Consider the following 135,860-nt stretch of genomic DNA (forward strand, 5'->3'; position numbering starts at 1 on the left):
GACACTAAAGATGGTGGCAAGCATCAAAAGCCCACTTTATTGCAAAAGCCAGGCTTTTCCAGCAGTTAGCTGGTTATCAGTTTACACAGTGCTAAGGCACAAGCCCAAGTCAGCCAACCACCATACACCACAACGTGGACATGCAGCAGTCTCCTCAGCACGTCTCTCACGTTTCCCTATCCCTATTCCAGCTGAGTCCCTCTCCCATAATCCTCTTCTACTTAGCCAAAGCAGCAGGCCTGAGCCATGATTTCACAAGGGCAACAAGGCCCTATTTCATCAGGCTTCACCTACATACAACAGGATAGGGAGCTGCCGGGACTGTCAGCCCAACCCAGGATACTTCTAGTCATGGAATGGTTTGGGGAGGAAGGGACCTTAAAGGCCATCCAGTTCCAAGCCCCCCTGCCATGGGCAGGGACACCTTCCACTAGATCAAGTTTCTCAAAGCCCCATCCAGCCTGGCCTTGAACACTTCCAGGGATGTGGCATCTACAGTTTCTCTGGGAAACCTGTTCCAGTGCCGCATCAATCTCACCGTAAAAATTTCTCCCTAAATCTAATCTAAAACTACAGTCTTTCAGTTTGAAGCCATTCCACCTCGCCCTACCACGACATGTCCCGATAAACAGTCCCTTCCAAGGTCTCTTGTAGCCCTGTTAGACACTGGAAGGATGCAACAAGGTTTCACTGCAGGCCTCGCTTCTCCAAGCTGAACAACCCCAACTCCCTCCCTGCAGCCTGCCTTCACAGGAGAGGGGCTCCAGCCTCTGACCACCTTCATGGCCTCCTCTGGACTCTATCCAAAAGGACCATGTCCTTCCTGAGTTGGGGGCTCCAGAAGTGGACGCAGTAATGCTCCAAGGAAGCTGCATTTTAATAAGCATTTGACAATATTAGTCCATTCACCTCACACTAGACACTTTTTGCAACTTTTATCTTGATGAAAGCTCAACATTAATTTACTGGAAGTACAATTAAGTTTAGAACTGCAGGGGAAACGATGCTTTTGTTTTGCATTGCTCTTTGTCACGGGACAGAGGTAGCAGAACGCTCCAAATTGTGGCTGTAGGTTTGTAACAAGCACCTGTCACAAGGCTGTTTCTGGCACACTGACACTTAACTGCTGGCCTCAAAAGTGTACTGCTTGCCATTTTCAAGCATGGGATTTTGCAATATGAAGAGGTGAAAGTGGCTGAGTATTTTGAGTCACTAACCAAACCACAGCTAACTCAACAAGGATCAAAATTCAGTAACCAAAGACTCCAAACAAGGAGGTATTTGAAGGAGGTAACTAGAAAGAGAAGAAATAAGTGACAACTTCAGAGACAGCTAGTTTAAAAGAAAATCATTGGGACAAAAGATTGGTAAAGGAGTTTCAGGGTTATAATGACAGGAAAGTGTTTGGGACTTTCGGTCACGTTTTGCTAAGGGTGTTCATTTCCGTGGTCCGAGGAAACACTGGAAGGCTTTGGGTAATGCCGGGAGGCCTTGATTTCCCAGGCACAGCTCAGCGAAACAAGTTCCCACTCACGGCTGGGCCCGGCAGTTGCGGACACAAAAGATTTCTCTAGCTAAGGCACCGGCAGAGGCGATGCGGTAACTGAGGTGTATCACTGACTCGGCCCCAGCCTGCTCCGTCCCAGCTTCATCCCCTCGCAGATCTCACCCGAAACTCGCGGCTTTGCCCTTGGACCGCACCATTTGGCGATGAAGGCCAGGCCCTCTCCGCCGGTCGGTGGCGGGGCAAGGTCCCGGGGGCACGGACCGTGGGGGTTCCCGGGGCCGGCGCTGCCTCGGGGACCAGCTCTGCCAAATTTCTTTCTGCATCGCCTGGGCTCGCCGGGACGCCGCGTCCCTGCCGGAGGGGATGGGAGGAGGAGGAGGAAGAGGAGGAGGAGGAGGAGGAGGCTCAGGGTGCTCGGCGGCCGTACCTGGCGGGGCCGGGCTCCCCTAGGGGGGCCGGGGGGCCCCGCCGCCCCGGGAGCGCCTTGACCCCGCCGGCACCGCCAAGGTCACCGCCCCGACGTGTCCCCTGTGCCCCGGCCGCCGCTGCCCCGCCGCCGACACTTGAGAGTTTAAAGAGGCTTTTCTTCCCCGGGAGCGGCGCCTGAGGGAAGGGGAAGGGGCAGGAGGGGGCAGGCAGGAGGGACAGGCGGGAGGGGCGGGGAGAGGCTGGCAGGGCAGGAGCCGGGCGGGGTGCTGGCTCCAACTGGAAAGGAACCGGTCCCAGCCCAGCCGGGGAGGCTGCGGGAGAGCCGGCAGCGCCGGGCAGAGCTCGCCGGCCCCAGCCCCGGCCCCGGCCCCGGTCTCGGTGCCAGCCCGAGCAGCCGCCGCCCGCCATGGGCACCGCGCCCCCCGTCAGTGCCGCGGCCCCGGGGCGGGCGGGGGGCGCAGCCGCGGGAGGGACGGGGGCTCCTGGCGGGGCAGGACCGACCCCGTGGCAAATGTGGGACGGGGAGACTCGGAGCGGGACCGGCAGCCTGGGCGGGGGTCAGGGAGCAGGGGGTGAGAGCAGCGGGGCTCGGGGAGGATGGGGATGCAGAGCCGGTTTGTGCAGCGGGCATGGCTTCCCGGAGCCACGGTCCTGCTGGGCGACTAATTCTGGGTTTGTGCTGTAGAGCGGGTCCGTGAAGGCAGGGAAGATGCCAGAAGGGGAAAAAATGAGACAAAGTAAGCAAGAAGAGGAGCAGCAACAGAAAGAAGAGAAGCGGGAGGGTCTCATCGAATTCTACAGCTCCTACCAGGAGCTATTCCAGTTCTTCTGCAGCAACACAACCATCCACGGGGCTATCCGCCTGGTGTGCTCCAAAAAGAATAAGATGAAGACAGCCTTCTGGTCCGTCCTCTTCTTCCTCACCTTCGGCTTAATGTACTGGCAGTTCGGGATCCTCTACAGGGAGTACTTCAGCTACCCTGTCAACCTCAACCTCAACCTGAACTCCGACCGGCTGACTTTCCCGGCCGTGACGCTGTGCACCCTCAATCCGTACAGGTAAGACTTGCAGAGATGTTGGCTGCCTTGACTTTGATGGGTGCAGGACAAAAGCACCTACTCTGGTTCTCCTCGTGGTCCTCGACTGTTGTAGCTGTGCTTTTCAGAGGCCTTTGCTGCCGCGGGGCACTCACAGTAAGGCATGTGAGCTTGGGCAGCTCTGCTGGTGGTGCATTTAGCAGGCTGCGATGCAAACTGCCGCAGGGCTAGAGCAGATTAACCTCTCTCCTGCAAGGCAGCCTCCAGCAGGAGGTTAGATTTACAGCTGGGGGCAGGAATCACCCCAGCAAACTCTGCTGCACGTCTCATTCAGAGCTGTTTGTGTGCATCCAGCCCTAAACCTGCTGGTCTTCTCTCCCCCCTGCTCAGATACAGCGCCATCCGAAAGCAGCTGGATAAACTGGACGAAATCACCCACCAGACACTGCTAGACCTCTATGACTACAACATGTCTCTGCCACAGAGAGACTGGCCCGCATCGTCCTCACAAAGGCGTAGCTCAAGGAGCCTGCTCCATCACATCCAGCGCCATCCTCTGCGGAGGCAGAAGCGGGACAACTTAGTCAACCTGCCAGAGAACAGCCCCTCAGTGGACAAGAATGACTGGAAAATTGGCTTTGTTCTGGTGAGATCCCTAGAAACCCCATGCCCTACCAACTCCAGTCTGCCTGGCTGCTTCTGTCTTGTTAGACCCTTGGCCATGCCTTTCCTTATGCAGAAGTCTGATTAATCTCCACCGGCTTTTGCTAATGACAGATAAAAAGCAGAGCTGAATCCTTTGCTCCATACAATCCTGCTCCCCAAATTCTATCCATGTTCCTGCAGGCCCCAGGGGACATGTCCAAGTCAGTGTAGTCTCTTCTCAAGAGCAGGAAAGCCTTGTCCTTCTTGAGGGTACATCAGCCTTGCAGCTGCTTTTGAGAGCAGTTTATCAGCATCAGCTGCTGCATTGCCCAACAATAGCAAAGGAGAAAGTATTTGATGGTCCTGGGCCACCTGAGAGGTGATCATGGTCGCAATTGCTCCTAGCTAGCAGCTTCCTCGCCCCAGGGTATCTGTGTTCGCATTTAAAAAGGCACTGAAGGACTGAAGCTAATCGCTCAGCAGCTAACTGGGGTTCCCACAGGATCACAGACGTTTTTCTGGACACACCCTGAAGGAAGGGCTCCCCACGTAAGAATTTAAAGCTCCTGGTAGAATTTATGTGCATATTACCCTGTACACCTTGCTGCCTCCCGGGTCTTACTCAGCCTCGCTTATTCACCTGGCGGTGCCCTTCCTCCGAGGAGCTGTCCTGGCTTTTTTTCCATCTGATCACCCGTTGGGCACACACAGGAGTCCTGTGGAAACTCTTCACTTCCTCGGTCACCTGCCTGTGCTGAGGGAGCGCAGCTTATCCACGGGCGGAGCCTTGTCTCCTGGATGAGAAGACTTCTCTGACACGGCTCTTCTTCCTCTTCCTCTCAACAGTGCAATGAAAACAACGACTGTTTCCACCAGGCGTACTCCTCGGGAGTGGATGCCGTGCGGGAATGGTACAGCTTTCACTACATCAATATCCTGGCGCAGGTGCCTGATGCCAAAGCCCTGGACGAGTCTGACTTTGAGAATTTCATCTACGCTTGCCGCTTCAACGAGGCAACCTGTGACAAGGCGTAAGTAGTGGGAATGCCCCTGGAAACACTTATTTTGTGCCTGGGGTCCAGGGAAATCAAGGAACCCACATTAGAGAACCTCTTTTCTGAGGTGGGATCATTCCTTGTTCAGTTCAGATTTGAAAGGTCAAAGGATCTTTCTTGAGTCTTTGCTGTGGGTTTTGCATATCAGGGCCACAGGTTCTGTGACCTGGCAGTATGAACCTCGAAGGATGGTTTTGCCTTTTTCTAGGTTTCACACAAATGAAATAATTATACTGGTACAAACACCAGGGAGGGCACAGATGTACAGCATAGAAGTATTTTTATTCTACCCTCCACAGTGGTAAAATGGTGCATATCAGGCCACATGAAGGAATAAGAGAGATTTGACACAAAAAGACAGTAAAAACATATCCCACTTTTCTCCTGCCATTATTGGTCAAAAAGCCCCAAGGAGGTAGTGGAATGAAAATTATCTGCAAGGAAAGAAAAGGGGGCAGGAAAATCTAAGAGCTTCATCAGTATTAGGAAGACAATACAGTAATTGCTAGCACTGCTAAAACCCATTTTGGGCTCTGAAAAGCAGAATGAAAAACCTTGTGTAAAAACCTGTCCAGCTCCAGGACATTTTTTACAGCACTTTTTAATTGCTTTTCCCTGTTCACGAGAGTTTACATAACAAATACTGCCCATCTGCTGTAAGCCCCTGTCCCTGCTGATGGAAAACATAGTTGCTCCTTTCAGAAAGCCCTTCCCCTTGGTTTTGCATCCCTTCTCACTCTGTTTCTGTTCCCCCCTCAGGAACTACACCCACTTCCACCATCCCTTGTATGGCAACTGCTATACCTTTAATGACAACAGCAGCAGCGTGTGGACATCCTCCATGCCTGGGATCAATAATGGTGGGTGAGAGGCACTCTTTGGTGAGTAAGGAGAGCAGCTTGGCTCTGTTTTCCCTAGGAGTCACTATGGGCATCCTGCTGTGCTCAGCACTGGTGGTGGCAGATTGCAGCCCTGCTCTGTCTCGCCCAAGCTGTTTTCACCCATCTGGAGAGAGCAGTCTCGTGGACGTGGCTGCCCCTCACCACTGCCCACTGAGCTCTCTCTCCCTCATCAGCGCCTGATCCTTAGGCTCTTTGTGTCCCCTGGGCTTGTGCTGGCCCTTCCTCAAGTCCTCTGCTGAGCCATAGTGCTCCTGGTCTTCACCTTCCCCATTTCCCCCTCCAGGAAACTGACCTGTTTTTGTTCCTAAACTCCCTGAAAGCTCTCCAGAACACATCTTCAGGCTTTCCTTCCATCTGGCTTCAAGTTTCTCCATGAAATCTCTCTCAGTTCCCAGTTCTGTCTTTTTCTAAGCCACAGTGATGAAATCCAGTTTTCACTGGCCTCTTCTGGAGACTCCAGCTTTTTCTCTGGCCTCCCTCCAACCACCCTCTGTTGCTGCCAGGCTTTTGTTGATGTCTGTCTTCTCCTTTATCTCTTTCAGACTTCCTTCTAAGCATCCTGCTCTCCCTTCTCTGCTGCAGCACAGCTGGCCATGACCTGCCTGGCTCTCTGGTGTTCCCTCAGGTCTGTCCCTGGTGGTGCGCACCGAGCAGAACGATTTCATCCCTCTGCTGTCCACGGTGACAGGAGCCAGGGTCATGGTCCATGACCAGAATGAGCCAGCCTTCATGGATGATGGGGGCTTCAATGTTCGTCCTGGCATCGAGACCTCCATCAGCATGAGAAAGGTGAGCAGGCAGAAGGGGGGAGAGCTCTGGATGGGAGGTTTAACTTGGTGGACCTGCGGTGTGTGTTTAAGGGAAGGGACTAATCCCATGGAGTGAAGGGAGAGGAAGAACAGCTTGCTGGATTCGATCAGAAGCATTTGGCTACAGTTTATCAGTGAACAATGAAATGGAAGCAAGCAGGGGGAGCTGGCATCCTGAGGAAAGCACAAAGAGCAGATACTGATGGATGAGCAGTGTGTGGTTGGGAGAGTGGGAAGAGGACAGCAAAGTGGGGCTGTTGTGTGCAGTGAGAGTCTGCTCTTGCAGGAGATCACCGAGCGCCTCGGGGGCAGTTACAGCGACTGCACAGAGGATGGCAGTGACGTGCCAGTGCAAAACCTGTACTCATCCCGCTACACCGAGCAGGTAACCCACACCTGTACTCATCCCAATACACCGAGCAGGTAACCCACACCTGTACTCATCCCGCTACACCGAGCAGGTAACCCACACCTGTACTCATCCCAATACACCGAGCAGGTAACCCACACCTGTACTCATCCAATACAGAGCAGGTACCACACCTGTACTCATCCCGCTACACCGAGCAGGTAACCCACACCTGTACTCATCCCAATACACCGAGCAGGTAACTCACCGAGCTGACCCCTCCTGGGTCACCTTTGCTTCTCCTCTTCCCTGACATGCTCCAGCCCCCTGATGGCCCTGCCTTTCCTCGGGCTCTGTTAATAGTGATACAGGCACAGTGGGTTTGGTTGCCTTGATCAGCCTTCTCCACCTTATGTGCCTCCCAGGTCTGCATTCGCTCCTGCTTCCAGCTCAACATGGTAGAGCGCTGTGGCTGTGCATATTACTTCTATCCCCTGCCCAGGAGAGCAGAGTACTGTGACTACACGAAGCACAAGGCCTGGGGTGAGTGGACAGCAGAGCTTGTGCCCACCTGAACCTGTTTGGTCCAGCCCACATCCCAGCACATCCCATTGTCTTCAATGAGCTTCCTGGTGTGAGACATCCAAAAGACACTCTTGCCTTGAATGATTAGCCCCTTGTGGAAGGAAACCTCTTCTGGGTTCCCCTTGCTGTCTCACAGCACCTTTTGTCTAAAGATACTGTGAGCTTACCTGGATTTACTTTCTTTGCTGTTCAGGCTACTGCTATTACAAACTCCTGGCTGAATTCAAAGCTGACGTGCTGGGCTGTTTCCACAAGTGTCGGAAACCTTGCAAGTAAGTTGATCATCAGTCAGGCAGGAAGATTGGAAAGTGTTCCCAGAAGTGTTGAGAACCATTCACTGATGGGCAAAAGCTTGAGTCAGTGGCTGAGCCCCAACCTGAAATGGCATTTCTCCCATCAGGAAGCCAAAACGGCTGAGGAGTGTGTGGGTTGGCCTAGGGGTGAGCTTCCAAGGACTGTGCCTTCCACATGGTGGGAAGTGGGTGGAACTTCAGCATGAGAGGGAATCTCCAGGTGTGCCTGGGGATAGTGAGACCTGGCCCTGTGGCTCCTAGAGCTTCACCAGCTAACACAGCCTGCCCTTGCCTTGCAGAATGACAGAATACCAGCTGTCAGCTGGATACTCCCGCTGGCCTTCTGCTGTCTCAGAGGTAAGGAGAGGGTGTCCTGGCTTCCCAGCACTGCTCCCACCGCCCGTTTAGTCCTTCCTCAACGGGTACTAAACCTGCAGGAGATGACTGTGATCGTGTGACACAATGTTTTGCACTTTCATTTCAGGACTGGGTTTTCTACATGCTTTCACAACAGAACAAATACAATATCACATCCAAGAGGTGAGAGCCCCTAAACAGAGGCTGTGTCCAAACCAGAACCCCTCCCAGTGGAATGTGTGTGTTGGAAATGTTAAGAGTTAAGATTAAATTACTAATGGGAAGAGATCAGGCATGGGACCTGTGGACAATGGCAGTGGATTTGAGTCAGAGTAGATATATAGCAAGACTTCAGCAAGGACTGGGGACCCAAGTGAAAAATTTTGAAAGAGGTCAGATGCTGATATGAAAATAGTAAGCCCCAGCACTTGCTGTGTGTTCTGGAGACACAGTAGGTGCTTGTGGAAAAGTGGGAAGGGGAGCTGTGTGGGAGCTTTTGCCACAAACACTGGGTTTTACAGTACGGTGTCAGAAATGCACTGTAAGTACCAAAGTCTGTATTTAGTGCAGAATGAGAACTGCAGAGATGGGAGAAAGCCTCTGGGGAGTATGTGTGGGAGAAGGACAGGGGGCAGAAGGGGACAATTAGGCTTGGTGAAGCAATGCAGGGATTGAGGAGTTGGGGTTACTGAGTGTCATCTCTCACTCACAGGAACGGAGTTGCCAAAGTGAATATCTTCTTTAAGGAGTGGAACTACAAGACCAATGGGGAGTCTCCAGCCTTCACGGTACACACTTTACTAGCATGTCTCCTCTGGCCACCCATTCCCCCATGATGTCCCTCCACTGTGGCAAGCTTTCATTCCAGCAGCATTGCTGGATATTGTTTCTTTTCCTTGGGCAGGGTGAGGGAACAGGCAGGGAGGCAAAGTCCCAGATGAGGGCTGTTGTCACTGCTCTTTCTCCATCTCCTGCAGGTAGTGACTCTGCTGTCCCAGCTTGGGAACCAGTGGAGTCTCTGGTTTGGATCCTCTGTCCTGTCTGTGATGGAGCTTGCAGAGCTGGTTCTGGATTTCATTGCCATCACGTTTATCCTGGGTTTCCGCTGGTTCCGCTCCCGGCAGAAGCTGCCCGCGGCGGTGCCCCCCATGAACAGCCAGGATAACGCCGCTTTCCAAGACGAGGCACCGGCGCTCCGTGCTCCCCATCGCTTCACCGTGGAGGCCGTGGTGACCACGCTGCCCTCCTACAACAGCCTGGAGCCACGTGGGCCAAGCAGGGATGGGGAGGAGGGATACGAGTGAGGCAGCAGCTTCCTGCACTGTTCCAGTGGTGGCTGGCAGCTGGAGCAGAGGCTGCACTCGTTGTCTGTGTTTCCTTCTTTCTGGGGGCTGCACATGGACCACAGCAAAAGACAGCTCCATGGTTGGCCTGGGCTCGTTGCTTTCACTTCTGTAGACACATTCTTCAGTCTCATAAAATACTGTTGCTGTGGGATCACCGGGGATGAGAGTTGATCTAGCGTATGTGTGGGGGAGATACCCTCCAGATTTCCTTATGCTCTGTGCATGTGCACACCTACATGTGCAGGCATGCTTTCCTTTCCCTCCAACAAGGATGCTGCCACAGTTCTGGTCTGTCATTAATTAAAGAGGTTTGGCAGGTGTGACTGGCCTCCTCTGTGGTATGACAAGGAACAGGAATGGAGTCTTAGCTAGGGTACAAATCTCTCAACAGGCTGAGCTTCGTTAAGCTTTCCCTAAACTGGTTGCTCTTTCCTCATTCTTCATGAGCTCTGATCTCAAGGCTGTGTCACCTCTCCTCCCCCCAGGAGAGGCTCCTTGAGACAAGAGCCACTGGCACGATCTCAATCTGTATTACGCACAATGCTCTGGAGAGGTGCTCCAAGCTTGCTGCCACTCCCAGGTCCGGGACAAAACACCCCTGGCAAAGTAAAGGCTCCCTTTTCAAGCTGCCTTTGTGGCATTGGTAGATCTTGGATGTTCCCCCTTCCTTGGGATACACCATACACGTGTACCTCCAGCTATCTGATTGTTTGCCAACAGCTCTGGGACAAATCGATCTCTACAATTGCTTGACCCTCCCTGCTTTTTCCTGAAGGAAACAAAAAGTTTGGCAGGATTATGAACACCCTCCAAAAATCCCAGATGTTGCCTCTGCTGCAATGGGATCCTGCAAGAGAGGCTCAGAGCAGTGCAGGTCATGCAGACCATGTTCTGCTCCTCCCAGCCCTTGTCTGGGGCTCCCACAGAAACTCTGCTGAGCCTCTTGTTCCTGAGGGAAGCACAGGGAACTACTGCAGGCTTTAACCAAAAGTGCTTCCAAGGAAAGCTTTAGCCTAATTGATTGGACCACATGGGCAAAAATGGTCCTGCTCAGGGACTAACTGGGGGACCTTTGTATAAGCGAACACATTTATTGCAGTGAGCTTGCCATACTCTTTTCTTACAAATACTCAGACTTCTGCTGCAATGGTGTTTGCTCTGCACTTTATGGGGTATCAAGAGAGCAAGGGTGATGTCCTTAAAAAACAGGATTATCCACTTCACAGGACAAACAGAGATACCAGAATTTAAGCAGTTTAGGCAAAGACCTGTGGAACCCTGTACCCAGTCACACTGTGAACAGCCACTTTTGAATTTTAAAACTACTTAATCATAACAAAAGAAAAACTGAAGCTGTTTTAAAATTTAAGGTAGACGCACTGCCCTTGGGAAGTTGGAGGAGTTTACTGCAATATCTAAATTGTTGCCTAATTTTTCCCTTTGAGATGCTAAACACATGCTGGTTGTACTGCTCTTGCCTTGATTACCTAAAAGCACTTTCAGTCCCCAGCAGAGAGTGATTTTATTCTTCTTCACATACACATACAAATGCTATGTTCTTTAGTGCACAAATATTCCTGCTTTTACAAATTCTATCCCAGTGCCCAGCTGATAATTCTTGTTTGAAAGTGAAGATAATGTCTCTCTGCTAGGAATAGAAGCTTGTAATTTGGGAGGTGCCTTCAGCAAGGGTGGCACCCCAGCAGGAGGGAGGGGCCTGAAAAAAGCACTTAGAGGTGTGGAAACGTATTCCTCCTTGGAGGCCTCCCACTAGAAAAAAAATCAGTGCTTCTGCAAACATGAAAAAAAATCAGTTTTCTAAATGAAGTAAAAAAGAGTGAACAATGAATGAAATCTCAAAATTGCCTCTGTGAAGGTGCTTTCATGTTCTGTAAAAACACTGCCCAAGAGGCAGAGGTAAAAGCTAGGTTTAGTTGCTCAAAGTAACTTTGGCCACAATTAAAATACAAAAGGCAGGCAGATAGAGGAGCTAGGATGTTGCACCCAGTTCTTGTTCACAAATTCAGTACTACAGATTGATGCCTTGGGTGTTTTCTAGCACATGAATGAGCAAAAACCTGACACTGGACACAAAGCTGTTTACTTCACAAAGACACCTTTAGATCAAGAAAGGATAAAGAGCAGGTGCAACACCTCAAAACAGTCTTTGTATACCACAAACATACAGTGATTCATATGGTAAGCATGATAGTTCCTCAGTATCCAAAGAGTAAGACACGATTCTTCACATAAAGAACCATAAATAACCTTGTAATAACCATAAAATTGATGAGACCTGCTGCATCATGCATAGTCAAGTGGGTGATTAAAGCAAGATTAATCAGAGGCATAACTACTTGAAACAGTAAGTTCTCTTCATCAATAAAGAAATACAGCTGCAGAAGGTGGTGATGTATTCCCTGGGGGAAGCTTGAACCACATCCTATCTGTTCCATAAGAGTGTTAAAATGCAAAAAAAAAAAAAAAAATAAAAAGGGCTTTGACTGATAAACTCAAAGTAATGGCACCATTCAGGATAGCTGTAAATCCAGAATTAAAAGCCTGTACAAATGTGAAGAAGCAGTTATACAAGTTGGTAAATAGATGAGCCCTCCCTGTCCCGTGAATCAGTGCAAAAATTGCCAGCTTGGGACAAATCAGGGGCTTGTTCCAGAAATAATCCCTATGTTTCTTGTAGGCTGGCAAGACCACAAATGAGCTCAGCAGATGTAGAGTGAGCTTGGTCTGGCTGAAAACAAGAGCCCAAAAATGAGAGTGTTTCACTGAGAATGTGAAAAATTAGAGAAAAGGGAAGAAAGCATGCAGTTTGGGGATCTGCAGGTCAGCAAAAGGCAAATTAAAGGTCTGAGCTGGGGTGAATTTGTACAAGAGGAGAAAGAAAGTTGAGGGGATGCTCAGTACTCATAGGTGTGTTAGAGGCATAGCAGAGTTATTTTGTGGACATGGAAAACTTGCAGGAAACAGCTGAAGGTTGTGTCTTTTTGGACTGGGAACAGATGCCAAACTATTGTTTTTCCACAAGAATTAAGGTAATAGAGGAAAGGCATGGAAGTACAATATAAGTGTCTAGGGAAGCTAGAAAAAAATGAGAGAACCATCACTTTGGAAAATAAACAATGTATTTAGAAGAACAAAACCCTGCCTGCTGGAGAGCTTGAGAGAAGCTGGACAGATAGGTCAACGATTGTCTGCACAGACTCATGTCAAACAGAGAAGGAATTTGAAGAAAGGGTTACCAAGTTCCTGTAACAGGTTCAGTAAAATCTGCAGGGTTAATTACAAGCTACATCAAGAAATGAGAAGGGCAGTAGTGCTGCTGGTGAAAAGACAGAGGAACCACAGAGATCAGAAACAGAGGCACAGACACATTCAGTCACATTTCTCTATATTTAACAATATGCAATATTTAAAGGGAGCCTATAAGCATAAGAGGGGAAGGAGCCTTCAGCTTCCAAGTGCATGCTTAAAAGCACTGAACTAAAAAGAGCTTATAATCTTTATTAAATTTTTCATACATTTATGGCAAATTTAGTTTTAAAAAATAGTACAAAGGCTTTTGGAAAAGAAGCCTCTGAGGGAAGAGCATAAAAAGAAAGTTAATTTAGTCCTCTGCAGAAATCATTTAGTGGGTCGGTCTGTGCACTGAAGGAAAGGACATTATGAGGCTGTTCATATTTGAAACCTGGGGAGCAAGTAAGGGTTTTCTGTGTAAGTGTTGTACTCGATCTCAGGCCAAAAATAGGTCAAATATTATCAGGAGTGTGGAGGCTTAGGTATCCAACAGACACGGCTGAGCTGCCTATTTGTAAAACCTGTACCTTTATCTGTTACATCTCTCAGAGCAATCATTTGTTTAGAGGTCAGAACAAAGATTAAACCTCCCTCTTATTACCTCCCTTCACCAAGTTAAGGCTTCCAACCCCAATGGATACATCAGAGCAGGGACCTCTGTCACTTCCCAAGGAAGCCAGGTTCATTAAACAAGTGTTGATGCTGCATTCCAGCTGTGAAGAAAAATCTGTCCTGCCCATCATCATTTGGCTGCTGTCCAGCTGAGACACCAAAGCCCACCAGTGCTGAGAGCCTGCACCTGGCTCTGACCAGCACAGAGACACCTCAGGAAAGGCCAGAGCAATGCCTCAGGTATCTGGAGATAGGAAGGTTTAGGGTATATCCATTTAGGAGCTGTACAGTTGAGGGTTTTCTTCCACCACATCTGAAGATACCAGGATGCAGCAGTTGATACGGGAGCTTCATTTTGCACAGAATTATTTGGGTTGGAGGTGACCTTAAAGAACATCTTAGCTCCAACTCTCTACCACAGACAGGGACACCTTCCACTGGACCAGGTTGCTCAAAGCCCCATCCAACCCAGCTCTGGACATCTCCAGAGATGGGGCATCCACAGCTTCTCTGGGCAATCCATTCCAGCTCAAAGGCATGCTAAGCATATTCCATGTTTAAAGGCAGACCTCGACTTTTTAATTAAACATCCAAAGAGCATATTCTCCCAGAGCCTTGGCCTTGCTTTTGGAGCACATTTAAAACCCTGTTTTGTCTGGGATAAGAGAGTGCAGGAGCAGCAGAAACGCTGATGCAGGTAAGGATGGCACCACAGAAGAGCTTCCAGTAGAAAATTATATTTTCAGTGCCTAACAAAGGCTTTATAGCTAGACATGCAAGTCTTTGCAAACAGCCACAACATGACTCATGAACTGGGCTCAACCCTGGGGCAACTTTCAGCAGTACGTTCAGCCCCAGCTCTGTGCCCCAGAGCAGCTGCCAGCTTTGGAAAATGAGCATTCAATCCCCAGCTTTGGCTAGGGACTTGGACACAGCATCATCAACAGTCCAAAAATGCATCTGTCCCATGAAAACATCTTCCCTATCCCCCTACATGAGTGAGGCTGAGAACTGACAGGAAGGCAACACAGAACTTGGCAGGAATTGTAGCACGACTCGTTTGTTCAGGTTGTGCAGGCCTGAACTGTGGGGAATTTTAGACTGTACACGGTGCCTTAATCCAGAAGCCAGTCCAGACACCCTCCTTTCCCAGGAAGGCTTCCATCTTTGAAGAATTAGTCTAGCTGCCCTGCTCCAAATTCACCATTGAGAGTTGTTCCAGTGTGCTCACTGTTCTGGAGTGGATTTTGGCGATGTTTAAGACTGGACAAAGACTGATCATAAGGGAACCAGAAGTCCACATGTAAGACTGGCTTACAACCTAGCTTTTGTAGCAATAAGGGCAGACAAGGGCACGAGTACCTAATTTTAAAAGAAGTCTGCACTGGACAAAGCTCTGTTATTTCCTTTTAATGAGTTTCCAATGTACAGTGAAGTAGGACAAAGGGGCACTTACCTTTACTCCAGTCATGCTCCAATATATGTTGTGAACAGCATCCTGCTCTTGGAGGTCTTCATTTGGGTCCTGAACTTGTATTCCAACAGCAATGGAGAATTGTTTTCAGGGTTTAAGGTTATTGAAATCCAAAGGCAGCACAGCCTGAGAGCCAGAGCTGCCCCTAACACAGTAACACACAGAAGGCAATCCCCTGAACAGGACACTGGCTGGACATTCAGTGGCTGAAAGTAGATTTGTCTTGGGCAGCCTCTTCCCCCAGAGTTGCTGCTTCTCACACCTTGTTACAGACTTACCAGAGTCAGTCCAGCACAACTGGAACTACCATCAGTTTGCAGTGGAAAAGCAGCCACTGCTTTGAGGGACACAACTTCAGGTATGTGCATGCTATGGAAGTCACAACAAAAAGAAATTCCAGAAGTTTGGTATCCCAGCCCCTTCCCACTCACTGACAGACCAGACAGACTCAGTAAGGTGGTGAATTGTGTTTCTTAGAGACCATTAAAAGTACATGAGCTGATTTCTAGAACATGCCAGAGGAGATTACAGTTGTATTTATAGAGAAGTAAATAAACTGCACGTGCATGAGTGGCTGTGATGCTGTGGGCAGCAGAGTCCCTTGCTTTTACTAAGAGGGCCTTGGTGATTTGTTTTGCCCATGCACAGAGACACAAAGGAGGGGAAAGGGAGCAGAGGAGGAGGCAACATACAACATCTGAGAGAAAAAAATGAAAGAGACAGCCTAGGGGGACCTCAGCTCCCAGAGAGACAGGAGGAATGGGGCACCAAAGGCTTGTTTAGAAGAGTTCAAGAGAATTGCTGGTCTGGGGGCCTCAAGCTTGTAAAAGGCTACCCCCTAAAATGAGAGCAGGAGGTGGCACAAGCAGGCCCTGGCTCCTCTTCAGCAGATGCACTTCTGACCGTCCATCCCATCTCAGCTCCAGGGAATTAGGGAAGTGCTCAGGGGACGAGGGCTGCTTCACTCCAGATCTTCATCTCTGCCCTCCCCCAAGGTGGAGAGGAATGGAATTGCAGGGAGATGAACTCAAATGAAAATGCTGGGGCGTGGAAGTGAGCATGCAAAACCTAGCCCCTTGCCAGGTGTCCTGGGAGGCAGAAAGGGGCTTCCTTCCCCAGCACATCCAGTGAAACAAAAAGCATCTGCTCCTCCCATCTTTTGTACTTTGCTCCTATCTGGGAACTCCAGTGATGTCCTCCCTGCCTAAACAGATCCCAGTGTATTCCAGAACAGAGGCAGAGCTTTCTAAACTAAAGGAGCACCCTCTTTCCAGTCTAGGTTACAGGCTACAACTCAGATTGTTAAAAAAAAAAGTTAAAAGACAAGATACACATTCCTCAGAAGACTCTACAGAAACAGGGCAGCTCATTTAACCCATGTCTGACAACCATTCAAACAACTCACCGCTCGTTACTTTTGATGGACAAGAACAAGGGAATCACTCACAGAAAGCCACAGCCACAAGTTTACTTCCATCAGAAACCACCCTGGACCTAAATTCAAGAGAACCCACAGCAAGTAGGAGCATTCAGTTTGATCAGCAAGATCTCTGGAGGCGTAAGTTGCCAGACTGGGACATCTGATGCCACTGTGCAATACCCATGCCCAGAGCACCATTTCCCTTTGAATCCCCAGCTAACTATTTCAATTGTTTTCTAACTCCTGCTGAAAGTTAGGGCTTTGTGGCAGGAGAAACAGAGCAGATATTCTTAATCAGAAAGCCGTGCAGCTCATTCAGGTTCATCTGGAATACCTCCAGCCCCCTTCACCTCTATCTGCTGTGGCAGGGAGCTTCCTCGACCTTCAACCCAGTCACACAAAAGCAAAACACCAATTCCCATTCTGCCACTGCTCCAAAGTCTTCCTTCTGGAAAGCTACAAGACAGTAGGAAGCTACAGGGTCCTGGCTTGTGTGTGCATAGATGAAAGGCATATTTGACTAATTGTTGTTCATTTGTTCCTTGTGGAGAGAGGCTTTACTCCCACACATGCCTTTTAGATGGCAGCAATGCCCCTTTCACTGAACTGTGTTTAGCATGTTGCACTTGACTGAGGTAATCATGTGGGCCCTCCTTTATAAAAACTGAAATGGCCATGTTCAGGCAGAATAAATAATTTCTTCGAGTGCTCACCCCTCCATGGCTAGAGAAACCTGCATCACTAGGTGTACCTTAAATGGCTCACAGCCACTGGCCAACACAAACTAGCTTTTATTTCAGAAGCTCAATGAAAAGCTCAAGTCATGCTGCCACTCTTTTTAGGCAGAACACTAGAGGCTCTCACATGCTGCAGTCCTTCATCCCAAAAGGCACTGTGTTAAGGCATTCTTATTTTGCTAGAGTTCACACAGGCACTATTTGACAAGCTTACACCCAAAAATAAACACAAAAAGTTCTCTGCAGAAGAGCAGGAGCAAGTGGCTACCCACTCTTCCTCAGCTTCCCTTTCCTCTAAACTTAGAGGATGCTCCCTAAAGCTGCAGCAGCTATTGAAAAGGCTACCTATGTTTAGTAAGCAGCTCAGAGTCCTATACAGAAGATAAATTAAAACCAATAAGGAAATCAATGAGGAAGCTAGGTGAAAGGGAAGGAAAGGAAAAACTCAGAGGCAAGGAGAGACAGGCAAGGTAATAGGGGACAGGAGGTTGCAGACTGAAGGAGCTACATTTAAGTAAAAAAGTAGACTGGAGACAAAGCAATAGAAAAAATAAAAAAGGAAAGAACAAAAGGGCAAGTTACACCAAAGGTCCCTCAGAGAGCTCCAAACCACCCACCAGGGAAGGAACTTGCCAACCCACCCACTCCAGTATAAACACCCCTCATACTTACAGGTTTATCCGACCTGGCAGGCAGAATTTCCCATTTCTACAGTGATGGCATTCCCCATTCCTCATATTACTAGGTAAAGCATACCATTTCCACACTAAGTGAGGGAGTTCCAGCACTTCTACCTCCCTTTCCCAAAGACTGGATTTGACACTTACATAACTAAGACCCTCAAGACCTCAAAACAAAAAGGAAAAGTTAAGAGTACTCTAGAGCTGGTATTTCCTCACCTTTGAGCCTGAGGTTTTCGGTACTTACTTGCAATCACCACCACCACAAGGGCACCAATCACTCCCATCATGATCATCATCTGAAGAAAAAGATTGTCCAAGAACAATACTCAGAACAGACTGACAAGATCCCATTCTTCCTGACAGCCAGGGAACCCAAGCCAGGCCTCAAAGGCACAACAGCCAAGGCCTCAAAGCCTTCCCACAGCGAAAGAACCTTCAGCATTTGAAACTGCTAACAAGCCCCAGCTATACTTGAAAGCTCTGCAGGAGAGGAGTAGCCTAGCTCCCTCCTGACAAGGAGATCATGGCAATAGGAAGCTCACCTTGCAGTTCTTCCACCAGTACTTCCTTTTGAGTTTGGCTGCGCTGCTCTCGAACACTGAGGCGCCGGCCTGCAGCGCGTCTGCCCGGTCATCCAGCTCGGACAGCTTCTCGTCTCGCTGCAGCACCTTGTCTACGTTCACACACATTATATCAACCACCTGCACAGGGAGAGCAGTGGGAGCAGTTGTATTGTTAAAGACAGTTGAAAATGTAAAAGGAGTTACGCAGCCAATAATCGATGTTGCAATACTAACCAACAAAAAACATGAACAAGAGTGGGGGAAAGATCAGGGTAAGAAAGAAGTGATTTCAAGTCATTGCCTACTTTGGAATGAAAAAAAAAAATCCGAGAGTCACTGTTAAAATATCACTTCAAGCACACTTCAAGCAGGTCCTCAGCCTCACATTCTCATCTGCTTCTAAGAGCTCTCCATTCCAGCAGCAAGCCAAAGCCACCCTCCCAATGAGAGGAGCCCTGTGCTCACTCACTCCCGGGAGCTGCAAAATTTCCTTATCAGCTTCGTGCTGCTGCCCCGGTGAGGCACACAGGCGCTACAGCAGCCAAGCCACAGGCTCTGATCCCGGGAAGCCCGGCAAGGGTTCCCCACATCACTGCACACAGCGTTCCCTTGGAGCAGCCCGCGGGGATTAAGAGCTGTCCTGGATGCCGTACAGCTTTATACCCATAAGAGATGCGCGATAACGAGGTACCAAAACAATCTAGCAAGCCTGCTCCTTGGAAGTCATATCTGGAATGAAGTGGCTATTAAACATAAAGCAATCTCTCCTCCAGCTTCTTTAATAGGTTTGCCACCCTATTTTTGAGTATTCAGCATTAATTAATTTCTGGCTTTGGCATGACAAAAGGAGCCACCCCCTCAGCGCCAGACACGGGTCGGGAACAGCGCTGCTGCTGCTGCAGAGCGGTGGGACAAGAGCCCAGGCACCCGTCAGGGCTGGCAGAGCTACTGACCTCCTGCACTTGTGCCTGCGTCTGCTGCAGGCGGCGATTGCTGGTCAGGTTGGGGGGAGCCCCGGGGGGACCCCCACCGGGGGCTGCCCCCTCGGGAGCGCCTCCTTCGGGAGCCCCTCCTTCGGGAGCGCCGGGAGCGGGCTGCTGAGCCGGGTCAGACCTAGGGGAGCACACACATGACCAAGGGAAAACATCCGCGAGAGAGAGAACCCCCCAAATCCACAGGCACCCCAGTGTCCCCGGGCTGCAGCAGCGCTGGCAGCAGCCTCGGCAGCCCGCAGCCTCGCTGGATCCCGCCGCATCGGGAACAGGGAGACCCCAAGGCAGGGGCAAGCCCGAGGGGGCAGCGGGAATGGAACGAGCCCCTCGCCGAAAGAGCTTGCGGGCGCGGTAGCGCCAAGCACTACGGCATCCCGGGGGAAACAGCGACCCGGCCGCACGGACATGACCGGCAGTCGGGGAAGGAAGGTGGGAAAGAGGGACAGGGAGCAGCGCGGGGGCACCGGGCAGCACCGGGCTGGGCGCAGTGGTGGCCGCCGGCCAGGCAGGCTCCGGCTGGGGCTCCGCACATCATCCCCACTGGGGCACGGCCCACGCACCCACTCACCCACGCAGCCAGCGGGGGAGCGGGACCGCCCGGGGGCGGTGCGGGCAGCCCAGCCTGCGGCTGCTGCAATGCGCCACCCGACCCCACCGCCGCCGGCCAGGACGCGGGCTCTGCACTGACCACAGACCCCCGTCCCTCACGCTGCTGCTGCAGCAGCACCACCCCCACGCCGCTCCCGCCACAGCTCGTCCACGGCCGCTCGGGCGGACACTCACATGGCCGGGCCGGACGGAACGGCAGGAAAGCACGGAGCTTCGCACCAACAGTGCCCGGAACCCCCAGACCCCGCACTTATAACAGCGCGGCCCCGCCCACAGAGACAGCAGCCAATCAAAAGTTGCTCCGCAGAGAGCTGCAGCTCGGCACCGCCCCCGGGTTCCTCCTCAGCCAATCAGCACTGCGCGCCCTGTGGAAAAGGACATAAAGTTAGCCCCGCCCCCAGACCGCCACAGAACAAGCCCCGCCCCGCCGTGGGGCTGCCCAATGGGAGCAGCGCCCTGCGCCCCGCCCCCAGCTGGCCCCGCCCCTGCGGAGGTCCCGCGGTGCTGGGCCTGGGGTGCCCGGCGCTCCCTCCGCCACACCAGGCCGGGGCTGCGCACCGCCCCGCTACCGACACACGGCCCCGACAGGGTCCGCCGCCTCCGTGTAGGTCACGCAGGGCCCGATCGTGGTTACCTGCACCCTTTTGGAGCCCAGCCCGGCTGGCGCCGCCGTGACGGGGCTGCGGAGCGGTCCCGAAATCCCACCTCCGCAGTGTGCCTGTTGGCTCTGGCTAAGCCGCTGGCCTTGCAATTAAGAGATGGTGTCGCTGGCCCGCTTCCAGCATACAGCACGTCATGAAAGCGAAGCTGAACAAGTCCCGATCGAGCTTCTGCAGCCTGCTGGGAGAAATGAGGCTCCCACAGCAGCCCCAAGAACAGAAATGCGTTTGGGGGTTTTCCATCTAAATATCTGGAGAAGCCTGCTGCATCAGAGCGGGAGATTCACCAACACAGGACAAAAAAGGGGGCAGGAGTGTACTGGAACAAGAAGACTCTTCATACAGAATTTTGCGTGGTGAGTAGAGGGTGACAGGTGCAGGCTCACACTTTCACTACCTTTTCCTTCCATAAGGTGATGCAGGATGTTCACGTAAGCTTTTAGTGTCAGATCTCAGAGATGATTAGGTACACAAGACAGGTATGTTACAAATTACAGCATGGTAACTAGTAGGTCGTGGTTACAAGGTGAAGAAGAATGCAGCATTGTTACTAGAGACAAGTGGTTTGCAGATAGGAGCAGTCTAGCACTGACCTCAGAACTCCAGGTTTTTACACTCTGCCTTCAGATGAAGGCACAAGCTGATGAAGAAGCTTCTGTAGGCTGGCAGCCTTTCCACTGCAGTCTGAGCACCATTCCAATAACCACTGCAAATAAGTTTGAGCTTATGCAATTAGTGGCCATGGAGCTTTTGCCAGGTTGGTGCTGAGGGATGAAGAGATGACAAAAGGTACAAGATACTTTCTCTGATACTTCTCCAGTTTCTGACATATTTTCAGTCAAGGATTTGCTATACCTGCTCAGTCTCCCACTTGGATCTGCCCAAGCTTCCTGAATCCACAACACCTTTTGGCAAGTCCCACAGGTCTGTCACCTTGCCACTGAAAATGTGGACTTCAGCTGTTTAAACAGATACTTTGCCTTCACTTTCCTCAGGCTTAGGCCTAAAGAAAGTTCTTTCCATTCATTCCTTGCTGCTTCCAAACAAATGCTTTTGGAGACAGAGAAACATTGCTCTGTAGCAAGATGCATCAAGTCAGCAGATAACTGCTGATTTGATAAGCAGATTACTTAGCAGCTAAATTAACAACTAACGCAGAATTGGTATGCAAATGCCTGGTCATCTAATGGATTTTCCCAAGTGTACAGTGGTGTGGTGTTGGACTAGAGGGATGCCAGCTGAGATTCACTGTAACTTCTCCTCTAAAGGAACTGGCAACAGTTACTGAAAACTAGAAGCTAGAATTTTTAAAAACATTTAAATACCTGAATTACTTTTGCAAATCCTGCCTAAATTATAAACAAAAGGCCATTTGGTCATAAAGTGTCATTAGCAGGGGATAAAATCATCATGAGTGTGGAATGAGACAAATCCCAATCTTAAGACAAATTTTGACGCAATTCAATTAACATTTGGATCATTCACACTTAACCACAGATGAGTGAAGGGCAATGGGGAAAGGCATGAGCAGGAAGATGTATTAGCAGGACCTCATGGCATTAATTTGAAAAATTTGGCTATGAGGAAAAATCTAAGCTGGAGAATACTGGAATTGTCACGTTAGATGTGTGAACCTGGGGCTCAGAGACTGAAATGATGCTAGAAGCCTGGCCAAAAAAACAGAGGAGCAGAGGGTCAAGTGCAGGGACACAGGTTGGAACAGACGCCTGCAAGAAGTACGTCAGAAATTACTGAGGGGGCACAGAGGAGCTCAGGCCTGGAGCAGCAGCAGGAAACCTTGGGAACCGGGTAGAAATAGGCAGCAAAGGTTGTAGAAAGCACTGGGAACTCAATTGTGTGGAAGCTGGCTTTATTCTGACTGCAATGCCACAAAAAGACGCTCCACAGGCTGAAGGCACTGCTGTTCCCTAGCGGTGCTTTCCGGTGCGATTGAAGCGCCTGTACAAGTAGCGGATCCTCTTGTTGAGTTTGTGATAGTCGTCTGCGAACATCCGATCGCCCACCATGCGCTTCTTGCGGAGGCACCTCTGCAGCTCGTTCCCCCGCCAGCCTCGCAGCCAGGTGGGCCCCATGATGAGATTCTTCGGGTGGATCTGGAAGCCGCCTGACAACAGGAGAGCACAGACAGATGAAGCCAGGCCCTGGAGAAGGCTTTTCCCAGGGCGGCCGGCGCCCATCCTCCCCGCCCTGTCGCTGCTGGCAGAGGCGCCATCCCGCAGGTGAGTCCGGCCTCCCTCCCCTCCCGCCCGGCCCACAGCGCCGGGGAGGGAGCTGCGGGCGGGCTGCGTGCCTTACCCAGGATCCCCACGTTATCATACACCCCGAACAAGGCCCGCTTCTTCGTCCACCGATCTACCGGCTTGCGCTTGGGCGGCTCCTTGATGCGGATGGGCCGGGTGAGCCCTGCCAGGGGAGAGGACAGCGGCACGGGGAGGCCGGGCCGCGCGGGCGCCCAGCGCGCCCCGCCGCAGTCGCTAAAGCCCCGCTCGGCGCAGGGCAGGAGAGTGGCACGGCCCAGCAGGGCCCGGCCCGCCGCCCGCAGCAGCAGCGCTGCCGCCGCCGCCGCCATGGGGAAGCCCCCCGGTGCCCCGGGGACGGGACGGGACGGGAAGCGCGGCGGTGCTGCCGGGCCGCCCCTTCCGCCGCCGAGGGCAGAGGCGCGCGCGTGACGTCACGCTAACGGTCGGGAGGGCAGGGGAGCCGGCGATTGGGCGAGGGGCCGGCGCGCGGCGCGGCCGGCGGGCGCTGATAGGGCCGTGGCGGGAAGGGGCGGGGCGAGCGCGGTCTGCGCGCGCGGTTTCGAGCGCCCGGGGCCGTGCGGGGCTGTGGCGGCCATGGCGGCGGCCCCGGAGTTCCACCTGCCCCTCGCTGCCGCCGATCTGCTGCGGGATGGCGGCCCCGGGTGCTACGTGGTGCAGGAGGTGCTGGCCGCCCGCGACCTGCCGCCCGCACTCGCAGGTAAGGTCCCTACACTCCCTTTCCGGTCGGGCCCGGTCCTGCCTCCCGCTCACGGGCATCCCCCCGCCTCTCTCCGTGTTTTGCAGCTTTCCGGGCCGCCTCCCGTGCGCGGGGCGCGCTGGCCGTGCTGGAGCACTTCGACTGCGTGTACAGCGTGCTGCAGTGAGTACGGGGCGAGTATGGGGTAGGAATGGGCGGGAGGGCGGGCGAGCGGGCACTCGCCCCTCTGCCCATCCCTGCCAGGCGCTCTTCGCTCGCCGCCTTACGCCCTGTGCTTGTCCCGCAGCCACTTCCGAACCGTGGGCACGGCTGTCAAGGAGGACGCCCTGGAGCTGATGATGCACGGTGGGTACCCTCTGTTTCCGGACTAACAGAGAGCTTGCTTCCCTCGGCAGCTCAATGATGATATAAAGGCTAATGTGACTCGGCCAGCTGGGCTGCACCCTCAGCCCACTCCTGTCATACGGGTCTGTAATCTTGGTGGACGATGCTGAGTTGTGCATGTTCGCTGTAAGGGCAGACCGACAGAAAATCTTCTTGCCCCTGTCCCTGGAAAATGCATCTGTGGGATGTTTCAGCTCAGAGCGAGTGTTTCTCTGAGCTGACGGAGGGCTGTGGGGATAGGACAAGACAGTGTGCCCAAGGTCTGGGCTGCAGGGGGCAGCCCGTGTTACAGCTGGTGAGATGTGAGCACACATCTTTGGTAATCTGATGGCTGCTCTAAGCCTCCCAAAGACAGGATGGCTGAGGCACCTGGCTAGGAGTGCTCATGACTTTCTGCTTCTCCTCAGTGGTGTCCCATCATTCCAGTGAACTTCCCACTATCCTGAGTGACTCTGAGCTGAGCCATGCAGACCGGGCTGCTCACCTCAATGCTCTTAAGATGAACTGCTATTTGCTGACTGGCCTGATGGATGCCTTTGAAGTGGAAACCTGCAAGAACAGTTGCTTGGAGGCAGACCCTGGTAGGAAGGTAGGTGAAGAGACTGGGGGAAAGATTATAAAAGTCAGAATAAAATTTTAAGCTTGCTGAACTCTGTAGTATGTGTCAGATTTTATAGTTGGGTTTATATAAACATGATTCCAGCAAGAGAAGTGCCTAACGTGAAGCACTGGTGCTTCTGTGAAACTGCATGGAAAACAGTCAAGGGACAATCGTGTGCCTAGATATCAGAAGGAACTTGGATGCCCAGACCTTTCTATTTAATTCTTGAGTTTCTGGCTGGAACCTAGTGTGCCAGTGTTTTCTCAAGATTTCCTTTCTGTGATGGCAGTGGATGCAGGTATAATCCTTAAACCACACAAAGCACTAGTGCTGGCCTGAGCTGAGAGAGAAGAGCTGGGGGGAGAAAAGCCCCTGTGATCTCACACATCTCACTGTGTGTCTCTTAATGCTGTAGAATTTAACAGACTTCTTATAATTTGAAGGAAGCAGAGTAGTTAGTGATGGGGTTTTGTCTGTTGTGAAGCTGCTGATGTATCTTACTGTGTAACCTCCTTTCTAGAACAGGAAGAACCATGCCAAGACTTCTGGATCCTTGTGGGAAGAGGAGAGGGAGCCACTTTTACGGCTGCTTACACAGCTGCTGCAGCTGGATCTCCGTCAGCTTTGGGGTGGTCTAGTGGTGGAAGAAGAGTTTGTCAGGTATGAGTTGGAGAGGAGATATTGGTGGAATGAGTGACTGGTTCTGAGGAATAAAAATGTGGGGTGCAGATCATTGGGAAACTGAGGAAACAGCTCAAGGCAAAAGCAGTGTGGATAGGAACCACTCCTCACAAAAAATTCAGATGCTTGCTAATTTTTAGAGGACACTGGAGAATCTCTCAGACAGAAATGTGTGGTGTGCTGGAACGATGTTTGTGCAAGCTGTGATAGTGAGGTTTGCTGTCTGTCTTCTGTGGGTGTAGCTTGATGACGAGGAGCTGCTACCGTATCCTGGAGAACCCAAGTATCGGCCTTCAGAGGTACCGGCTCACACGGGAGGCTGTGACACACCTGCTTGCTGCAGCTCTGCTTCACTGTGACCGCATGTTCAGTGAGTTCCTGCTCTTCTGCCTTCTCCCTGAAGCCATTCCCAGTTACTTCTCCTGACCTCCTTCTTCCTTCTCACGTGTTAAAGGTGCCACTCTGAAGATCACACAGATGCTGCAGCACTTCGAACATGTAGCCCCAGTGTTTGCACAGGCTGTGAGCCTCTGGGCTAAAGAGTATGGTCTAAAAAGCCTGGTGGGTGAACTGCTAAGGTGAGAGAAATACTTGGAGGCTTGTCCTTTTATCTCTAGCAATTTGAGGCTATTCCTTGTTTCCCCATTCCTTGTTTCATCTTTCTGTACAGGGAAATTGGACAGATATGTCCCCAGGATTTGGCTCGTGAGGCTTCTGGAGTCAAGGGTTATGCTACTTTTATAAGTGAACTGGCTGAACAGATTCCAGCTCTGGTGCTCTCCAACATGAGTGTTCTCCTGCCTCACTTGGATGGGGAGGTATGTTTCTGCAAAGTCACCTGTCCAGAAAAGTCAAACGGTAGAGATGCTGCTATCCAGTTTTTCTGTCTGAAACAGAGCCTCTTTCACAGAGCTCAAGTATCCAAAACCCGCTCTATTGGAATAGATTCTGCCCTTACCTAAAAGATGCAAAGGGAACAGAAACCATGGCAACCTCCTGTCTGGTTGTCACTATCAGATGTCAGAGAACAAGAGACTGCCTACTTGTCTGAGGTCCCTACTGTTGTCCCTTGTTCTTCAGCATTTGATGAGCCTGTCATTGTGTTACCTTTTCTTTTTCTGCTGTAAGTGTTTCTCATGTCAGTTCTTTGCTTCTGTGTACCTACCTGGATAGCAGGATTTGGGTTGGAAGGGCCCTTAGGGACACCCTCCACTAGACCAGGTTGCTCACAGCCCCATCCAACCTGTCCTTAACAGTTCTAGCGATGGGGCATCCACAGCTTCTCTGGGCAACCTGTACCACTTCCTCACCACACTCTCAGTAAAGAATTTCTTCCTCATATGTAATCTAAACCTACCTTCACTTTGAGGCCATTCCCTCTTGCCCTGTGACTGAATGCCCTGGTAAAAAGTCCCTCTCCAGCTCTCTCACAGCCCCCTTTAGGTGCCTCCTCTGAGCCTTCTCTTCTGCAGGCTGAACAAGACCAACTCTCAGCCTGTCTTCATAGCAAAAGTTATTACTCTGTCTTGCACACACTGCTATATTCACCCAAACTTCATACAATATCCATACTGAAAAATTCACTTAGGGCTGGAGCCTGGGATGTGGAAGGCCCAAACTCTGGGCATGGTCTGTTCCTAGTTGACCAGCTCCTGTCTTGGCAGAGTTACATGATGCGAAACGCCATTCTGGCAGCCATGGCAGAAGTGCTGGTGCAGGTGCTGAATGGCGACCAGCTGGAGGAAGCAGCCCGTGGCACTCGGGACAAGTTCCTGAGCATGCTGCAGGCCCACGTGTGCGACGTCCATAGCTTCGTGCGCAGCCGCGTGCTGCAGCTCTTCACTCGCATCGTGCAGCACAAGGCAAGTCTGTGCTGGGCAACTGGTGCTCCTCACTTCTATCTTGTGTGTTCTGTGGGAATTTCTACCACCCTGCTTTTTGTTTGCAGAGACTCAAGTTTTAACAGAAAAGTGCTGTCCCTGTGTACTGTGGTGGCTGCAGTTTCTTCCAAGATACCAAAGATCCCAGGGGTGGGGGAACTGGAGGGTGGAAATTAGATGCTCCTCATTCTTACCAGGACAAACCAGAAGAATGAGCATAGCATACAGCCTCTTTTCACACACTGGTATGGGAGAACATCACAATTACCAGATATACTAGTACTCAACTCAGCAGGCTCCTAGATAACCTAAATCCTTGCTTTTGGTGGATGTTGGGCTAGAATATATCCAGAGATCTTTTGAGCCCTAGAGTCTTCTGTAAATCTATAATCTGTGCTCTTTAGTACATGAAGTTGTCTGCAGTAAACTTTTCCCAAGTCTCTGAGCCTTCTTGATAACTTTATCTGTGCTCTTGTTGTGTTCTAGGCCCTGCCTTTGACTCAGTTTCAGGCTGTGGTGTCGCTGGCTGTTGGGCGGCTCAAAGACAAATCTGTCTTAGTGGTTAAGAATGCAGTCCAGCTCCTGGCTGCGTTTTTGTCCAATAACCCCTTCTCCAGCAAGGTAATTCCAATTAATATGGTGGATGTGTTAGATGTCTCTCTGCAGGCTAAATATCTGCAGTGTGCTATAGCCAGGGCGGTAGCATTTATGTGTCTTGTGGGAGGAATGGTGTAGCCTTTGATTCTGCAGCTGGCAGCTTTCTGGTCTTCCCAGGTTCAGATTTTGAGTTCTTGGACTCATCCCTCTCTTGGTGAAATGCATAGCTATGTTGAAGGCCAGGAGAGGTGTGATTGAGGTAAAAACCTGCAGCAATTTTGAGTCCACTGTGAGGTTTCTCTCCTTAGGATCAAAACTAGTATTTTAGAATATTTTTTGTGGATGTGCAGCTCTTTGTGTTTAGCTGCATCTTCTCCTGACTTTCTGAGCCTTATACAGGGAACTTAGAGCAGTTCTCATTCTAGGATCGGGGCCAGAGTCTACTCTTCCACTTTCCCAAAATAGGGTTATCTATGGGAATTGACAACTAAAGCAGAGAGTGGAAGAGAGAGGAGAATTCTGGCATTTCAGGGAAAGGAGGATAGCTAACATATTTCTTCTTCTCTTCCTGACATCTTCAGTTAAGCTGGACTGCCTTGGATGAGCCACTAAAGAAAGAAGTACAGAAACTGAAAGAAATGAGGGATCGTAGCAGACCCAGAGCAGGTAATTTCCTTTCTTCTTCTCTCCACTTTCTAGGATAGTCCTAGAAATTACTTTTCCTCATATTAATGTACTTTTCCTCATATTAAATTTGCTTCCAGGTTGTGACAGCTTTTTTCTCAGACCTTATCTGTGTGAGATGGTGAGGCCAGATCACTGGTATTAAACTCACAACAGTTTTCTTTATGGTATTGTTATAAAAACATCACATTAATATCCATGTCTAAATCAACAGTCCTTATAGCTATATATCCTATTTTCTGCATAAGAACTGAAAATGTCTATGAACATATGAAACCTCCCAGGTTTCTCTTTTCTACCCCTCAGGGACTGCTTGAGTCATGATTTTGATCAGATGTTATTTAAACTTGATTTGTGGGCAGCACCAAAGTCCAAGGCTAAACAAATGATCGTTCTCTTACCTGTCTTTTTTTCCTACCTTTAGTGGTTTATTTGTTTTAGTCAGAGTTCTTATCTTATTCTCACTGCAGTCTGGGTGGGATCAGCAATGGGAACAGTGCTTGCCTGGGAGGTGGTAGAGGAAGTTCCTAAGTTCCAGATGAGTTTTTCCTTCCCATTAAAGGTGTCACCTGAGTCTGTGTTCTTCAATCCCTCTGGTTTTTAAGTAGCTCCAGTGATCGCCCCAGAGGAAGAGTGGGAAGCGATGCTGCCAGAAGTCAGGGCTGCCACACAGCAGCTTTTTCAACCGCTGCAGGAAGGAGAAGATGAAGTGCTGGAAGTTGAAGAAACAGTGGAGAGGACAGTGGAGCAAATCACTGGGCTGTTGAAGAAGCTGAATTACAAGTAAGAAGGCTCTGCAGTTTGACCGTGTTTATCCCAAGGGGTGACTTCCAATAACATTACTCTGTAGGAAGAGATTGGCGTGGGCATCCAGTAGAAGATGCTGATAGGAGCTGCTCTCCCAGGTGCTCAGGGCAAAGTTGGATGGTTTCCCTTGTGTTCTGCTCTGATGTGTTGCTGATACTCTCTTGGGCATTGTCATTGTCCAGGAGCGCAGCCCGCCTTACGCAGAAGGCCCTGTGTCGCTTCCAGGGAAAGGAACCTTTCCTGGGCCCTGGGGAGGAAAACGAGGAGGCAACAATCCTGGGTGTTCTGAAGAGACTTTACACAGGTAACTGTATCACTCTCTGTTCCCCAAGTCCAAGATAATGCCAGAGCCAGACTAAAACCCTCTGGAATTCTCTGTCCCTCCTTCTGATCTATGAGGCTCAGTCTGTGTGTACCTGACGACTCCCAGAGCTGCAGCACCTCTGCACAGTTTGTTCATGGTTTGTCCAAGTACCTTGGCATTTAGCTGGATCATATTGATCTTGATTTTTGGTTGGAACAGTTCCATGGTCCCAACAGAAGTGCATTTCTGGTGTGTTCACTCACATATCTGAGGGGAGTGGAGCCAGTGTTGCCACTCACACCCTTCTGCCCTGTCTGAATTCGTCAGGAGTTCTGCTTCCTGAACAGGTGGTGGCACATAATGCAGCCTTGACCAAGTATCTGGTTCAAACAGAGTCTTGGTCATCTGGGGCCTGAGCCTCTGGGTGTATTTTTAAGACTTCACACACTTTGTTTGGTGTTTGTTTTAGCATAAGATTACTTGGCCAATCACATTGAGCATATTTCTGTTGGAAGTCTATTGTCTAAAACTCTTAACTTAGTGAACTCTCCACATATGAACAAACTGCTGTGGAGTAGTAGTGTTTGCTTTCTCTTGGTTCCATTTTAGGGCCCTTATCCGTCTTTGGGGAATTATCAAGTTCAGATTAACCCCATCAGCATTTTAATGGTGTTTTCCCCAACTGGACCATGCCTTTCCATACCCTTTTACTACAGCTAACGGTTCTCTGGAGCATCACACTGTAGTGCTGGAACTTGTTCCACAGCACGCTGAGATTTTGTAGCTAGGTCTGATGCAGAATTTGGATTTTTGTGTCCTGGCTCTTGGAAGCTGTCACTATGAGATGGGGAGAGGAGGGTTAAAATGCCCTGAACTGTGCCTGTTTATTTTGTATCTTCAGTACTGCTCACAAACAAGTATGCTGTGTAGGTTCATGCCCAGGTGAGAACAGTGAGGATCCTCCACATGACAACAGCAGTGACAAGATTGAAGAAGTTGTACAAGAAGAGCAGCCTCAAACAGAGCTGGTCAAACAGGAGATGTTGGTGCACTACCTGCAAGATGCTTACAACTTCTCAGTGAAAATGACAGAAGCTCTGAACCTGATCAGCAAGATGATGTACGAAAATTCTGTCTCAGGTATGTGAAATAACCTCTTTTCCCCATTCAGCATTCTAGCTCTTTCCTTGCTGGACAGGAAATGGAGTGGTAGAGCTCCAGGAGAAGGAGAAAAGATTGAAGGAGCTGCTCTTCATTAGGCAGATGTCATAGACATTTCCAGGGTATTGGAAAAGTGAGCACTTTATAAATGAGTGTCATGAAGGGGTTGAATAGGGCACGAACAGGCTTTTTAAGAATCCATTTTTTTTAAATACTAAGATTGAAAGAGATTTTTTAAATATGTTTAAAAGTTGTTTTAAAAAACAAATAAAATATATTTGGACGTTATGTAATTAAAAAAAAAACAGTCAGGTGACCAAAGTGAGTTCACTTGTGGAAGCCACCCTGCCTCCTGTGGGGAGGGATGCATGTTCATCATCTCAGCTGAGGTTCTCCCAGAGTAAGCCTGGCCAGTGAAGCTGGGTTTGGTTATGTGCTCAGTGCCCTGACACAGCTTCAGCTGTTTTGCTGGCCACAAGAGGGGAACTAAACAGCTGGTCTCATCTAACTCACCTTTCTTCAGACTTTATTCTCTGGTTAAACATGAGCCTGATCAACAGGTGCTATGGCCTGGTCCTCCTCAGTGCTGTAGAGAAAAGTGGTGATCAGAAGGCCTTTGAGTTAATTCAGCTGTTCATATTTAATATTAGAACTACTGTAATCACTTAGACTTTTTTGCAGTGTTTATCAGAAATTGGCATTTCCAAGGGATGAGGGGCACAAGTCCTGCTCCCATCCTCTCCAGTGCATCCCCTTGCACACATCTGGGGTGTGGATGGTGTGGGCACTGCAGTGCCCCAGACTTTATGCAAACACTTCTGAGGCTTCATCTCTACTGAGGGCTCGTGTTACTTGTGATAAGCACATGGGCTTCCCCAGCATGGTTTGGTATTGTTAGCTATTTGCACACAAAAAAATGAACTCCTGGGTTCAGTGTCTTTACCAATCCTTTGAAGTTCAAGGCCAAGAAATTGCCCTACCTGGTACTTCAACACCTGGGGTTTGATTGTGGGGATGCCTTTTAATGAATGCACAATTTTTAATAACTTTTCATTTCTGTGTTGTCTTGTGCTATAGTATAAGGAAGGCAAATTTAGTGTCTGAATAGCAGAAGTGCTTTGAGACATTGTCTCCATTTGGAGAGAGTATGCTGCTGGGTTAGGAAGAGACTGGTGTGTGCTCAGATTGACCCTTTCTTAATTAAAGATTTAATATTTGAAGTTCTAATTTTTTTTTCTGTTGCAAATTTATGTATTCTGGTGTGACTGGGGACAGGGAAAGCATAGCAGCTCGCCTGATAGATATTCTTAATTCTAGTTTGTAAGGGCTTGTACTGGTAAAAGCTCTTACTTAACCAGAGGTCAGACTCTATGAACTGTCTGTTGCAGCACAACTCCTCTGATCACTGCTGTGGATGCCTTGTGATGTGCTCTAACTTAATGGGGTTTTATTTTTTTGTCTTGTGAGAAGACTGAGCAGTCTATTTCAGGAGTAGTCAAGCTGGAACCAAACACAGTACTCCTTACCCCATTTGTACATCAAATAGCTCAGTTCCTCTGGTATTAGCATTGTACTGGGGCTTATATTCAGCTGTCTGCTGTGACTATGAGATCTTTTTTCCCAAAGCTACTGTTTCCCAGAAGAGAATTTTGTTCTTCCTCAAAGATAGTCTCTGTGCTCTTTCCCTAACCATATCACATTGGATTTAGCTGTGATATTGTTAATGTGTGTCTCTTTTCTGGGACATCTACATCTCTGTACTAGTGATCCCATTCTGACTCAAGCCCTCTGCAGACAGTAGCAGTGATTCCTAGATGCTTGTAAAGCTTGCTGTGAGACTAGTACTCCTATGAATTTGTTTTAATGGCCTCTTTAATGGGAACTGGGGAAGAACTGCACTATCACAACTGTTCTCTCTGCAGTGGTGCAGGAAGCCATTGAGTTCTTCGTGACAGTCTCACAGTTTGGCGTGCCCCAGGCACTGCTTGGAGTCCGCAGGATGCTGCCCCTCATATGGTCAAAGGAGACTGGAATTAAGGAGGCTGTGCTCAGTGCCTACAGACAGCTCTATCTGAGCCCCAGCGAGGATTCCAAGAGGTATGGATCTCCCTAATCAATTGGTTTTTTCTTTTCCCTCCCCCCCCATTCCCTTTCTGCTGTTGGGAATGGGGTATGGACAGGAGGAGAACTGAGAGTTGGCATGCTTCATGCTGAGCTGAAATGTGAGGTTATTATCTGAGTATCCCAGTCTTCCTGCAGGAGCTACTGCTGAGCTTCTGTTCTTGGTTTGTCATAGAGCTCACGTGTCGGAAATTCATGCAGCAAAACTCTGTGAGATCTTGCAAAGCAGATGCTAAAAATTACTTGAAGTTAAACTGTTGTCAGGCACTAATATTTATTCTCATAAATTTCACTTTTGTACAAAGCCTTGCCTAAATATTCTGGGTAGAGTCCCTATCTGATAGGGAACAAGAAGAGTTAATTATGAATTCTTCTCTTGCCAGAAGGGCTCTTGATTGGCAAAAATGAATTTCAGCCCGTTATGATATGGAGACATCCCATGTCCAGGAGTCTTATATACTTTGTGGGCAAAGTTGTTGGCCAATGTTGGTTGTTTGAGTTTCTTATAACTGTAGTTGTTCATCCTTCTGGGATAATAAGAGAAACAGTGTGGTCTAAAGTTGAAACTGTATTTCTGTTACCAAACCTCAGGGTTTTTAGCTGACAAGTCATACATGCTGTGGCCTTGGTCACTTGTAGGCATTCATCTTTTGATGCACACAACACATTCCCCATTTCTTTATCCTTCACACTATACAAGATTTGTTCTTATTTGGATGCTTTCACATGTATTTCTGTTTGTACTTCAGTCAGACCCATCTTAAATCTTTTTCTAACAATTTCTACATTCCTTAGATGTTAAGATGGGAGGATGTTAAAGGGTCTTTGTTGCTTATCCTTCTTGAGGATTTGGTGGTGGGAGCTGGCTACCATTTGCAAGCTTGCTTCTCCCATACTAGAGAAGAGCTGTGTCTCCTCTCTGCTGTGGCACTTGCCCTTTTTTAGTGCTTACACACTTGTAAATCCTGTTGGATACTCGTGCAATAAGTGTGATCCCTGGTGAGATGCACCATAAGTCACCCTCATTTGTGCCATCAGGCAAATAAAGAGCACCTGCTGCTTTTTATTTCTTCCTGATAATATTGCCTGGAAACAGCACTCCTGCAGTTGGTGCTCTGTCCTCATTTGTTCATAGAGAGATTTTCAGTTTCTAGGGAATTGTACTTTGACTTGTTGTTGCAAAGAAACTAGGAAGTGGCTGCTTAGTGCCTCTGATTGGATCTTTAAGCACCAGAAGAAGCACCAGTGCATGAGGCAATGGACTTACAAGCCCACATCACGGACATTGGCACTTGAGTTGGATGACTTTGAGAACTCAAGCTTGTTGTGGGAGTTTTCCTGATCCTGTGGATCATCTCTGTTCTCCATCAGATGTTTTCAGCCTTTTCAATAGAGCAGTAATTGTGACAGTTGCTTTTTCTTTACGTTTTAATATTTTATTGCTCTTTTTCCCCTTTTGAAGGGCCAAGGCACAGGCCCTGGTGCACTCTCTGTCTCTCATCATGGTGGATGCATCACTGGGAATGCTGCAGTGCTTAGAGGAGATAGTGAGTATTTGCCTAGCCTGGGTTTGGGTTGTGCATCTGTTTTATTCAAACAGTAGTCAATGCAGATTACATCTTTACTTTGAAGTTCATTCTCCTTTGCCTCTCTCTAATTTTTTAATTGCATCCCTTTTGCAGATCTCAGAGTTTGTGCAAAAGGATGAAATCAAGCCTGCTGTGACCCAGCTGCTTTGGGAGCGGTTCACGGAAAAGTCTCCGTGTTCGGCGCTGGAGTGCCGCGCTGCCGTGATGCTGCTGGGGATGATGGCACGGTGAGCCTGGGGCCAGGTCAAAGCCTCTCAGTGGAAGGGTGTTCAGGGAGTCGATTTTATTGAAGAACTGTGGGTGCTGCATCAGCTGACTCATTGGCTCTAGCTTCAAAAATAGTAACCCTATCGTGGGGTAATGAAGCCTGGAACTAAACATAGTTTTGCTGGATCCCACCAACAGGGCCTCTGAATGATTATGATGAGATTATTTTCCTTGTGTGAATACCCATCCCTTCCCAGAGTTTACAGTGTCACAACTCTGCAGCTTTATCTGTGTTTGGATAAGAACAGCGAGAAGCTGCTGAGTAGAGATGTCTGGAGCCTTTAGCATGAAGAAAAATGAATCTGTTTCACTTTCTGGGGGCAAAAAAATGTATCTGCACTAAAAGGTTTTCACTTCCTCAGTTTCCCCTTTGGCATTCTCCTTACTTGCACTTCTTGCTGTCCTTACTTCAGTCCTTCATTAGTCAGAAACAGGCCTGCATAATGATGATCCTAAAGTTCTTTCACAGGCAGAAATGGGCACGGGTGGGTATGGATTTGGGATTGGCTTTTTTTGGATAAATGCTGGTTTGGTTTGTTTTGTTTCCTACAGTAGAGGAAGGAATGGTATATGTCACAAGTCCTGAGCTTCTCTACTCTTTCCTACTTTCCAGCATTTTTGTTTTTCTTACCCCTCTAAATTTTGGTCCTTTCTGATGGGAAAAAAGAGTCAAGAATCTTCTTTCTTTACAAAGAGGCTGTTGATCACTATGGAGAAACTCATCTCCTGGTGGAGAGTGGATTACACTGGCTTCTGTGGAATACTGCTTGCTGCTCCTCTAGCTGTATCTTTAGTCATTTGGATGGGTTTTATTTTTTCCCCTCTTATTCAAACCACTCCTTTCCACAAGGCACAAGCAGTATTTCTCTTGGTTATCCATAGTTCCATAAACTTTCAGCAGCACCTCATGTGATATCCCCATCCCTTCCATTCCACAGAGGAAAGCCAGAGATCATAGGTACCAACCTGGACATCTTGGTGACAGTGGGGCTGTCTGAGAAGGCATGTGAAGACTACAGGCTGCCTCAAGAAGTATGCAATGTTATTTCCAAGCTTGCCAGTAACCCTAAGGTAAGACTATGGGTTTGTTCTTTAGGTCCGTCCAGAAACAAAGAAAGGGGGGAAATTGTTTGCATGGAAGAAAAGAGAGAGGTAATTAAATTTTTACAGATTTTGAAATTAAGTAGGTTGAGACCATTCAGCAGCACTGTCTGGAAAGCTTAGCACACACCAGTGAACATGTAATAAAAGAATTTTCATTAGGCAACAGGCTGGATTCAATTAGTAAAGAGTTCAGTGCACAAGAAAATATGTTTTCCTTTCAATTCTCTTCTTCAGACTCCCAATTCTAAACTGATTTGTGTTTTCTCAACCATGAAGCCCTTTCCTCTACTGATGTTTTCTGGTGGTTTGATTCTTTTACCCTCCCTATTAATTGATATTCAGGAGTTGTCAGCTGTACAGCAGAATATAAAACATGAAAGGCTTTCAAACCTGTCCATGTTGTACTTAGAACAACACGATGGTTGATGAGTTCTTTCCCTGGGAAACAATTTATACTTCTTTTTTTAATACACTTGGAAAAAAAATCTGTTTTTTTGACTCAGTCATTTGGAGCATTTTAGTTCAGGAGTTCTATCACAAAAGGAGTCCTCCTTTACAGAGCAGCATCATTCTGTGACAGCCCCTTCCACTGGGGATGTTGCTGCATGAACTTCATGAGTTAATGTGTATCATAACATTCTTAAATATTCTAAAGATGGCTGTAATTCAATTTGTGGTTGACTTAAGTCTGCGGTTAAGCTTGTATGTGAAGAGGGACTAACTGAAAATATTTGGCTGACTGACTGGCAGTAGCTCTTGTTCCCCACCCATCCTCCCAACCAGAAATCAGGAGGTGAAAATCAGGTGACTCAGGAGTTCTTATTTCAAGCTACTGAAAGCTGGTAAATCCTCAAGCCAGTTCTGTTTTGTTCAAGTATATATTCATCAGGCAGACACAGGTGTGCTGGGACACCTCAGGTATTGTCATACTTGGTTTAGTATTTCTCTAGTTATCTTATTCCCAACCTAAAAGGTGGTGTGACTGATACAGAATATATGCAACAACCTTAGTGTGAGGTGATCTTGATCCAGACCTATCCTGGGTTATTTCCACTGATGATATTTTGCTTTTAAACAAACCCATGTGGTTCTGGAGTACCCCAAGGCGAGCTGACTTACTGTTGTTGACTCTAAGATGCTCCAGATATTTCCCTCTTTATTCATTGCAGAGAGTGAGTAAATAATATCAGATTTTAAATGAATCCTTTTGACATTTCAAAGAGTTATTTTGATTTAAGGTGAGAAGTGTCTGGGTTGTTTAAGGTGAGAAGTGTCTGGGTTGGCCTGGGATCATCATTTGGTCAAGCTTTAAATCCTCCCAGTGTAGTTACCCTGGTGTCACAAGTGACAGTAATGTCCCTGCTGCATGTTTAGCAGCAGAGCAGTACTGGATGTCCCTGGCATGGCTTTGATGAACATTGTGCACACAGGAAGGCTGAGTACTGGGAAGGGCATGGGGGGGATCTCGTGTAACTCACCTGTTGTCTCTGCAGCCAGCACTGGGGAAGAACAGTGCCCCTTTTCGACTGCCCCAGAACCACATGCTCTTTGCTTGCCTGAGTGAGACTGTGAGTAAAGGTGAGCCCAGGTCAGCAGGAGGTTTGGAGGGGATGGGGTTGGGCTGTGAGACCACCTGTGTTATCATTGTGATGTGTGGGTACATTGCTCCCTCTTCTCATCAGGCTTTGCCCAGCCAAGCAGTCACTGGATCCCCTTCATGGAGGCAGCTGTAACACTCATCTACCAGCTGGCAGAAGGGCCAGAGGAGATCTGTGCTGACATCCTGCATGTGTGCAGTCAGCAAGCCCTGGAGAAGCTGCAGGAGGCTGATGAGCAGAAAGCTGGTGAGGAAAAAAGCTGATGAAGGAAATCTGTACCTGTGGTTTCCAGTGCTGCTTTGGGCAGCCTTGAGTAACTGCAGGAGAGTAGAGCTGAGGGGCTGGTGGAAGTGTTGGCATGGGAGGGTGTAAGTGCTATGAAGGAGTCTGTGGAGCGTGGAGATGGATTATATGGTGAGACTTGGCACTAACTGACAGGGAAGAGGTCTAGATCAACACTGAACTGGGGCCATTTTTCTCCTTTAGATGCAGGGGATTCTCCACACAGAGTCTCTGATGGTTCTGGGAGTCTCTCCACATTCCTGCTGCTGCACCTGATGGCCCTTGTGGGACAGGTGGCACTGCAGCAGGTAGCGTACTTGGAAGTGTCAGTGAGTGCAGAGCTACGCAGGCGCCGCCTCCTCAAAGAGGAGAAGACCAAGAAACAATCTGACACCAGCACAAAGAAGCAGAGACACCAGGTGAGAGCCAAGGGGTTTTTGGGCAGCTCTTCTGGTGTCCCAGCTACAGCAAATTTTTAGAGAATGCAATCCTGAGGCTGCATGAGATACAGGACAATGTGTGCTTCAGGAATAGAAACAGACTGGTATTGGTCAGGATTGACAGGGAGAGCTGAGGTCCTTGAATGACCCTATTCAGTTAACTCCCATGCTGGTCTTGAGTTTTGAAGAGGCAGAGGGGAGGGAGTGAAGGGTGATGTCCTGGCCATGCTTATCCTCCTGCTTCAGGAAAACATTCCTCTTTCACTCATCATCTTCTTTCTTACCAGTGCAATCTTTTGCAACTGATGCAGTAGTGGTGAAGAAACATCCATTTGTGCCCTGGAATTCTAGAAAAAGGCTTCCTAGAGCCTGAGTCCAGGAGATTGGAGAGTCCTATCCTCTGTTAGATAGTAATGATGAAGGTTTAACAGTAGTCTTTCTAATGTGATTTAGATGCTACAAATGCCCTGTTTGGTTAGGTCTATCTTGGAACATTTTCCAGAGTGTAATGAGGCTAACTTTCCTGAGTAAGAATAGAGAAAAACACTGTGTCCATCTAGGTATCCAGTCACTATTAGATGCTTATACTGCTAAGTCTACAGAGAACTTTGTAGTTCATTTTCTCATCCACCTGCTTATCAGTGTCACTACCATTTTCCACACAGGAGGAGGTTAGTATGAGATTTTCAAAAAAGTAGCAGTTGGATGGATACAGATTTGGTCCCCATTGCAATGTCTCCTTTCTTCCCTTGTATTGCTTTTTATTTGCTATAAGGTTTCCCATAATCTTGCTCACAAAACCAGCAATTCAAAGGCTGCTTTGAGCTTCTTGTTTTTAGTATTTGAATGTCCCTTAAGTTATGCAGGACTCACTCACTGATGCTGGATGTCTCCTAGGTCTGTTTTATCTTAGTAGTGTCAGTAGTTTAAGCTTTCTTTACATTCTGGTCTCCTCATTGCAAGAGATACAAGGTGCTCCTCGAGCAGGTCCAGTGGAGGGCAATAAAGATGATTAAGGGACTGGAGTATCTCTTAGAAGGAAAGGCCTCTTGTAAGCCTCAAGACTGAGAGGGGACCACATCAATGTCTGTAACTATTTGAAGCGGGGGTGCCAAGAGGATGGAGCCAGACTCTTCTTGGTGGTGCCAAGCACTAGGACATGAGGCAGTGGGCAGAAATTGATGCACAGGAAGTTCCACCTGATTATGAGGATGAAATTCTTTACTGTGGGGTTGACCAAGCACTAGAACAGAGGTTGCCCAGAGAGGTTGTGGAGTCTCCCTCACTTGAGATACTCAAGAACTATCTGAACACAATCCTGTGCAATGTATTCTAGGAAGACCCTCCTGGAGCAGATGATCCACTATGGTCCCTTCCAACCTATGTGATTCTGTGATTGGTGTTCCGTAGCACGTGGACTGGCAAATCCCAGACTACCCTTCACAGCTTCATGCAGTTCTTGGGGGAAAGTGGGTTATTACACTCTGTGTCAGTCTGTTCTCTACTTTAGTTGTGCAGCTGGTAACATGCACGTACCTGTGAAGAAAGAGGTTATTGTTGCCTGACATCTTTCTTACAGTCTCCTCTCTGCACAGAGCACAGGGAACGAGACCACTATGGAGGAGGAGCTAGGCCTTGTGGGAGCCACAGCTGATGACACCGAGGCCGAGCTCATCCACAGTATTTGTGAGACAGAACTTCTGGATGGTGAGTGTGGCTGCCACTGAGCAACACTGGCTGTCTGCCTGTGTGAAAGAGCAGGTACAGCAGGCAACAGGTCCTTAGGAGGAAGGCTGTTTCCTCTGGAAGGAAGCGCTGTCATTTTCCATGGTGTCACTTTCCACGTAGGCTGTCTGTTTCTTGGCTCTGCCTTTCTGGAGGTGGTTGTTCAGTGGTGAAAGTGAGTCAACCAGTTACTGTAGTTTGCAGCAGCTCTGAGATAAATGGAGTAATTGTTCCTAATGCAGGATGCACAGTGCTCTCATGCTCGCTGTCTTTATCCCCACTTTCTAGGGAAGCACCTGCTCTCTGCCTTTGTTCCACTGGTGCTGAAGATCTGCAACAACCCTGGACCCCACAGTGACTCGGCGCTGTCAGCTGCTGCAGCCCTCACTCTTGGCAAACTCTGCATGATCAGGTACTGCTGAGCCATGCCAGAGTTCTTTCCCCAGCCTTCCTAGTACTAAAGCCCAAGCAAATGTTGCAATTCCTTTCCCTAGGAAAGAACAAACACAGTGTTCATAGATCACTTTTTTTAACTGTTTTTAACCTCTGCTCTCTGAGAGATGGAATTTTGCTATTTATCCCTTTTTTCCTGTACCCTGTTTTGTTAGCTCTGAGTTCTGTGACTCCCACTTGCGTCTGCTGTTCACCATGATGGAGAAGTCCCCCCTGCCTGATGTGAGATCCAACCTCATAATTGCAGCAGGAGATCTAGCCATCCGCTTCCCCAACCTGGTGGAGCCTTGGACATCACATCTCTATGCCAGGTAATGCTACACTCTTTGCCATGTGATGAACACCCTGTAGAAGGGTGACACTGGGCCTCCAGAAGGTGAGAATGACCCAAGAAAGCAAATTTGAAGATGCTGGTGCAGGAAGACCAGAGCTTTGGGCTGTCACAAGCACCAATAACTCAGACACTCCCATGGTGCTTTCTGCAGTAACTCTTTGCTCCTGTCAGGTTGCGGGACCCCTGCCCCAGTGTGAGGCAGACGGCTGGGCTGGTGATGACTCTGCTCATCCTCAAAGACATGGTCAAGGTGAAGGGCCAAGTGAGTGAGATGGCAACTCTGCTCGTAGACCCAGAGGAGGCAATTGTGGCAGTGGCTCGGAACTTCTTTGGTGAACTGGCCAGCAAGGTAAGTGGATGCTCAGGGACCTTATTTCACAAGAGCAGGGAAGGGCTGTTGGAGGCTGAGTCAATTACCTGAGCCCTGGAGAAGGTGTGTTAATGGTGTAGAGCCATTGGTCTGTCTCTCTGTGGACTAAATGAGGGTAGTTAAAAGAAATTTTGCAATACAAGTTTTGTTTCATCCTTGCTTGATGTTGCTGAATTTGACCTCATCCATTCACACTGGAAGGCAGGCTCCAAACCACTGCCTTTTCCCTTTGCTTGCTTGTGTATGCCCAGCACAGGGTTAGGAGCAATTTTCTGTAGCTCACCTGTAGGCCTTACAGCAGAGTTCCCTGATCTTATGGCTCAGGCAGTGCACCTTCTCTGAAACCTTTCTGAGTTGTTTTTGGCTGTGGGACACTGAGATACTTAAATTGTAGCAGTTTCTGCCCAGGCAGGTGAGAACAGGAGTAGTGTTACCCCCACTGTTCATTCCATGTGCAGCCTTGTGTGGGCCCTTCAGAGTTTGAGATTTACTGCCTGAGAGGCTGCAGTGACACTGGAGCTTTTCTGTCCTGGTTTGCTTTGTTAAAGCAGAGCTGGCTACCTGACTGCACTGACTTCCTACCTCTGCAAGGTGCATGGCTATGCTATGTATAAAGCTGTGTAGAAGCAGTGGGAAAGAGAATATGGATTGGACCTTTTCAGGCAAGAAAATGGGAAGCAGTTCCATGAACTAAAGAGCTGTTTCCTTCAACAGGAAGCTTTTTTTGTTGGGTTGTGGCAAGGTTGGGAGGCAAAGAAACTGCATCCAAGTCTGCCAAAGAGCAGAGCTGGGGTGCAGTGTTTAGCTTGTTGGTTGGCTGGGCTTTTCCTCCCCAGCCAAATAGTCCTGGATAGGTTTGGCTGGCTGTGTAAGCTTGTTTCAAAAAGCTGATGCTTTCAGTCAGTAGATTTGGGGTGGAGAAAAAGGAGGTCATTTTAAGTGGGCAGCTTATTTGGCTTGACTCAAATTATCCTTTCTAATTCTGTATCTCATGTAGAAACTTGTGTTCTGCACAGGGTAATGCTGTCTATAACCTGCTTCCAGACATCATCAGTCATCTCTCGGATCCTAACAGCGGCATAGAGGAGGAATCCTTCCACACTATTATGAGGTATTCTGAGGTTAAATAAATCCCTTATTGCCAGGACTATGTTTATGCAAAGGGGGTGCCATATCAAGGGAAGAAAAACTACATTGACGTGTACAAAATCCTTTTTCAGTTGTTCTCTTTGATCTGACTTTTTCAGTCTGTACTGGAAATGGAGTCATGCTGAGGGGAATTGATTTTAAAGCCACACTGTTGGGAGTGAGGAGAGACTCTACAAAGAGTAACCACCAACTCAAAATCACTTTCCCTCTAGAAAAGGAAAATAGTTGGTTTTACGCATGGGAACGTGGATATGAAACATTAGGAAAACAGAACAGGTTTTAAAGCTGCTGCCTTTGTCTTTTTGGTGGCTACTGGAGTTTTGTAAGCAGTTTTAGTAAAGCTGTAGTTACAGTAACAGGTTTGGGTCTGGGTTGGCTTTCTGGTGGTTTGTTTTGTGGGGGGTTTTTAGTTTGGGTTTTTTTTTTTTCTTGTTTGGTTTCAGTTTTTTTCAAGAAAGCCTGACTCTGGAGTATAGAGATCTTGGAATATTTCAATCTGAGGTTACAGGTTGCTCATAGACAGCATTAATAATATCTTTATTGGTAAAGTACAGACATTTTCCTCTCATTTCTGAAACTTGCCCACATGAGGGTTTTTCTGAGTCATTTGAATCCCTATGGATTATAGAGGGGGGTGTTAGACAAAAGTATTGCTGTTGCTGAAGAGAAGAGCAATAAAATCTCCTGTGATTTTTCAAGTAGTCTTCCTGTCTATGAGAATCCAGTGCATTTAGGAATGGGGAGGGAGGGATGAGGGATGAAGAGGGATGGGATTTTGGATAGGTAGGAATTGCAAGACACAGAAAAGGTCTATTAGTGAGGGTGTAATTGAAACTAAAATTAATTTATGGTGGCAAAAGTAGATGGATATCTTTGCTTCAGCTTTAATTAAGGAGGGTAATGTGAAATACTGGGAATTATAGCTTGTCGTTCCTGACAGCACACATAGAAGTTAATGCCTGAAGTGAAACAAACCATCACAGGTAGACAAGAGGCAGCATGTAAAAAAAAATCCAAATAATTGTGGATTTTTCAATACTGTTTTTAATTAATATCAAACTGAAGGTATTACCACAGACATAGAGCATAATTGTAGCAATTGCATTAAAGTGTGATTGGTGGGGTTAAAACAGGTGTAAGGTGAACTTTTTACTTCCAACAACATTTGTGGAGAGAACTGGAGGTGTCTAACAAATAAGAGAAGAGGGAGTATTGATTGAACAATGTAGATAGGTATCAAATTAGCATCAGGATAATTAATTTTAAAGACCTGATCATCAGTTAACACACCACATATCCTTTATAGAGGAAAAGAAGGGAATTAGTAGTTAAAGATTAATTGATGCTGGAAAAAATGCAAAGGGAGGACTCTTGAGAATGTTGTCTCTGTATCTTAGAAAAGCAGCTTGGTATGGTCGTTGTAGACACAACAAAGACTGAAGTAGGAAGTGCTTTAGAACAACTCTATCAAGGCCAGTGGCAACCTGACTGAGTTAAAGTAAACAGAAATGTTGGTACAAGAAATGGGGAGAGCAGCAGGACCTTCTTAATAAATAGAAGTTATTCAGTGATTTCCAAGAGGACATAGTGCAAAATGCACCAGTACTTAACTGTGCTAAAGTCCAGGTGTCTCTATCCCTCAAGAAGCTAACGGATTAAGTTAGCATTTAAGTTCTGCTAGACTTTGTTCCCCTTTTAGTGCAAAGTGGTGCTCACTTTTGCATTGATCCAAAATGCAACAACACACTTTCAGCAAATTAATAGTGAAAAAGCACAAGCGTGGTTTTGAGGAGGGAAAATGCTGCATGCCACAGTGCTCCCCTCAAGTGTTGCTTGTCAGACAAACTGGTCTGTCAGTGCAACTTGTGAGGTGAGGAGATTGTCTGGAGGCGCTGCATGCTCTTAAAACCGGGTGGAAAGAGCAGATAAGAAGTCAGCACTGCTGCCTTTTCATCACCCCTCCTCCCTGAAATGGAGATTCCTCTGTGGGCTCTAATCTTTTGTTCTTTTTTCCCCTTGCAGACATCTGTTCTCATATATTACAAAAGACAAACAAACAGAGAGCTTGGTGGAGAAACTTTGTCAGAGATTCCGGACTGCCAGGTGGGTTGTAATCTTAATTTTCCTGACAAGTGTTTCTGCTTCTCAGGATTTTTCAGAAGATATGAGCCTGTATGCTGTGGTTGTAAAAGGTTCCCATTATATTCTTCATGTGACAAATGCAACATAACTTGGTTTAGGTCTCCCTTTTTTTTTAACTACCTTCTCCTAAAAATACATGAATACTTATAAATTAAGGTTTTTGCTTTTATTATGCAGTGATTGACCCACTCTTCCTTCCTTTTTTAAGGAAAAAGTTTTGTGACAGTCTAGATATTCTTTATAGCTGAGCAAGGAGACATTCCACATGTGGATTTTACATACTTTTGTGGTCCTTCTCCACAGGCTATTCCCTTGCAGCTCAGCTAGGAAATCAGTGTGTTCAGCTGAGAAGTTGGGATCTTTCCAGCAGTCCTGTCTGGGATGATCTCAGCTATCAAGCTGATACAGGCCTATCCTTGTTCTGTGTGCATGGGCTGCTCAGTACCAAGTCTACATCTGGGACTCTGTTCTGGGTTTTTTATTATTATTATTTTACCTAAGGGCTTGTGCCACCATACACTTTGGCTTTTGCTCTGCTCCATCTCCAAGATGTGCATACCTTGCTTGTACATTGCTGATTACAGAGTATAGAGTGCAATGCTGTAAATCTGGGATATCATTTTGCTTTCTGGATTTTAAGGCTTTTTTGCTGCTTTTCTCCTGCTCCCCAAGCTGTAACTTCACTGACCAGGCATACACTTTTTGTTTCTTTCCAAGAAGAATAATAATAGAAATTTATCTCCTTCCATTCCAGTGAGATATCTTAATTTTAACTTCCACTGGCTTTGGTGTACCCTGCTTCCCTCCATTCCTGTGGTTTTCCTTCTCCATTGTTGTGGCTTTGCCCTTGAGATTTAAGCTGTCTGCTTATCTTGGCCATTTGTGCACAGTGCCTGGGCATGTGACCTGCTCAGCTGCCTCAGGGAGTTGCATATTTCCCAAAATATTTGGATTTTGTTTCCTGAGAAAGAGTGGAGAGTGGTCCCTCTCTCCAGCTCCCAGGAACACTGGTGAGCTCTTCACACCACATTTGTAAATACCTGTCTGTGTGTGTGTTGTCTCACCTTTAGTAGAATGCCCTGATATTTCTGTGCCACGAAGGTGATCAGCTTGGTGCACACTAGTGGTACTGCTAGAGCAAGACTCTCACTCCAGGCTAAAACAGGAGCTTATCAGAGCAGATTTGCAGCCACCATCACCCTCCTCAGCATTTCTGGAGTTCTAAACATAGGAACTTGCCAAGTGTCATTCAGACTACAGGTGGAATACCTGGATGCTGCAGCTTTGTTCTCCATCTGTCTGGGTTTGAGCAGAGCATCCTGAGACAGCTTGTGCTGGACAGACTTGAGGCCCTCACTTAATGTATATTAAAAACAGGGGCTTTGGCTTTGCTTTTTCCCTTTCCATTCCATCACAGTGATCTACACTAGGGATGTTAGTTTGTGCTTTTGTTTTTCTTTCCCTTTGGTTTTATTACAGTAACTTTCGCTGGAATTTGAATGTAGTCATTCTCTGATGCAGCATTTGTTATTTGCTGACTTTATAACTTAATGACTTTGACCTTCTTTATGTAACTAACCAGGAAAGGGAGAGAGAACATCAAATACAGCTTCTGCTTGAGATCATCTCAAAGATGCAAAAATGAACAGCCGGGGGGGTTTGTTATGTGGTTGAAATAAAGCCCTTCAAGAGGAGTCCTGACCTCACTGAGTCTTTTCCTCCTGGTCAGCAGTAACTTCTGACATTTTTTTCAAACAAGTGACTGTGCTCTTTAGCAGTGGAGCCTTCATGTTTTTCCAACAGGCACTAAGTTAGTGTCATGGAATACAGTGGTGGTTATCTGTGGTATGGCACAGCACTGTGTCACTGACGTAACAGAACAACCTGAATCTCATGTTGTCCAGGGCACAGAAGCACCTTCAGGAAATGCTGGTAGTTCTGGATGGGATGTGCTCATCCTCACACACCCCTTCTTGTAGGAGCTAACGGTGATCTTTGTCTTTGCCAGGACTGAGCGTCAGTATCGGGATCTGTCCCACTGCCTTGCTCTGCTTCCAGTCTCGGAGCGGGGCCTTCACAAGCTGCAGGACAACTATGACTGCTTTGCAGACAAGCTCCAAGATCCAACTGTCTACAATTGTTTCCAAACTGTGCTGGCTCGATTCCGCAGAGCAGGCGTCAAACCTGAGGCTAAAGTAAGGCTGTGGGACAAGGGTCCAGGCCAGAAAACAATTGCTTTTTACACGCAGGGACTGGAAGCCCTGCAGTTTTTCATTTTAAACAGACTTTTCCTCACGCCTAACAATTTATCAATTTATTCCTTTAACTTGATGGCATTTCTGCTATGGATGTAATACTTCTCTCACCTTCTCTTTTTTTTTTCCCCTGCACTGCTGTTTTACATCTCCATCAGGCTCTAGCTGAAGAGCTGGAGCAGAAGCTGTCTGCCTCCCATAAGCGAGGACTGGATTCCACAGAGACATGCCAGGATGGTAGTCAGACTCCAAAGCCAGCACCAGCCAAGCGGAAACCAATAGGAAGTATGTTCCTTTTTGTGACATTCCAGCCTTCCCCTGATCCTGCAGTCCAGCAGAAACACCTAAGCACTTCTCCTCCCCCTTACAGACAGAAGTTTGCTGCCTTTCTCTATTTTTTTCCCTTTTTCTTGACAGGTTCACGGCGCCAGCCCCTAAGCCCAGCCAACTCAGATAATGATTTTGTCACGCCCCCATCCCGCATCCTCCAAAATCATAAGCGTGCCCAGAAGCGCCCTCCACGCAAAAAAACCGTCATTACCTTCTCCAGCGACGAGGAGAACAACTCTGAGGATGGTAAGGCACTGCACACCTGTGCTCTGAGGGGGGAAGGACTACAGACTCTGCCCAACAGGGATGTCCCTTTGGTCATGGCCTTCAGACCACTGTGGAGGTTGCTTGTAGATTTCTCTGCTCAAGGCAGAGCGCTCATTATTGACATGTTTTACTCTCTTTAGAGCTATTGGCAGAATTAAGAGAGGAAGAAACCCCCACCAAAACAACTCCCATCACCAGATCTTCAGCCCGACGGCGGCGCTGAAGGAACCATCTGCCACTGCCTTTAACTAAAAATAAAACTCCCTTTATGCAACCGTCGCCTTCTCTTGTCTCAACTACCCCAGAATACAACAGTGCTTCAAAGGAGGACAAAATGGAAGTTAACACCAGCATAAAGCAATTCCAGCCCTTTCTTCTGATATCTCCACAAAGAAAGGCAGTGATGATGAACATGGCACTTGGACTGATTTTGCCCTGACTTTGCAGATGAGAATAAGCTCCTCTTATTAACTTTTTTTTTTTAATCTTTGGAAGAAAGTCTAAGAAGAGCCAAACTACCCACAGAGTACAAAGTGCTCATTCCTTTCTTATGTTGTATGTACTTTATTCTACACTATTCAGCTTTTATCACAGCACCAATGCAGTGGTGTTGGGTTTAGGCCCTTTTATATTTCATGCTTTTTGAAGCTCTTATCCTGTAAATCCAAGCCAAGGGTTTTGAGGTGAAGGCACCTGCATGTTTTTCTTGTGCATATTGCATCAAAGAAGTGTTCAGGGAGTGGGGTGAGGAGAAAGAGAGAGAAAGGCTACCTTAGACTAGAGCACTTGAATAAACAATAGGTAAAGTCCATAGGAAAAAATACATCTTTAAAAACTAAAAAACAAAACCAACCCAACACTAAAACTTTAGAAGTAACTTGTAATAATGCTTATTTGATAAGTTACTAAGAATACTGATACCCTTGATTGTCTTACTGCTTTCTGGAATGTATTTGCTGCAAATCCAATTATGTTTCAAGTAAAATTGGCACTTGGGTTTTCTCATTTTGCAAATGCCACATCAGTTTTCAACTCAGTCCTGGCAGTCCTTAAACTGCCCTGTGAACATGAAGTGCCCTAAATTAGATTCTGTGTTAATCACATAAATAACCTTTAACCTTCTGTCTAGAGGCAAGTTGGCATTTGTCCCAGAGCTGTTACTACAGAATTATTTCCTCTTACCTTATCAGCTGCCTGGAAAGCAGACTAGTCACTAGCTGGGCAGGAATGGGAAGGGTGCTCCTCCTCTCCCCTGGTTCCTGCAGATCTGTAGTCTCTGTCTCTGAGGCTCTACCACCTTCCCACAGTTGTGCTCATGGGTTCCCCCAGCAAGTAGAGCATGCTGCTCAGTTCCCTTCTGCTCTGACTGCAGAAGTAGCTGCTGTAGCTTATTTTGATCCCTATTTAAAAAAAACCCAATCATTAGGAAGTGCATAGCTTTGCACTAACCTGAGCATATCTGAATGGACATAATCATGTTAAATGCTTTCAGAAACAAGTGGGGAATGATGGGGTAACAGGTATATTTATAAACACCCCACTTGAGTCCCATGACTCGGTGAAAATACTTGCCCACTTGCCACCAGACTGAAATAGCCAAATACCAATATAGATATGCTCCAACTCCAGAGCACACCAGTAGCCTCAGGACAATCACATGAAATACAAAGATCAGAAAGCTACAATAATGTTGTCCTTTTCCCCTCCTTCCTGATAAAATATTCAGTGAGGGGTGCAGGAGGCAAAGGTAGCAGCTACAGCATTGACAGTAAATACAACACAGAGTCATGCATGCCATACGTGATTCCCTCACCACCCACTGGGTATGACACTCACATACAGGAATTAAAAAAGAAAAAGACAGCATATATGAATGTCTGCCCAGGCTCAAAGTTTTACAAGCAATACATCTTGTCTCAATGTGAGATAATATGTTGCTAATGATATAGTAGGGGAGATATGAACGGGTGGATGGAGGAAGTGAGGTGGCCATAAAACTCTTAGGCATTGGCTCACCTTCAGACCATACTTCTCCACTACAAGTGGTTGAACTTTTTCCTTCAGGAGAAGGAAAAAGTCATCCTTCTGGAAGGAGGGTTTGGCAATCAGTGACTGGACTGACATGCTGGCTCCTTCACTGCTTTGCAGTCTGTCCTTTGCTCAGGACACTCAGACACTGCACTACCTGGGCAAGTGAGAGTGAGAAGTCAGTGGGTGAGAGCTCTGATTGGTCCCTTTCTGCAGATTTTTGAGGTGGAGCACCTTCCTCTCCTCACTATCCTCCCCTCATATCAGAAGAATTAGCAGTCCTATGTCATGGGCAAAGGAAGTCTTGAAGAAAGATGAGGCAAAATCTAAGAGGGGTTTTGGCACCTACACCGTGGCTACAGCCTTAAGTAGATATTTGCTGCTCTTCTGTTCCTCACAGACATATTTTGGTGGCTGCCACAATGACCATAAATCACTGCTGAAGGAGTAATCCCACTCCCCTGCTCCTGAGGCAGTGGGATTACTCAGTGCCAAGATCAATGGTGTTTCCATTCTCTAGGGACTCCTGACCATGGTTGCTCTGAACTCCTACAAATGGTACCAGTGGAATAATATGAATATTGTACACTTCTAGAGCCTGCAGCAACCATTGTCCATTTCTATCACCTTGGGCCAAGGGGTGTTCCCTCAGGGTTCTTCACTCAGTTCCCAGATGTCCCAGTCTCCAGCTGCCCTACTCTTTCCTGTATGAGCAACTGTTGGTAGAAGGCTTATTATGATTCAGCAGCACTTTTCTGGTCTTGCAAGCTCTAGAGTCAGTGCCCCAGCATCCAAAGGGAAGGGTTTTTATAACGGAAACTTGTTAGCATCAGAGAGGAAAAAAGGACAATAACCTATTTGAGTCTGAGAAAACTGGGGCAATCAAGGACTTGTCTGCCAAAGCCTTTTCACTTCACAGTCACTGCCAGGACATGTCAGAGTAACTATTCAGTTCCACTGCAGTCCCAGCAAGGATCTGGGACGCAGAGCAGCTGCAACATCACGGCACCTGAGTCACTGAGCACCTGCATTTTATCCAGGCTTTGCTGGATTTGCAAGAACTTACAAGAATCCGCAAGAAAATTTGCAAAGTTTCTGCAGTCTTTGAAGTTTCTTGCTTGATATGTGAGAGTGATGGCTCTTTCCCTCTTGCCAGCCTGATGGCTCTTTCCCTCTTGCCAGCCCCAGCTCTTGCTGAACCCAAGGAGGACACTTGTCATTTGAGTTCTCAGAGCCTGCCCACCCCTGCAGGGCTCAGTCTTTGTGCAAGTGGACTGGAATTTTGGAGCAGTTGCAAACACATTTCTGGCATTCTTCTTGCAGTATGGGGGCCACCCCATTCAAGGGATGCCAGATCAAACTGCTGCTACATTTTATATCAAAACCAAAGTGCTGTTCCTTTTGCACTTACCTTTCCTCAGCAAAGGAGTGACTCTGACTCATGTAACCGGTGTGTTCCAGCGAAGCTGCTCCTGCCAGCAGCAGGAGTGCCCGAGCACACTGACTCAGCTCTTTCTGGACAGTCACATGTGACTGGCAAGTACAGAACAGCATCCTCTGGGACACCTTGCATGCAGCAGGAACATGTGCTGACTTCCTGTCCTTCCTCTCTTTTCCATCCCTCTGGAACTTTCACACCACAGGGCTCCTTACACTACCACATCCAGCACAAGGCTGTGCACACACATCCCTGTACCCCATTTGTGCCCAGGCACCCCAACCTAATGCCCACGTGGGGTGTGTGTCCCGTGGCTGTCCAGCAGTCCCCTGTGCTTTGTAGATTCAAAGTAATCCTGTTTCCCACAAAATGTCTCAGTGGGGCCTCAGTAGCCCCTCCATGTGCTGGCCCAGGTGACAGGGTGACAGGAATGCCACAAAGGATCACTAGAGCATCACATTGCTCTGGACACAGCATCAGCCATGGGTTGCAGCCATCAGCTGGAGCTAACAAAACTGGATGTCCACAGCTGTGCAAAGCACTGCTTCCAGCATCAGTGCCCCACAGTGAAGGGCCATACCCACTTCTCAAGGACTGGATGCAAAAGGTTGATAAAACTTTCTGTCTCCTTGGGCAGAGAGGAAATGGACCCAAAAACATGCATCTGCAAGTGCAAAATGCCTGGAAAAAAGGGAGAGAAGGAGGGAGAGACAGCAAATATCTGAACTGTGACTTTTGTTATCTCTGCAGAAGACCTTTTTCTAATTTTCTTCTTTCTTTGAAAAAAATAAACAAAAGCAGGCAGAAGAACATGTTTTGTCAAGTTCTGGCCTGACTTGTGCAACAGTACTGAACAAAGGGAAGTTTGGGGTGTTAAACTCTCCCAGCACACCCACTGCTAATCCTGTACTGGGGTACAGTCCCCCCATTCCTCTCCCCTGACAAACTTTGCTGATTAGTTTCTGTCTTCATACCCAGGCTGACCTCTGCACCCTGATCTCTAAACAGTGACCTCATTGCCTTGTTCAGCTGGTGAGAAACTACAGTAAAATGGAAGAGGTAAACAAAGTGGGGGGAACTAATGGCCAGAAGATTTAGGAGGTAGGAATCTGCTCCTTGCTATCCTGCTCCCATTGTGTGCCTGAGCTTGACAAAGTGCAAGCTGAGCCTCAACAAGCTCTTTTCTGTGACGGTTCCTCTGGAAACTCAACCCAGTCCTCCAGATGGTGACTTGGGACAGACAGCCTGCAAATTATATGCTAATAGTACTAGACCCACGCTCCTGTCACTGCTACAAATTCTGTGTAGTACTGGAATTCACCCACCTTCTGCTGCAGGAGCTCTTCATTCCCAGCCCAACAGTATCACCAAGATATAAATATTAAAAACAAAGGCCTGTGTTGTCACAGAGCTGAATTTGTGTCCACTCTGTGCAGCCAGCAGTGTGCCTACCTCTACCTGAGCTGCAGTTCATGCTCACACTGATCAGAGAAATAGCATTAACAGCACTCTGCCTATGAGGAGAATGTTCAGTACTCCTACACAATGCAGCCTTCAATATCCTCCTTTTGGGATGTGTTTCAAAGTGTCCCCTGACCCTGACAGACACCTCCAGGTCCTGGCCAGCAGCAGCTCAACTCACATTTGTCTTCCCAGACACTCAGTAAACACCTTTGTGTCCTTTTTCTTTAGAGGAAGGGGTCTTGCTGAGCTCACCCTGAAATATATCACCCTGGACAAAAGCGCTGAAAGGTTCAGGAGCTCCAGGGGGTGGTTCAGCAGGGAGCTGGGGCCAGCTGCCTGCCAGAACCAAAACTATAAAGGCAGAGAGGGGCTGGGGACCACATCCCACACAGATGCTGCAAGTCCTGCCTTGCCTACCACCAGCCCTGGGCTAAGAAGATGCTGGGGCTTCGGTTGTGGCCTTGCTCATTTTTCCTCTTCTTGGTTCTGCTCTCTGCCAGCGTTCAGACTGTGTCCTTACCAAGACAGAGACTACAGGTAGGGGGGAGAGAGCTGAGGTTGATTTCAGGAGGGGAGGAGGCGGAGGGAGGTTGTGTTTGAACCTCGAATGAGAGGTGGTCCCAAATTCCAACTACAAGAAGGCTGCTGTCTATTCTAGTTGCACTCTGCCCTTCAGCAGCCTCAGCTCTAGGGTGACTTTATAATCCAGCCCCTAAGGAGCTCCAGCATTTCAAGACAGGAAACAGACATAAGCTTTTTAGTGCTCTGCAAAAGCTTTTAGCAGTGAAGAGCCCAGTCCTTTCTAAGCCCACTCTGTGTCAGCAGGCACCAGATACTACAGTCACGTCTCTCGTCATGGTTCTGGGTCTCATATTTCAGAGGGAAGATGCATCCTGTTGGGCCAGGAGTTTTGCTCCTAAGCTCAGTATTATCCCCCTTAAAGACCCTCTTTAAGGCCAAAAGCCCTGTCAGGATACCAACTAAGGGCTTCTTCACTTGAATAAATCTTTATCCTCAGCAATTACAGCAATAACATTTTTGACTTTGCAATCTAGCCAGCTTCCTCTTACCCAAACCCTAACCTGAGCCCCAGCACCTTGCCTTTACATCACCCTGGGAAAGCCACAGGGAAATAGTCAGGACATGAACTAAAATCACAAGACTCAGCCTGCTATGACTCACCACTTTCTCTCCTCACTGAGGATGCCTGTGTCCGCTTCAGATAACTTGCTACCACAAAGAGCTGCACAAAGGCACCCTCAGCCTTAGCTCAGCATCCATGTGAGAGACAGATGTAGAACGGCTCCTGCAGGCTGCTTCCATGGGCAGCAGTGCCATCCCTCCACTGCACCCAACACACCCCCCAACCCTTGTCTCCCAGCAGTGCTGAGGGCTTACAGTCAGCACAGCTAACCTAGAGGATTTCCAGCAGATGGGGAGTCCCTCTTCCCCTCACCTGCTCTGCTCCTGCCTCTCCCTCATCTTTATCATGGTCCTTTGAGGCAGGACCATCCTTCCCAGCAGCCCTCTGATAAAATGAAATAGTGCACAGCAGCTTGAGCACATAGAGATGCTCAGCATCCACAAGGAGCAAGGACTGAAGAGTTACCTTCCAAATCTGGGGCAGGGCAGGACGTGTGTATGGTTTTACAAGCGCAGGGCAATCTGCCCGCAGGCAGAGCTCACAGCAGCTGTCTGCCTGATGCTTTGGTCAACAAAGTCATTTCAGACAGTGGGAGCTGCTGGTCAAGCCCTTCCCTGTGTCTGGATGCAATGTGACAGGCACAGTGCTGTGAGCAGGCATCACTTTATATGTCCTGCCTGAGCCCTCAGGAGAGTAAGGGCAGTGGGGTACCAGGGGACACAAGGCTTATCACCCCTCTCTCCTCCATTTATCCCAGATGCTCCTTTCACGATTGCTGCCCTTGGAGCCCGAGTCCACGCTGACCGAAGAGGACACGAAGGAGGGGTCCAGCTTTGGTCCTCAGCTGCTCTCCTCCACTCTCCCCTTCCTCCCATCTGGGGCTAGAGCCGCCCGTCCATCCCTCTGGCGCAAGAACCTCGCCAGTCGCAAGTGGGCACTGCCTGGAGAGTGGGCCTGGAAGGCCATGCCCAGGGGTTGCTTCGGGCTGAAACTGGACCGAATCGGGACCTTCAGCGGTTTGGGGTGTTAGCTTTGGAGGGCCTCCGAGGTGAGAGGGCCAAGAGCGTGGGCTCGAGCAAGCGGGCAGGGAAGGAGTTCAGGGCAGAGTGGAGCGCACAGACAGACAGCGACGGGATGGGGCAGCGGTGCAGGCTGTGGGGCCACCACCTGCCAGCCGCCGGGGCAAAGGCCGGCACCGGGGACGCCTTGTGCTGCCGGCGCGGTGCTGGGGCCCGGCCGGGGCGAGAGCAGGCGGGCGGGACGCCGCTGGGCGGCTCACCAGGCCCGCTTCTCCGCATCCGGAGGGCACCCAGCCTCGGGAACCTGCACGGCTCGACAACCCGCACGGCGCACCGCTGCGCGAAGCCCCGAAGCTCCCGCCCCGAAAACGGGAGGCTGCGGCAGTGAGGAAGCGGCGTGGCGGTACGAGGAGGAGCTGCCCGGCTCCGTAGCTGCCCCCCGCGCCGCTGAACCCCCGCTCCGCCGGCAGCCCCCTCCCTGTTCCCCGTGCCCGAGGACTCGCTTATTAAACAAGCTGTACTCATTTGCCGCGTCCGCGCTCGGCGGTGGCTGCCCCCGGCCGGGGGGCGGGCGGGAGGCGGTGGCAGAGCCCGCCCGGCGCTCCCGGCCCCACGCGCGGGGCCGTGCCGGGCCCTGCCGGCGCCGCCGCCATTCCGCGTGGGGCGTGCGGCACGCGCGGCTGCGGCGCGGTGCGGCCGGGGGGGCGGACACGGGTGAGGTATCGACCGGGCACGGGACACAAGGGCCGCGCTGTTCACCCCGGCCGCACTCTGCCCCCGCCAGAACAAACACCGGGGCCTCCTGTTTGCGCTGAAGCTTCCCCCGAGCCTGCCTCGGTGGGCTGCGGCTGGGGCACCACCGACCCCGGCACGAGCTCGTAGCCCTGCTGCTGTGCCCCGCGAGCCATCACCATGAACTGGCCTTTAAGAAAAGGTTGTAACCTCAGCTGGGTCTAAACTTAGCCCCTCAGCAGCACCGGGAATAGCAGTGGTTTAAGGAGAGTAGGGTTACGTTTGAGCTGCATGACCCCTCTCTTGTCCCCCACCCCAGGACCTGCGTGGTTCCCCCAGCCTGCCCACCCCCCTCCCTTATCCTTAAAGCCCTGCTCAGCGGAGCAGTCAGAGGGGCATTCCAGCTCCCACCACCCCCACCCGCTCTGACAGTCGAGATTTGCATTCCCACTGGTCCCACACCTTCCTCCGGGATGGGAGATTTGGGATTTGTGCGTGCTCTGGGCGTTGTACCTAAGGCGGGTGTGTCCCGCCGCACCTGCCCCACACGGAGCCGAGGGATGGAGGCGGCAGGGCTCGGTGAGGGAGCCCAGCATGAGGGGCGGGGAACCGGGCAGCGGCCATGCCAGGAGCGCTTCCTCCTCGCAGGCAGCCAGGGAAGGCGGGCCGAGGCGGCAGACGAGCAGGATTTCCGCCGTCACGTCCCGCGGGCAGCGGCAGCAGTGCCGCAGTGCCTCATTAAGATGGTGCTCACGCTGCCGCCCGTGGCCTGCTGGGGCAGCGCCCGGCCAGGGGCCCCGTCCAGAGCACGCCGGGATAAACCCATCCAGAGGGGGGTCCCAGCCTGGAGACGGGAAAACTCCCAGACAGTACCTCCCGTGCCGGGGGGTATAGGGAGGGATCCGCTGATCCCTCAGGGTGACCCGAGCATCCCTGCAGCCCCTTTGCCCTTGCAGCCATAGAATCATGGAATGTGAAGGGGTTGGAATAGACCTTAAAGATTATCCAGTTCCAACCCCCGTGCCACGTGCACGGACGCCTCCCACTAGAGCAGGTTGCTCAAGGCCTTATCCATCCTCGCTTGGAATACTGCCATGGCTGGGGCATCCACAGCCTCCCTGGGCAACGTGTTACAGTACCTCATCACCCTCACAGTAAAGAGCTTCCTAATATCCATCCTAAATTTCCTCCCTTTCAGTTTGTACCCAACACTCCTTTTCCCATCACTACAGCTCCTGACGAAGAGTCCCTCTCCGGCTTCCCCGTAGGTCCCTTCGGATACTGGATACTACTCAATCCAATTGGGCAGAGGCTGCAGCCGGGGCGGGTGACTACCTGCCCTATGTTACCGGGTGAAAACAGCGCATACCATCCTCCGGAGCAGCAGCGAGCCCGGCGGGACCAGCCCCCGACCTGCTATCACCCTCCCTGCCTCCTCTGGCAGGCGTACAGCCGCCCATCCCCGCTCTGGGGACACCTCCCCGCAAGGACCGGTGCCTTTTTCACCACCGCCATCAACCCCCTTAGGGTGGCTCGACGGGAGGGTGATCGCTACGGAGCCTGTGTTCCCAGAGCGGGGCCTTTGTTAACGGGGGGCGGCGGGGCGGGGGAAACAGGGGGGCTCTTCGGCAGCCGCACCCGCAGCACGGGCGCACGTAGCCCGGTCCGGCCCTCGCGCTGCCATTCGACGGCGTCGCGGCGGGGCGGGCCCCCGCCCTACCCTCACGCGGCTATAAAGGGCGGCGGAGAGGCGCTGCGCCACCTCCTCACTGCGCGCCGGGCGGTTCGGAGGCAGCAGGTAACGGGCGGGGCGGGGGAGATGCGCGGGGGGAGAGAGCGGAGGCGGCGGGGGGTGGGCGTGCAGAGCCCCCTCGCCACACACCCGCACCGCCCACCGGCAGGGGGTGCGGCAGCCCCCGGGCGGAGCGGGGCCGCGTGGCGGCGGGGCCCACGGGCACAAAGGCGGCGCGGCGCAAAATGGCGGGGGCGGCGTGAAGGGGAGCGGTGAGGCCAGAAGGGAGAGGGGTGTGAGGGGGGAGATGGTCGCCGGAGGAGGAGGGGGGGAGGGTGGATGGTTGTCGTGGGGGAGGGGGAGAGGTGAGTTAATCGCCCGGGGCGGGGGAGTGATCGCCCGGGGCGGGGGTGGGGAGGGGGGTTGGTTCGGAGCGCGGGTCCCCGCTCTCCCGTTCTCCTCGGCCCCCCCCCCCCCCCCGCTGCCCACTCGCCCCTCGGCGCGGGCGAGGCGTTAACGGCGGCGGGTGCGGGCACGACCGCCGGGGGTAGTGGTGGTTGCCAGTTCCCCTCAAACCCTACCGGTGTTTCTGCCCGCAGGAACATCCCGAAGCGGTAAAGATGGTGAAAGTCGGAGTCAATGGGTGAGTGCCGGGGCCGACGGGACCAGCAGGGATCTGGGGGGGGTTGCGGGGGGGCCGGCAAGGTCGCCTCAAGGGCGCGGGGGGAAGATTTGGGGAGAGGGAGAGGTTGAATCCCGCCGGTCCCGCTCCGCCGGCGCCCCCCGGGGCAGAGAGCGGTGCTGCTGACTCATTTCTCCTCGGATTCGGGGTGACTCACTCCGGAAAGGGCTGCCGTTGCTCGGCTGCCCCAGTTTCCCTCCCCATTCCCGGGGATCCCTGCAGCCCCCCACCAAAAGGTCTCTCGGTGGATCGTGTGTCGATGGCGGCCCCGGGGCTGTGACCTTCTCGTGCCGGGCCGAGGAGTAACCGGATCCCCGGGGCTCTCAGTAAATTTAGCGATTGACCTTTCTGGGGCGGGGGTCGCTCTTAATCTTTAACCGGGGTGCCTTGGCCTTTGGACGAGCTGCAGGACTCCCTCCCGCCCTCATGGGCAGGGAGCAGCCGATGATCCCGGGGGAAGGCTGCCAAGGACTGCCTCCCATGCCCAGCTGGGCTGGTTCTCTGTTGCACCTCCTCACCCTTGTCTTTTTCTCTCCAGATTTGGCCGTATCGGCCGCCTGGTTACCCGGGCTGCCGTCCTCTCTGGCAAAGTCCAAGTGGTGGCCATCAACGATCCCTTCATTGATCTGAACTACATGGTGAGTTGCTTTGCAGTGCCCCCTCTGGGCCTTTCTGAGTAGGGCTCTTCTGGATCTATTCTGGTAACTTCCCAGGGTGTTAGTGGATGATGGCAGCCTGGGTGCCTGACCTTCCACTCCCCCTCTCTTTATTAGGTTTACATGTTCAAATATGACTCTACTCATGGCCACTTCAGGGGCACTGTCAAGGCTGAGAATGGGAAACTTGTTATCAATGGGAATGCTATCACCATTTTCCAGGAGTAAGTATCTCTTCCCAGTTGCTCCTCTGGAGATTGAAAGCAGGTGTCTCATGGAGCAGCTTGTAAAATTTTGTCCCTCCTTAGGCGTGACCCCAGCAACATCAAGTGGGCAGATGCTGGTGCTGAATATGTTGTGGAGTCTACTGGTGTCTTCACCACCATGGAGAAGGCTGGGGTGAGTATGCCACGGAGGCACAGGAGGGAAGGGATAGGGCTGCTTTCTGCCTGTCAGGCATGCCACTATGTACAGAGCTGCTCAGGATGAGGCTGTGAAGGAGATCTGAAGAAGCAAGCTTGGAAGGATCCTGAGTTATGTAATCTCTTATCTCTCTCTCTGTCTCTTTCTCCAGGCTCACCTGAAGGGTGGTGCAAAGCGTGTGATCATCTCTGCCCCCTCTGCTGATGCTCCCATGTTCGTGATGGGTGTCAACCATGAGAAGTATGACAAGTCTCTGAAAATTGTCAGGTAAGGAGAGAGGAGTGTGCTTTCTGGCCTGTAGCTCTCAGCAGCTGCCAGGGGTCTCACTTCACTTCACCCTAGTGGAAGTGTTTCCTCTGGCTGATGTGCCTTTATCTCTCTACCCCAGCAATGCTTCCTGCACTACTAACTGCCTGGCGCCCTTGGCCAAGGTCATCCATGACAACTTCGGCATTGTGGAGGGTCTCATGGTAGGTCTGCAGCTTGGTGCTGAGCAGAGTGACCTGCTACAGATGCCCTCGTGTGAGAGGGAAAGCATCTGTACTCCCTGTGTCACCTGGGATGCTCTTTTTGGGGAGTACTGGCTGTGTTCTTACTCCTGTGCTCTTTCTTCAGACCACTGTCCATGCCATCACAGCCACACAGAAGACAGTGGACGGGCCCTCTGGGAAGCTTTGGAGAGATGGCAGAGGTGCTGCTCAGAACATTATCCCAGCTTCTACTGGAGCTGCTAAGGCTGTGGGAAAAGTCATTCCTGAGCTCAATGGGTGAGTATTGTCCCTTCTCAGGTGTCAGGAGGAGGCCAAACATTGCTACACTGGCAGAGGAGTGCCAGATGCTGCTCCTTACTGACTCATGTCTCCCACAGGAAACTTACTGGAATGGCTTTCCGTGTGCCAACCCCTAATGTCTCTGTTGTGGACCTGACCTGCCGTCTGGAGAAGCCAGTAAGTGTTGTGGATGAGACCCTAACAACTTCCAGATGTGCCCCTGCTTCCTCTAAGCTCTGTTGCACCTGGAATTGCCCTCTCTGCACCCATCTTGTCCTTTTTGGGAAAAGAGCACCTGCTGGGTGTTGCCATATGTGTCTCCTCCCTGTCTCCAGTGGGCATTTTGTGTGAGTTGGGATCTGATGATGTTGGATCTGTGTCTCCTCAGGCCAAGTACGATGACATCAAGAGGGTAGTGAAGGCTGCTGCTGATGGGCCCCTGAAGGGCATCCTGGCATACACAGAGGACCAGGTGAGCAGTGCCTTCTCTCTCAGCCTGCACTTACTGGCTCTTGCCTCATCTGTCCAAAAGGCTGTTGGCAGCAGCTTTGCCAGGGTCCTGGTTTGGGCACTTGGGATAGAGACTGTGGGCAGCCATATGCATTCCAATTTCTTGTGTTTCAGGTTGTCTCCTGTGACTTCAATGGTGATAGCCATTCCTCCACCTTTGATGCGGGTGCTGGCATTGCACTGAACGACCATTTTGTCAAGCTGGTTTCCTGGTAGGTGCAGCCCTGGAGAATCTGGGGGTTGGCACAGACAGGTTACAGACTTGGGTGTCCTGCTGCTTACCACTGGTGATCCAGGTGGATACACAGACCTCCAGTCTCACCGTGGAGTGAGATGAGAGTGTTTCTTACCTGAAATTACTGTAGCTACCTCCTTTCCCCCAGAGGGTAGATTGGAGTTCAGTTGTGTGGGATGGGGCAGAGGAGCAGGAAGAATGGAAGAAGGGGTGCAAGAAATGGGTCAGCCCTGACACGCTTGTTTTCTGTCCCCAGGTATGATAATGAATATGGATACAGCAACCGTGTTGTGGACTTGATGGTCCACATGGCATCCCAGGAGTAAGCTGAGCACACAGCCCCCCCTGCTGCCTAGGGAAGCAGGACTCTCCTTTGTTGGAGCCCCTGCCCTTGTTCACCACCGCTTAGCTCTGCATCCTGCAGTGAGAGGCCAGTTCTGTTCCCTTGTCTCCCCCACTCCTCCAACTTCTCCCCGAGCCTGGGGGAGGTGGAGAGGCTGATAGAAACTGATCTGTTTGTGTACCACCTTACATCAATAAAAGTGATCACCATCTGACAAGCCTTGTCTGTCTGTCTGTCGGGGGGAGGTGGGGGGATGAATGTATGTAGTGAGCAGCTGCAGGCGCCTGCATGGCACAGTCTCTGCCAGCTGCCATGAGAAGCTGGGGAGTGCAGCCTGCTGAGCTGTTTGTTCCACGTGGGAGAGCCTAGAGTCCAGCCCAGGAGCCAAAACAAGGTGTGGATGGTGCAGGGCCATGCTCCACAGCAAAACTCTGCATGGTAGGATGGGAAGCAGCTCTGGCTCCATCCACCCAGCTCTGGATTTGCATGTCTGATGGGCGCATGCAGAATAAAAGTGCTGAGCAGATGACTCGTGCATTTGGTTTGGTAAAAGGGCACAAGAAACAAATTAATTCTCCTTCCTTAGACTCAACAGGGGGACAAGGAAGATACTTGCTGGTGTTAAAAGGCAGGTATTTCACTTGCTCTGCCTTTGGAAATGAATTGGCTTTGCCCCAGAGGAAATGGCTGCCTAGGGACGTGTGGGAGGCCATCATCCGCATGGTGGTGGCCAGTCTTAATTCTGGCTTAATTCTGTGCGTAAGGAGGGGCAGTTGCAGTTAAGCTGCTGAGCAGCAAATCTCTGCAAGGTGAGTGTCAGCCCTCTGCCTCCCTGCATTAGTTCTGGGAGCATGAATGCCGCTGGGCAGTGACAGAGCCTTCTGTGACCTGTGAGCACCAGGACAGATAAGCAATGCACTGTACAAAATCACGTGGAACTCCATTTTTAGCAGCTTAATTTAGCATCTCAGGGCTGATGTGTTCTCTCCCTGGCAGGCACGGTTGGAGCTGTTGTCCGGACCCCAAGTGCTTTAGACCCTGATCTGGATGCTGCAAGGACGTAAGCTGGAGGATTTAAACTCTCAGGATCAAGGTATGCTGGACACGGTTTCCCAGAGCCGCTTATCTCCAGCAGTTGGGCTGCGTAAGAATTAAATGTTTGCTGGACTAGAGGGCGATGACTCAAAGTTATTTTGCAAAGAGAAGAGGTTGAATAACCTGCCTCTGGATAGGAACTGGGATTCTGAGCAGCTTGATAGCCCTAGGACAGCAGAAATACTTGGATTACACCAGAAATGGCCCCGTCATTGGAGCTTTAGGTAATTCTGGCGTCAAACGGGAGCTGCCCTGGTGCTGGAGCTCACTGGAGGCAGCCCTCCCATGGAGCTGGCTTTCTGCTGGGGGGGCTATGTAGCCTGGAGACCTGTCAAGATTGCAAATGAGTCTTGGGTTGGTCCCATCCTGTCCTTGATTGCTTGCCTCGGTGCTTTGAATGGCTGTGCTGTGTGCGGCTGCTTGCATATTGTGTGCGTGCCAGTCAGAGCCTCACTTGATAATCTGGAAGTGCAGAGAGGCTACTGAAACATCTGAAGGGGGAGCAGGATAGATGTCCTCTTTTCCCATGTAAAGCATATTTTGAACTGGGTTAAAAGCTGGAACATTTATATGAGTCAAATTTTTCTTCTAAAAAGCTTTATGTTTCCTAAGTGAGATAAGACTACCTGAAAATTCTAGAGCAAATTCTTGTTATTTAACAAGCGTGAGCTCTATCCAACCTGAGATCAAATTGCTCTTGGAATGAGCAAAGTCATACAGCCTCGGGGTGGAGGAAGAGTATGTGCTCTCAGACCAACAGCTGCTGGGAATGTCTTGAATAATGGTTCACTCTGTTTTCAAATGCTATTTCAACTGCTTTACAATCTGATCTCTCCCAGAAAAATTATATGGTATTGAGGTGAGGAAAGCCAGGAATCACAGCATTTAAAACATGGTTGGTCTTGTATGGAAACAGGGAGAGCGAGTGTGGCAAACTAGTCATGCAGCTTTTGGACTGCCTGGAGGGCTTGGTTTCCTCTCTCTAATATAACCTCCCTAAAATGCACAGCTCTTCCAGATCCTTATTTTGCATCCAGACGCTGTACCTACAGATGGCACCACAGCAAGGCCCCTCTGGACAGATGGAAAAACTAGCTCAGTGGCCAGCCTGTCTGAGAACTGCAACGCTGACCTAAAAAAACCCATGTAATTTTTTTTTTCCCCATCAGTTTGCAAAATTGACATATATGACTCTGGATGGCATTGAAATAAAGAGAGATCTGTGGCAGCTGCTTCTGTCTCTGGAGAGGAGTTTTCCCCCAGGTAGGGGAGCTCTAGGTTTGTTCTCTTTGCTCCAGTGTTTTTATGGAAAGCAGATAGAAATGCTTGGTCAGGCAAGGCAGGCGCTCAGGCAGACATGAAGAGGCTCTCATTCAGCAAGGTAGTGAAAAGCAATTGTGGCACTTCGCTGAGACAAACCAACTCCAAGAGCAGCAGCCACAAGCCAGAATCCATCCTGGTTTGTGAGCACCTTGTAAGGGAAAGGTGCAGAAAGACACTGATCCCGGCTAAAGGGTTGACTCTGCCTTCCCTGGCTGGCCGGGCAGCAGGGCTCACTGTGCAGAGCCATTGCAGGAGAGGGATGCTCTGGGAAAGCTCTCTGGCTGCCCCAAGAGACAGCTTCTCTGATGGGCAGCCAACCACTCCTAGGGCTGGTAAGCTCTATGTTTTATTCTCCTTTTTTTAAGACATCTAAGGGGAACTAGCAGTGATGTTACAGAAAATTTAGTTTTATGATAACTTTGAACATTTAGAGAAATTACTTTATACTTCCTTGGTATTTTTGCACAGACTACTACACATGCATTGCTTCCTCAAGAATGGTCCTCAGACCACCTTCAGGTTGAGATCTCAGCATGAAACTTCAGCATTAAGGAAGATGCCACGTAGTGAAAACCAGCTTGAGCAGATGTGGAAAATAGTTAAGTTCACTTGAAAATTCAATCCAAAACATAACAAAATGGTAACTGTGTAAGCACAGTGAAAAAAGGTCTTGGACATTTAAAACATCCTGTATCCACTTCTGAAGTAAATCAGTCTTTAAGCAAAGCAATTGGCAGGACCAGGGCAAGGAAGAGTAGATACAGGTCTCTGAAAGACTTATGACAGTTACAAAAGACAAACATCTTAAAGGATGATGTTTCAACCTCCTTCATAACTGATGTCATTCACAAAATGCAGGTTCATTACTTAGGGTATGCAAATACCCCTGCAGGCTCCAGCAGTGCTCACATTTCATCAAAACCAAGCTGCCTACCTTTGGGCAATCCCAATGTGTTGTACATGCTGCAAAAACAAGTAATTTGTTACTTACTCTTCTGAGCTGAATGTAATCTCTTTACTCTAGGACAGCTGACTTACCTCCATAAATTACCTTACTACAGAAGTATCATCTTCTTGAGGGAGTTAATTAAGTGTTCCCTAGAAGGAACAGTAGGGCTGGGTTATACTTCACAGCGTAAGATTTGAAAAGGCAGCTGTCAAAAAGCAGAAGCTGTAGTCAAAATGAAAACAAAGGAAAAACTCATAAATACTAGTAAATGAGGCTTAGTAACTATAAAGGGAAAAAAAAGAAAGAGATTATGTGACAAATAGAAAAGGAAGGCTGAAAACCTCTTTCAAATGCATCTTGGAGATAAGAAAGCTGCCAAAAAGCCGTAAGATGGCGTGGGAGTGATTAGGGAAGCTTAAGTCCATGAATGAAAAGTAAAGTTGATGTTTTGCCGTCAGAGGAGCTTTGGGGTGTTGCCAGACAGGAGATTTTCCTCAGCAGCAATGAGATGGAGCCTCGACTGAAAACTGAAGCATCAGGACTTGAGAACACGTCAGTGACACGAAGGGCAGCAAGCCACATGCGAGACTCGGTGGTCTCCAGCATGAAATGGATGGACAGGTACCTGTGCTGCAAGTAATTCACCACTCACCTCAGCCCCCCCATGATGAAAAGAAATGGAATTTAGGAAAAAGCAGGCTGGCAAAACCTTTCAAAGAACTGCCTGAGGACAGGGAAGGCCAGCCTCTCCAGGCTGAAAACTTGTGGCAAGGCTGGTGGCAACTGAGAGATGTGAGTGGCCAGCATCTGAGCCGATCTGCCCTACCAATCGACACTTTCAGAACAATTTGGAGCACAGGGTGCCAAGGTGTGTTGATTATGCAAAATGAGCCAAAACATTCAGCCCTGAATGAGCCCGTGGAAAGGTGCAGAAGGATCTTGTGACTGAGTGACTGGGTTATTAAAATCCTGGATGAAATTCAAGGTTGCTAATTACTTGTATGAGAAATACTACATGCAGGTCTCAAAGCCCTCTTTTGACATTGCCCAAACCTCCAACAAACAAGTGAGCAACTTTTGCTGACCTTGGTCTGAGTCCTGCAACAGAAGAGGAAAATTTTAAAAAGAAGGTGGTTTGTAATCTCTGCAATCTCCATTTTTCAGCTGCCAAGTTGGATACTGGTTTAGGTGCTGGATACCAAGTACCAAATCTCACATGGCCTCCAGCTTCCCCATCTCCTCAGAATCCTCGTATGCCTTTATCAGCCTGACTAAACTGCCATCCACACCAACATCATGAAGAGACTTTAGGCACTGTGCAAAAATGCTCACTTGTCTTTTTTGCTTTAGGAGCAAAGTAACTAAACTTTTCACTTTCAAAACATTTTTTTTCCAGCCTGGAATCATGGACAGGAGTCTTTGGTCCATCTATTCTAATCTCTGATGCAAAGCAGGACGAAGGACACCAATGTCACATGTGGATAAAAGATGTTTAAAGACATCTTCAGTGTCTGGCTGAGAACTTGCACATGATTGCAGGTGAGCCCTGCGCCCTATGTCTTTCCAACCCTTCTGTTCTCCCAGCAAGGTCAGTCACTATTTCTTGCTCTTGGATGTATCAATGCATGGCTATGTACATCTGGCAACAGAATTTATCTTTTGACCCTATTCAGAAATACTCTGTAATGCCTCTTGGCACTTTTGACCAATATATTTAGCCCTTTTGAGAGTCTGTATCATTTCTACGTATCAAAAATGGTGTCAGTTTTGTCTGTCAATTCCTTGTCCTTCTATAAATATTCCTTAAACTGCAGATTTTTTCCATTCCTTCATGATTTCTCGCCTCCTCCCCCCGCCACTGGCTCCTCATTGGCTTTTGTCCGTGCCCTGTCAGACTAAGCACTGACGTCATCTGCTTGCCCATCCACCCAGGCTTTTCTTTAAATGTCTTCCCTGATGCTTTTAAAAACTGACCTCAGCAAAGCACGGGTTTCAGCAGCCAGTGCTTTTTTCCCAGTGTGGAGGTTACTGCGCTTCCCAAAGTGCCGTTTGTGGGAAGGCGGCAGCAGCGCCGTGCTTTGCTTTCAGCCTTGCTCGCTCCCACTGCCCAGGCAGCCTCAGGCTTTGTGTGGGGGCTTGCTCATCCCTGCAGCACCTCAGGCACCCCACAGCTACTGGGCTCCAGGTCATCTGTGCCTGGAACTGCAGCAGTGCTCGGCTGGAGATCCTGTCAAGGATCCTCCTTATTGCTCACTGCCCAGAAAGTGCTTCATCATTCCCTTCTGAGCACATTCTGCATTCTCCATATACAGAGCAGACTTATCTGGTGAGTGCTTCTTTTTTTTTTTTTGCCTTGTTTTGATTATTTTCCCAATTTCAGCCAATAAAAAGAAAATATTACCATTTGGTTTGATTTTCTTTAAATGTAACTAGAACAGCATGCTAGTTCCTTGCACATTCAAGTATTGTTATTTTTCTCTGAGGTGATATGAGCAGCTGAAGACTTTTTTTTCAGACAGCTGAATTATTCTGTTGTCCCTCTATTCCTTTTCTCCTAACCATAGTTGCTGTAGTTGTTACAAGGATTATTTTTTGTTAATGTAGGTCAAGTTTTATTACTATTTCTAAGTACTTTTGTCACATAGCCACTTACTCAAGGAAGTTTACTCACTGAAAGTTATCTTATGTTACTAAATCACAGCCTTTTGAAAAACTGGAAAAATACTGCTTTTTCCACGATCTGCAAGTTCACTTATTTCACTCTAAGGAGAAGTTGCAGGACAACACACAGCTCTCAGCTGTGACATTTTGTTCTGGCTGATGTCTCAATTTGTTTTTCAGTTGATCCCTTGTCCTGAGGCAACCATCAATCTTTACCCAGTCTTCATCTGTCATAAGGACATTTAAAATCATCGCCTTACTTGGGCATTCCATCACTTGTAAATTGATGAGAAATTCCCCCTGGCACAGCATATTCTTTGGTGTCTCAAGCCAAAGTTTCCTATTGACAACACAATTTTTCTTGTCAAGCAAAGCAGGGAGGCATTTACAAAATAAATCAACATGGTTTTTTGGGGGGATTCAGGAGTATTTATAGAAGGCCCTTCATTGCCTTGATGAAATTGTGCATCAGAGCATATTTGACTATCAGCTCTAGAGTGAGTATCACTTTTGACATTGCTTGTAAATCAAATTCACAATGGCTCTTGCCTATTCCTTTATCCAACAGGTTAGACTGAACTAGCAGTTCCACCAGATGGCTGTGACCCTTAAAAATATCAGTTAACTACATTTCTTCCTGCCCTGGTGATTTCTATTTCCTCTTGCACTTTGCCCAGATGCAGTCTGCTCTCAAAGCTGGAAATGCTGCCTCCCCCCATCTGTTGTGACATTTGTCCAGCTTGATCATGATGGCTTTACCATCACTCCTAGCATTAATCACCATGTGCAGCAGCTTACCAAATGTTTCCAGGAGCCTGTCCCTGCTCTATCCAGGTGTATTTCCAATGAGACAGTACCTCCACCGTGTTCTGCATTAATTCTGACCTCTCCTCTTGAAAGGAGCTTTCTTCCCTGCAGCCAGAGTACTTGACCTACTTGGTCATCGCCTGTGAGTTCTGGGGCACCCTGTGTCACAGGCACCTGAGACACAGCAACCATAAATGAATGAAGAGCATGGCCAAAGGTAAAGGCTTAGGAAAGTCAAGCTTCCAGATCAAACTGAGAAACAAGAACACCTTTCTATGCAGCTTTGTCCTCTCCTAACTCCTGAGTAAGAAACACAATAAATAAAGTAATACAACAGGTTAGCTGGAATCCAAAGGTGCTCTGGTGAAGGCTGTCAGCATTGCATTTAGGTCCATCCAAGGAATCCTGATATGGGGAAAGATAACTCACACCACCACGAGTCATGTGGGATGAGTGACAAACGCTTCCAGCAGAAGGGTGCTGGGTGGAAAATACAGGGCCTTGACTGACTCGACAGACAGGTCAGGCTTTCTCAGTGATAGGATCTAAAAGATATGGGATCCAGGAATCAGTGAAGGGAGGGTGCAGGTTTACTAAACACAAGGAAGAAGATGTGGGCTACTTAGTGGTTAGGGTTCCTGAACCCACTGAAGCAAGTAAAGCACCATCCCACCCTCATGTGGTCAGGTGCAAGGAAAGTGATGCTCCTCCCCACCCTCCTCTCAGTGGGAACATCTGCTAGTATTCATCAAGAAATTTAGCGGGCCTGGTCAGAATCCCAGAATGGGTAAGGGTGGAAGGGACTACCAGAGATGTAATCTGGTCTTAACCCCTGTTGTCAAGCAGGGTTGTCCCAGACTACATGGGACAGGATTGCCTCCAGACAGTTCTGGAATATCTGCAGTGGGGGAGACTCCACGACCTCTCCAGTGCTCAGACACCTGCACAGTAAAGAAGTTCTTCCTTTGTTCACATGGAATTTCCTGCATTCCAGTTTCTGCCCGTTGTCCCGCATCTTCTTGGCATCACCAAGAACAGGAGCCTGGCTCCTTCCTCTGACACCCAGCCTGCAGACACTTATGGCCAATGATGAGGTCCCCTCTCAGACATCTCTTAGCCAGCCTGAACAAGCCCAGCTCCCTCAGCCTTTCCTCATGAGGCGCTTCCTCACCTAATGATCTTTATTCGCCTTTGCTAGACCATCTCTGGGAGCTCCATGTCTCTCTTGGATGGAGGAGCCCAGAACTGGACATAGCACTGCAGATTCCCCTGACCACAGATGAGTGGAGCCTCACTTCCCTCATCCTGCTGGCAATGCTCTTCCTAATGCATCCCAGGACACCATGACACACTGCTGGCTCATGGAGAGCTTGTTGTCCACCAGATCCCCAGGTCCTTCTCTGAAGAGCTGCTCACCAGCAGGTCAGCCCCCAGCCTGTGCTGGTACGTGGGGTTATTTTTCCACACATGTAGGGCCATTTGCCTTTGCTGGATTTCAGAAGGTTCCTCTCTGCCCATCTCTCCAACCTGTCCCTCTGCAGGACTGCACAACACTGAGGTATTGGCCACTCCTCCCAGCTTGGTGTCATCAGTGGACATGATGAGAAAGCATCTACCCTTCATCCAAGTCTTTGATGAGTAAGTTAAACAAGGATGGGCCTGGTACTGAACCATGTAGGACACCACTAGTGACAGGCCTTCAGCTAGACCCTGTGTCACTGACTACGACCCTCTGGGATCTGCTGTTCAGCCAGTTCTCAATCCACCTCACTGTCCACTCATCCAGTCCTCACTTCCCAAGTTTGTCTATGAGGATCTTGTGAGAGACAGTGTTGAAAGCATTGCTGAAGTCGAGGCAGACTCGAATATCCCCCTGCTCTGCCCTCATCCATCCAGGCAGTTGTCTCATGGTGCAAGGCAATCATGTTGGTCAAGCATAATTTGCCTCTAGTGAAGTCAAGCTGACTCTCCTGCTCACCTTCCTGTATTCCACATGCTTAGAGATAACTTCCAGAATGAGGTGCTCCATCACCTTGTTGGGATTGAGGTGAGGCTGACTGGCTGACTGGTTTCCTGGGTGCTCCTTCTTGGCCTCTTCGAAGAGTGGGGTGACATTTGCTTCTTCCAGGCCTCAGGCCCCTCTCCTGCTGTCAGACCCTTCAAAGATGACTGCTATGGTGTTCACCAGCTCCTCAGCACTGTGGATGCATCTCTACAAGGGCCATGGATTTGTGGATATCCCATTTCCCTAGGTGATCTCTAACCCAATTCTCCCTGCACAAGGGAGAATCTTCCTTCCAACATTCCTGAAGGGTAATAAGCTGATGAACCAGTCTGGCTAAATATTCAGTGGGAAGACCTTCTTGCCCAGTCCAGAGATACAATCCTAAAAGGATGGTCTTGGACAGATGCTCAAGAGGTCAGCGCTCAGCAGCCACAGTGCTGAGCTGAATGCTGGCAGAGGGACTGCCCAGATGCCTCCTGCCATGGAGCCCCATTCAGTCTGTGCTCAGACTGTTCTCGGGCATTAAATATTCACATTAATGCACGGACACTGAGCCAGACAGGACTTGATACTGCTTCCTGAGCAGGCACTGCCGAGAGGTGTCCTGGAAAAGAGGTGACATTAGGGACTCAGGAAGCAGCACTGCACTGAGTAGTTCCTGGACATCACAGTTTCCAGCAGGGCACATGGTGGAGAAAAGCAGGCTTGATACTCCTCAAAGAATGAAAAGGAGCCCACAGAGAAGAACTCAGTAGATGGAGGGACCACATCTCATATCAGCATTAAAGATGTGGGGTCACCACAGCTAGACAGGTGGGTGGCCCAGCTAACACTGCGGGCCTTGGCCTGTGCTTCCCACACTGAGGAATTGCTGAGGCAAAGGATCCATGCTGCATATCCTGCCAGAGAGATCTTGGAGGCTGTCAGATTGGTGGGGGAACAGTTCACCAGGGAACAGCATCCTGCACACATGGGTGGTGGAGATTTTGGTTTCACTGCAGATGGAGTCCTGGCAGGTAGTGTGGGACCAGGGTCACCACGTGTGCTGGGACATGGGTGTCTGGCACCTGCTGCTCCTCTGGGCAATGACTGCTCGAGGCAGAGATGTCATCCTTCTGTGCTTCATTCCTGAAATCTCTCAGGGCATGTTCTCTGCAGTCTTCTGGGTTCCTGAAGCAGTACCAAGGCAAGGGTATGCATGTCCTGGATTATGCACAGGGGAAGCCAGAAGTTGTCAGCCACTCACAGAACTCTCCACAGGAGAGAAAGAGCAGAAAACACTGCAAAGATGCCTGCAGGAGAGGGGACTTGCATGAAACTGAAGATCCTCCAGACAGGATAGGAAGTGATCCCTGATCTACTGTGTGTGTGAGGCATCATCACTTGAAAGCAGAAAACTGAAATAGTAAAATATTTCCTCTGGCTTTAGCTCTTTTAGGTAGAAAAATAAAGAGGGAAAAGGGAAAGAAATGGAAACAGTTAACAAGGTGGCATAGAGGTGAGTGCCATGGCAGGCACTGAGGCACGCACTTCCCATCTACCCACACACCCACAGGCAGCCAGGGCTTCTGCTGCTTCCCAGCGCCCTGCTGCTCCTGTGAAACACTTTCCCAACTTCCTGCAAGATAAGATGGCAGTCAGGAGCTGCAGCAGACCACAGGCTGAGGAACTGCCATTCCCCACCACCAGCAGGGCTCCACCTGCGCCCTGATTTCCCGTTTCCTGCTCAATTCTTCTGCCATTTGCAGGGACTCGCCTCCCTGCCTGCTCTAGGCAGCTCAGCCCCTGCTGGAATGCCAACACATGCCTTAACACACGGGGCAGGCACAGGCAGGGCAGCTCACCCTGCCCAACACCGACACTGTGCTGTGGTGCATGGATGGATGCCACAGCACTCCCAGCTCAAGCACCCAGCAGCATCAGCCACTCAGCCACTTCTACAGAGAGAAACTCCTGCATCCCTCAGCCCCCATTTTATCTTCCATACATAATCCTAGAGATGATCCAAAAACTCTACTGCCATGTGCTTTCTCCTCCCTTCAGTACCTTTAGTGGGAAGCATTTTTTCTTCAGAGCTTCACCTGCCTTGGCTGTGCAGGCTGTGTCCACTTCTCAGTGATCACACTGCATCACACTGCCTCTCTGAAGGCTGCTCTCTCCCTCCTTACACCCTGCCAGGCCCCAGCCTCCCGTCACCATCACTGGAGGAGCCAGCCAGGAAGATGCCACAGGAGATGGTGTGACAGGGGATCCCCACTGCGGTTACACTGAGGTGGGATATGGGACTGAGGGCAGGCAGGAAGGTGCTCTGGGAGGCCCTGGTGTGGCAGAAGAGGCCAGGAAACAGGAGGATGTTCACAAGCCAGGATCAGTTCCATTTTCAATCCTTCAGCCTCTGCATTGATGATGCTCCAGGTTAAAAACAAGGCAGCCCATGCAGCACCAGGGCCTGTTGAGGGCCAGTGGATTTTAGAACAGGGATCTCACCACTGTCCCATCCACCACGGGGAGACCCACTGATGGGGGCTTGGGGTCTGAGAGACCACAGCCCCCTCTCAAGCCCCGCGGCAGCACAGGAGAGGCCACACCCGGCGAAGCTGTAGAAAAGGAAATCGTCCCATTTAATGACCTCGCCCGCGTAACACAGACGTGAGCAAAGCAAAGTGCACAGTGAGCGGGACTCGTTCCCCGCCCCCGAGAAGGCCTGGGAGGCTCGGGGTGCCCGGCTCGGCGTGGGCAGTGCCAGCCGGGTGCCCGGCCAGCAGCAAGGGCAGGGAGAGCCCCGGGCTCGGTCCAGTTGGCACCAGTGTCAGGTCCAGTTTGCAGGGAGGTACGGCTCGCGTTGGCTCCGTGAAGCGCAGGGAGGGCAGGGAGGGCAGGGCAGGTGTACCAGGACGGAGGCTGGAGGAGGTGGGTCTGGGGCGCCTGGGAACACGTCCTGCAGAACGCCACTGTGGCAGGTTTGGAACCTCCCTGCCCGAACCACAGCTTACCCAAAGCAGGGAAAGGGAATGGAGAAGGGGCTGAAGGCGGAGCAGCCCGGGCAAGGACCCTCAGGTCTATCTAGCTATTCCCATGAGCAGGGTATCCGGTGAGGGGGTGTGTGGGGTCTGCCAAGCACCCCAAAACAGGAGTGAGCCTGGGCGACAGACGTTTACCAGCAGTTCCACGTCCCTGACAGTCTCTCCCAGGTGTGACTTAGGCAACCCCGTGCCAGGAAGGGGGTCCGAGGGAGCCGGGCCTCCCCTCATTATCTGATGGAAGCATCGCTGGGGGGATCACGGTCGGACTCCTCGCTCTCCTCATTCGGGGCTGACTCGCTGTTGGAGGTCGGGGTGAAGGCAGGAGACTTTCTGCACAGAACAGTAAAGGGCAGCAGTCACGGCATCGCCCAGGGGGAGGGAAAGGACTCAGTTTGGTGTGGGGTAAGAAGGACAGAAGCTGAAGTGCCCCTTTGGGCTTGTGTGTGTCTGCAGGAATCCCCGGGTGCTGGGAGGGTGTTCCAGAGGACACCATTCCAGAGCATGAAGCAGAGCTGGGGGAGATGCTGGAGGGGCCTGCCCAGAGCAGGAACCTGACAAGGTGTGTAAGGCCAGGGGTCTGTGGAAGTCCACCACAGGGGTCCCCAGCCTGGAGCCATCCTGGCTCCACAGGCCTTTGGGGACTGCACAGAGGCAGCTCCTCTCTCCACGGCAGGGGTCTGGCATCATGTGCAGAAGTGACTCCTGTGTGTCTCCTGCCTTGCGCAGGGGCAGCACCACGAGCTGTGTGGAGGCCAGCCAGGCGTTCAGCAGCCTCTGGGAACTGCCCTCTCCCCACAGCACATGAGGGCAGGGCAGGAGCTCTGCCATGTCCTTCAGCTCCCTCTCACCACTACCCAGTCTTCAGACCCAGAGCCTGGGTGTCCCTGCTGGAGCTCACCTGTCCCCAGACTGGGTGATGAGCCGCCGGCAAGTCTCCATCTGCACATCCAAGCCTCGCTTCATGCTGCACATCTCCATGTACTCATGCAGGTGCCGGTTCATGTCATTTTTGGCTGTGGCCAGTTCCAGCTGCTCAAGGGAAACGGTGCAGAGATGATTCCAGGGCATGTGGTGCAGGGCAGCGGGCATGGCCAGACCAAGGGCTGTCACCCACATTACCAGTGACCTGCTCCAGCATTGTGCCTCCCTCCCCCAGGGACCCACTCCCCTATTTCACACCCCTCTGTGCCATGGCTCCCCCACTTCCTCCTTCTCCCACCTCTATTTGGTCGATGGTTTCCTGGTACTCCTTCTCACGGCTCTTGAACAGTGACTCTGTGTCCTTGATCACCTTCTCCAGGCTGTCATCCTGCTGCTGAGGAGAGCAGACAGCAGGTTTAGAGGCAGGGAAGCGTCCAACATGAGGAACCAAAGGCAAGAGAGAGACAAATCAGAGAAAGAATTGGCAGCACCGGGAAAAGAGGAAGAAATATATACAGTGTAGTACAAATAAGACAGGAGTCAGTCCTGTCAACATGGACTTGAGAGACTCAGGACTCGCCACACTGGGCAGTGACCACATCAACCCAAACAAGCCCAGCGTTGCACTGAAGATCTGGAGACCATTCCTGAGCATGATCCATCCCCAGGGGACTGGCAAGGGCCAAAGATTTGGGATGACAAGGGCTTTGGCCAGACACCAAGGCCCCTCTTCGGGCAGTTTTGCTGCACATTGGGTAGGTGGGCTGGTGAACGTGAGCAAGGATCACCAGAGAGCAGTCCAGGCAGAAGTGTTCTGTTCTGGATGGGCTGTGGCTCTCCCCACATGTGTGCACCCCACCCTCAGCACACCCCTCAGGCTACAGGTCCCTGTCTCTGAAAAGGAGACCTTGACAGGGACGCTGTGATGTATTCATGCAGAAAAGGCAGGAAAGCATCGTATACAGGCCTGCAAAGGCAAAGGGGCTGAAATCTGGTCTTTGAGAGAGCATCTGCCCAGGCTCAGGCAGGATCGAGCGTCCCAACCCAAGGAGAGCTCAGGGTCCCGACACCGCCGTTACCTCCCCCTGCACCTCTGCGGCTGCAATGGCGTATCCAGAGAAGTCCTCCCAGAGGAGCAGCGTTTCTTCTGTCTCCTCCCACGTGAGGCTGTCACAGTCGTCCTCAAAGTCATATTCCCTCCTGGGCACAAGGGAACAGCACATCAGCACCCAGCAGGAGAGCACAGCAGGCAGGGGGCTGTGTCAGTGCCAAAGCCTTGCACCCGCTCACGGGCAGGGCTGCAGCTCTTGGGGGTCTGGTCAGGGAGAACTCAGGTGTGCCCAAACCCAACAGCTGATGGGGAAGGGGCTGGCTTTATGGTCAGGAGCCCGAGCAAATCCAGGCACAGATTCCCAAAGGCAGGACAGGGAGCAAAAGGAGAGGAGCTGGACCAGCTCCCACTCTTGGCATAGGTGGGCTCAGGTCTCCCAGGGAGTCACAGTCCCACTGTGCCACAGAGCACAGGTGACCACTCTCCACAGCAGCATCTCTCATCTGGCCCTCACCCGGGAAGGAAAGGCACAGAGCACCCCTGCCCTCCCCATCCCAGGCCAGCAGGGAGCCTGGTGCTGGAGCCTGGCTGCACAGCACGGGCAGAGGTGCGCAGCAGCCGCACTCACAGCTGGTTCAGCATCCTCTGCATTTCCTCATTGATACTCATGGCCGTGGTCTCGTCCTCCTCCTCCTCGTCGGGCTTCCGGGAGGCATCGCTCTCCGACAGCGAGGTGTCCTCGTCGCTGACCTGCCTGCGCTCCCGCTTCCGCCCCACCGAGGCTGGGACCTTAACGGGAGACAAGTGCAGAGACTACAGAAACGAGGCCGGGTCCGAGGGCAGGAGCAGGGAGTGGGCAGGAGATGGAGGGGAAAGGAATGGTGGAGGGACAGAAAGGCAGGGAGAGAGAGAAAGACAGAAAGAAAGGAAGGAAGAAAAGAGAGAGGAGAGAGAGAGAGATGGGCTTGTTATGATCAGGTTAAAGATGGGTGCAATGGATAAAACATGGTTTTAGCATTTTCTAAAATTAAAACTAAGCAACTAAAGATGGAATCTATGAATTTGATGAGGAAAAAAACAATGTGGTTTTACTGCAGAAAAACTCAAATCACCCACCACCCCAGTCCAGAGACAGGGAAACACAGTGACAGAAACAGGAAAAAAGAGACAGTCTGAAAAAGGTGAAACATGTCAATATTTATAGGCCGACCTTTTTAAAAGAAAGTTTAAAATTTTTAAAATTTCTCAACTGAATGGAACTAACCAGTTGCTTCTGTAGGGACAAAGAGCGAGACAGAAAAGCAGCAACATCCAGAAAGAGAAAAGAGACAGAGACAGAGAAGAGAGACAGAGAGAAGATGACGGAGAGGGGAAGGGAAAGGAGAGAGATGGAGTTAGAGACAGACACTCAAGCAACTTGTCTCCCTCCTGCAGCTGCTCCCCTAGCACTGGGGGGTCCCCGGGGCCCAACACAACAGGTCAGCAAGAGGGTGAGGGGACTCTTGATGTCCAAAGCAACATCTGGAGCATTCCACCTCCACTCTGTGCCCTTTTGCCTGGTCCTCCCGAGAGAGACAGAAATCAGGGGACCAGAAGGAGCAAGGGCGAGGGTGACCAAGCACCTCCCCTAGCAGGGGGCTGGTGTTGTCTCTTCTACCTCCTCCTTTGGGATCTCTCCTCCCCAGAGCTGGTGGCTGAGTCGGGAGCAGCAGCGGGCGCTCCTCACCTGAAACATCTTGATCATGTCCTCGCAGTTCCGCTGCTGTGCCACGTCACACAGCTTGGCAGTGATGTCGATGCGACGGCAGATGTCCATGTCCACCTTCATGGCCTTCTCCTGGATCTTGGTGTCCAGCTCCGTGATGTTCTGGACCCACGGCACCACAGGAAGGGGACAAGGGAGGAATATTAGGCAAGACAGATGGCAATCGGTGCCCCCACGCTCCCTCTCATGCAGGACTGCTCCCTCCTCCCTGCTTTGCTCGCTGTGCCCCAGACCAACCCTGCCAGTGCTGGATGGAACTGCTTTTCCACACAGTCACACCACGTGCACAGGACACTGCTGTGGGGTTGGAGAGGGATTGGGGGCTCACATTGCTCATCAGTCCCTTGAAGACAACAAGCTCTGCCTTGAGCTGCTCCACCTTCATGGCCAGCTCCTCCTGGCAAGCTTCAGCCTCCTGGGCTTCCTGTGCCAGGGTGAGAGAGACGTGCAAATCAGCACCAGTGTGGGGCATCAGGGGCGCAGGGCAGGGGGAACAGCCAGGCTCACCTCCTGCAGCTCAGCCACCCGGTCCTGAAGCTGCACACGCACCGTGTACTCCTCTTCCCATCTAGGGAGACAAACGCTGCTCAGATCCCATCGGCCTCGCCTCGCTGGCTGCCAGAGGGAGAGCACGGAGCGGCAGCTGCTCACCCCACAGCCATCCGAGAGGGGGGACCACAGCACCAGCCCGGGAAGGAGAACGTGCCCAGGAATGCATGGCCTCTTGTTTTCGGGCCATGGCAGCTGCCAAGCCCATCGTCCCCCCAGCCACAAATGCTGTCCCACCCACCAGGGCCTGCCCTGCGCTGGGGGGAGCTGGGGACACCGACCGCAGGCTCTGCCGGCAGCTGAGCCGCACACCCACGGCCCCTCACAGCCATCGGCCTCTGCCCTGAGCCCCACAGCCCTGGGCCACAGCAGCTCCAGCCCTCACAACAGCTCTGCAGATGGACTGGGGAGTTGCCCCCATCTGCAGCACTTCTGTGACCACGTCTGTGTGTCTGTGGCACTGCGGCTCAGGCTGTCCAGCAGCACAAACCCTGATCCTGACACAGAACCACCCCACAGTGAGAGTGACCACCATGTGCACCAAGGGCTGCTCCTCTGCCTGTCCCAGTGCAGAGGGCAGGGCCACAAGAGTCCTTGGCTCCATTGCTGCGTACCAGGTTGGATTAAAGAACACTGTGTCATCCCACAAGGGAGCAGGACGGATTGTGCCACTTCATGCTGGGCTGTCCGTGGGTACTGGGCTCTGCAGCTTTGCAAAAAGCGGAGCAGCAAGGCGCCCAGCCTTGCTGTGCAAAGACACATCCCCTAGCAGTTATTATATTACATTTCAGGGCATGAGCTCAACCTCTTGGGTCTCGCTGCAGTGTTGGCCCGGCCCACGGTCTGTTGGGAGGCCATCAGGCCGTGCTGCCCTTGGCTAAATGATGATCCCATCGAGCAGGGGGCTGGGAAGTGCTGCTGTGCGGCGTGGGGCAGGGCTGCTGCATTCTTACCCAGCTCCTGGCTCTTCTGGGAGAGCCAGATTTTTCTGAGAAAGCGAGATCACTCTGGGATAGCAACCAGAGCTGGGCTCTTCCTGGTGCTGCGAGGTCTGGTTTCTATTTAGTGCCTGCAAGCACCAACACAGACACTGCGACTCTGCACAAGGATGTGAAAAGTCTCTCCTCTCACTTACCCACACCAAGTCTGAACAATAAATCTTAAGGTCTAGGAGGCCAGAAATCATATGAAAAGCCCTCACATTTGTTATCTCGGGGTATCTGGACAATCTGACGACGTGGGAGAGCCCTGGCTTGTGAATTTCTGAGCTCTTAAAGCTAGCAGTGCTGCTCCTTACTCAAACAAGGACAAAAGTGTGCACTCCTGTGCTGGTATTGGATCCATACTACAGCTTCAGAAGGGGAATCAAAGAGTGTTCCTATCCCTTTGGGGAAAGAGAGATGAAGGGAAAAGAAAGGAGAAAGTTAAAAGGTAGAATTGCCCTTATATGGGAACCGCTCAAACAAAGCCTCCCTCCCCAGGGACAAAAACGCCTTCCACCAGAATAAAACAATTTCAGCATCTTCCTTGGTATGGCACTGCCTCTTTTTTGGTCCCCGCCTCCCTCTGGGTCCCTATATATCCCAGACTCACTGGGGACCTAAGGCAGAGCTGCAAATCCTGGTAAGAGCTCATTTCACACCAACGCTGTGGAAGAGAGTGCAGGTCACATACACACCGGCTCAGAAGGCAGGAGAAAACAGCAATTCACCCCACCAGGGACAAATCCATGCACCCATCCACTGCAAACCTCTCTCCCTCCTCTCCTGCCTGGCTCCTTCTGCCCTGCTCCCTCCTGCAATGCACCACTCCTAATAATAACCTGCCTGCAGCATTGCGCCCGCAGCCGCCGCAGGTCGCTGCCAGCTGGAAGCAAGGCTGCCCCGCACAGCCCCACGGCCACCCGTGTGCCAGGGGGACAGGGGGTGCTCCTGCACTGCTGCACAGCCACAGCGAGGGCAGGAGGGGCCCAGCTGCACGCAGAGCTGACCATCTCCCTGCCAGCTAGGGGACAGCTCTCCCAAAGCCAGGGATGTGGAAAGATGCAGTGCTGTCCCTGCCAGGTGTGTCCCTTCAACAAGTTCACTGAGAAAAATCAACAATCCCCCCATCCTTTAAGTCCTGCTCACTGCCACAGGCACTGGGGTGCTTTAGCCCATCCTGCAGGGTCAGTGCACACCTGGGATTTGGGCTGCTCGAGGCTGAGGCTCCACTTATCCCCCTCCTGCCACGTCTGAACTATGCTGGAGCTCACCTCAACGGGGATGGCCCTGCAGCCTGGCACAGCTCCTCAGAGGGAAATTACAACAACAAAAAACCTTCTTGAAGCATTTTAGTAAACAAGGGGGCTTACAAGAATGATGGAGAGACTTTGTACCAGACCTTTTGCCTGCAGTGACAAGAGGTGAAGGTTTTAAACTGAAAGAAGGTAAGTTTAGATTGGACATAAGGAACAATTTTCAATTTTTCATTATGGTGGTGAGACACTGGAGCAGGCTGCCCAGAGAAGTTGTGGATGGCCCATGAGGGGAAATGTTCAAGGTCAGCACTTTGAGCAACCTGATCTAGTGAAACCTCACAGCAGGGAGACAGGACTGGGTAACCCCTAAAGGTCTTCTCCAACTCAAACCATTCTGTGACTCTAACACACTGTGTTGTAGCACTGCTCACTCCACACCTCCAGGGTATCCTTGCAACACCCAGGATTAGAACTACTTGTGACTACAAGTAGTAGGTGTAGCAGACAGCACAAACGTGATGAGACTCCCAGATCCCCAGCACTTAGCAGGTCTGTGTGATACTCACAGGCACCCTTTGCCCCTATCCAGGCCATCTAATTTCAGTCTGCTCCTCCCAAGTGCAGCTCCTGTGAGCCTCTCTCCTGCTGCTGCAACTATTCTCACCCCTCCCTACAGCCCCCACAGCCCTCCTGGATCCCTGACTTGAATTCCAGGCCCTGTGTATCCAGAGAGAAGCTCCTGCTGCACTGCTCCAAGTGCAGTGGGGTGCACAGCAGCAATGCTGTCCTGAAAAAAGCACAAGCTCCAGCCCCCAAGCCATGAGTAGGAGAACTGGGAAGTCCTGTGTTAATATGGCCTTTCCATCTGTCTCCAGGCAGGTGGCAAAGGCATGGCACCAGCTGCACTGTCCCCATGGCAGACCACAGCCCACCGTGGCAGGGAACTCTCAGCTCCCAAGGGATGTTGGTGTCAGCCCCCAGCATGGAGAAGGGTGTGGAAATGGAATCCTTCTGTCCCATTCCCCTGTTTGGGACCTGGCTGTACCCGTCACGAAGTTCCTAGTGCTGGATAGGGTCTGGGGGTGGGGTCTGCTTTGCCCCAGCTCCTGGTAACACACTCCAAAAATAGATCCCACCAATAACATTGGCTCACAGCAGCTTGTGGTGCCCCCCCATCTCACCCTCTGCTGCCTTCCCTGCAGCTCACTTGCCAGAGCAGGACAACCCTGCTCAGCTCTCCCTTCTCCCAAAGTTTCAGCAGCACCAACAAACCCAACTTGGTCCCCTCTGGCTGACCCACTTTGAGGCTCAAGCCTTCCTGGCCAAAAAACTGGCTCCAGCTTCCCACTCTCTGATCTGAAAGTGCAATGCAAGGAGCGCTGCTCCCCTCTGGAGAAGGAGCCTGACCACTGGCTTGATAATAAAAGGCCTTAGATACATGCAGCACTTGGTGGGAAAGAAGAAATGCCAACTCTTCCTTTCCATGTGCCTTGCTCAGTGCCTTTGGAGCATCTGGCAGGAAAGTTTGCTCAGCCTAAGCCTTATAAAGCCAAAAGCATAAGGTGTCATCTTGGACCCCAGCCCCGATCCTGCCACTGGAGCTGTGGCCATGCAGAGCGGGTCGGTGGCACAGCTCCCGTGGGGAGCTGGGTGTGGAATCACAAACTTCCTAACTGCTTCTAAAGCGTCACAGCGTGACTTCTGAAAAGCCCAGAGCAGTGGCTCGGGTGGTGGCAGCCACAGCGCCGCTCTCGCCCCGACCCCGCCACGCTAGCCCAGCCTGAGCTCATCCTACGTGCGGATCCGGGAGCAGCCTCGGGAACCGGCCTGACACAAAGGGAGCCGCGGCCACCCTGCTCAGGAAAGAAGAACCGGCCAAGAGATTAGCTCTGCATTCTGCTTCACCCTTCTCCAAGGCACATGCCAAGCCACAGCTATTTTGGGTCGGGAGGAAAGCCCCCGAGGAGTGGGGTGTCCTGCCTCGGCTCTCTGCTGCCGAGGGGCCAGCTGGAGAGTGCTGGCGAGGGAAAGGGCCTAGGAGAGGCCGGCCACCCTGCTGAGGGGCTTCCCGACACCTTCCGACACATCCAGAGAACTCTTTCCTTCCCAGCAGCCTTCTCCAATCCAAACCCGCTCGCTGCTGCATGTCCACCTTCCTCACCTACTTTCAGGTTCTCCTCCTCCCTGAGCATTTCCAGATCCCCTTGGCTTCCCTGCCTGGAAAAGCATTTCTAGTCCCTCATGCCAGGTTGGTAAGATGGAAAAAGGCTCAAGGAACATCCCGAGAGGGTTCGCACACCAGGGTGCCAAGGGAGGAGACCCAGGCACAAACAAAGGCTTTCAGGGCTCCACATTTTCCCCGTGCTGCCTGCAGCCCGTGCTCCCGAGAAGTCCGGCCAGGACTTCTCCTTCGCCTTCCCTCCCTGCTTCCCCCTCACATCTCCCACCGGGCAGAGCCCTGCAGCGACAGTCTCGGTCCCCCGGCCGCCCCTTCTCACCTGCGCTTGTACTCGTCGCGCTCCCTCTTCACCTTGGCCAGCACGTTGTAGAGGGCTCGGATCTCGGGGGTGATGGTGTCGATCTGCACGCCCACGCCGTCGGGGTGGACCCAGGAGACGCCGGGTCCCTGCACCAGGGTGGTCTCGGGCCCCGGGCCGAGCCGCCGCGCTTGCGAGAAGGACCAGATGGTGCCGGGCATGAAGCGGGAGCCGGCGGAGTAGGCGACGGGCTGGCCGGGACCCCCGGGGCGGGAGCCGGGGGACCCCAGCGCCCGGGCCGAGCCCAGCCCCAGCCCCGGCGCCAGCCCCAGCCCCAGGGTGCGGATGGGACCCACGAAGCCGGTCTGCACCGCCTGGTCCCGGCGCGGGGGTCCGCGGCCGCGGCCGCCCGCCCCCTCCTCCAGCGCCTGCTGCAGCTGCTTCTCCAGCTGCCGGTTGCGCCGCTCCAGCTCGTGGACCTTGGCCAGGAAGCAGCGGAACCGCAGGTTCAGCGTCTTGAGGACGCTGATGTTGGAGCCCAGGTCGTTGCGGAGGGCCATGGCGGCGGGCGGCGCGGGGAAGGGGCCGGCGGGCGGCTCCCCGCCCAGGGGCTCGGCGGCGGGCGGCGGCGGCGGCGGCAGCTCGGGGCCCGCCAGCCCCTGCTGCTCCTGCGGCAGGAGGAAGAGGTTGGGGCCGAAGAGCGGGTTCATGGCGGCGGCGGGACGGGGCGGGGAGCGCCGGGCGGGGGGATGCGCCCGGCCGGCCCCGGCGGCGGGGGCGCGGCTTCCGCTGCGGCGGGGATGCGGCGGCGGCGGGCACCGAGAGCCGCCCCCGCTCCCGCCCGCTCCCCGCCGCCGGCCCGGGCGGAGCGAGCAGGCGAGGGGACGCGGCAGAACCTCCCTTTCCTCTGCCGGCCCCGTCTCTCCCCCCGCCGAGGGGCGGCCCGGCCTCCCGGAGGGTTTCGGGGCGCCCCGGGGCGAAGGGACGCGGCCTGGGCCAGCAGGATTCCCGGAGGGAAGTCTCTCTCCGGCACCGCTAGCTGAAGCCCCGCCTGTTACCGATTTCCGTAACTGGCCCAGCCGCAACAAAGTGTGCTTCTCCCTTCTTTTTAATATTTTATTCTTTTTTTTCGTAGAATTTAGTGCTTTCCCAGAGCTGCCCGCCTTAAAGAAGGCATAACTTCGCCTCTGCGCCCCAAAGCCTCTCGTTATCCTCTCTGGAGCCCCCCCCGACAGCCCTGTGCCCGCCACCCGCCCACGGGCAGCTGCCGCTGGACAATGGCGAGCCAGCGGGCAGAGGAGGTGTGTGGATGGAGGAGCCTCTCAGATACCATGCTTGGCCTGCAACCGGCTTCCTCCTTCCTTGTTCACAAAGCAGCCTCGGCTCTTGCTTCGTGTCCCTTATTCCAGCCTACTTTAGGTCATTCCCTCTCACCCCCTAAGCCCAACCCCAGGTGAATTCTGCAGAAAGCGCTGGCGTCGCCCCTCACCCCATTATCCGGTGGGAGGAGACTCCGCACAAATCGATGGCTACATGAATATTTTATGGCTGTGGACACCTGTGTTCCCTTGCTGTCTGTGTGCTCCTGGCCCCTTCCCCCAGGATTTGAGGAGCTGAGCCGAGCGTGACACTTGCGCAAAGCGGCCTCCGATGTGTCAGCTGAGCCATCGGCAAGGGGTGAGCGAGCAGTGGGATGGAATTCAGAGATGCCCAGCACCACACTGGCTGAGCTCTGTGGAAGGAGCTGGGCATGCTCCAGTGGGGCTGCAGCCCTTCCCTTGGGATCAGAGGCATGGCTCAATCCACACTGCCAGGAACATCCTGGCTCCACTGAGGATGGCCAGCTTTGTGAGTCTTGACTGAGAGTCTGCCTGCTGCATGCTCCCTGCTGCTCCTCCTCCAGGGCTACAGGTCTCCTCCATCCCTCCATTACTCTTCTGCTATCCTGACCTGGGAGCAGTCCAAATCAAATTTGTTCCCCTCTCCTGCCTTGCCGTGTCCAGCATCAGTTGTGTCCTGTGGCCTGCCTATCTCCCTTGTCCTGCCTACAACACAAGGCTCCCCACAGCAGCCCCCAAGTGCATTTATAATACTTCCTCTCCCACCAGTAACCATCTGCATCCTCCCTGGCCCACCCATGACCACTGGAACCTAACTGGATTTCCTCTGAGATGGGCTTAGGCTGGGGAAGAAGCGAGCTTTCCTCTTTGTCATCCCCTTTTTAACTCTTTTCCTCTTCTCAAGCAGATGTTCCTTTGCTCTGTCTCTGACTAGGGAGGCTGAGCAGTGGCAAACAGAGCTTTTGTCCAGGGAAAGGAGGGTAGGAAGGCTTTCCTCATGGGCAGGCAGAAGAGATCCCCATCTTCCAAAAACCAGCACTGCAACAGCAGCTGTTATGGAACAATGTGCCTGTCAGCAATGCTACCAAATAAACACCCAGGGAAAAGAGAAGGACAGATGGACAAGAGGGATCCCAGTCAAGAAGCTGGTTTTGGAGCAGCAGTGACAGTTCCGGCTCAGAAACCTCCCAGCATGTGACTTTCAGCCGCTGCTGACTCCCTCTTTCCTGCTGCCACGTCCTGTCACCCGCCCCCCACGCTGCCACAGCCTGCCCGTGTGCCTGGCAGCCGTGCCAGCATCCTCCCCCTCACCACTGCTGCTTTAGCCCTCCACACCCTGGCACCTGGGCGAGCAGGGTCGGACTGGGGGGATCTGCTGCTGCTGCATGCAGCACAGGTGAGAGCAGCACCGCAAACTGGGCTGCAAGTGCCTTCCAAGCTCTGCTTGGACCCTCCTGCCCGGCCAGGGAAACCCAGCAAGTGGAGCTGATTAATGGAATGCCAGTGGAAGAAGGCATTGCCATCCATCAGAAAAAGCTTTTTTTACCAGCAGGCCAGCACAGCCCTGGAGCAGGTGGTGGGATCTCTGTCTGTGCTGGTTCCTGGGGCCCAACTGTGCAAGTCCAGTGATGTGAGCTAGTGCTGGGGCAGCCTCATTACAGCAGGTACTTACAGACCTCCAGCACCTCTTCCCACCAACATCTGCTGCCTCCTGGACAGGAGGCAATGTGCAGCCTCCTTTTTTCTCCAACTTTGTTTGCTTAGGATACTTGCTGGGGTAAAGGATTCCTACTGATGCAGAGGGTGGCTGGGGCCAAGGGCCAACTTGTTCTAGTTGTTCCTGCAGAAGGCCAGAAATTAGAGACAATCCTGCCACCCAGGGGACCACAGCACTCCTCCTCTGGGCCTCAGTCTCACTGCAGCACAACAGCACCTCCTCCTCATCTTCCCCTCTTGGTTCACCTAACACCTGGCACTTCTCCAGGCCCTTCCACTGCTCCTGCTCCCACTTTATCAGCTCAGGGTCAACAGTGGCACTGCTGGGCTGCAGCTGCTGAAATGCAGAGCTGCTCATTGCAGCTCTTAAAATCATTCCTGTAGCCAATGTGAAAAAAAGTCACTTACTTGCAAACATGGTGGTATTTATCTTCCATGGATTTTAAGGCCAAGGAAGAAGCACTGCATTTTCTGACCCTGTGCAAAACAGACAGTGCAAATTCCTATTCTTCAGATCAGGTACTCATGTGGGACTGTCTCTAATTGCTGACAGCACAGTAAAAAGAGATTAAGTCTCTACCACAATTCTCCATGGGCAAATCAAGGTAGGTTTCCAGCTGCAAGCCCCTATTAAAATCACCTGTCTCCTTTGCCTTTGCCCAGCTGTAACATCCATTACCAGGCTGAGATGCTCCTCCTCTCCCAGATCTCAGAAGCTCTTGGTAGCTAACACATCCTCCTTGCAAAGGTTCTTCACAGGTGAAACCTGTCCAGATCAGCCCCACAGCTTTCACAGAGGCTCCTTTTGGAAGGCACAGCTCTCCTTGGTGTGTCTGTACCCCATCTCCCCGCTCCCCTTTCCCTCCAAGTACCTCAGTGGTACTTTGTCCCTTGCACATCACTGCTGAAGTATTTCTGTGTAAACTCTCCACGTCTTCCAAGATTCTTCACTAAAACTGACCCATAAAATAGCTTCTATCCACAACCAGAGGGAGGTGTTGCAATGCACACGTGACTTTTGGGCCTAGCAAAGTCATCAGCCCAGTCAGCTGCCTGGATTTGGGTGCAGATATGGAGGAATTGGTGCAGAGGAGTAGTTGCCAGCAGCAGCTGGTTGATGGCCCCATGTAACACACAGAAATGTTCCTGTCTAACAGCAAAGGAGGGAATGCATTTTCTTCTAAAAATATGCAAACACCAGTCCAGGAGGGAGTTTTGAAGCCTGGTCTTCAGGAGAAAGCAGCTCTAGGCACTGCTAGAGCCCAGGACCCAAGTGACTTTACCTTCCCAGCAGTTCCCCCCGACCCCATCAGGCAGGTGGGACTTGCAGACATCCTCCCCAGGAGCTCTCCACATCCTCCCCAGCAGGGATGGACAGCCTGGGGGAGCAAGACCCACTGATGGGACTTTGGCCATTGTGGATTCAGCCCCTGCAGAAGTGTCTGTATCTCTGGGTGTTATGTGCAATGCAGTGTGTGCAGGAAGATCCAGATTTCATACCCAATATGTCCCTGGAATGTTTCAGCCCCTTCCTCAGGATACAGGCAGACATGAGGCAATGCAGCCAGAGGCAGCATGCCTGGCCCAGAACAGACATTACAGCACATGACATCACTGGAGTCAGTGACCAGCCCTGTCACTGCTGGAGTCTTTCCATTACACACTCTTGTCCCCAGATGTCATTTTCCTTCCTGCACCAGCCCAAGGGTGCAGCAGTGCAGGGCTGCCTCTCCCAATGTGCTGCTGGAGCCTGCAGGGCAGGAGCTGCCAGCTAGCTGTCTTCTTTGTGCCCTGATAAGGCTTCCCCAGTTTGGGGAGAAGGACAGCAATGCAGCACAGAGGAACAGATATCACGACTCCTCTCAACAAGCTTTTAATCTGTGACAGCATTTTTACCCCTCAGATCTGCTTTCAATCCGTGCTCTGCCTCAGTTCTTGCTTTGCTGTGTCTCAGCTCCTGCAAGCCTCGTTATCAGCAGCTTTCAGATATTAAAACACATTAAAGGAAGGTACTGAAAGATGATCCAGCAGTCACATTCTCCAGAAATCTCAGCTTTCAGGTAACAAAAGATTCCCAGAGTAACAAGGTGGCTGCAAGCACAAGCCTGATGTGACCACAGCCTTGTACCAGAATGCAGAGGAAACCACCAAGCTTTGTCCCCAGCTGCTGCATCCCCAGTACTGCCTCTGAAGCTCAGTGGTGGCATTTCAATGTCACACTCAACATTATCTCTCTGAGCAGTGATAACTGCAACAGCTGAAATCAAGAGCAGATCAAACCACCAAGGAGAGATGAAAATTTATCCCATCTCTTCCCAGCTATAACAAAAGGTTTGCAGGCATGCTGAGTGATTGGAACAATGCACAGCAAGAGAAAAGTTTTCTTGACACACTTAAAGCAGCAGCTATTCCCTGCATTTCAGGGCTGAAATTCAACCATAATTTGGACATTTGCTGGAAAATAGACAGTTACCTTGGGATCCCAGCCAGGAAAACTCTACCCCTGCTGATGGGGTTATTAGGATAAACTGGTTCTCAAGCTGAGGCTGCACACCCACACGGTTACCTCAGCAGGCAGCAGCAACAACCCAGGACAGATCCACATTGCTCCCAAAAGGACAGGCCCAGGGCTGAAAGAGGCTCTTGCTGCTTTTCTCACCAAAACTTAGGGAGCATTTGTCTTCTCTGAATATTTCCCAGTTTTACAGCCTTTATGCAGATGGGGAGGTACTAGAAATGCAGTATTAAAGCAGTAATTCTTCCCCTTGGGTGCTATTTCACCTAGCATTTATTTAATTATTCTGAAAGACGCCGAAAATCTTCCCTTGGCTCCTCTGTGTCCAGCAATTCAGACCTCAACACACAAACTCAAAGTGAGCCAGTTGCATTCAGAGGCTCCTCCCTGACCTAATTCACATGGGGAAGCACGGGAAAAAGTTAGTTTTCAACTATGAAGATATTTGTTTAATGGCTATTCAACACACAATTAAAAAGTCAGTTCTCCCCTCCACTCCAAACAGGGTTATAGTAAATAAATCACACAGATAGATAAGGCCTAAAAAGCAGAAGATAACCAAGGTCTGTAACAAAGACCAGGGCTCCTGAGACACTGAGAGACGGAACCATTACAGCAATCACTCAAGTGCAACCTTGAAGGGCTTCAGCCAGAAACTTCACAACTGATAAAAAAGCAGCTTTATCATGAGCTTCGTGGGAAAGGGCAGATCTGTGGTGGGATGTTTGAGGGAAACTGCAGGAGCATGTAAAGTTTATTATGCAATGTTTTAAGGAAGATTATGGGAGCAAAACTTACTACGGGATGTTGAGGAGAAGGATCAAAGGAGGCAAAAGGGAGACATCAAGCTAAATCAGGGAGAACTGTGCATGGCAAATGGAGAGGAATCAATAGGAGCCAGTCACACGGAGACGGGCTGCTGCCTGTGTGGCTGAGCCCTGCTCCCAATTGCCACCATCTGTCCTGGCCTGGCATTAAGCTAATCCCAGCACGCATGCATGCTCATGGCCCCTTAGCTAACTGCAAGCAGGAAAGGAGGCTGAGAACCAGGCAGCAGGCAGATCACAAGCCTCAGGACCAGCTGCCAGTGACCCAGCAAAGGGTGGGCAGAGAACCCACCAGCACATCCAGGTTTGATGGGCCTGGGAGCAAGAACAGGATTAGGCCTTTTTTGCTGTTCATGTCTTTTAAGTGCAGTTTTGTGTTTCCCTGGGCAGCCACCACGGCAGGTTCCCTCAGTTTCTGCAGATCACTCTGCGCCTGCTGGCATCCATAGCGAGAGGAAAGCTGCAGCCTCACATGCAGCAGACCAGGACATTTAAATAGAAACAGCCCAGACCACTGCTCCTGTGTCTCAAGGAGAAGCAGCTGCAACTGGGTGAACAAAAAGAACTTCACTGTACAGCTCCACAAACCAAAAGCAATCCCTGCTCAAGCCTGGGGAGCCAAGAACTGAGGGACTGCTGGGGATGAGAAAAATGGTGAAATGGGGACAGTCACAGAGTGAACTAAGTGACAACAGGGAACTGGGAAGCACTGGGCTAGAGCCTTGCCCAGACAAAGCACTCAGCTGACAGCTCCACACAATACAGCCTTCATGCAGGCAGCAAGGATTTCAGCTCCCACTGCTTCTTCACAAACATCCCCGTTGTAGGGAATAAGGACGGACATCAGAAATGCCAGAGCATCTGATGGGAGTAAGAGGGGTTTCTGCTGCAAAGGAATAAAGGGACACAGTAGAATTCTGTATTTTGTGTTCCAATGAAAAAGAACAAGACTTGAGCAAGAATATAAAACTTTTAATGGGTCAGTGCATCAGTCCTTGATGCAAAGGGAAAGGAGCAAAGGGGGCTGTCATTGTCCCAGGTGCTCAGAGCTGCAGAGATGATCTGCACAGAGCAGCAAAGTGAGGGTACACACAGAGCTGCAGCAGCCTTTGCTCTCCAAGGAAGGGACCAACACGTGGAGAAGCAGTCCCTCTCACTGTCCATTCGCTTTCACTCTATGCTTCTTCTTCCTGGCAGGGACTTTAGGCCGCATCATTTTGGGAGAAGGCCGGGCAGCCTTCAAGGGTCTCCTCTGTGCTTGCAGTGAATGTTTCTTCTTCAAAGCAGGCTGGGGCAGCTTCTGCTCTTTGTCAGCTTTTGAGCCCTCAAGTTTCTTCTTCAAAACAGGCTGGGGCAGCTTCTGCTCTTTGTCAGCTTTTGAGCCCTCAAGTTTCTTCTTTTTTGGTGGAGGCTCTGTGACGATGGTATCAGGGACAGCGGACGGAGCTGCGGCTTCCACAGCAGGCTCTTCATCTGAAAGGAGAGAAAGGTGCTGTGAGAAGAACCAGAGTGGCTTCTGCAGGGGAAGCAGCCAGCGAGGGCAGGCCCAGCCAGCTCAGCTGAGCTCCAGCACCACGTCACCTTTCTGTGCCTGCGGGATGGTATTGGAGAACTTCTTGAACTTGGCGATGAAGAACCCATCCATGTTGTGCGTGTGTGGGTAGAAACGCCGCGTGCACTTGAGGGACGGGTGGAAGCGGCGGTCCTTGAACCTGCAGGAGGAAGAAGGGTGAGGAGTGATAGAACACCTCTGCTCAAGCCTGGCCACCCAGGAGCTGTCACATGTGCAGCTTGTGACCTGGCACTCACCTAGTGAAGCCTTCCTTGCCGAAGTCCAGGCCTGTGGGCACCAAACGGACATTGCGTTTCTTCAGAGCATAATCCACAACCCACTCGTTCTCCTCCACCTGAAAGAGGCCAAGCATTAGGATCCAAAATTCACCATCTCCTGAGGAGGAGGTGACCACAGCAGGTGATGGCAGAAGGCACTTACCATGATGGAGCAAGTGCAGTAGACAATGTAGCCCCCTGTCTCTGAGGCAGCATTGACCGAATCTATGGCACTAAGAATCAGCTCCTTCTGCAGGTGGGCGCAACGCAGGATATCCTTCTCATCCTGAGGGAGAAACAAAGGTTAGGATGCCACAGGCACAGGGAAGCATCCCAGGCCTCTGCTATGGATGAGGGAATGACAGGAGAACAAAGCACATATAATGTACAAGAGTCTGGAGTTTTCTGCAGAAGTAATACCAAAACCAGCCCTAGTACAACACACAGCGCTGATACGTGACACAGAATAAGAAAGAAAAGGAAAAATGTATTGTAGGTATCTCTCAAGAACAAAGCTGCCCCCAAAGGCCTTCCTCTCATGACTCATACTTGAGTCTGCACTTGCCACCCACCTTGTTGGTTTTGACAGCAGGATCCTTGGAAATGACGCCTGTTCCACTACAAGGAGCATCAAGCAAGACACGGTCGAACCCTCCAAGGACCTACAGGCACATGTAGATTTAGAATTACACTCACAGGTGGGGACTCAAAACAAGGCCAAGACTAGAAGGGGAACCAGAAGAGTGGGAAGGCAGAAAACACTCCTTCTCCCTCTTCCCTGTCCACCTTCCTGCCTCTGTATCAAGTAACAACCACACTCCTCGGCAGCTCTGCTCTTCCTGCTGTGGCAGGAGACTCTGGAGAGCACAGCTTCGCTAAAGGGACAGCACAGCAGCTCTGGGTGAGCACTGCAAACAGCAACGTACCTTGGGGAACTGGCGTCCATCGCAGTTACTCACAACAGCGTTGGTGACTCCCAGGCGGTGCAAATTCCCTACCACGCTCCGGAGCCGCTCGGCACTGCTGTCGTTAGCCAGGATCATCCCTGTGTTCTTCATAAGCTGAGCTGCCAGAGGGCAAAACACACCAGCAAGGGCTGAAAACTTCTTGTGCCTTTGACTCCAGTGACAGCCACCCTCTCCTTTACTCGAGTCCAGTCCCCCTCTATTCCCCCTTTATGTGAGGACCAGTGCAAACTCCCCACTTGCCAGAGCATCCCTCCCAAGGCTCCAGGGTGGTACCTATGTAGCTGGTCTTGCCTCCTGGGGCACAGCACATATCCAGGATGCGCTCGTTCTCCTGCGGAGCCAGTGCCATGACAGGGAGAAGGCTGGAGGCTCCTTGCAGCATGTAGTGTCCGGCCAGATACTCTGGGGTGGCACCTGGGCAGGGAAGGCAGAATGGAAGAAGATGAGATGCGAGAGAAAGGGAAGCAGGAGCGGGTGAGCTCAGCCCTGCGGGGTAAAGGTGATCTCACCGATGGGCACAGTGGAGTCATAAATCACAAGTCCCGTTTTGGACCACTTCCCCAGGGGGTCGAGATTCACACCACGGTTGATGAGAGCCTGCAAGGCAAGGAGAAGGGACTGAGACGCCGCTCTGGGGGACAGGCAGTTCAGGGCACAGCCACGGGCTCCTGCTCACCTGGGCCAGGTCCCGCCGCCGCGTCTTCAGCGTGTTGGTGCGAATGGTGACAGGGCGCGGGACCTCGTTGGCCTCCAGGAAGTTTACCAGCTGGAAGGGACAGAGAACAGAGACAGAAATGGATTCTCAGGGAGGCACCACACCCCCACCAGTCAGCTAGGGGCAGGGCAGGATCCCACCTCCGGGAGAGGGAAGATGTCCATGAGCTTGGCAAGCAGGAAGTCGCTGTAGGAGTAGTAGGCGGCCATGTCGCGGCGCAGCAGCGCGAGGTATTCCTGCCGGGAGCGGCCCTCCTCCCGCTTCGCCCCGAAGTCCTGCAGCACCTCCATGTTGCCCTGGATGCGCTGGTGAATGACGTGCAGGTCGGGCGGCTCCGCAGGTGGGAACACCGTCAAGGAATCACCAACAGCCAAGGAACCCGCACAGGGGCTCTTTACAAGCACATGTGCCACAACAGAGCCTGCCCAGAAAGGCTCTGCTGGAATACTGCTTCCATCAGAGCTCAGCAGGTGCAGGGTTCAAGGGATTAAACCAGACAAAAAAGTTCGCAAGGCAGAACTAGAGAGTGTTTAAAAGAATTGCTTTAGATAAACGGAAAAAAAAAACAAACCAACAAAAGAAGTGTTTTAATACTGAAAGCATTACCTGCAGCAGAAAACGAGACCAGAAATTCTCCAAGGGCAACCAAGTGGTACAGAGGAGAGTAAGAAGGGAGGCAGGAAAGGAAAATCACCAAAGTCCAGCAGCAAGCACTTTGGATGCTAGAACTGCTGTCATTAGAAACTCTGGGAATGGGATGCACAAACACCCACCAGGAAAATCAGGGTAGAGAGGAACAAACCACATAATAAGTCATCCATATGTATTTAGGACTAGGGAGGAAATTAGGGCAGGTTCCAAGCCCCATACAGGGTGTCACAGATTTCCTAACTGTGCTATACAGAAGCACAGCATTATACACTATCTATTGGGACAGCTCAGCTAAAAATACCTTGTCATGCACAGACACTTTTGCTAAGCAATATGCATGATAAAGTCCAAGTGAAGATCTCTGGTTGTATCCAGGCCCCGTGCTGCATCATGCACATGGCTTATGGATGTCACAGATAAAAAGGATATCCTCCTTCTCAATCTCTTCACTAGTTGGCAGTTTAAACTGTTCATCTATATCCAGGTTGAGCTGCAGATCTGGGCCTTCTTCTTCCTTCTGTCCCATTTTCTGCTTGATTGCCTGCTCTGCTTCATCTTCCTCCTCCTCTTCGTCTTCGCTGTCATCTTCACTGAGGCCTTCCCTAAGGACAAAGAACAGGATCACACAGCTTCTCAACAAAAATTCCTTAGATAGCACAAAAGACAGAGGAGTAACAACACAGGCTCCTCATCTACCCAGGAAAGGTTCTACACACTCACCTTTCAGGCTTCTGCTTCAGGGCAGCTTTTTCAATAGGCAGCAGCTAAATAGAGACAAAACATTAATCAAAAAACATCCACAGTCTTCCCCTTGCTTCCCACCACCTGTGAAATTTACTTGCTCTGTTTAAAAGGGACACAAGCACTGAATGTTATGCTGGAATCAGCTGCTAAACTTGAAATCATTCTTGTGAAGGAAAGAAGGGGAAAGTTCCCCACCACCTCTCCACCCCCTGCCACTAAAGCCATCCTTTCCCCCCAGGCCCAAGGGGTCCTTTCAGCCAACACCCAAATATTTCCTGTTTAATTAAAGGCAAGAAGTTCCTACCTCTTCTTCCTCTGATGATGAGGCACCATAATCATCCACCATCTCCTCGCTGCTCCCATCCTCCTCCTCCTCCTCCATCTCCCAGCCCTCTTCCACCTCACCATCACTGGATAACTCCACATGGTTTCCTTTAGGCTGGGTTTTCTTGGCTTTGGCTGGAGCCAGCCACTTGGAATTGCTATCACTGAAGCCAGAACGGCCACGGGCAGTTTGTCCTGCTGCCTTTACAGCACGTTTCTCCTTCTGTGGGGACAGCTGCTCTTCAACTAGAGGCAGAAGATGCAGTTAAAAGTTAGGCATTGTTTCCAAAATCAGCTGCTCTGCTTTTCCAGTTGTTACACAGAAAGGCCTTACTGCAAATCCTGAGCTGCCTGTCCAGAGGGAGGGACTGCTTGCTCTCTACATCTCAAAGTGCCAGGCATATTCTCACCTCTCCCCAGAGGACCCTGCAGGAGAGCTAACTAGAATTACCAAATTAAAACACTGCCACAAAACTCTTATGCTATTTGTTCTGACATATTGCAGTACCCTCTGCCCCGAATCCCTGTCTATTCTAAGAGTTTCCTGGGCTACACAAGATGTAACACAAAGACTTAAAAGCCTCAGCCATAAAAGCAGCCTGCAACAACCTTGCTGTGAATGGAGGTTAAGAACAGGCAGAAGAGAGACCTTTAACAAGTTCCTCAGACAACACTGCCTCCTGACATGGCAGCCACCAGAACTGAGATAGAATCCATTGTTATTATCTATGAGAGAGAACCCAAAAGAGGGCCAAGATGATGAAGGGCCTGGAGAGGAAGCCCTATGAGGAGCAGCTGAGGTCACTTGGTCTGTTCAGCCTGGAGAGAGGAGACTGAGGAGAGCTCACTGCAGGCTGCAGCCTTCTCATGAGGGGAAGAGGAGGAGCAGGCACTGATCTCTCCTGTGGTGACCCGGGACAGGACCCGAGGGTACAGCAAAAATAGTTGTGTCAGGGGAGGTTTGGGTTGGATACCAGGAAAAGATTCTCCACCCAGACGGTGGCTGGGCACTGGAACAAGTTCCTGTGGAAGTGATTACAGTACCAAGTCTGTCTGAGTTCAAGAAGTGTTTGGATAACACTTTCAGGAACACGGTGTGATTCTTGGGGTGGTCCTGTGCAGGGCCAGGAGCTGACTCAACTATCCTTGTGGGTCCCTTTCAACTCAGGAAACTCTAGGATTCTGTGATTTAAGATAATAAAATTCCACGTGTACCCTGCCTTGACAACGACGCCAGAGAAGGACGGCGGCGGCAGCGCCCGGGGGGAAGCAGGCCGGGGACCTGCGGCCCGTCAGCCCGGTTCGGACCCGCTCCCGCTCACCTGTGGGCTCCCGCTCTCCCTCTCCTCCTCTTCCTCCTCCGAGCGGCCTCCTCCCGGCCGGGCCGCCGCCCGCTCCCAGCCGCCTCTTCGCAGCCCTGCATGGCGAGGGGAAGCGGCGATCAGCCCCGGCCCGGCCCGCCCAGCCCGCCCCGGCCCGCCGCACGGCCCCCCTCACCTCCTTCTGCCGTGACTGGAGAGCTTCTTCCTGCCGCTCTCGGGCTCTGCGGGAAGACACGCGGCGGTCAGACAGCGGCGGGCGCCGCGGGGCGGCGGCGGGCCGGCGCAGGCCGCACTTACCTGGCGGCAGGAAGCGGGCCAGCTCCACCTCGGCCCCGCGCTGCTTGCGGGCCTTGCGCCCGGGGCCGCGCTTCTCCTTCCTGCTCGGGTCGAGCTTCCGCCCCATGGCCGCGCTCCGGACCCCGCGCGCCTCCGCCGCGGCCGCACGTGCCGCGCTCCCCGCCGCCCCGGCGCACGCGCCCGCCGCGGGCCCGCCCACCGCGATCGCTGATTGGCCCCTGCCGGCAACGTCAGCGGCGCGGGCCGCCCGCCCCCGGGACGCATGGGGCCGCGGGCCCGCCCCGCCACGGGAACCGCCGTACCGGGAGGGGAAGGGGCCGGACGGGCCCGGGGCTCCTGCCGCAGGCGCTCACAGACGGGTCCTGCAGCCGGGACACAGGGGGTACACGGCCCAGGCTGGCAGCAGAGAAAGGCGTGGTGCAGAGGCAGGGGGAAAGGACCTACAGAATCAGAGACCGTTTAGGTGGGGGCGTAGAGGTTTAAAGATCATCTAGCCCAACACCATGCCAGGGGCAGGGACACCACTCCTGAGACCAGATTCCTCAAGGCCTTATGGCACCTGGCCTTAAACACTGCCATCTACTGCCCTTCTCAGAGGTGTAGGATCCCCCAAAAGCTGCTCTGATACTGCAAAAAGACATGACTGCATCTTCTTTCAATGCTGTGACCACATACTTACCCCAGTACACCCATGATACTAGAGACAACAAAATAAAATACAAGGAAACTTTATTTTTCAGTTTTATCAACGTTTTGCTCTGTTTTTTGTTGGTTTTTCATTGTTGTTTGCTTTTGTCTTCAAGCTGTTTATTAGTTGACAAGTCCGGTCAGTTTTTGTATTAAAAAGGATTTTGATGGAGGTAGCTTTGTCTCTGTCCTGGCTTTTGCTTGGTCTTGCCTGCACACTTGTCTCAGTAAACAAACTCAAAATAAAATTAAGAACGAAAACTGGAATTCCAGGCGGAGGCAACGAGCAATGCAGCCAGGTTCTCCATGTAACAGACATGGCGCTGGGGCCTCCAGTCACTATGTACAGAGTCCATCATACATCCATCCCCCTCTCTCCTAAACACACTCCTTGCTCCAACGGGCTGGCTGCAGAGGAAGGAGTTTCTTCTCCTTCCAGAGACCTGAGCAGCAGCTTCCATGGAGGGAAACAGCACCCAGTCAGGAATGTCAGGCAGAGGGGTAGAGTGTGAAGGGGTGGGCTAGGGGAGTCACTTCAGCTTGGCCGAAAGGTCAACAGCACTGGGCCAGGAACTCACTGCTGCTGGGCCACCTGCAGGGCGAGAGAGGAGGAGCTGAGAACTCCCGGGCCGGTCAGGGAGCCCAGCCCGGGCCCTCCCCCCGTGGCTCCCGTACTGACCAGAGCGGGTACGTACTTGTTGGGGCGGGGGCGGCGGCGGGGGCTCGCTGCTGCGGTTGGCCAGGCGGCTGAGGATGTTGCGCTCCGACATCTGGAGGCGCACTGCCACGGGGGGGATGCGGGCAATGGTGGCGGGCAGGCGGGTCACATCGGCCTTCATGTCACTCAAAAGCTCCTCCAGCTGCTTCAGAACTACAAGAGAAAGGGACATCCGTTCAGACGGGAAAGGGACACCCCAGAGGGGACAGCGCTGCTGAACACCTATCCCGCCCCTGTTTAACACACCGCATTACCTTTGTGCAGCACGGCATTGGCTGGTTTATTCCCTGCCATTGATTCCTTGGATAGGTGCTGGTGGCTCTCAGCCAGGCATTCCACCTCTGCAAAACGCGTGTTCAGAGCCATGGAGGGGTGAGATGGGTCTTCGGACATGTTCAGATAGGCAGCTCGCCGCAACTGCTCCTCGATCACCAGCGCTTGCTCCAGGAGCTGCAAGGTGAGGCAGCAATGAGTCTTTCAGCAGCTGCCTCAGAGGGAGCCTTGTCTGTGCCCCAGTCTCTCCTGATCCAATTCCCCACCAGCTCATAAGGTGAGATCGTGTAGCTGAATCTCTTTCCACCAGACAGTTTTACTGAGTAGCCCAAAACAGTAAGGGCTTCATGAAGCAAAGTCAGATACACATATTGGGTTTAATGGACCACTGCAAGTCCTCTAGTATCCTAATTCCTCCTCTGATTCTTTTTACCCATTCTTTATGAGGCAAATGGATGGAGATTACTCCTTGAACCCAAGGGAAAAGTATTCCATCCTATTTATAGAGAGAATCTAGAATCTTGTAAGCATTTGGAGAAATCAGCTGGAATTCTGTCAGTGCAGCACGTATCATACAGTCTGTAGTCAATCACTGTTTTGCCCAAGACTGAGACCTACATGGCTTTTACCTGATGGCAAATCACTCCCACAACTAAGCTATGTTCTCTCCTAAAGAGGATGAAGCAGAAGCTGAAGGCAGCCCTTCCAGCAACCAGAGCTCTGTTCAGGTACACGGAGTGCCTTGTAGCAGACTGAGCAGAAGCTGTGATGAAAACAGCCACTTGAACCTTAAGCCTCTTGCTTACCAGTTCTTCAATAAACATTTGGACAGACAGCACTTAATCAAGCTAATTTCCAGAAAAAAGAGAACTCCTATCATGGAGCAACTGCATGCTCCTGAGACATACTGCTTTTTTATTACCGCTAAAACAAAAGGTATTGCATACATCTTTCAGTTTCTTAGTGGAAACTCAGAAGTGCAAGAACCTGTTCTTAGAGATCCAGGCAGTTATCACACTAAAGAGAAATCCTTACCTTAAATCTCCTTGCCAAAAACTTATTCTTTATTTCCAGGAAGTTACCCCTGTTCATCTCACCCTTGAAGGGTTCATTGAGGATGGCGTAACGTGGATCATTCTGAATATCCTGCCAACGGGCATAGCCATGACTGAGATGGGATGAGCTCAGGCAAACAAAGGCAGTGAAAACAAGGGAATACACAGCCCAGGCAGTACTGTTCTCCAGAGGGAGAGGGGAAAGGGAGTACAGAGAGGGGACGAACAGGAGCCAAGGAAGGGGAATGAGAACTGTGTCCTGCTAAGTCGTAACTATGCTGCAGGAAGCTCCCCCTCCCACCATCACTTTCACTCTTGTGAAGATAAAGCACTCTGTCACTTAACCTATGCCAGTCAGATCCACAACAGTCACTTTCAGCGTGACAAGTCATGTACAAGGTGGGAGAATGTGTGTCATGGCAAGGATACTTGATAATCCCAGCTAGGAGCCAGTAGTCGTGACGCCGATGCCAGATCTCATAGGTCTTCTTGGTGACAGTGGCAGCCCGCTCCTCATTCTGCCAGAGGGAGTGTAGTTCTGCAAAGGCAAGAGACACCAGAACAGGTGGAAGTTATTTCACAAATACAAGCAGGAGCTTATAAACAAGTTCAAGTAGATAAGGATCACATACCAGTGAAACCACCATCTGCTATGTTGAACATGAAGCGCTGCTTTACTGCCTTCTTGTGCCTTTCATCTACTGACTCTTTCAGCATCTCTCCGTTCTGCAGCATCACCACATCTCTCTTATCATCATCCTTTTTCTCATCTGTACACACAGGAAATTTTTAAAACAAACATGGCAGATACTGTAACACATTGGACCTGCAATGAATCCTTGCAGAAGAAGGGTTAAGGAAAAGAAAGGAGTCATCATGCTTCACCTTTCTCATCCAGAGTGATTATGGGAGGGTCAGGAGGATTCTCAGTAGCTGCTCTGTCTTCCACTTTCTCCACATCAGCTGCAGGAAAGAAGGGGAACATGAGATACACAGGAACATAGCAAGTACACAGTTTTGATCTTCGAGCAGTGAAACCCAATACTACACTGTTACTTCACACTGATTTTTACATTCAAGCCTATTTCTTTAGGATTAAGTGCTTTGTACCTTTGCTTTCTACTTCCATTGGTTCATCTGGTCTTTCCTTCACTTCTGTTTCCTCTACTTTTTTTTCATCTGCTTCTGTGGAGTTCACTGGGGATTTTGCTTCCTGGGGTGGTGTCTCCACAGGCTGAGCACACTGCTGAGGACAGTGATCAGTGAGACACAAAGTGTAGCAGTGCACAACACCAGAACACAGTGACAGTCGTTTGAAAAGCAAAGGCACACACAAAACTGTGAGGCCAGTTCTGAGGACCAGAGAGTTATCTTCAAATATCACTCTAAAAACTCATCTCTGCCTCAGCTAAAATGAAGAGGAGGCAGAAGTAGAGAAATTCACAATTACAAGGCAAAAAAGCCAAAACTCACCTCCATAGGGGCCTCTGTTTCAGTAGCAGAGGCACTGAGTTCCTTCTCTGGTTCAGAAGGCTCTCCTTGCTCCTTAGCACTAGCTCCTTCTTCTACTTTTACTCCATCTTCTGTGTATTCCCCATGCCAGAGCAGCACAGCAGACAAGAGAGAAGTAAATCAGTAAGGTCTTCCCTGCTACCAAGACCACTTCTTTGTTCCCAGAGATCAGGCCCATCAAAATGGAACTAACATGACCCTCCCTTTTCCTGCCCACTACAAATGCTGGGCTTCTCACTGATGTCAGCTCATCCCAGGAAAGTCAATGTCCTCTCTTGCCTTTAAGGGCTTGCACATGTCTTTGGCAGCCCTCCTAACATGAGAGTAAGTTGATCTGCGTCCAGCCCCAGACCCCAGCACCACAGTTCTGGTGAGGGGAACAGCCAGGCCAAGGTCAGGACGCAGGGCTGTACAAGAGGGAGCCCTTACCAGGGGGAGGAACAGGGGCCGGTGTGTTCGGCTGTGTATCCCCTGGTGTCGAAGGAGTTGGAGTTTTGGGAGAGGGTGAGCTGGGCTGTGAAAGTTTCTTGTTCTCCTCTATCTCTGCCAGTTCTGGCATACTCCAGCGGCCATTCACATGCTCAAATTCCTGCACCTGTACAAGGAGAGAAAGACAGAAGATTGGAGGAGTCTCATCCTTACACCTGTAGAGGCAGAGCACTGAGCACACAACAAAAGTAGGTGTGAAAGAAGAGGTAACTCTGCAGCTCAAGACCCCGGTGACTACAGCTGTATGTATGGCCAGCAAAGGCCACACAGCTCTGCCAGGCACTCACCTTTTTGCGTATAAGCGACATGACCCCAATGCGAGTCAGGACGTGCTGCCGAGAAAGGCCTTCCCGTGGGACCCCATCTGCAAAGGTCTCGGCACCATCAGCTCCAGGTTCACATAAATGGCGCATGAACAGCGAGACATAGGCCCTGCAGGGATTGAGAGACAAGCAATTTGTCCACAAATTGCATTATCTGGAGACATGCACTGTCAGACCCCTGCCAGCACACAAGGGAAATTACCCTGAGTCTCTTAACTCATAGTAAGAAGTTCTGGACCTCCAGGCTCCTTCAAGGGAGAATTTCCTAACAGAATCACTATGTACATAGAGGACACACAGCTTACTCAAGAATCTTGAGCCAGAAACAGTCAAACTCAAGAAAGACTCTGTGAGAGTATTCCCTATGTGACTGTAGAGCCATGCTACTCCTATAAAAGCATTTAGTTTTGGTGACTGAAGAGTCAGATCCAAGTACGAGTTATCAACAATCCCAGCTTATAAATTATTATACTTCATTTTCCCACGAAGAATCAACCAATATGTTAAGGAAATGTAGTCTCCAAGAAAAGGCCCAATTCTCATTCTTCCCAGACAGGTCTAGCTGCTGTCAGTCTTCCATTCCTGCCTACAGCAAACTCACTTGAACTCCTTCTCTGACTTGCCACGGAGGTCCCGAACAAGCCACTGAGTGGTGAAGGCATCCTGAGGTGGCATTCCATAGCGCATGATAGCATTGAGGAAGGCTTTCCGCTGGCGAGCGTTGAAACCCAGCACCTAGAATGAAGGAGCAGACAGACAGATATGGCAAGAGGAATACAGGAGCAGCTGGGGTGCAAATGCCTTCCCTGGCACAACTTACCTCTATGTTCCCTCCCACACGGGCCAGTAATGGAGGCAGAGGCTTATCCTTGTCGTTTCTCAGGCCCTTGCGGCTAGGCCGACGAGCTGCTGAAGAGAGAAATGCAGCTAAGTATAGAGACAATGCACACAGTGTATTTCTGGGAGAGTACTGCCCCAGCAGGAGAGCACCACAAAATGTGTAAATCACCCAACTGTTCCCACACTCAAAGCAGCCCAGGAACTGTCTCCAGTAGACCTTACCTTCAGATCTCTCATCAAAGTCCTCATCCCCTTCTTCAGAAGCAACTGAATAATCTGACTGATTATCTGACTGGTCATCCTGCCAGTCTGAAAGAAAAACAGCACGTGAGCCTGAGACGCTACTCCGTTACTTCCCAGCAACACATACTTACACCCGCTTTTCCCTCAGACTCCCGTGCATTTGTACCTCTATCCTCCTGCGAGCCATCGTTGTAGTTCACTTGCTTGCGGATACGTTTGCCCTTGCCCAGATTCCTGGCCAGATCCTCCTGCTGTTGCTCATAATGATGACGGAGCAGCTTCTCCCAGTAATCAGGATCTACTGATTCCTCCTGCTTGATAATTTCCCGTTCAACCTCCTCTTCCTCCTGGCAGAGATGTAACCAACTTAGGGCCCTATGATCCAAGTCCCAGCCTGACATAGCAGATACATGCCTGCCTGCTTAGCCTTAAAAGCTTCAGAGCTCAATTAACTTAATTGATCCTCCATCACTCAGGAGAATGTATTAGCTGCCATCTACCTCATACTCACCCCCATCTCCTCCTCACGAACCACATACTGGGCCACCTTGAAGGAGCTGAGATATTCATTCATGCCCTGAAGTTCTGTATCTTCTGTTTCATCCTGGTTCCGATCCAACAGACGCTCAATTGCTTTGTCATCGTAGTGGATGACGCTACTGTCCTCACCTTCTTTGTTATCCCCTGAAGGAAGAGTACAGGTACCATTGCTGTATAGATCTCAATGGACTATGAAAAGGAATGCCACCCTAGACCCTCTCTGTGGAGCTATAATCAGCATTGTGTCTACAGTCTCTCACTAAATAAGGAGCCAGATGTCCCCACCCCCTTCACTTCTACTCCCAGGCACTCACCCCCCTCAGTAGCTTCATCCTTGAAGAGCTCTTCAGTGCCAAATTTGAGAATGTCATCAAGCTCCTGCTTGGACATGGAGCCTGTCTTGGAGCCCAACCCTGGCCTCACTACCAGGTGAGTGAGCATCATTTTCTTCTTGGCCACCTGAGTGATACGCTCCTCCACGGAGGCCCTTGTCACAAAGCGATATATCATCACCTTCTTGTTCTGTCCAATTCTGTGTGCACGGCTGAAGGCCTAGAAAAGAGACGTGCTCAGAACCATCTAGAGCCGCACAAGCAGCAGGTCTGACATCCCACCTACCTCCACAAGCCTCCCACCTGCCCTCACATTCGCTTAGCTTTAGTGAAGGCTGTGCTCTAGAAGATTCCTCCACTATTTCACTTCCCATCTCTACCCACTGCTCCAATTTTGCACATTACTAGAAGGGAAGTTTCACACTCTTTCACTCTTTCTGACGATTTAATGTCTTCTCTTTGTCAGGATTACTCCATAATGAGTGATCCCATTCAGACTCACCTGGATATCATTGTGGGGGTTCCAGTCTGAATCATAGATAATCACAGTATCTGCTGTGGCCAAGTTAATACCAAGACCCCCAGCTCGAGTTGAAAGCAGAAAACAGAACTGCTGAGCTCCAGGAGCTTAGATTAAAAAAAAAAGAGAATAAAAGTAATCAAGAGAGTGGTCAGTACTCAAAGAAGAATTTGTAATTGACCCACATCACCTGACAGGTGATTGCTACTAATGTAAGATTCCAGGAAAGCAATAGAAGACTTGGGGCACAACAATCCCATGAGTATTAAGCACACACAAGGCAAGCTTTCATTTTACAGATAAAGCAGGTGACTGTATACCATTGAAGCGATCAATAGCCTCCTGACGCATGTTCCCTGTGATCCCTCCATCAATCCGCTCGTATTTGTATCCTTCGTGTTCCAAAAAATCTTCGAGAAGGTCCAACATTTTAGTCATCTGCATGTAAGAAAAGCACCAGCACAGAGAGTGAGGGACATGTGGATACCAGATCAACAGATTTCTTTCTCAGGAAAAGTATTCCAGGCCTAAAGGTTTTTCTCCATATACCTGAGAGAATATGAGCACCCTGTGACCTCCTTCCTTCAGGTTCTTTAACATCTTCTGGAGCAGCAACAGCTTTCCAGAGGCTCGAATAAGTGCACTACCATCATACATGCCATTTGGCATTTTTGGAGCTTCCTAAAAAGAAAAAGAGAAAGAGGGAATAAGGTGCAAAGCACAAAAACAGCTTGAAGGGATGTAACTTTGCCTTAGCCCCCAGCTGATGCTGGCTCCACTGACCTTGGCACAACCACTGCCTGTATGAAACATCAGTGCTACCCTGTCCCTGTTCTCTTGCCATTTGACTTCTACACACCCTCCTCTTTTCTTACTTAGTCCCTACTCTTTCAGTCTTCACCACCTCACACGAGTCAAAAGACAGCTCCTACCTATCACATAAATGTGCTAGAAAAGAAATGGCCTTCCAGAATGCTGGGTCTAAACAAAGACAGGATGAAAAAAACCACATGGAAGCAAAAGGAGAGAAATGGGAATCCCTCCATGCCTCACCTAGGGAACTAATTGGCTTATAGGGAATTTGCTCATACCAGAATAAGTCACTGGACATACCATAGCAGCCACAGGAAAGAGGTAGGGGTGGTTACAGCACTTCTTCAGATCCATAACAACATTGAGCAATGAGACTTGGTTACCACCACCCCGTGCATTCAGTGCCTCAAAGTTTCTTGTCAAAATGTATTTATAATATTTCCTGAAAACAACAAAGAAAATAAAACAACTCAGCCAGTTGTCATGAGAATGACTAACCTACTCTTCTCTTGCTAAACTCTGCACAGCTTCTGGCATTACTACCTAAGTGAGTGCCACTGGCAGAGCTATCTCTTCATCCTTTACACCAGAGCTCAGGATTAATCCTTCCTCTGCTCTAGTGGCAGCCACTATGCAGAAAACCCTGCAGAGTAAGGATAAGGCTGCTTCAGCCTCCTCTTTGAAATGGCAGAGCAGAGAAACAACAGCTCAACAGCAGGTGCTCTCTTCATCCCCACACTCACTTCTGCATGGGACTCAGCTCCACTCTGACAATGAGCTCAGTCTTAGATGGCATATTCTTGAACACATCAGCCTTGAGACGCCTCAGCATATGCGGGCCCAGCATGTCGTGCAGCTTCTTGATCTGATCTTCCTTGGCAATATCCGCAAACTCTTCTAGGAAGCCCTCCAAGTTACTGCAGGGAAACAGACACTCAGCAAACGGCACAGAGGAAAAGAGCAAAAGAGCAAGCGAGGGGAAGGGAGTGACAAGACAGGCAGGCTGACTGGCACTGCAAGACATACTGGAATCTCTCAGGCGTCAGGAAGTTCAGCAGGTGGAACAGTTCCTCCAGGTTGTTCTGCAGGGGAGTTCCTGTAAGCAGCAGCTTGTGCTGGAGGGAGTAACCATTCAGCACACGGAAGAACTGGAAAGGAGAGAGCAGGGAACAAAGTGGGAAAATAAACCAAAACACACACACAAATACACCAAAGGCTCATTAAGTCATAGGCTTACAAAAAAAAAAAAAACTAGAAAGTTGACACCAATCTAGGGTTCAATTTAGATCCCATCAGCTGTTTGGACAAGAGTTCCAAGTAGTTCACATTCCAGCCAGGGTTACTAGACTGATCTTATTTGGATCATTGTTCTGCATAACTAAATCATGACTGCAGCAAATCCTCTGAGCCATCAGGTGCAAGTAGGTTTCCTTTGCTCTTACAAGTTACAATCTCTTTCAGACCACAAATCATTTCTAGATTGCTGTACTACGTATTTTTTCTTGCTAAATTAGTGTTCCACATTCCTACAACTACTCTGCCTTGAGAATTCTAGAAATAACTAAGTCACTCTTCCTATTCATATCACTCCTGGCAGTGTTCCAGAGCCCTGAACAAGCAGAGGAGAAAAAGAGCTAAGGGTTTGCCAATATGTTTTGAAGGTAATTTGCACTGGCTTTCACAAAAATTAAGTAATTCCAGACAGATGTAGTGAGCAGTTAAAAGTACTGCACTGAAAAGCACAAGTGTACCATGTTCACTTGTACAATTTAACAGTAAAGCAGTAATTTATTATCAGTTTGGCCATTTCTTTGCTTACCTTACACTTAGCACGATACAAGGTCAAACTTAATGAAAGCAGCTGTACTAGATGGCAAGCAAAAAACCATATCACTTGTGTTTTGGTTATTGCACCAGAAGAGTACTTCTAGTGGCTTCCACAGGGATTTATCTTTCCATGTAGTTATAGTTAAAATATTTTTATTTTGGAATCAAATGTGGAAGTTACTAATTATACCTGCAAAACTTTAGGAGATGACCCAAATTTGTCAAGAAGCACCTGACCTAATCTGTCTTGCAGCCAACCACTATAAGCTGTTCTTATAGGACAGGAAACTGGTGTAGAGAAATATTTAATGGTTTTGCATAGTGTCATAGTGTGACCTTGAGCCTTTACATCCTCTTTCAATTAATGAATATTAATAGTAAGCATTCATTCCTACTTCCAATGGTTTCAATGCTAAGCACAGAATGGCATCCAGTCTTAGTGCCTACAATAAAACAAGATCTAGAAACTCAACTGCATGCACAGCTGTGATGTCTCAGGAAGATACCTCATGCCAAGATCCAAAACACTAAAGCCATTTAAACAAAACAAACAAAAAAAAGAAATCAAGGAGCAATTTTCTTTTACAGTCTCCAAGAACCTCTAAAGCCAGCTTTCCAATAATAATTGGTTTTGGCGTACTGAGCACTGGAATCCAGCTGAAGACAGGCAAATCAATACCAGAATTAAGGCACAAGGCCCACCTAGGGAGGGGCTGGATTAACAAAGTACAGTCAAGTCTACTCAATTCAAACAAGCTTAGCTAAGGTACAGGCTCATATTAAAGCAGCTATATGGCTTTCAGCACCTACCCAGGCATTTTTAAACACCTCTGCCCACCTTCAGTTTCTGTAACACCTAATTAGTTCTGCTACAAAGGCAGATAAACACAGAGAGCAAGCCTACTCTGGAAGCAGGGTAATTCTGCTCATGGAGCATGTTTTATACTCAGCATGGTAAACCTTTACAGAATAGAGGTGGTGCAGGTATGTGATGCTTTCAGAGAAATCATTTTGTATTTGAAAGCAACAACCACATCCAGGTGTTTGTTTTTCAGTCCAGACCAACTGCCCATTCACCTGGAAAGAAAGCTGTTTTAACCAGTGATCTGTGTAAGTAAAGTTGTTGCCAATGATGACTGATCTCCAAATACAGGCTGTTGATTTTTCTTTTTATTAACACATCAAATTTACTACTGAACAAATGACTAAGAGCTGTCTCTCTCCCCTGCAACATATGCCATGCCCATGAGCCACCTATGCTTCTCTGTACCTTAGACTGGTTGTTCTTCAGTCTGTGAGCTTCATCCACAATGAGACAGGCCCAGTCAATAGAGCCTAGTATGGCCATATCAATGGTGATCAATTCATAGGAGGTGAGAAGCACATGGAACTTGACAGCAGCCTCCTTCTGCAAAGGAAAAGGATGAACATGTCATGGGATAGAGGATGGGGTGTTCCTCCATAAAGTCACCCTGATGAGCCGCAGTCAACAGCACATCAAAAACTTTCATACCTGCAGTCTCCTGTCACAAGACCCAAAATGCTGCCCAAACCATTTTAGCCTTTTAATTCCCTACTGCTCTCAACACATGTAAGTCTCCTCAACTCCCTCAGTACCTGCTATTTTTGGACAGATGCCAAATATTCTAACAAAGATGTTTAACAAGTAAGTAGTGAGTAGAGACATGTTAGAGAATTGAGATTTGGAGAAAAGTGGCTCATCAGAAAGCTAAGACTTCTAAAGACAGTAATTTAAAGTTTCATGGTACACTATTAATACTTAAGGCTGTTCTATTTCAAAGGAAGGAAATGAGTCTGCCTCTGCCACTGAAAATGCTTTAGCTGCCATCTTGGTTTTACTAGGAAGACTTCAGTTCTACAAGAAGTAGCCACCTAGGTCAGTCTTCCTTCATGTCTGGGCACAAAATGCAATTTCTCACATGTCTGGGTATGGCCTGTCAGCCAACTCCTCAGGATGAAAAGGTTCATAATTTCTTTGTATATTTGTGTTTTACACACAGCAGCAATTCTGACATCAGCTTAGATCTGTAGAACTAAAGATGCAGAACTTCAGTAAGTTCCTTAAGTAAGGAAGACAGAGGGACTTGCCTAGGGTCAGTACTACCTTAGTCAACTATCTATCTTTCTCCAGTACTAAATCAATTAAAACTAGCGGGAGTATTTAAACAGTCTATAGCAAGAGTCTGAATGTCCACTTGTCATCAATTTGCAATTATTTCCCCTTGGAAACGACAAGCATAATCAGTTCTCAGGGAGAGCAGAGTATCTGAATCTCAGCTGCTCAAACTTAGTTGATTGCATCTCAATTCAGGCTTGTGTTAAAGCAGAGCTCTGTACCTTCATTCTGGATGCTTTTTTGCCTCCACGTATGGCATTATCCTCAAAAGTGAACTCATTCTCACGGATGATGGCCCGGCTGTCTTTGTCCCCGACGTAGGTCACCACATACATGTCTGGGGCCCACATCTCAAATTCTCGTTCCCAGTTGATGATTGTGGACAGTGGTGCACTCACCAAGAAGGGACCCTTGGAGTGTCCCTACAAATAGAGTCAGTAAGAGCATTAGATGACTGCAATCACTAATACAGGCAGCCTCTCCCTGAGCAATGACCTCCCAGCTCTCACCTCTTTGTATAAGGAATACAGGAACACTGCTGTCTGCACAGTCTTTCCCAGACCCATCTCATCAGCCAAGATTGTATCTGTGCCCTGGGCCCAAGAGAAGCGCAGCCAATTCAGCCCTTCCAGCTGGTAGGGATGCAAGGTCCCCCCTGTTACATCGAGGTACTCCGGTTGCCGGTCATATTTCACTGTTGGCTGTAGTGGAAAGAAGGAAGAGTTGAAATCCTCTCACTGAGATAGTTAACAAGAGTCCTTTCTTAGCCATTCTTATATTCACTAGTACAAATGAGGCTTCACAAATGATAACCAGACTAGCATCAAACCCAATTTCCAAATGGCCAAAGGCATCTAACAAGAAGGCTTTTTTTTTTGTAAAACCCTTTTCACCAAGAGCTAGGGAGTCTGACCCAACAGACACGGTGGACCTTTGAAGGCTCCCTAATGCCACTTATTCTTTGGGCTATGAGGGAACTCCAATCCATATATTGTTCACTCTTCAGTTTCCTATTTATCTGCAGGCTCCCCAAAAGAAGCAGCTCTATCAGATGGCTCCAAAGCAAAAAGCATTAACTCACATCTACTGTGGGAGTCTCAGGGGGCCTCTCCAGTTTCCGCATCTTCACTTTCTTTAACTTCTTACCAGGCCTGCCCTCTTCACCTCGCATCAGCTCCCTGTGCAGACACAGGCCCAAGGACACATAAGCTTAATGGCTTTTTATTAACAGATGGAGCAAAAATTATTGCAGAGAACAGAAGATCAACCACCCAACTCAAAAAGGCTCAAGAGAACAGGGCTGGAACCTTCATGGTAGAGAGGAAGAATGTCCCTGCCCAAAGGGCATAAGGCACAAGATGCTTCTTGCCCATTTCCATCTATTAATCCAGCCAGTGCTAAAGGCTGACATACTGAAGTACTTTCTCTTGAGGGAAGGGAAAACAACCTCTAGATACTTCTCCTACCTGTGATTCCAGTAGGCTTGCTTGTAGAGGTCATAATCTTGAATATCCACATCTTCACTTTCCCAGGATGCCTGGTCATAGGGCAGGTCTCTCCATTTAATCAAATAGTGGACATTCCCCTTCTTATCCACACTGCAGAAGAAACCAGTAAGTCTCAAGTACAGTGAGATGGCAGAATTCCCCCAATCCATTCAAATGGAAGGGAAGAACTTTTAGTGAAGCAGCAGAAACAGAACAACGTCTGTCATACCAACAAACAACTCCCACTGTTTCTCCCAGTCATACTGCAGTTTAGCTCATCCCCTCTCCCTTAGCCCTGCTTAAGGTCTTTGTTGAAAATCCTCTTTGTTACACCCCCTACCTATGATTAAGGATCCTGTGGATCATCATCCATTCTGGCTTGATTCCATATCGATAGAAACGCTCTTCCATCTCAGCATATTTGGGGTCCTTGTTTTTTCTCTTTCGGCTTTTCTCTTCTTCCCCTCCAAAGTCTCCCGAGGGAGGCTCATCCATATCATTTTTGCGTTGGTAGTTACGAAACATGACCTGGCAGTGCAACTCCAGCTGCAGTCAGGACACAAGCAGTCAGTCGGTGTTTCAGCCTCAAGTGTCCACCCTCATGCCATGGTTAGGCTCCTGCACTCACCTGCAACTCAGACACCCAGGAGCAGTGCCAGTAGGACATGCCCTGCCATTTGACAAAGAACTGCCTCTCAGGCCGACCCTCCAGAGGCTTTGGTGGTGGAGCATTGGGGTCTGCGTCGGGTGGACGTGGTGGTGCAGGGCCCACTGGGGGCTGACCCCATTTCCAGATCAAGATCTTCTGCACCTTTCCTTTCAAAGCTGGGCACTGGGAAGTTAAACAGAGCTTGATGCATCACAGTCTATGTAACTCTAATATGTAAGCACTGAAGAGCAGAAAGAGCCACTTTTATGGTTTCACTACACAGAATTTGCTAGGCTTGATGAGCCCAGTAGTCTGTCCAACTACAACTTCACTGAAAGTCCGTGCAAAAAAAAAATCTGCTGTAGAACTAAGGGCCCAACATAAGCAGTTTTTTTTTTTTGTTCCTCACCTTATGAAAGCAATTAGCATCATTTATACTACCTATTTCAAGAAATTTCTGGGAAAGCATAGTATTTCTCCTAACCATCTACTAAGAAAGGTCTTGGCACTACAAAGCTTACAACAGTGCAAAACCAGTTTGTCTCAGTATCAGTTTGAATTACTTGAAGCACTGAATTTGCTTGCACTTGATCTCCTGCCTCTACACACATACAGGAGCCCAAAAAAGTGATCCATGGCATGCTGGACCAAATTACCCTGCATGTGGACAAATCTCTTGAGACCCAAAGGCTATAGCCTGGCTCTTCCCACTGTCTGGAGAAAGCAATCAAGGCACAATACAGCTACAAAAAGTCAGGCCTTTAAGCTTTGTGACAAAAGCATGTGAGGAGTCAGTCTTCAAAGAACCATGTACTTCCACAGAAATATGATGATCCAAAGGGATTAGATCAATCACCTCTTGTAGCAATAGGACAATGGTACAAGCAGAAACTCACAGTGCAGCGAGGACACAGCCATTCTCCATTGGGAATCTCAGGCAGAGGGGGATTCAGACAGTGGATGTGATAGGATGAAGGACAGGCATCACAGCACAGCAGCTCTCCTCCATCCTTGCAGACTCTACAGAACTCCATATGGTGGTCATCCTCTTCCTCAGCATCTCCCACTACATCCTCCAGGATTTCCTCACCTTCAGAGTTATCCTCCTTTGCTTCCCACTGAATGCCCTCTTTTTCCTTTGGGAGACATAAATCAGAAAAACAAAGTCATTATTTCACTACCCCAGAAACAACCCCAAGTCACTTGACATCCCCCTCATACATGATTTCTTGCATCATTTGGGGAATCCAATACTCACACAGTGTGGGCAGCTCCATTTGCCCTCTGGAGCTTTCTCCATGTCGGGGTCCAGGCAAACCATGTGGTAGGCACGAGGGCAGGTATCACACAATATAATTTCTCCTCCCTGCTGGCACACCTCACAGTAGTCCTGGTGATCAGTCTCGTAGCCATCCACAGCCACGGTGGAGTCCTCCTCACCTGCAGAGGGTGATGAGGAGTTACGGCAGCACAAGCCACAGGTACAGGTTTCCTACAGCCAGGGAGAGTTTTCTCCCAAAAGCCTACACAACCATCTAGAGATCCAGAACACAAAACTCTTAGTCCATAGAAGTAAACAGAGCGAGAAGGAAGACCTGGAAACAGGAGCAAACCAAGTCCCTTTGTGCCCCCTTCCACCCATGAAATAAAAGGTACAGTTAAGGCCAGAAAAACTCATTACTGCATCTGTTTCCCTAACAAAGAACTCCTGAAAGAACTTCTGAAAACCTTTTCCTTATTCAAAATAACATCAAGTTCTTCCTTCATAATCAATTCTCCCTCAAGTATGTTATCAAAACTGCACACAGACTTCTCTCTAATCTTCCTACACACTTAGCTGTGCTTGTCTCCAACTGGTGACAAATATCTGTACCTTTCTTTTTCTTCTTCCCAGCCTTGAGTTTTTTGCGACTGCGGCTACTACGGCTGGTAGATCCGTCTGACACAGAGTAGCTGTTGATGCTGGCATCATCAAAGTCTGACTCCACATCCAGATCATCATCTTCACTCTGAGGCAGGTAAGAGAAAAGCTTTGTTACTCAGACACACATGCTGGGGAGCAGCTATCAGACGCACCTCCAGGATTACCAGCACATCATGACCTCCTCCTCACAAGGTCAAGAAAGGAGCATCACTTACTGATGATCTTTTACGCTTGGAACCAAATCCTCCCAGTTTGATTTTCAGTGGTGCCACCTTCTTTGTTTTAGGTTTCTTGATATCAGGAATACGAGGACTGGCCTTTGGCTTCCGCCGGGCATTGGGTCCTGGGAACACAGGGGGCAGAGTCAGCAGGGCTCTGGCCTTGACACCAGTCACATTTGATCCTCCTGCCAGACTCTTCACTCACCTTTGCCCTCCTTTGTCTTGGCTTTCCTGAGTGGCACATCTACAGGGGGCTGCGGCAGGACAGCATCCACGTTTGTCACCATACTCTCAACTACTGCAACGGCTGCAGCTGCAGCAGCTGCCACAGATGCACCTGAACTTCCCTTGAAGGGGTTGTTGGTGCTAAACTCCCTCCATTTGGCTCCCAGGACCATCATCATCTTCGACACTGCTATTTTAGGGTTCTTGGCTGCAATAAGTGGCCTGTGAACAGTTAAGGAATGAAGGAAAGGTTACTGAACCACCCTGAAATCTAGATTATTCCTCCCCACCGCCACCCCCATCAGCACCTTTGTCTCAACTACATTACTTTCTAATCTCTGATCTCAACAGCCAATGATCTCCCCACTCTCATCCTTCACTATGTGAAAGATGGAAATTTTTGGGGGCAAAAAAATGGCATTTAGCATAGTAGGGAAGAAAGGGGACTGGGAGAACTTGCACCATCTCAATGACTGAAAGCAAAAAAGCTAGCAATCAATTATTTTACCGTTGCTTCAGTTTTCACTCTAGGTACTACACTAGCGTGCACTGAGGCTCCAAAATCAAGGGATCTAGTTTTGCTAGTTTTGTCCCATCTCTTTTTTTGTTCCCAAGTCATTTCAAGTGTAGGCTTGCAGCTCACCTGACAAACTGGCTGAAAGCTTTGTAGTTGGTGAGTGTGCGGTAATCCTCCTCTGTGAAGATGTGATCAATATCCTCCATGCCCCAGTCTTCCAGAAGCTGAGCAGATGACTTTGGCTCCTATGAAAAGAGAATCATGGCAACTATGAGCAGAGCTTCCACACATCTCCCACATTCCACAGATGACCCAGGGAATTTTTTTTCCCCCACATCCATTTATCACTACCATAGGACACAGCTGCAATAGCAGATCAGTGGAAATGGAAAAAGTATTTGGATGCAATATAAATTCCATGTGTGCTTAAAGCAGTAGAGAGGGAAGAATGCAAGGTGGGAAAAAGGTGAAGGCAAGAGGGTCCAGTGGAAAAAGAGACTGCACAGTCCCAACTCCCTGTGCAATCACTAAGGGAGAGCACAGTGATCCCCCAAATCAGATGCAACACGGGAATGAGAAGCAAGCAGGCAGCAGGGTAGCTTGTTACCTTTGAGTCATCATCTTCTTCCTCCTCTTCCTCCTCCTCCTTGCGCTTGGCTTTGTTTTTCTTTTCCTTCTTGGGTCCTAATTTCTTCTTTTTCTTCTTCCCAGGGGTATAATCACTGCCCTCACTGTCAGAGCGCAGAACCTCTTCTTCTTCCTCCACAAACTCATTCCCCTCACCAGAGCTGTCCCCCAGCTGGGGAGAGAGGGAGAGATCAGCCATGAGAAAATACCCTGGATAAACACTAAACACTGTTCTCTCCCCAAGCTCTACAGGATTCATTCAAAAGATTGCTGCTATCAGCCAACAACAATAAGCACCCTCACCCTGTACATCTATATTTTAGAGTGTGACCTTAGGCATCCTTTTTCTTACCTCCTTCTTCTGACGCTTGCTGAGCTTAGGAACTTTGGGTTCCTTCAGTTTCTTGGGCTTCTTCTTCTTCTTGATTTTGGGAGTGTCAGCCTCTGACAGTAGCTCTTCTTCTGGCTCTTCTTCAGGTTCTGGATGTGAAGAGGAGACATGTCTCATTCAACGCCCTTCTGCGCAGTACAGCATAGCCCCCCTTGTCTGCTTCTTGCTACGTACTTACAAGCAGAGGTGGTTACAACTCTTACTGTTCATAACAGATACTCAAAAACTGTATCCTAAGGTACCACCAACATGGTTTATCCCCCTCCCAACACCACCTATTTCCACAATCTTCCTTCTCCAAGCAGAACTGCACTCAGAACTTGGGAACAAGAAGTTTGCCACAACCCAACAAGAAGAGGGAAGAGCATAAAACAGATGGCCACACCTAAAAGGGGCAAAACAGTGAATTCATATGAGAACCTGAGCAGGATACTGTTTCAGTCCATGTATCTCCAGGAAAAAAACATCTAGCCTCTTCAGCAGTACAGAACATCCTACAGCTGCATGCAAAATACAGGCCAGTAAGCCACTACTTTTCCTCCTCCATAGGAAAGTTGTTACTCAGCAACTCTATTCTGATCCAGATTAGACAGAACCTTCCCCCAGCCCCAGCAGCTAGCGAGCTGCCTGCCGGGCCCGAACACACGTGCCAGCTCCCCAGCAGCAGCGCACACTCCCATCTGCGTGCCCCCGTTCCTGGCTGCCCTTGGCCCGAGGGGGCAGAGGCAGCCAGACAGCCCTTCCTTCTCTTTGTGGCAGGCTGCGGGAGCAGCGCGGCCACCCGCCCTCCCCGCCGCCCCGCCCACTGCACACAGCCAGAGTCACTCCTTCTCCCTCCAAGGGAAAATGGCCTCCTGACCACCCGAGCTGGGCAGGATGGAGGAAGCCACAAGTCAGAGGAGCTACCGCAGCCGGGGTTGAAACAGCACAGACATCTCAGAAACTGGAGTCCCATGCCTGGCCTCTGCCATATTCCCAATGGATATCTCTTTGCTGCCATGGTACTGCAACACCAGGTCCTTCAAGGATCATGCATCTTCTCCCCCAAGTTCTGATTTAGAGCCTCTAATGACCCACCCTTTCCAAGGTATCACCTAAACTGCTCCATCTTGCAGTGACTTTACCAGGTTTTTTGCAAACATATTTTCATTACCGATAGGCCCATACTGCCCAAGATCTCAGAGGTGCCAGAAAACTCCAGAGATGAGGATTAAGAAAAAAATGCCAAACAAACAAAAACCCAAAACTCCACAACACCATCTTCCCTCCTCCAGTTACATTTCTCACATACGACACAACACTCCAGTACGAGTTAGTAGGAAATCCCACACTTGTCCTACAATTGACTACATACATCACTCGTTTTTCATAAGGAAGTGAAGAATCCAGATGCATGTCCACAGAACAGGTCATCAACAGCAGCAGCAACAAAAAAAAGCAAACCAGAAGAAATCCCAGGGCTCTAACTTAAGCCTCATGTTGATGATGAGGATGCAAATACAAGGGAAAAAGCAAGATGCAAGGACTAAAGAAAAGCAAAGGTGAGCAAGCAGCACAGAGTAAGAATCCTCAATAATTGGGTGTGGTGATGAAGGAAAGTGGGTCACGCAACAGCCCAGGGCAGTTTTCTCTGGACGTCAGCCGGTCTTAGCTCCCAGATGAAAGCAAGCCAGGCAACCTGCCCTTTCACATACTACCTCCTCTTCCCCCTCCCCATTCATGAAAATTGGAATTCACAAGCATTTCGGTACCCTGTCAGAATTGGACGCTCTGCCTCCATCCTCTACACCTCCTCCAAGCACAGGCCCTGACAACCTGCAATGGCTTGGAACAAAGTCAGCTCCACCTGACACAAAGCCTCGAGCCTCTCACTTCAAAGTAACCCTGGGACTCAGATAGCAAAAGCATACCTGTGACTTGCAGCACAAAAAGCAAAACCAAAACCATTCCCCAACACATCATGCACTTCACATATTCAGCTTGAGACCAATATTATCCCCACTCCACATGCATGCCCTGCAGGCTCCCCATACCTGGATGCTGGGGGATAGCGTTGTTCAACAGGATCTCCATCTCATCGTCATCACTGCCCCCTGAGCATGGTGATGGAGATCCGATGCCCGAAGCCATGTCCTCCACACCGGGGGAGGCCTGGGCTTACACAGGTTATCTGTCGTCTTCTTGCCAGTCTGGCCAGTACTTCACTGAAAAGAAAAACAGAAAGTTACAGCAAACCTGAACTCCGGTCTCTCCAGCAATAGTGCTACTAAGAGGATCTGTGAGAAAGCTTAGACAGCAACTTTACTGGCTTTGGAGCCTATGGATAATAGAACCACCGGCAGGCAGCAAGTACCAGTTTAGAGTTGTGATAAAGCAGGCTTTGGAGACACTAGATATTAAACTGAGTCAGCAACTCATCGCTGGCGAGGAAGCCAAAACAGCTGTCCTAAAGGAAAACTCTCCCGTCCTCTGCAGCCGGGCGCGCTCGGTTATTTCTGCCTTGTGCCGGGAGAAGGCAGCGGGGCAAGCACGGCAGCCGAGCTTCCAAGGGAGCCCCGGGGCCAGCGGGGCGGCTGTCAGCGCGGTGCCCTGGCCGGCAGCCCCAGCCCGCCCCGGGCTGGCACTGCAGCGCTGGCCCAGCCCCTGCCCGGCCGCCGGCCGCACACAAAAGGCCGGGCGGGCTCGGCGGCCCCGCTCCGCCGCCCCCGCCCTGAGCGGGGCTGCGCGGCGCAGGGCGGGGGCGGGGGGCACCGTCTCCCGGGCGGGGGCGCGGGGCGGGGCCGGGGAAGTCCGGCGGGCGTGCGGCGAGGGGCCGCCGCTCCCCGGGGGCCGGCGCAGGCCTGGGCTGCGGGCACCGGCGAGGCGGTTGCGGGGCGGGGGAGGAGGGGCCGGACCCGTCCTGCGGCCGCCCGGGCAGAGGGACGGCGCGTCCCCGCAGGAGCTGCGGCCGGAGCCGACCGGCAGCGAGAAGCGTGTGCCGGCCCGGACGCCTCAGGAGGCGGCAGATGATGGCCTTGCCCGCCCTCGTTCCCTCCCGGCTCCTCACCCAGCTCCGGACCCCGGCTCCTCTCTCGCCGCTGCCGCCGCTGAAGGGAAAATGGCTCCGGCCGCGGCACCGCCTCTTAAAGGGGAAAAAAACCCGGCTAGGCCCCGCCCCCTCCCGCCTACATCCCATAATATGCCCCAGGACCCCGGCAACAGGCCCCGCCTCCGTCTCCCCGGCAAACACACACCCCCTTCCCCCCCCCCCCCGACATCCCATAATACTCACCCTCCCCTCAGAACTTCCCACTCACTGCCCGGCCCGGCATCCCATAATAATAACCACCCCTCCCGCCGGTAACATCCCATAATACTGCCCCCCCCCGCCCGCACCTTCACCCCGAGAAACATCCCATAATACTCCCCCACGCTCGCACCCCTTCGCTCCGGCATCCCATAATACTGACCCCCACCAAGAAACATCCCATAATACTGCCCCCCCGCCCCGCGCGGGACCCCGCGCGCCGGGGCAGCGCGCCCCCCCCGCGCCTCCCGGGGCTGCCATCCCATAATAGGCACGTCCCCCTCCCGCGGGGAGAGCGCGCTGGGGGGGGGGGAAGGGCGCACTGTGAGGACCCCCCCCCAACATCCCATAATAGTCACACCCCGAGCGCGCACATCCCATAATAGTCACACCTCCCCACCTCCCCCCCCGCCTCGCGCCCAGGCAGGCATCCCATAATAGTCGCCGGGAGCCACCGTCCAGCCCGGCATCCCATAATACTCGCGGCCGCCCGCCCCGCACCCGCACCCGCGGGGCTCCGCCGCCGCCCCCCGCCCGCCCTGCCCGGGGGCGCGGGGCCCGCACCGGCCCAGCCCCCGCTCCGGCACGGGACACGGGGCCGACCCCTGGCACCGCGCGGCCTCCGCGCACCTCCCGCCCTCCTGCGCGCTGGCACCGGCCCCGGGCACAGGCTCCGGGCACCGCCCTCCCACCGCCGACCGCCCCCGACCTCGGGGCTGAGCTGAGCGCCCCGCTCGCTTCCCTGCCCCGTCCTGCCGTGCCCATCCCGCACGCTCCGCCCGCGGGGCTGCAGGACCCCTCCAGGGCTGTGTATGCCCGGCGCGGTCAGTGCCACCGCCGGCCTGTGTGCCCGCAGGGACTTTGGTGCCTCCCCTGCACCTCGAGGCTTCCTGGCTGCTGTACTTGCAGATGTACCTAGCCCAGAGATATGCGTTCTCCCAGGCAACTAGAGACAGGACCAGAGCATGCAGTCTCAAGCAGTGCCAGGAGTGGCTTAGGTTGGGCATCAGGAGGAATTTCTTCATGGAAAGGGTGATCAGGCATTGGAATGGACTGCCAGGGAAATGGTGGAGTCACCATCCCCAGAGCTGTTTAAGGAAAGGCTGGATGTGGCACTTAGTGCCATGGTGGTGTGTGGTCAAAGGTTGGACTTGATGATCTCAGAGGTCTTTTCCAGCCTAACTGATTCTGTGATACACGGTGTGTCCACATACTCTATTCCTCCCTGTCACCCAGCACCCTGCTGCAGCCTCCAGCAGGAAACTCATCATCCATTTACACAGATGGGAACGGTCCACAGGTATAAGTATACTCCAATTATGCACATGCAACTGTATCATTAATTTCCCATTAAACAAAATCACATCCCATAATGCCGCCTTATCCTCTGTTGAGCATTTTCACAACACTATTAATCTCAACAAAGAGGCTCAGACCTGTCCGTCTCTCCCAGTCAATATGTGGGTGTCAACAACTGCGCTCGTTGCTCCGCTGTCCCACGCCTGGTGGTGCGTGTGCACATTTCATCCTACCACAGTGAAACGCGCCGCAACACAAGTGGAGGATTGGCTGTTTATAGAGTGCAACAGGTCGCTCTCAGATCCTGTAACACAAGCCAGGCTTTGTCTCTGAAGGCTCACTGAAAACACGTCCACACACACAGCGGGCACGCAGGTATTCCATAATGCCATCCCACCACCTCGCCCGTGTGCCAAAGTGGCTCTGGATACCAGCAAGCTCTCCCTTACCTGTGCATGCAGGCCCTGACCGCCGCCTCGCACGGACAACTCTGCTGAGATACCAGCAGGCTGCACCACCACATCTGCGTGCCCATCTCCGCTGCGTGCTCCCGCTGAGTTCCACAATGCACAATACGTGTGCAGCCACTCTGCAGCACGAGTTGTGCCTCCTGTGCCCTCGCTCCCCCCTTGCCAGCAAAGACTAGACCAATACATCCCAACAGGCTGTTGTGTAACCCATGCTCCTGCACACATAAAAATGCCAACTATGTCTCCAGCTATCAGCAGCATGCACCCAGTACTGTCCCTGTACGTACCTTTGCCCACATGACAGTGATAGTCTCATTTATCTCGGCTCCATGGATGAAAAGTGCACGCTGCTCTTCCACAGATGCTGTCCATCCTTCGCATGGATCAAGCAGACCATCCAGCGCTACAGAAACATGTGGTGGATGACACCACCACCAAACTCACGTCGACCTCTGCAGGACTTCTCATTCCCTCTTGCGTGTGCTGACAAGCCATAATCCCCTCTCAACAGGAGCCAGGCGGACAGCCACACCAAATTCCGGAGCTGAGCAGCCCAGCACCCACCAGTGCCCACCAACTCCGTATTTGCCTCTTTCCTCCAGTGGCTTGGCTACAAGGAGAGAGGTGTGATGCAGATGAAGAACCTGCAAAGGGAGTTAGGTACTGGGACTCTCTCTGCGGGTGATTCCCAATGCTCTTGCCAGCATGGTTTTGCTCCGAAGAAGGCTGCTTGCTACTGGTTAGGCAATGTGTGTTCCAGTGCCTCCAATGCTAAGGCATGAATCTTCCCAATGAGCCACCACCTCCCTAAAATCTTTCTCTGCATGACAAATGAACACATTTTTATCATTAATGTGCCCAAGATTCCCCACCTCAGCTCAAACTCCTTTTTTCCTTTGTAAGTCGAAGTTTCTTAGTCAGCAGAAATCTTAATTTTCCCTCAAGACAATAACTCCATATGGGATAGACATTATTACGGTTAAGGTGTTTTTACTGTTTGTGAGGGCCAAGTAGATTAAATGGATTAAAAATATATCTGTTTCTAAATATTTTTCTTGGATAAGGAAAGATAGATTTCCATGAAATAGATTTCTAGTTATTTGGCTGCTTTAAACTTGGAAGTTTCCATACCTTACTGTGGTTCAGTTACTTACCCAGTTTAATTGAATCTTTTGAGTTTATAGCGCTTGGCTTGGAAACAATTACAGCAAGATCCGTGTAACACAATCTTCCCTACCTGTGCTGATGGGTGTCAACACCCTGAACAAGCCCACAGCACACTTCCCATGGGGAAAACGTCTACAACATCTTGCTTTGGTGCGGCACCCGTGTTGGGAAATCCAAACTGGCCAGAGGACCTTCCACACACCCCTGCCCAGCTCTGCTTCCAAGAACAACTGGGTGAGGTGGACTCTGTACTCCCACAGCAGCAAGCTGGGGTGACCTCTAAATAATTTCTGTAGTTTTGTGCATGGTCTAAGTTAGTCAGGGTTCAGGTCCCTGCGTGGGACCCAGGAGAGTCCTGCCCCATCTTCCTCTACCTCATGGGCAGCTGCCCCTGTCCAGGCTTTTATCAGGCCCACAGACCTTTCTCACTTTCACTTTTAATTTATGTTCACTTTCAAACATATTGCCCCAAGGTAACAAGAAGAACAAAGCTTTTGACATTGTTTCACCCCAGAACTCAGGGTAGCAGGCTGGAAACCTCTGTCCTGTGTGTTTCAGTGCTGCCCAGTGTGGGATGTGAGGCTGGGAGGAAGGAACTCCAGAGCATTTTGGAAAGAGGGGAGACTCTCCAGCCTAGCATGGACCGTTCGTATGTGAGACACAGATAACGGACTACAAGCCTGACATGCTGGTGCTGCAGACAATGTGATCTGAAAGATCGGTTTAAGGCCTTTCAGGCTATTTTTTGTCAGCTCCTCTCGTGTTCTGTAACAATACAGAGGGGCTGGTGGGTTTAGATGTTGGGCACTGCAATGCTGCCACTGTATTGCTTCATTTGTGGGCTGGGACACAGCCATACTTCTGTTCTCCTAATTTTTGCTGTTTCCCGGACTGAGCATTGCTACAGCTAGTCTGTAATATCTGTTCTGTCAGGTTACATACAACTGGTAACATGAAAAATATCTTTCAGTGTCTACGTAAAACTGGCAGCCCCCGATGTACCTGGGAATGTGATGCTGTTCTGCAAAGACTGCAGCTACATTTCACCTCTTCCTTTAACCTAGTTTTGACTGCTCGTAACTAATGTGGATAGACTTACTCCTGGTGTTTGCCATTCAGCAGCCCTGTAGGCTCTCCAGAATCTACTGAGGCTCGCCATGACTGAGCTAAGGTTTTACCACTTCTGAGAAGGAACACTGAAGATGCCAGGATTTCTGAGAAGCCTTGCCCTTTTTGGTTTTTTTTGGTAGAGAATTTTATTTACCCAGTTTAATTGAATCTTTTGCCCTAGATAATTTTTTGAGTGGAGAGGGGGTATCAAACTCTGAGATAGGTAATTTTTACTTTGGAATTAGCAAGAAAATGGTTCAAACTTTCACTCAATATCCGGTTATTGTCCCAGAGTCTGTGTCTCTTCAACACCCAAGTCCCCCTGCCCCCATTTTAAACTATGGTGTGAGAATTCTGTATCCCCAGCATTAGCCAAAGTAACCGTTCTGGATTCTGCAAGTCTCCCCTACCACTACAAAAGCTTTTTCTTCTGCCCAGGATACACTTCTCCACTCCCAGCTTTTTACAAAGTCTCCATGGCAAGCTAAGGAAATCTAAATGATCAATTTTCATTATTGTTTTCTTCATCATGCACCCCCCCCCTTCTATTTTTTTTTCCTTATTTAGTTTGAGTGGTTTTTTTTTTTTCAAAGAAAAGCATGAGCTTACTTGTTTAGCCCACCGGAAGTGTCTTTACTTTGGTGTCAGACATGGCAGAAAATGACACAGGAAAGTCTCCTGGTTTTGTGGAGAAGACAGCCCTTCCTGTCATGTCCAAGGAGCTGCTCCTGCAGCAGACAAATGCCACTGGAACAAGAGGCAGAAAGATACTTGCACACCGAGGATTTTGGAGTGTACAACCAGAATAAGGTCAAGAACATGTGCTCCTTTTTTGAGAACACGCTACTGTCAATGGAGAATCGAGTCACTCTCTAACAGCCACCTAGGTGAGGGCTGCCCATATGCCAGCGTGACTCTGCATCTACTTCCCGTTAGGGGAAGAGCATTTCAGACTTCGCTCAGCACTCGTCATGAGCCTCGTCTCCTGTTTTGCCAGGAGCAGGAGGGGGCAGGGAGAGCGGCGTGGCCGCGCAGCCGGAGCCGCACCGTGTCAGCCAGACGTGCATGGTGCAGCGGGCAGGGCTGGCGGCGCACAACCAGGCGGGGGAGAGACACAGAAGATTGGGGGTTGCTCAGCCCCCTGGAAATCAGAACGGCTGATCTCTATCTCTGCGTGCTTCGCTGGTTTGTTTGCTTTAAAAAACATCACATACTTGGTACTGACACCTATAGCTAAGGTTACTCGATATTTTCCATCACAAGTCTGTTTTCAGTTACTCAGAACTTTGCCAGACATCAGATACTCAGATTCGAATTTTCCATGTTTATTTTCACTTTTCTTTCCCTGAAGATGGAGGCACTTAGTAAGGTGTAAAAAACAAATGCTATTTTGCAATTATAAAAATTTGACTTTTACACCAGTCTTTTAACATAGAATTCTGTATATAATAGTAACAAAAGCTGCAAGCAACACACGAAAGTTAAGAATGCTTATTAGTTACCATTTTTAGGTTCTCATTTCCGTAAAGTGCCTTAGAGATGCCCTTTTCATGAAACAAATAGTTGGATCCAGCCAGGGAAGGAGCCAGCGGTCTCAAAGGGGCTGCAACAACACCCCACTGGTTTGAGCTGCCTGGACTGCAGTTCTGCCATACCTATTTTTGCCTCCTGTATCAAAGCTGGTGCATGCTGGCAAAAAAATCACTAACACCGACTCACATCTCTTGAGCTCATTTAGCAGAAACACTGCAAAAACAGGCTGGGACAGAACTCTCCTTCATCTCCTACCTCCAGCTGGATCTGGGAGAGGTGTTTCCAGCGCTGCACCCAGCAACAACTGTGCTCAGGGAACACTGCTAATTAGCCTGGAGGTTGCATTCCGCGTTTGGCTGGGTGAGAACAGCACTGCTGCTGAGCAGAGCTGATGGACTCGGGCTGGCTGGAGAGGAGGGGACTCAAATCTCGATGGTGATACCTATTAAGTCACCATGGGCTCCAAACCGGGCAGGGGTTTACAGAGCTGCCACAGGCACACGTGTCTGGAGGAGGTTTTCTCTCATGTCGGGCAAGAACCAGACCAGGTACTTTGGGGCTGTGCCCCCGGTGCAGAAAGCGAGGATCACATGTGCTCTGGGATGGGCCGTGCGTCTTCCTTTGTGCCATCCTTGCGCACCCTTCTCCAACTTAGAAGTCAGAGCTTTGTGACACTTGGACTCATTCGGCAACTTTTTTCCTAAAAACGATACGCTGGGACTAATGCACAATTGAGACGCTGAGATGCTCCACAGCCCCAGTTTGAATGGCTGTGGGTTTTTTCCCTCCCTCAGCTACACTGGGGTGAGAATTTGCTAGCGAGGGCAAGCAGGAGCCCGCAGCCTCGCCATGCCGGGGACCCGGCCGAGGGTTCCTCGGGAGCCCACGTGCGGCCGGCGGCCAGGAGCCCGCCCCGGCTTGTGCCGTGTGCTGTGTGCCGTGTGTCCCGTGCCCGGTGCATCCCGGCGCTCCCATCCTCACGCCGCGCTGCCCCGGGGGGCGGCGGGGCCCGCGCGGCCCCACCCCGCATCCCATAATAGTTCACAAAGGCGACTCCATCCCATAATAGCCACCCACGGGAAACACACCATGGCAACCACCCCCCCACCCCACCCCCGCGCCATCCCATAATACCCTGCCGGCTTTATTGGTCCCGACTGAGGGGGGCAGGGGGGGCCGGGGCCGGACGGGGGCACCGCGGGGAGGTCCCGGCGGGCACCGCCAGGAAGCCTGGCTGGGGCTGCAGCCTCTCCCCGGCGTCCCGCAGCGCCCCCTCCTCCTTCCTGCTGCATCCCATAATACTTCCCAGGGAGGCAGCCCCGCCGCAAGGTAGAGCCATCCCATAATAGTGGCCCGGTCACACCGCGCTGGGAATGGTGCCATCCCATAATACTCTCGCCCCACGCCGGGGCTGCGGCGGGCCCTGCCATCCCATAATAGCCGCCCGCTTCCCCCCCCCCCCGCTCCTTCTGGGGCATCCTCCCCATCCCATAATACTCCCCCCGGCGGCACGAGCGCCCGCCATCCCATAATACGCCCTGCCACCCACCTGCCCCCCTCCGGTCGCGGGAGGCCTCGCCATCCCATAATAGTCGCGGCTCGCCCTTCCCCCCCGCAGAAGGGCTCGCCATCCCATAGTACTCGCGGCCCGCCGTGCCATAAAGCCGCGGCTGAGGCCTGACCCCGGGGGCCAGAGCTCGCCTGCCCTGCTCGGCCCGGCCCGGCCCGGTCCCCTCCCCTGCACCTCCCCGCTCCTGTCTGCCCCCGCTGCCTCGCCCCAGCCTCGCGGCCGTGCTCCTCTTTGGCTTCTCCCTCACCTGGCAGCCCGGCAGCCGCTGCTGCCCCAGCTGCCGCCTTGGCCACGTGCCTTCCCAGCGCCTTGTCCTGGTGCCCCCAGCCCGTGCTGGGCCCCTCGCTGCAGTGGTGCCTTCCTCACTCAGCCCTCGGTGTCCACCCCCAGCCCAGGCACTGCCCGCCGGCCCGGCCACCATCGAGTCAGCAGAAAAGCATAAAGCTGAAGCAAGTGCCGTGCCGTGCCATGACACCCCTGACATGGTGGGTGTGTGTCTGGTTCGGACGGAGCCTCTGCAGCTGAAGGGCCAGGGCCACGCTGGCATGGCCTTTGTGACCGCTGAGCCCTGACCTAGTTTGCCAGGTGTTGTGCTGCTGTTGGAAAGGCCTCCTGCTCCTTGCCCACAGCCACTGTGTGCCACGTTGGGGTCAGCTCCCTATCCACTCACATCCGCATTATCACACGCCTGGTATGGAAGATAACTCCACATCTTGCCATCCGCTCATATTGAGTGTATTTGTTTTATTTCTGAAGGCAGTTTTTACTGCTGTCTTTGGGTTTTGCTTTCAGCCCCATCCCTGTGCCCCAACTGGATTTAGTGTTGTGGGCTGCCGGGAGTGTTTTGGAGCTGCTCTGTTCTTCTCCTGGGTTCTTTCACTACCTGCCATTACAAGTACAGCTCAGCACTCGCAACGTTTACTTCTTGTTAAAGCCAGCACATGTGTCCTGATAGCTAAGAGAAGAAAAGGAAGTGTAAGCCCCAGAAGCTGAAATAATGACATGCAAAAGGCTAATACACAGAAAAGAACCAAAAAACTGTAATTCCCCACACTCTGAACGACAGCTACAAATTACAGACTTCGTGGATTAAAAGGTGGGCTGGGAAGTAGTAATGCACGGTGACAAGAGAGTGAGGTGTTTCCTTGTTGGATGGGTTGCAGTAAAGATGCCTGCGTCCCTTCAGTCAGATCCAGGCAGAACATTCCAAGGGATGAGGTCTTAGAGCAGCAGCAGCAGCAGCAGCAAGTTCAGATGCTGCTGCACGGAAGGGCAGGAAGCATTCTCTTTTCCCTGTGAGAACCCACGGCTGCTGCTGCTTCCATTGGGGAAGGTGCTCCATCGGGCCTCGCCCCGGTGAAACCAGAGAAGGGGTCTGCCAGGAGCACGCCCGTGGCTGCGTGCCCACCGGCGGCCCCAGCGGTGGCCACCGGCACCGGCAGTACTGCCGAGGTGTGGTCCCTTTGTCTGTCGGCTTTCCGGCAGCAAATGCAGGAGCCCCCTTTGCAAACTCTGTGTTTTACAGGGAGTCCCCCTGTGGCAGATCTATTTTACAGTGAAAGCGTCTGCAGGGGAGCACGAGGCAGTAGAGGATGGAGTCTGCAGATTGCTGCCCGTTTTATTCTGCCTGTCATACGTTTTGTTTGCAGATGATCCTTTGGCATCTGTAAGAAACAACGGAGCAAACACACGCAGCAGCACTCCACTGCGTTGGAGAGGGAGCTCTGGACTCAGAGAATGGAAGCCCTGAGTCCTTTTGACAATTCTTCCCACTCTCTGTTTTTAACGTTTCTGTGCACTTGGGGCACAGATTAAGCTGGTCTCCAGCCTGCCTCCTTGGGAAGATTCCTGTTTTGTCCTTCTTTTACCTAGAGAGTAGCTGAAGGGCCAAGTGAGGTCATGCCAGTTTGAGTTAACATAGAGCTCTAGTTTGCAGTATATGGTCCATACCACACCCTTTGCATGTGATGTATTTAAGGCAACTTTACATCTGTTTAGTAAAACATCAGGAATTCCTAATGCAGAGAATAAACTTAAACTGCTCCAAGCCTGGCTTTTAATTGGATAAATCTGTGGTTTGGGCACACGCTTGCTTAGTAGAAATCCGTCACATTTTGGGTGCTCCCGTCCCCTGGCTGTTCACTACTGACCTCCTGCAGTAGATGTTGCTCCTCTCTTGGCTCTGGAAACAGAGCAGATGTGCCTGCTCAGTGCCTGCTGCAGAGGGAAGTCCAGCTTTTCATGGCACAACAGCTGCAGGAGGAGGGCTGTTCTGACTGCAGTGGCCGTGCACAGACCCTGCTGGAGCATCCCACTTGTCAGGGCCTGCCTGCCCTGCCAGCAGCCATTTCCTCCTCTCCTCCTGTTCTCCTCAGCCACCATGTCAGGTGCTGTGCCATGCAGCCTTTCCCGTCTTGCACCTCTCACAGGCAGCCAGGGTGACTGCTGCAGCCTGGCTGCTGCCCCAGGGAGCAGGAGCTGCATTTCTGCAGGAGCCAGAGTTGCCACCCAGCGTCTGTGAGCTGCAAGCGGGCACAGGAACGGCATCGGCGTCCCGGGCAGCGAGCCATGCCAGCCTGCAGGCTCTCACTTTGATTGCACTCAGGGAACAGGTGCCTCATCCTTTAAGAATACACCAGATTTAATTATACCACTTCAAAATGTTCTGTCTTAGCTGAGGCTTTCAACGTGTCCACATTAGCTGCTTATGGAGGTGTGACAAGACTGTTTTAAAATGGATTGATTTACACTGGTGACATTGCTAACAGACCAACCACGTTAGGAAAAGCTCCAGCTTTTGCCTTTGACCTTCTCTCTTTCCACAGAAATATTTTAGGCTTTGTGTGTGAATTTGTTTCCAGCTATCAGGCCTCATTTCCCCATCTGCCTCACAATTCAGACAAAGCTTCTGAGAAGCCCTGATCTATGGCAAAGCAAGTCCTGTATTCCTGCCTCATTCTGAAGCTGCTAGGAACAGCAATGTGATTGATCCCCGAGTGGCAAGTTCAAAGTGCAGGTTTTAGCAAGGACAAATTTACCAGCAGAGATGGAATTAGATAGACTGGGCATTCCCACTGTAAACCATTCAGTTGCTTGTAATTTTTATGATTGAAGCTGAAATGTTCCATTCTGGCTGTCTGCCTGCATCTGATTTTTTTTTATAATTTTTGTTTTCTTTTTAAATATGGCTTCAGCCTGTACATTAAGTCTACTCAGGGAGAAATAAAAAAAGGCAGAGCAAAACATTTTGGATTTGAGTGTTAAAGTGTATGTTAAAAAGAACAGTCTTTTTGCCCAACTGCTTTGGAGGAGGAGGCTGAAGCCTATGAAGGAGAGCTGTCCTTACGTCAGAGCTACACTACTCACTATCCCCATAAAAATCCATGCCAAATTTTGATCAATGATAAGCCTTTAAAAAAAAATCCATTTCACACATGCTCTGTAGGGACATTTGAGATTTTCCCTGTGTAGTTCTTCCAAGATCTGCTGCCAACACTGTGTCACAAAGGTGGGATAAGGTTGTGTGAGTGCCAGCCATCTTGTGTAGGGACCTAGGCGCTGGTGACTGCTCTAGGGGGAAGGAGGAGCAGCTGAGTGAAAGGAGAACAGCAAGGCCCTTGGGGAAGGGAAACATGGAGAATAGATGAGGGCCAGGAGCTTTATGATACTGTCTGTTGTGAGCATAAAGACAGAAGGAGTTACTGGAAAACAAAGGGATGGAAGTGGGAGAAAAGAACCTTGACTGGCTGATAATGTGACTAGATGGAAAATTAGAGTACATGGGATTATAAAAGTCAGGAGTGATTGCTGTAGTGGAAGCAGGGCCTAGAGAGAGGGAAGACTATTTGAAAAAGCAAGCAGCTAGTCTTGGGAGCTGTGGAGAGAGCAGCAGTGTTGGAGCCAGCGAAACGAGGAGAAAAAGAGGAGCTAAAAATGGTAGGAGGGGTGTAACAACACTGGATGTGGAGATAGGAAAGAACAAGCTGTGCCAGACTCATTAAGGAACCAAAGAGCAGGAAGAGCATTCAGATAACCGAACAAGGAGACTTGAGGCAGGGGGGTGGGCGAGGAGTGGCCAAACAAGCACTATTGTCCATCTTGTTCTAGGGACACAAGCAAACCTTTAGGTTCCTGTATCTCCTCACTGTTGAGTCATGATTCAGGAATCCTGGGGCTGGCAGCACTTCTATCCTGAAATGTTAAAGGAGAGGAAGAAAAAGAATAAAAAGACAGAGGGGATTCTACAACAGTTTCCAAGCTGTCATTCTCCACATGGAAAAACCACAAATCAGTTAGTCCTGAAAAAGATCTGATTCCTTCACCAGCCCATACATGACATCCTGAGACCATCTTAGGGCCAAAAGAACATCCCTCCTGGTCCCCACATCCTCATTTAGTCCCTTTCCAAACTCCTTAATAATGTCACAGAGATTGGACCAAATGAATGAGGACTGTCTATTTTAAAGTCTGTGCCTAACAAATCCTGGCTTTTTTTTTTTTTTTTTTTTTTTTTTTTTTTTTGGGGGGGGGGGGCGGGGGGGAGTTGGGAAGGGTTGAGTAAGCAGCCCTGATAGAAAGCTCTTTTTATATAAAATGGATAAGGTGCTCTCAGCATCTGTGCTCTGCCTTTTCCTAATTCCTATGTGCTCTGCTCACTTCCACCTAAAATTTCCATACCTGCCCTTCACACTTACTTGCTGCCCAGGCTGTTGAGGGTTTCACCAGGGTTGCTGATGAGCAGGAGACAGGGATGCCAGATCTGGATGTGGTCCATCCAAAATTTGTTGAAGGCTGAGTGATTCTTCTCCTTTACCCATCTTTTTCAAAATCTGTGAAGCCACAGAGGGTGAAGTGGGACAGGCTGAGAGTGACTGAGCCCTGTGAGGTGTGCCATTCCCAGAGGTTTGTCTGTCTCTCCAACAACACCTGGTATGTTTGCTGACAGATGCAGTCACCTAGACTTGAAGCAGAAATAAAAATGACATTAAGAAACTTCCCAGAGCAGCAGCTAGGGACAATGTCAGATGTTAAAGTTGCTCTTCAAGTCTTGTGCTACCATATTTTTAAAAACAATTCTTTAGTCAACAGCCAAATATACTCCACCAGATACCCAAAACAAGGACATTGCACCTCACCAACAAAATTTCCAGTTTACCCTGCCCTAGTTGCATGTGCAGGCAAGTGGAATCTCTCTTTTTGTAATTTGACCCCTTTTATGGATGCTCAAGCTTTTTTCTTCCCCTTTCCCTGTCCCTCCCCTCCTCCCCCCTGCCTTCTCTCCCTCAGAGAAGCTGTGAGAGCAACAAAATATAAGAAAGAGATGCCCACTTTCCTTGACTGGCTTGCTCTTCAAAATTATACCCTGGAAATAATTCCCTAGTCTGTCTGGGAAAGGAACTTGAGATGGATTTGATGCAGGCTCGGTGCAGGACAAGGAGTGTCCGCCGCACCCAGGAGCTACACAAGCTAACCAGGAGCTACAGCAGGCTGTGAGCTCCAAATGGCTGCAGGTTCAGACACAAGCAAGGTCCCATCAGCTTCCAAAAGCATCCATCACTGTGGCATGAGTCCAAGGAGATGAGACAAAAGGCCATTCTGGACCTTTGCCATGGCATCCAAGCACAGAGCCCGTGCTATGAAGATCCTGTGTTCTTGGTAGGGTCCCTGTGCTGTTGATTTTTCAATACTCCTCTGGTAAAGAGCACAAGACCCTTCTCCAATAGGTCTCAGAGCCTTTCCCATTTCTTTCAGGCTTTGTTGCAGCCTGATGTCTCATAGGCAGCCTTGGCAATTGGAAACATAAAGAAGGACAACTGCCCTCTGCAGTGCTCTGCTGCTTGCAGGAGCTTGGCATGGGGAAGAGCTGTCTGTCAGACTCCCAGATCCACACCCACCACCCTGCTCACCCTGACAGGCAGGAAAAGCAGCACAAAACTCAGGCAGATCAAACCATCAGCGCTGAGGAAGTTGTTTCTCAGGATCACAGTACCACCCCTGTGCTAAACACAAGCCAGTAGGAAACACTTTTCTTTATTACATTATTTTTTATTTTCTTAAGTTGGTGAAGGCTACCCCCTACAGAGGGCTGTGGAAGTCAACCCAAGGACAGAAATAAAAATGGTGAAAAAGGCAGGCACAATCCGCTTCATGCCTTGTTTTGGTGTCCTTGGGAAATTGCTCTCCCAGCTGAATTACATTTTTGGTGGAGAGTCCCTCAGGTTTTTGCAAGAGTAGTTTTTCTTAGTACTTTCAGATTGCCTGTCCAGAAAATGGCATGAGGAAGGACAGCATGGAAGGAACAGAGAGCACAAGGTCAGGTTGGAAGAAAGTGAAACAGAGAATTGTATCTATGACAGGGCCCTCCAAGGCTTCAAAAATAGCTCGAGTGATGAGCCTGACCATTTCCCTTTGAAGCACTGATGTCACCCTGCCTGTGGCAATGATCCACTTACCAGACTGACGATATATTGCTACTGGCAGTTACTCTGAAACTAGTCAATAAATACCATTTCTAAATTAAGTAGCCAGAGAATTTTCCTATTGCTTCTCCTATATTTAATTCTTCCTTGTCCAGTAAGTCACTGTGTCTCACCCATTGCCATAACTTTCCCTCACCATTTAGAAAACCATATGAATACCAGTGACAGGACTTCAGCATCACACAGTGACTATCTAAATTTGGCATTCTTATAGGAAAGCAGAAATTATCCTGTCCTGGTACATAACTACAACCATTAGAAAGTACAAAGTGCAGAATGACAGAATGGCCTACGCCGCTTTTTGTCTGCCTTACCCCTTTACTTTCTAAATTTCTCAATCACATTACCTCTGACTAAGATGGCATTTTCCCCTTGATTACAGATGTGGGCTCTTTCACTAGGTAATAAACTTCATGTAACCAGCTTCAGATCCACTGATGTTTTTCTCTCACTGTGTTTCTTCCGGAATAATTCCCCACATCACTTCCCCCCTCTGGAGGGAGGTCCTTTTGGAGCACCAAGTGTGCTCTGTGGTGGTTCAGGTTACATTCCAGATGTGCAAATAAGGTGACGTGGTCAAGAAGACAACCTCCACTTCCCAGGCCAGCAACAAATGCCTTGCCACCTTTTGCAACATGACCCCAAACGAACTGGCTTGTGGCAGTGCAGGTCCTTTCCCTGCCTACAAATTCTCACCAATAATTTTGGCAAGTGTTGATCAGGCATCGTTACTGCAAAATTTCTCCCACGCGTTTTCCAGTTGCAGGTCTCCCTTAGCATGTGTGCCACCCCCTGGCTCTGTATCCTGGGCACACAGTGCTGCTTTCACCAGCTGTACTGCAGGGACTGCTGTCCCTCAGCTGTAGCAGCATGTTTCCCCAACACTTCTGTCTCTCTCTCTTTATTTATTTATTTATTTTTTTTTAACCTCCCTGTCGCCTCTGAATAGGCTGTAACTGGGGACTCAAGCACGCTGAAATTATGCAAATCGTCCCACCGGGTTTTTTGTAATGCTAATTATATCAAATGCATGCTCATCAATGAGAATGTCTAATTCCCCTTGCTCATTATCTAGATGTCGCACACTGATATAGAAGCATCTGAAAAAATCAATCTCCTCATAACACAGTATTTGTGAACGAACCCCTTGCCACCACCTTCACAGCTCCTGCCTTTGCCCCAGGACCCCCAGGTGATACTGGGCACGAGCACATGCACCAAATTGTCCCCAAAACCACCACTCCTTTGCTCCTTCCTACAGAGGAAGGAAGCCTTCTCATGAGGCTTTGATGTTTGATTCACAGAATTGCTTAGGTCTTGTATTTGTGACTTAAATCAACAGGAGTGACGTGGTGGATATGTGCTATATAGCCCTCCAGAAAGTGGCATCTGAAGTAGTTCAGAACATACATTTTAGCTACTAAGTTTCCTGCCTATAAAATTGTAATAATACCTTATCAGCTAATGGGCCTCCTGAGAATGACATTGATTCAAATTTATAAAGCCATTGGAAGCGGGGATGGTAAACACCACAGAAAAGCAGAAGATCAGAAGCCCTTGTTTGCAGAATGGAGTTCACATATGTGTGGTAGACAGCTGATGGATTTGTATACAATCAGCATAGAAAAAACCAAAACCCAGCAAAAAATGTAAAAAGACACTTTTTTTTCTCTCTCTGTGACTTTTTTTTCTCTCTTTTTCTCATCTGTCTTGATGTTCTTCGTACATGGTGAACGAAGAAGGGACTTTGAGGGGAAAACAATCTGTCATTGTGTAAGGAAGGACAACGTGGCACCTATGCACAAGGAGTCCGGGAGGGGAAAAGTCAGTCTGGCGTTCCTCGACTCAAAGGGCAGGGCTGCGGCACCTTCTGTGGGGCTGTGCTTTCATTTACCGAAGCGCTCCCTAAATGTGTGAGTTCAACGTTTGCCAGGTTCTGATCAGGTAAAAACCCTCAGGAAGACCCTGACCCGTGCCACGGGCTAGATGACTTCCAGAAGTTTTTTTTTCATTCTGTTCTTAACACCTTACGGGGATGTTACTATTCTGACAACAAAATTAAGTCCCCTTGCTCCCCCTTGCAAAATTTTCTCCCCTTGCTCCCGGCGAAGAAGCGCTCACACATTTACCTACCTCAGTTTTACAGCTTCTTGCCTTTATTAACATTTTTTTCTTTACAAATTGCTTTTCTTCCAAAAGCTGAGAGGAGCTGCTTTGCCCCGGTGCATCTCGGAGGGGGCCGGTGCTGAGGGAGCGGAGGTGCCGGGTCCGTGTGCCCGGAGCCCCTCGGGGGTCCCGGGTGCCGCCGCTCCGGCCCGAGGCGCCGCCGGGGGCCGCTGTTGGCCGCGGAGAGCGCGGGGCGGGCGGGGAGCGGGGCGGGAGCGGAGCCTCCTCCGGCCGCCTCAGCACCGCCTCCCTTCCCCTCCCCCCCTTTTTTTCTTTCTTCTACTTTTTTTCCTTCCTTTCTTGTCTTAGTTTTTTTTTTTCTTTTTTCTTTTTTTCTTTTTTTTTTTTTTTCCCCCCCCACATAGTGTTAGAAAACCTCTTTTATCATCACCCGGAGGTGAAAAGTTTGATCCTCTCCCTCCACCCCTTGCCCTCCTTGGGGGAAAAGTTTTTCCTCGTTCCTTTGTGTTTCAGGGGATCAAGTGGAGGGTTGGCTGCCCGTGCTTCGGGGGACAGCGTATTCAGTGCAGGGAGGTTTTACAACCACCTTGTCACTGTCACTGTCTGAAACAGGTAAAAGCAGTGACAGCTATGCCTGACTTTAGTATTTGCAGACTCCCAGATAACCTCAGACAAAATCACCAGCATAGCAGGTTCTTCAGTGACATTACATTATTTCTTATTTTGCTCGGGAACCCTCACTGATCGCGATCTCGCTGCTCAAGGTGCTGTGCAAACCAACCAAACAAAAAAACCCGATCCATGCCTAAAGATCTCTCTTCGTATAAGAGCAGAGACAGTGGAAATGTGGGAAACAATAAGGAAACCCTGAGCCGGGTTTGGTCAGCAGGATGTGCAGCAGCATCGGCGCAGCGGCAGCCTGGCCTCTGCCGAGATGCTGTTAGCACTGCAGAACACACGAGTTTTCAATAAAGGCTTCAAAAGCAACACACAAAATGTGAGGCTCTCGCTGCACTCAGCCACAGGATCAAGGACTCTGCCGCTGAAAGGCAAGCAGGGTATGCAAAGTGTAATCCGAGCAAGAACAACTCCGGGAGGGAAAGATAATGAAAAAATGCCTGGGATGACAGATCAGCATCTAAAACACAAGGTCAGGGAACCGTGCAATTATTTAGGTTGGAAGGACCTCTGGAGGACATCCGTTTCAACTCCCAGCAATAGCGGGGGGAGTGGAAGGCAGGGGGTACCTCCCAAGCTCAAAGCAGCCACAGCTTAAGTTGCTCAGGGCATTTGTAATACAAAATACATGTTTTGTTGTAGGGATACATCTCGTGGTGGGAGGCGCACAGCCAGTACACAGTGGAAGGAACAAAAACAGTAATAAAAACAAAAAACAATTTGAAGATAAGGTCTGGCTTGTTCTGGGACTTGTGAAACATCTTTTCAAGCTGACTCACAGAACTCAGAGTATCAGAGGGTTTCTAGAAAGTATAAAATACATTTTAATATTAATAGTCATGATTAATAGTCATAACAATACTTTTATATATCATCCAAGTAGGGAACCATTTCCAGAAGCATAGGACATATCCATTCTGGAAGTCAAAGGAGTTAAAATCCCAATGTATTTGTCCATTTTTGCAGATGCTGTCTGATCCATACAGAATAAGTGTTCTGTGTGCCTTTGCCATCCCTCTGACCTTTCACTTGTTTAGTCTTACTTGATCAGGAGACATTTGTTTAATGTTCACATCAGCAAATGGCATGAAGTACAGGGAAGTAGCAAATGACACCTTTTACCTCTGACATACTTACAAGAATTCAAGAACTATCACAGTAGGATGTAGAGGGTCACCTATACAGGTTGAAAAGACTTTGCCAAGCTTATTCCCAAATATTCCCATTTAACTTTCCCCTCTTGAATACCACTGCTTCATGTAGCTCCTGTTGCTCTAAACACAAGCTTTCAGGTGGTTCTGTTCTGTATTTTTGGACATACCCTAGAACTTTCAGATTTGTTTGTCTGGTTTTTTTTTTATACACTGACTAAAAAAGAAGCCATAAAGCAAGATAAGGGTGAATGACTCATTTCACTAAAAGACAGCACATACATGTGCTATTCCTTATCACCATGTGACGGAATAAAAAACTCCTGAAGCTTACAAAGCAAAAATGCGGAAGCAGAAACTTAGCTAACACCAATTCTCTCTGTCAAACATGAAAAATATCCCAAATCCCCTCTAGAATCCAAAGCAATTTCATTTGACTAGAATCCTCCAAACCAAACCAAAACTAATGCAAGCTGAAAAAGACTGAAGACCCAAAGGACAAAACACAGCTATCTATATGTAACAATTAAGCAAAGCCTTCAGAACCCCAAAGTCAGGAGCTTTTCTGCTGCATGTAACATGACCAGCAGCCCTCTTTATTGTTAAACTGGTTGATGAGATTCATTAGGAGATCAGCTTTGCAGATATTTATAATTTAGTCAAAATATTTGAGCTAAAATTTCCTCTGCTGGAGGTGGAATATTTATGAAATGTTCCAGGTAAAAATAGTTCCACTATTTTCAGGAATGAAGCTACAATTAAAGATCCTGTTTTCTGATGTGCTTTTAGAGAAGTTGTGTGCTGTGGAGGATACTGTAACTTCAGCAGAGGAGCGGCCTCTTCCGAAGGAGTGGCATCTGCCAGCTGACATTTCATTCATACTTGGCAAGCCTGCCAAGAGAAGGCAGAGCCAGACTCTGCTCCTGGTGGCCCTGAGAAAGCACAACAGCCATGACTTGCAACAATCCTGGTGAGCATGAGGAAAACCCTCTCCCCAGGGCATGTTTCAGCGCTGCTGTGGGTACCTCAGCAAGCTGAGGAGTCACCACCCTTGGAGGTGCTCAGAAGACACCTGGACAAGGCTCTGAGAAACCTGAGTGGCCTTGGGGTCCCATCTACATTCTCTCTGCTCCCGGGTATGGCTGTACGAGCTAGGGACAGGTCAGAGGCAGTGGAGCTGAGGGCAGCCCCTTCCCTCTGATGACTTTGGGGAGAGTTTCCAGAAAGCTCTGCTGGAGCCTCAGCCAGGACTGACCCCCTGCCCCAGGAGAATGCTTTTAGGCTGGTGCACTTGCCCTTGGCTGCTGTCTGAGGAGTCTGGCCTGTGCCTGACCATGCAATCTGTGGGTCCAGACCCGTGGATAGGCTTCCTGGCCTGACCCAAGACCCGCCCTGCCATGATGGACTTGTCAGGCAATCTCTGGACTGTGGCTCACCTTGGTTCCTGCCTCCAGACCTGATCCTGATGCTGACTTGACTTCTTACTTTGACCTTGGACATGCCTCATCACCACAAGCTTGCGTGATGATCTGGATTCTCAGCTGAACCCGGCTATCTGCCTATACCTGCCTTTGTCCCCTTGCTCAGATGCTTTCCCTTGCTGGCTAAGCCTCTTCCTCTGCCTGCCTTGTTACATGCCTGGATCTCAGCTCTTCTATTCCTTTAGGGAGCTGCCAGCCCTCACTGCCCCCAGCAACCTGCTGTGAGCAAGCAGTCTTGGTAGAGACCTCCAGAGGTCCCTTCCCACTCAAATCTTTCTGTGAACTTATAACAACACTCTAACCAAGTTAAAAGAAAAGAAACAAGGAACTTCTCTGGGCAGGGAAGAAAATTTAACTGTGAAGGCATTGTGTTGATGCTTAGGTGCATGGTGCATTAGACTAGGGAAAGGAGAAAGGACCAGAGGGACAGGGACAAGGAAAAGGGTCTAGAAAAGATGAAGGTGGTAGAAGGTTTGAAAATGAACAGCAGTGCATCTGCTGTAATATCACTCCATTATCCCATATATCCCAGGACAAAAGGGTAGCAGAAGAGATGCACACAGCTCTGTTTCCTCTGCAGCTACACTGTGCCACTGTGTCACATTCATGGCAGTCCTGAGTCTTTAAAATAGGAATATCTACTGCCCTACAAGCCCTCTTCCACCTCTCTCCCTGCATCTCTTGGGCCCCATTAAGTGTTCTTCATCTGGAAATGGATTTCAAGGCTGCTCTGCTGGTGATGCATGGGCTGAGCAAGGGGACAGAGCTGGCTCACACAGGGTGAATGTGTCACAGGCAGGAGGGGACACAAGGGTGTCTCTACAGTCTTCTTGAAGATCTGCTTCTGCAGTCATCTCTCATAAAAGAGAGAGTCTTCAAGGGAGACTGCAAAATGGATTTAAAACATTGTATCTCCTAACACCAACCCGTGATATATTACGATACATTTATTCCCACAGCAGTCATGAGGTAGGAACTTGAAACCAGAT

At 50.4% G+C, this 135,860-nt stretch overlaps 9 protein-coding genes and 2 non-coding genes across 30 annotated transcripts; 5 read left to right on the forward strand and 6 right to left on the reverse strand.

Annotated features, from left to right (window-relative positions):
• Positions 1-2,234: 2,234 nt before the first annotated feature.
• On the forward strand, positions 2,235-10,529 carry SCNN1A (sodium channel epithelial 1 subunit alpha). Its single transcript, XM_064702856.1, has 13 exons — positions 2,235-2,360; positions 2,622-2,995; positions 3,365-3,620; positions 4,466-4,650; positions 5,434-5,534; positions 6,202-6,365; positions 6,672-6,770; positions 7,160-7,277; positions 7,513-7,591; positions 7,912-7,969; positions 8,097-8,152; positions 8,682-8,757; positions 8,947-10,529. The coding sequence occupies exons 1-13, from the start codon at positions 2,343-2,345 to the stop codon at positions 9,271-9,273; spliced, it is 1,911 nt and encodes a 636-aa protein (XP_064558926.1). The 5' UTR covers positions 2,235-2,342; the 3' UTR covers positions 9,274-10,529.
• Positions 10,530-15,165: 4,636 nt separating this feature from the next.
• Positions 15,166-20,006, reverse strand: VAMP1 (vesicle associated membrane protein 1). The gene is made up of 5 exons (XM_064723155.1): positions 19,892-20,006; positions 19,070-19,229; positions 18,096-18,254; positions 17,798-17,849; positions 15,166-17,397 (listed from the first exon to the last, which is right to left on the reverse strand). Coding segments are annotated over exons 1-5 (390 nt in total). The 5' UTR covers positions 19,894-20,006; the 3' UTR covers positions 15,166-17,380.
• A 2,223-nt stretch (positions 20,007-22,229) lies between these two features.
• Positions 22,230-23,053, reverse strand: MRPL51 (mitochondrial ribosomal protein L51). Its single transcript, XM_064723193.1, has 2 exons — positions 22,693-23,053; positions 22,230-22,501 (listed from the first exon to the last, which is right to left on the reverse strand). The coding sequence occupies exons 1-2, from the start codon at positions 22,964-22,966 to the stop codon at positions 22,305-22,307; spliced, it is 471 nt and encodes a 156-aa protein (XP_064579263.1). The 5' UTR covers positions 22,967-23,053; the 3' UTR covers positions 22,230-22,304.
• NCAPD2 (non-SMC condensin I complex subunit D2) lies at positions 22,497-47,885 on the forward strand. Of its 3 annotated transcripts, none has more exons than XM_064723181.1 (31): positions 22,497-22,616; positions 23,442-23,517; positions 23,642-23,700; positions 24,147-24,328; positions 24,861-25,000; positions 25,264-25,391; positions 25,476-25,599; positions 25,692-25,839; positions 26,686-26,883; positions 27,388-27,522; positions 28,080-28,164; positions 28,788-28,965; positions 29,172-29,293; positions 30,224-30,433; positions 32,377-32,551; positions 34,038-34,122; positions 34,258-34,391; positions 35,370-35,502; positions 37,029-37,113; positions 37,218-37,379; positions 37,620-37,834; positions 39,451-39,562; positions 39,869-39,992; positions 40,189-40,344; positions 40,539-40,716; positions 41,754-41,848; positions 43,909-43,989; positions 46,037-46,223; positions 46,442-46,568; positions 46,701-46,859; positions 47,021-47,885. In XM_064723181.1, exons 1-31 carry the CDS (start codon positions 22,526-22,528, stop codon positions 47,101-47,103), a joined length of 4,167 nt encoding a protein of 1,388 aa, XP_064579251.1. In that variant the 5' UTR covers positions 22,497-22,525; the 3' UTR covers positions 47,104-47,885. The 3 variants fall into 3 exon arrangements, with proteins under 3 accessions (XP_064579251.1, XP_064579233.1, XP_064579242.1); XM_064723163.1 differs by lacking the exon at positions 22,497-22,616 and adding an exon at positions 23,091-23,355; XM_064723172.1 differs by lacking the exon at positions 22,497-22,616 and adding an exon at positions 23,091-23,355 and having other exon boundaries at positions 28,791-28,965.
• Positions 23,750-24,072, forward strand: LOC135455974 (small nucleolar RNA U85). The gene has a single exon (XR_010442440.1). It is a non-coding gene; the product is annotated as a small nucleolar RNA U85 (small nucleolar RNA).
• Positions 47,886-51,337: 3,452 nt separating the features above from the next.
• On the forward strand, positions 51,338-53,984 carry LOC135452800 (C-type natriuretic peptide 2-like). 2 transcript variants are annotated; one of them, XM_064723229.1, is made up of 2 exons: positions 51,338-51,405; positions 53,712-53,984. In XM_064723229.1, exons 1-2 carry the CDS (start codon positions 51,397-51,399, stop codon positions 53,982-53,984), a joined length of 282 nt encoding a protein of 93 aa, XP_064579299.1. In that variant the 5' UTR covers positions 51,338-51,396. The 2 variants fall into 2 exon arrangements, with proteins under 2 accessions (XP_064579299.1, XP_064579293.1); XM_064723223.1 differs by lacking the exon at positions 51,338-51,405 and adding an exon at positions 52,221-52,347.
• Positions 53,985-54,870: 886 nt separating this feature from the next.
• Positions 54,871-60,273, forward strand: GAPDH (glyceraldehyde-3-phosphate dehydrogenase). Of its 2 annotated transcripts, none has more exons than XM_064723214.1 (13): positions 54,871-54,907; positions 55,974-56,503; positions 57,037-57,080; positions 57,658-57,757; positions 57,893-57,999; positions 58,084-58,174; positions 58,350-58,465; positions 58,587-58,668; positions 58,814-58,965; positions 59,067-59,145; positions 59,357-59,440; positions 59,593-59,690; positions 59,970-60,273. In XM_064723214.1, exons 1-13 carry the CDS (start codon positions 54,886-54,888, stop codon positions 60,037-60,039), a joined length of 1,575 nt encoding a protein of 524 aa, XP_064579284.1. In that variant the 5' UTR covers positions 54,871-54,885; the 3' UTR covers positions 60,040-60,273. The 2 variants fall into 2 exon arrangements, with proteins under 2 accessions (XP_064579284.1, XP_064579276.1); XM_064723206.1 differs by lacking the exon at positions 54,871-54,907 and adding an exon at positions 55,251-55,284.
• A 10,293-nt stretch (positions 60,274-70,566) lies between these two features.
• IFFO1 (intermediate filament family orphan 1) lies at positions 70,567-81,837 on the reverse strand. 6 transcript variants are annotated; one of them, XM_064723268.1, is made up of 9 exons: positions 80,943-81,837; positions 76,164-76,224; positions 75,985-76,080; positions 75,618-75,758; positions 74,520-74,704; positions 73,932-74,040; positions 73,139-73,231; positions 72,818-72,948; positions 70,567-72,249 (listed from the first exon to the last, which is right to left on the reverse strand). In XM_064723268.1, the coding sequence occupies exons 1-9, from the start codon at positions 81,629-81,631 to the stop codon at positions 72,147-72,149; spliced, it is 1,608 nt and encodes a 535-aa protein (XP_064579338.1). In that variant the 5' UTR covers positions 81,632-81,837; the 3' UTR covers positions 70,567-72,146. The 6 variants fall into 6 exon arrangements, with proteins under 6 accessions (XP_064579338.1, XP_064579329.1, XP_064579319.1 ...); XM_064723259.1 differs by having other exon boundaries at positions 73,139-73,234; positions 80,943-81,836; XM_064723249.1 differs by having other exon boundaries at positions 73,920-74,040; positions 80,943-81,833.
• A 6,433-nt stretch (positions 81,838-88,270) lies between these two features.
• On the reverse strand, positions 88,271-94,360 carry NOP2 (NOP2 nucleolar protein). Of its 2 annotated transcripts, XM_064723388.1 has the most exons (17): positions 94,171-94,360; positions 94,049-94,094; positions 93,874-93,968; positions 92,532-92,797; positions 92,204-92,247; positions 91,913-92,085; positions 90,973-91,172; positions 90,794-90,883; positions 90,627-90,714; positions 90,391-90,531; positions 90,076-90,215; positions 89,722-89,811; positions 89,313-89,435; positions 89,129-89,226; positions 88,901-89,031; positions 88,667-88,792; positions 88,271-88,606 (listed from the first exon to the last, which is right to left on the reverse strand). In XM_064723388.1, the coding sequence occupies exons 1-17, from the start codon at positions 94,274-94,276 to the stop codon at positions 88,473-88,475; spliced, it is 2,091 nt and encodes a 696-aa protein (XP_064579458.1). In that variant the 5' UTR covers positions 94,277-94,360; the 3' UTR covers positions 88,271-88,472. The 2 variants fall into 2 exon arrangements, with proteins under 2 accessions (XP_064579458.1, XP_064579450.1); XM_064723380.1 differs by having other exon boundaries at positions 88,271-88,792.
• Positions 94,361-94,882: 522 nt separating this feature from the next.
• On the reverse strand, positions 94,883-115,675 carry CHD4 (chromodomain helicase DNA binding protein 4). Of its 10 annotated transcripts, none has more exons than XM_064723319.1 (40): positions 115,567-115,675; positions 114,554-114,724; positions 112,482-112,609; positions 112,110-112,301; positions 111,629-111,747; positions 110,966-111,207; positions 110,755-110,882; positions 110,489-110,624; positions 109,874-110,055; positions 109,512-109,751; positions 108,595-108,798; positions 108,307-108,512; positions 107,946-108,077; positions 107,561-107,657; positions 106,989-107,180; positions 106,701-106,901; positions 105,613-105,750; positions 103,542-103,663; positions 103,259-103,432; positions 102,816-102,957; positions 102,252-102,383; positions 102,023-102,140; positions 101,685-101,809; positions 101,165-101,402; positions 100,822-100,994; positions 100,477-100,654; positions 100,290-100,400; positions 100,048-100,136; positions 99,829-99,962; positions 99,192-99,336; positions 98,845-99,010; positions 98,377-98,486; positions 98,014-98,149; positions 97,789-97,866; positions 97,536-97,673; positions 97,333-97,441; positions 96,884-97,016; positions 95,830-96,025; positions 95,537-95,728; positions 94,883-95,449 (listed from the first exon to the last, which is right to left on the reverse strand). In XM_064723319.1, the coding sequence occupies exons 2-40, from the start codon at positions 114,648-114,650 to the stop codon at positions 95,388-95,390; spliced, it is 5,835 nt and encodes a 1,944-aa protein (XP_064579389.1). In that variant the 5' UTR covers positions 114,651-114,724; positions 115,567-115,675; the 3' UTR covers positions 94,883-95,387. The 10 variants fall into 10 exon arrangements, with proteins under 10 accessions (XP_064579389.1, XP_064579413.1, XP_064579441.1 ...); XM_064723343.1 differs by having other exon boundaries at positions 100,048-100,133; positions 100,290-100,376; positions 100,477-100,657; XM_064723371.1 differs by having other exon boundaries at positions 95,553-95,728; positions 98,014-98,146; positions 100,290-100,376; positions 100,477-100,657.
• Positions 98,680-98,818, reverse strand: LOC135455964 (small Cajal body-specific RNA 11). The gene has a single exon (XR_010442436.1). It is a non-coding gene; the product is annotated as a small Cajal body-specific RNA 11 (non-coding RNA).
• Positions 115,676-135,860: the final 20,185 nt, after the last annotated feature.

This window comes from Zonotrichia leucophrys, chromosome 1, assembly GCF_028769735.1.
Source record: "Zonotrichia leucophrys gambelii isolate GWCS_2022_RI chromosome 1, RI_Zleu_2.0, whole genome shotgun sequence".
Taxonomy (NCBI): domain Eukaryota; kingdom Metazoa; phylum Chordata; class Aves; order Passeriformes; family Passerellidae; genus Zonotrichia; species Zonotrichia leucophrys.

What these genes read in the sequence shown, in the direction of transcription:
- NCAPD2 (XM_064723163.1), top strand. Translation starts at nt 23,232, where the DNA reads ATGGCGGCGGCCCCGGAGTTCCACCTGCCCCTCGCTGCCGCCGATCTG. An exon ending in ATAACCCCTTCTCCAGCAAG is followed by an intron (nt 27,523 to 28,079) that starts GTAATTCCAATT and finishes TGACATCTTCAG; the next exon opens with TTAAGCTGGACTGCCTTGGA. An exon ending in GAGTGAGACTGTGAGTAAAG is followed by an intron (nt 37,114 to 37,217) that starts GTGAGCCCAGGT and finishes TCTTCTCATCAG; the next exon opens with GCTTTGCCCAGCCAAGCAGT.
- LOC135452800 (XM_064723223.1), top strand. Translation starts at nt 52,249, where the DNA reads ATGCTGGGGCTTCGGTTGTGGCCTTGCTCATTTTTCCTCTTCTTGGTT. An exon ending in TACCAAGACAGAGACTACAG is followed by an intron (nt 52,348 to 53,711) that starts GTAGGGGGGAGA and finishes CATTTATCCCAG; the next exon opens with ATGCTCCTTTCACGATTGCT.
- CHD4 (XM_064723292.1), bottom strand. Translation starts at nt 114,650, where the DNA reads ATGGCTTCGGGCATCGGATCTCCATCACCATGCTCAGGGGGCAGTGAT. An exon ending in CCAAGCGTAAAAGATCATCA is followed by an intron (nt 110,625 to 110,754) that starts GTAAGTGATGCT and finishes TACCTGCCTCAG; the next exon opens with AGTGAAGATGATGATCTGGA. An exon ending in TCTTTCCTGTGGCTGCTATG is followed by an intron (nt 102,384 to 102,815) that starts GTATGTCCAGTG and finishes TTTTCTTTTTAG; the next exon opens with GAAGCTCCAAAAATGCCAAA.
- GAPDH (XM_064723214.1), top strand. Translation starts at nt 54,886, where the DNA reads ATGAACTGGCCTTTAAGAAAAG. An exon ending in GTGAAAGTCGGAGTCAATGG is followed by an intron (nt 57,081 to 57,657) that starts GTGAGTGCCGGG and finishes TTTTCTCTCCAG; the next exon opens with ATTTGGCCGTATCGGCCGCC. An exon ending in GCATTGTGGAGGGTCTCATG is followed by an intron (nt 58,669 to 58,813) that starts GTAGGTCTGCAG and finishes CTCTTTCTTCAG; the next exon opens with ACCACTGTCCATGCCATCAC.
- IFFO1 (XM_064723241.1), bottom strand. Translation starts at nt 81,631, where the DNA reads ATGAACCCGCTCTTCGGCCCCAACCTCTTCCTCCTGCCGCAGGAGCAG. An exon ending in TCAAGGGACTGATGAGCAAT is followed by an intron (nt 75,759 to 75,984) that starts GTGAGCCCCCAA and finishes CCGTGGGTCCAG; the next exon opens with AACATCACGGAGCTGGACAC. An exon ending in AAACCATCGACCAAATAGAG is followed by an intron (nt 72,949 to 73,138) that starts GTGGGAGAAGGA and finishes TCCCTTGAGCAG; the next exon opens with CTGGAACTGGCCACAGCCAA.
- VAMP1 (XM_064723155.1), bottom strand. An exon ending in CGCAGGCACAAGTGCAGGAG is followed by an intron (nt 18,255 to 19,069) that starts GTCAGTAGCTCT and finishes CTCCCTGTGCAG; the next exon opens with GTGGTTGATATAATGTGTGT. An exon ending in ACTGGTGGAAGAACTGCAAG is followed by an intron (nt 17,850 to 18,095) that starts GTGAGCTTCCTA and finishes CTTTTTCTTCAG; the next exon opens with ATGATGATCATGATGGGAGT.
- SCNN1A (XM_064702856.1), top strand. An exon ending in GGAAAATTGGCTTTGTTCTG is followed by an intron (nt 3,621 to 4,465) that starts GTGAGATCCCTA and finishes TCCTCTCAACAG; the next exon opens with TGCAATGAAAACAACGACTG. An exon ending in CCTCCATCAGCATGAGAAAG is followed by an intron (nt 6,366 to 6,671) that starts GTGAGCAGGCAG and finishes CTGCTCTTGCAG; the next exon opens with GAGATCACCGAGCGCCTCGG.
- MRPL51 (XM_064723193.1), bottom strand. Translation starts at nt 22,966, where the DNA reads ATGGCGGCGGCGGCGGCAGCGCTGCTGCTGCGGGCGGCGGGCCGGGCC. An exon ending in TGATAACGTGGGGATCCTGG is followed by an intron (nt 22,502 to 22,692) that starts GTAAGGCACGCA and finishes TCCTGTTGTCAG; the next exon opens with GCGGCTTCCAGATCCACCCG.
- NOP2 (XM_064723380.1), bottom strand. Translation starts at nt 94,276, where the DNA reads ATGGGGCGGAAGCTCGACCCGAGCAGGAAGGAGAAGCGCGGCCCCGGG. An exon ending in GGCGGCGGGACCTGGCCCAG is followed by an intron (nt 90,715 to 90,793) that starts GTGAGCAGGAGC and finishes CTTGCCTTGCAG; the next exon opens with GCTCTCATCAACCGTGGTGT. An exon ending in TGACTCCACTGTGCCCATCG is followed by an intron (nt 90,532 to 90,626) that starts GTGAGATCACCT and finishes TTCCCTGCCCAG; the next exon opens with GTGCCACCCCAGAGTATCTG.